Genomic DNA, 120,317 nt, shown 5'->3' with positions numbered 1-120,317 from the left:
TGGGGACAGAGGAGATAGAGATGGGGACAGAGGTGACAGAGATGGGGGACAGGTGATAGAGATGGGGACAGAGGAGATAGAGATGGGGGACAGAGGTGACAGAGATGGGGACAGAGGTGACAGAGATGGGGGACAGAATATGGAATGCATGGTGAGGGAGGCGCTAGGGACAGTGGATTGGACCAGGCTGGTGGGGGGATGGGGACACAGCAATGAACCACAGATGGTGCGGGAAGGGTGGCGGTAGTGGGGGTGATACCAACAGAGTGATGGGGTGGAGATGTCGGGGTGGTGGCGACAGCAAGAGCGCTGGAGGGGATGAAGGTGAGGGAAATGCGGTGCCAGAGCTGCATCTGAGGGGGACGGAGCGATGGACCCGATGATGACGGGGGCAAGGGGTGAATCTGGGGGGAAGAGGGTGATGCAGACGGTGATGGAACTGAAGATGGTGGAGGTGAAGGGAACGGGGGACCCAGAGATGACGGAGGCAAAGGGAACAGGAGGTGGAGCTGGCGGGAGGGGGGGCGGGGGGGGGGGGACAGGGATGGAGCAGCAGCTGGGGGAGAGGATAGGCCCATGACGGAGCCAGAGAGCGCCGAGGGCAGTTCGGGGGAGAGGTGACGGAGCAGGCAAGGCTGCGGGGGCTTGAAGGACGCCTAACCTGGTCTGTCCCGCAGGCCAGCTCTGTCACTTCTCCAGGGGGCTCCTGCTGGCTCTGAAGAATGTTCTTCTTTTCAGGGGGAACACAAGCTCTGGCAACTGGATGGATGGAGCCAGAGACAGACTGTTGCCTCCTGGGCCTCAAGGGAGCCCCCGCAACAGAGGTGATCGCACATGAGGATCATGGCGTGATCTCAGGCAGGGCCCACCTCTCTCCCGGCCTCAGTTTCCTCCTTTTCTAATGGGAAGATAAACTGAATGTCTATGGGTCCTTCTGTGTTTACCAGCCCATGAGTTTAAGCTGAATGAGCCCACCATTTCTCAGTTTACAAGTGGGCAAGGTGAGGTCCTTACTGCCCAGAGAGCCGTCCTCCACCACTACCTCCAGGGGCAGGATGGTACCTGGGCCACGGGCGCCGTCGGCCACAATCCGGTAGACCTTGTAGGGGTTGGGGCTGTCCAGCTGGCTGCGCTCTCGCACCTCACAGAAGTCAGCACTCTTGTTGAGGGCACAGCGGAGCCGGGTCTTCCAGGTGGGGGGGTCCTCCTTGTCGATGCCCTCTAGGTGCTTGCCCTTGTGTATGGCCCAGGCCTGGGGATGAGCAGGGCTACTTGGGGAGGGACAGCCTGAGAGAGGGAGGGGGGCCTACCTTGCCTCCCACCCTTCTCTCTCTCCCTCCAGGCCTCTGCCCCTCCATCCCTTTCTCTGTTCCTCCCTCCCTCTATCCAGCACATATCCCTCGAGCTCCTACCGGGTGCCAGGCCCGAGCCAGGGGCTGGGGATCAAATGAGGAACAAGACAGACATGGTCCCTGCTCAAGTCTAACGAGAGAAAACAGTTGCGAACAGCCAACTGGAAATAACTATATTCCAAGTTGTGAATTGTGATCAATTTAAAAAAATAGGATGATGGGATATCAAACAATGGCAGTGATTTGCTATCCGGAGAACTATAAAATTAAATCCTGACCTATTGCCACATACAGAGTGGACTCCAGATGATTCAAAAACCAAAGGTGAGAGGTGAAACTGGAAGCTAATGGAAGATAATGTGGGGAAACTCTTCCAGGGGGAGAGAATGCCTTCCTGAACCCCCTCAAAGGCATGGACCAGAAGGCAAAACAAAGACAATGTCTGAAATCGGCATGGGGCTAATTTTAGAACATACAAGGAATTTGCAAACCAACAGGAAACAGAGAGCATCCCCTAAAGAAAAATTCTTATCAAAGGGCAAGAATGGGCGGTTTAGGGAGGAGGAAGCCAGAAGCCCATGAGCATATGAGGATGTACTTAAACTCATTAGCGTCAGAGAAATGCACATAAAAATGTGAGCGATTGGGGTGCCTGGGTGGCTCAGTCAGTTAGGCGTCTGACTCTTGATCTTAGCTCAGGCCTTGATCCCAGGGTCGTGAGTTCAAGCCCCATGTTGGGCTCCATGCTGGGCATGGAGCCTACTTACATTTAAAAAAAAAAAAAAAGTGAGCGATCACCTATAAGCCAACAAAATATTTAGTGAGTTGGATAATGCCAGGAGGTGGTGGGGATGTGGACACTGTTGGTGGGTGTGGGATGGTGCAGAGCTTTTGGATGGTAAACAGGCATACCTTGTCAAAATAAGTCTAAATATACCCTGTGAGCAGAAATTCTAATTCCGAAGGAATTCTCACAAAGGCTCGTGAGGGGAGCAGGACAAAGATGTTCACTATAGTTGCTCGTGGTGCTGGAGAGCAAACCTGTGTCCATCCCTGGGAAAGTGGAGAGGGGTGTGTGTGGGTCATGGATGCCCACTATAGAGTCCATGCAGCATCTAGCAGCATCCAGGGGCAACAAATTAGATGTACAGAGAACACCCCCAGCGGGACGCCTGGGTGGCTCAGTCGGTTGAGCGTCTGCCTTTGGCTCGAGTCATGATCCCAGGGTCCTGGGATTGAGCCCCGCATCGGGCTCCTTACTCAGCGGGGAGCCTGCTTCTCCCTCTGCCTGCCGCTCCTCCTGCTTGTGCTCTCTCTCTCTCTGACAAATAAATTTTAAAAAAAATCTTTAGATGTACAGAGAACAAGAATAAATCTTCAGAGCATGATCCGGAGGGGGAAAAAAAAAAAGGAAGACACAGAATGAGATCTACAGCCAACATGAAGTGTGTAAGGTAAGAGTACACACAAAACAGCAATGCCCACTCTGCAAGAAAACACACAGACCAAAGAGATTCGTTAAACACACTGGAGTGACTGCAGACGTAGAGGCATTCAATAAATAAATAAGAATATGAGGGGTTATTTTAGAGCGTTCTTCAGAAATGCCTCTAGGAGGATGTGGCATTTGAGCTGAAGCCTGAATGAAAAGGATGGAGTCCCAACAAAGAGCTGGGGGAAGGGTGGTCTACGTAGAAGGAATAGCAAGTGCAAAGGTCCTGAGGTGGGAAGAGATTGATAGATTCAAGCAAGGCCAGTGTAGCTGGAGCAGAGGAGTCATAGGGGAGGCAGGAGGAGATGTGCTGCTTGCAAGGATCCCATTCAGGACTGGGGGCATTTAACGGATGAATCCCATTCAGTCCTTGCCCTCAGAGATTCCAGGCCCGGTGGGGAAACATGGTCACCAGACAGAAAAGCCAGCTCCTGGGTTGGTGCCCCTTGGCAGCGGTGAGACCTTTAAGGCTTGATTGGGCTGCCTGCAAACTGTGCACATGATACCTAACCTGATGGGGTGGTGAGGGCAGTAAGATGAGTGGTCCACGTAGGGTGCTTAGCACAGTGCCTGGCACACGGTCAGTGCTTACTTACTGCACTTTTGTTCACTAGAGTAAGGCTATAACTGAAAGTTAACCTGGGCACAGGGCACAGGGTGCTCTCACCATGGTGAAAGAGGGACCTTTGCTGCATCTGCTGCTGTGCGGCCCAGGGCCTAGAGTGGGGCCTGGCGCAGCGGAGACGCTCTGTGAGTATTTGTGGGGCGAACTGAGCTGGGCCTCGAGGGTGAGTAAGAAGTTGCCAGGTGGAATGGCATTCCTGGCAGGCAGACGAGCTTGGGCAAAGGCCTGCGGGTGTGCAAGAGCATGGTGTATTTGGGGGGACAGCCAGCAGCCTGCTGTCGCTGGGGCTGGGGATGCACGTCTGAGGGTACGCGTCCAGTCGGTTCCCCACATTCGTGGGAGTCCTGTTCTCTAAAATCTACACCAACGCTGAACCAACAGGTGCAGCTCGAGGTTCCTGTGAGCCTCTGGTCACACCACTTTCATCAACTAATCAGCAGCTAGCCTTGTTTTATGTGTGTTTCTAAGTTGAAGAAATGCTTTAATATAAACTGTTGCTTCGTTGAACTCAGGGCCGACGGCACCGCGACTCTCGCCTGCGCGAAGCTTGTCTGACATGTATTTTTTCCGTAAGGCACATCACAGCCTCTCCGTGTGTGGGCACATCAGACAGCGCTTCAGCCTTCCACAGGCTGGGGGGGCCGTTTTAAATAGTCAAGTCACCCACAAAAAGCACAAACATACGAAAAATGTGGCACTAAATAGCCCTTGAAAGGGACACGTGTTTCCAGTAGAAAAGATGGAAGGAGAAGGCAGAGCGCCACCTTGTTCAGCCTCGGAGGGGGATGCACGTCTGGGGCCCTGACTGTTTCGCCATTCTGCACATGGCCCTGGGTGGAAAAAGTGCCTTGGGTATTGATTTTGGAATTGCAACTACGTTTTAGCGAATAAGCCACATTTGCAAATACGGAATCTGTGAATAATGAGGATCGACTGCATGTGGTGGGGAAAGGGGAAGAGGAATTAAGAAAGAGCCAGGTGGGAGCTGAATCATGAAGGTCCTCGCTGGCCAAGCTTCATCCCATGCCCTTTGGGGCACCAGGACGTGTGAAGCCGGGGAGTCACTCACGTGGGTCAGTGGTGGACTGAGGGGAGGGGAGGGCCAGCCCTCAGAATCTCCCTCCTCCGAACAGCACATGGTCCTAAGGGACAGGCCATGTAACTCCCCCTGTTCAACACTCACGGAGCGCCTTCTGTGGGCCAGGCCCTGCGCTCAGTGTCATGACCCTCGGGTAGCTGGAGGCAGTCTGCTGCAGGGGAAGTCATTCCAGTGGAGGAAGTGGAAGGAATCAGGGATGGCCTAGGAAAAGCACGGAGTTGGAGCTTAATCAACGCATTCAACCAGTGAATGCATTAGGGAAGGCTCCTGAGGAGATGTTTCAGCTGCGCATGATGGCAGCTGAAGGTGAAGAGGAGAGGGTATTCTGGGCAGGGGGAGCAGCAAGTGCAAAGGTCTAACAGTGAGAGAGATGTGAAGCATTTAGAAACTGAAAGAACTGTCAGGGCAGATCTAAAGCCAGCAAGAGAAGGGTGGGGAGAGATGAGGCCAGGGAGGAGCAGTTCATGCGCTGCTCTGACGTCTTGGTAAGGAGTTAGAACTTTATCACAAGAGCAATGGGGACCCAAAGAAGGATTCTGAGTAGAGAAGTGTCAAGGCAAGATTTACATTTAGGAAGATCTCCCTGGAGGACCCAGGGGAGAAATGAGGGGCAGGGGGAAGCTGGGAGCTCTGTGAGGTCACTGGGATTGTCCTGGTGAGAGACAGTGGGAATGGGTCCAAGCAGACGGACTGCAGAGAAGCTTCTGTAGGAAGACCCAGCAAGCCTTGGTGACAGAGTGCAATGAGACTGGAAGGCAGGAGAGGGGCCAGGGTTCAGGTGCCTGGCCCTGGGGTCTGGGTGACAATCGGTGCCATCTTCCATTTGGGGACACACACAAGTTTGTCGGGGCGAGCTGTTAAGTGGGGTACTGATGATGTGCCGAGTTTGAGAGTTCTGGGGGCCATGAGACCAGCAGGCTTGGAGCCTGGAGGGGAGGCTGGGAACTGTAGGGCTCATGCCCAGGCTGTGGAGGAGAGAGTAAGCTATGAGGAGGGGGGTCCTGGAGCAGTGCTGAGAGCACCCAAAGAGGAGGGGAGGAGGGGAGAGGCTGAGAAGGGAGGGGCAGCAAGGTAGGAGGAAAATGGAGCCGGAGTGCTGGTGGGGGCAGATTCTGGAAACCAAGTGAGAGTGTTTCAAGGAGGAAGGGCCCACCAGGCCCAGACACATCGAAGGGTCAAAGATGACAGGGATGGGATCTTTGGATTTGGCAACTAGTGATGTTAGCAGGAGGGACAGAAGCCAGACGAGGGGTCGGGGTGGGGGGTGAGGAACTGGGGGCTATGAGTGAGAGAGTTGATGACCAGGCCCTTCAGCCTGTGAAAGGAGAGAGGAGGCCAGAGACGTGGGAGCTGGAAGTGGCTGTGGTGTTTGGGGTGGTGGCGGTGGCCCGACAGGCAGTTGGTTGATTAATTGCCCAGGGGAGAGATTCTAGAATTTCAGTGTTGATGGGAAGGAGTTTGAAGTTAATGAGGACTGAGGCAAGGGAGGGCATCCCTGGAGGCAGTCCCTGAGAAGGGCTGGTATGGGGAAGCACAGGACTCATCCCCAAGCTGCTGGGATGGGCGCTTTGGAGGGGGGAAGGTTGTGGGAATCCCCATGGGTGGCATCCAATTTCCCTGTGGGGGGAGAGAGGGAGGAGAGGCCCCAGGAGAGGTGGAGATGGTGCACGGATTGCGCCTTTGGCTGATTGTTTCAGGAGGGCGTCGGAGGGTCTCCCGTAGATGCACAACATTCTCCGCAACCTAGAGACAGCTGAGGCTAAGGACAAGCGAGCGGCCCCTGGTCACACAGGCCGCGGGTCAGCCTGGGCGTCCCACCGCTCCAGCCCCCTTACCCTGAAGAGTGCCGCGTCCTGCTGCGCCTGATAGCCCTGCCGGGCCGCGTGCTTCCAGGGCATGCGGAAGAGGGTCTTGCCTGCGTCCTCCCAGCGCAACCCCGCATAGCGCCCGCTCTCGATCTGTGCCACCAGCCAGTCGCGGAGGCGCAGGGGACCCCCGGCCCCCGCCATCGGTCGCCTGCCGTCGGGGACCTTCCCTTCCTCCCTCCACCAGGGGTCGCCGGCCATCCGGGACGCCGGGAGGCAGCGGCCAGGTCTGGGGCGTGTGGCGGCTGGGAGCCCAGCGCGACAGGGAGTCGGGAAGCCACCTGGATGGCGTGCGGAGGCGGCGAAAGCGAAAGTTCTGGATGGGCGGGTTTCGCTTTCTTTTCTGTCCCCCTGATCCGGGAGGCCCTATCCTTTCGCCCTTCTCTGTGGTCGCCTGGCTTGGAGGGCGTCGTGCCGCCGCACGGAGGGGGCAGTTAGAGGCACGGTGGGACGCCAAGACCCACTGGAGGGTACGGGGAGGATAGCCAGCGATCTGTCTGTCCCCGTAGAGGGGCCCCGGCGGGCACCCAGAGGCGTCCCTTGCGCCACCCGTGCACCTGTTCTCTGTTCTTCCCAGCCTGTGGGGAACTCCCAGATCTTTTCTAGCACCTGGACTGCACAGGTTGTAAAGCCATAGTGCTTCTTGGACTAACTCCCATCAGAATTGGGAGGCAGAGACTAGTTTAAAATGTACACTCCTTGCCTCCATACCAGACCTGCAGAAAAAGACTTTCTGGGCAAGAAGCCAGTAATCTGCATTTAACGAGTTCTCCCGTGGGATTCTGATCCAGGTGGTCCGTGGGCCACACCTGGAGAAATACTTCCTTAAATACTGGGAGTCCTCATCTACTGATGGCTCACTATGGTGTTGGCCTGGCTAAAGCCTTTCCTGCAGGGTCTCTGTTCTCACCACAGCGTGTGAGATGAGTCTACCCATTTTATTATTAAGAAGAATAAGGCTCAGAGAGGTTAAAGCCCTGCAACAAGGTCATAGAGCTAGTACGTGGAGGCAGTCAGGACCTGAACCTCTGTCTCTCTGCCCCCAAAGCCCAGGAGCCTAAAAAGTGCCCCACACTATCTCCCAACAGCTTACACCTGGGGTTTAGGGACACCCCTCCCCCAGAAAGTATATACAATTTTTTTCATGTTTATGCATTTTTCTAGGGTTTGTATCTTTCATTTAATTGTCAAAGGGAGTTTGCAATTTGAAAGAGGTCAAGTAGCTCAGGCCACTCCAGCCTTTGTTGTGTACACAGGGAAACTAAAACTCCGAATGAGCACAGAGCTGGATGCCCGGTCAGCGTTGACCGGAGGCTGGGAGTACTGCCCTTCATGTGCACCTGTCAGGGGGGGCCTTCTTCATGCTCCCCACCCTCTGTTCTCCCATGCCAGCAGCCACTCAGTTCTGAGCCCTCTACAGTTAAAGTCACGATTCAGACTCACCTGTAGGCCTCCGGGGGGAGGGGGAGAGGGGGCGCAAAGCATCTCATAGGAATAAATCCAAGTGTAATAATTACATCTAAGTGGGAATCTTAAGTGTGTCAGACAATCTTTTCATTTTTCTGGGTGGCAAAGTCATAGTGATTAGGAGGATAGGGTTCCCTCAACTTTCCAGCCAGACTGCCTGGATTCAAATCCCAGCCCCACCACTTGCCAGCTGGTGACCTTGGACATCAAACTCAGTTTCCTGAGGAGGCTGGGCAACAGGTGAGGATTATTTCATCCATCCTCCCACCCCCAATACTGGAATCTGGGCTTCCCCCACAGCCCTGAACACAGTGCTTGGTACATAACAGGGACCCCATACAGATGGCTATTAGATTGGAGTTTTTTCAGACCCCTCTCAATTCCAAGTTACTTTTAGTTCAGAAAACTCAGCTCGGATGACCTCTGTTCACCCTTGGGACAGTTTGCTGCTTGCTTGGGCTGCCCCCTGGCCTTTAAGCTCTAGGTGGGAAGGGTCTTGAGTGGAAGAAGATATTTGCAAATGATATATCCAATAAGGAGTTAATATGCAAAATATATAAAGAACTTATACAAGTCACCACCAAAAGGCACCAAGGAACTACTTCTTAACAGCCACCATGGGACACAGACTGCCTAGGTTTAAATCCAGCCTCCCCGACTCTAGCTGTCCTCAGGCAAGCTGCCTACCCTTTCTGAGCCTCAGTTTCCTTGTGGGGATTAAGTGAACCCATGCATATAAAAAGTCAGGCATGAAGGAGGCACTATTTGGACAGCTTACTAGCTAGTATTTGTGAATAGGGAAGAGGAGGGAGCTGGTGAGAAGGACTCAGAGGGGGAAGGGGGTTCAGAGAGAAGGAGGGATTCAGGGGCCTTTTCAGGAGACCAGGGCTTCAGGGAGAGATATGCTGGCATATTGGGGGGGGGGTGGCCCGGGGGAATGAATGGGGTCCTGGAATTCAGCTCTGCCCAGAGCAGTTTTTGGGAGGTGGCAGGCTCCTCCAGACCCTAGGGGATGCAGACCCCCTCCCAGCCCTGTTTCCTGCAGGCTCCAGCCCCAGGCAGAGTCCTGCATCCCTGCCCCTTGCTGAATGACTAGGAGGAGCTCAGACAGACAGCTTCTGTGTCTCTTTAATATCCTCCAGGCCCATCCACCCGCTTCCCCCACCCACCCACTCCCACTCCCGCTGCCTTTAAGGGTGGAGGCCCGGGTGCCCCCTCCCCCCAGCCCAAGGACTAAGGCACCAAGTGGCTGCAGCAGGCCCAGCCCAGACACAGAGACGCACGGATGGAGGACGGACAGACTGCAGACGCAGACAAGCAGGGCGGGCAGCAGGGGCAGGGGCAGGGGCAGGGCTCAGGCCGCCGCGGGGCTCCCGCAGGCTCCGGGCGCGTCCTGGAGGCCGTGGGAGGCCCAGGCAGCCCCGAGGGTGGGGGTGGGGGTGGGGGACCGGTCGGAAGGAAGAGGGGCGCCAGGGCGGGCCGGGATCCTCACTTGCCGCCTTTGCGGGACAGACACCGCGGGAGGCAAGAGAAAGTCTGCTTGACGCGCGCCAGCAGGGGCAGCGGCCGGTGGGCCTCGCGGGGCGGCCGCGGCACCAGGCGCTGCAGGGCTCCCTCGGAGGCCGCCGAGCGCGGCGCGGGGGGCGCGGGGGGCGCGGGGCCCGGCCGGCAGCGCTTGCAGAGCGGCAGCAGCGCGCGCACCTCCTCCTCGTCGCGGAAAGGGCTCTCTCCGAAGCGCTCCTCCAGCTGCCGGCGGAGCTGGGGGGGCGGGGGGGAGAGCCGGGGGTCGGTCGGTGCCAGGCTGCTGGCCCGTCCCCTCCGCAGCGCTCGTCGCTCCGGCCCGCCCGCGAGCTCCCCACCCCTCGCTAGGCCCCTCCCCTTCCCGAGCCTCCCCTCAGCCTCCCTGCTGAGTTTCCATCGCCCTCATGGAGCCCCTTCCTCCTCCTCCGAGTCCCTTCCCTCTCCTGAACTCCCTTCCCCTTTGCCACGCCATCTTCCAGACTTGCGAAAGCGACGCCCGCCCGCCCGCCCGCGCCCGGGCCCGGGGTGGGATGGGGAGCCCACCCGAATCCTCCTCCCTGAGCAACAACCCCCTCCGCACTGGCGGCCTCTTTGCCTGCCTCTCTCGTCCAGCAGCCTCGCAGATAAGCCTCTGAGTACCAGCCTGGCACCTGAGGAGAGCCTTCCTGCACCTGCTGCCTCTCTCTCATCCCTTATTCCCAGGTTCCTGACCTCTCCATGTGCCATCCGCCCAGTGGGCATAAGAGAAGGAGATGCTTTGGCCTCTCAGGGACCCAGGGGTGGAGTAGGGAATGGACATCTCTCCCCAGAGGGGTCAAACATTCAGATGCCTTCAGGTGCCAGGCGGGTAGAGCAGGCGGTGCTGGGACCTGGTCACACTGAAGGGTCCATAGTCTGGCCCAAAGGCATCCAAATACTAAACTAAAAAGGAAAAGATAACATCTGGCTGACCGAACAAAATACACCTAGAGGCTAGATTAGCTCAAGGGTCACGAGTTCGAAACCCCCAGAAAAATCTCCTGTCAGGTCTGACTTCTTTCCCGCCAGTGCTCAACTCAAGCGGGAAGATGAGTCCCCCAGCCCGGGCCAGCTCCTGCCTCCGCCACGGCCCCTACCTTCCGGGCACTGCCCCAGCCAAACTCTTCAAGCTGCTGCCTAAAGCCTGGGTTGGGGTTGGCGATAGGCCGGGTGGCCTTGATGGCTTCAAGCACGTCCCGCCAGCCTAGCCCCGTCACAGTCATCACATAAGCCGTCACGATGGTGGTGCTGCGGGAGATGCCTGCAAAGCTGGGGGCCCGCCACGCCCGCCAGGCTTCAGGTAAGGCCCAATCGCCGCCATGCCCTGCCCCCAGACACCCCCGCCCCACCTCAGCCCTCCCGCCCTCGCCTCTCAGCTCCAGTCACAAAGAGCCTGCCCGGACCTGTTTTCCCACTTCCTTTGCCCATGCTGTTCCTTCTGCCTGGAGTATGCCCCGGGGAACTCAGGCCTCTGACGTGGGAACATCACTTCATTCATTCATTCAACAAACATTTCCTGACCATCGGTTATTTTTCAGGTACTGGCGATATATGGTGGGGAAGAAAACAGACATGGTCTATCCTGGGGCTTCCAAGATGGCTGGGTGAGACGGCCACTAACCAGGGAAACAATTTCAGGTGGTGCTAACTGCTCTGAAGAGGAGTCCAGGGGTAAGAGATCATATAGGAAAAGGTATTAATCTAGTGGAGGGGTTGGGGAGGGAATAGGGTAGGCGTTTCCAAGGAAATGACATCAAGCTGCGTCCTGAGAGATGGGAAAGGGTCAGTCAAGAATGTTCTGGGCAGTGTTCGAAGTCCATGACGTGGGAGCTGGTGGATTTGAAGGGTGGGGAGTTGGCCAGTGCAGCTGGAGTGGGGGAAGGAGGGGCAGAGGGCGACAGACAGGCTGGAGGAGCTGTTCTTAGGACTAGGGCTCTGGCAGAGCCGTCCTGAGCCCAGCATAGGGTCGGTGCTCAGTGGGAAGTTATGGGATGAATGACATCAACTGGTGTGTGGGGGGGGGGGGGGGGGGGGTGGCTGTGAGTCCTGTCTCCCAGCCTGGGGTTCCCCACTGCTCTGCCCTATTTCCTCAAAAGCCTGGAGGGGAGGAGAGGGAGCCAGAACAGTTGGAGGGTGCTGGGCTACGTGCGTGACCTCCCCTATCCCCTCCTGATAGCCCAGCAGGCAACAGTCTTTTCTCCATTTTACAGATGAGGAAATGGGAGTCTCAGGGAGAAACAGCACTTTGGCCTTGGCCACACAGCTGGTAAGGGACAGAGCCCTGACTGGAGCCCCCGATCAGCCGCCCTCAGGTGAATGGCCGACTGTCATGCATGGCAACGGGCTGGAGAAGGTCCATCCCAGGTTCCTCATGCCCCATAGGGTGAGTGCGTGCGTGTAATGGAGGACAGCCCCTTACCTGCTCCCCTCATTCCTCTCTCAACTCACCAGTGCACAAGGCAGTTCCCCCCATTGAGGCGGCAACAGTGGATGAAGTTGATACATTCTTTGAAGTGCTTTTTGCTAGAGAAGAAAGCAATAGGGTCGGGAACATTGGGGGGCAGGTGTCCTAGGAGTTGTCCCCCTCTGCACTGATGGGCTGTCAAGAGCCCTGGGTCCTCAGGGCAGCCAGCCCAAGCGGCGAACAGGGTCTGGACTACAGTACAAGGGGAGCGCGGTGTGAAGCAACAAGAGTGGCATTTCAGGCAGTGAAAGGGGCTGACGACGAGAAATCCCACCACAGAGGCAGGAGCACCTCCCCAGTGGGGTCTGTGGATCCTATTTTCATGGAGGGTTTATCTTGGTCTTTCAAGGACATGGGTGGGAGGAGACAGAGGAGTCCCACTCCTCTGGGGTGTGCAATCGGAGCGCCTGATTGCAGGGACAATGCTGGTCAGCCATGGGTTGGGAGGAGCGTCTTTGTGGGTCACTCCCAGGCTGGGAGGCACTGCTGCTCATAACACAAAATGAATCGTGTTTTCTGAGTCCCCGTTACATGCCAGGCCCTGTCCCGGATCCTCAACCTGTGCCATCTGATCTCAGAGAGGGAAAGTGATTTCTGCAAGGTCACACAGCAAGTAAATGGCAAAGCCTGGATGGAGCCCGGATGTCTTAACTCCAGGGCCAGGAACTGGCTGAGCCTAACCGCTTCGAGTCTGGGTACTCTCTCCATTTCACAGCTGAAGATACTGAGCTCTGGGAGGTTAAAGGTCGCGGCCAGGGGCATTGGCAAGGGCGTAGCTGACACAGAGTCAAACAGAGGTCTGAGGGAGCACTTGTGCTAGGCTCCCCAGGACAGCTTTCTGGCGTGAGTCCTCTCTTTCCTCCCCCAGACCACCTCTCCCCCTCCCTACCACCACCACCACAGAAGACACCCCTGTTGGTGCCTCCAGAGAACTTACATGAGTACCTCGGGGGTGTCCGCCACAGGGATGCGAAGGTAGGTTATGTCCTGCAAGTACAAAATACACATGGGCAGTGGGGGGCCCTTGGCTGCACCCCTGACCTTGGCCAGGGCTGCCGAGCACCTCATGACCCCAGGCCAGTTCCTGCCCCTTTCTGAGCCACTGTTAACCCTCTCTATCCAAAGAGGGTAGCTATCACCTCTGAGCGCCTCCCAGCTCTATCTGTCTGTCGTTCCAGAACCTTCTGAGAAGATGGCATCCTAACTTCATAGGTGACTTGGGCATGAGGACTTGATAAAAAGTATTCAGGAACCTTTTATTTAATAGGTGGGAAAGGGCCAGTAACAGTGACTCTCCTCCAAATGAGGATTACAAAATTACACCAAAAAAAGGGCAAAACAGGGGCACCTGGCTGGCTCAGTTGGTAGAGCATGAGCCTCTTGATCTCCGGGTTGTGAGTTCGAGCCCCACGTTGGATGTAGAGAGATTACTTAATTTAAAAAAGCATTTTTTTGTTTTGTTTTAAGATTTTATTTATGTATTTTTTCATAGAGAGAGAGAGCACAAGCAGGGGGAGCGGCAGGCAGAGGGAGAGGAAGAAGCAGGCTCCCCACTGAGCAAGGAGCCCAATGCGGGGCTCAGTCCCAGGACCCTGGGATCATAACCTGAGCCGAAGGCAGACGCTTAACCGATTGAGCCACCCAGGCATCCCCCAAAAAAGGTTTTTTAAAGGTCTTATTAAAAACAGATTTTATTATCTTGAAAAGAAACAAAAACCATGAAAATAAGTTTATAGCTCATTAACTGTGGTTATAAAACTACGTGCTATTATTAAAATAATCAAGGGATGAATTGTCTCCCACAAACTGGCTATGACATCCTTTACTTTATGCTTAACCTTCACCCAAGATCATAAAGATGATTTGTGCTCCTGTTCCAAGAATCACTTTTCTCAAGGACCTCTTTTAATCCTTTGATACTCAAATGATTGTTTTCCAGTGCCAGGCCCACCACCATTCCTGACTAAGGGGCCCCGGGCCAGGTCCTCACTTGTTAATGGCTATGTGTGAGATTCCAGCCCTTTTCTGACTCACTTTTCCCAAGGTCACACCATCCTGCATCTTTTGCAAGGTTTGCAATTTCACTTTGCGACACATTTGGCCTTGGGATTGCTTGGCATTATCAAACCCTGACTGGTAAATTCACTGATAGATGGGGAGGCAGGGCTGCCTGTAGGAAGAAGGGAAGGCTGTTGGGAGTGGGGACTCGTTTGGCAAGCAGTCATTTCATTAGTGAATCTATTCATGACTTGACAACCTTCCCTGTGCAATCTAGTGACTGCATACTCTAAACACTCCAAAATAAGCCTGTCCTATAAAGAAAATCAGACTCCACTGACCTGGAAATCTCTTGTTTGAATGACACTGAGAATCACAGATTATTGGAGGTTGCTTTTAGAGACCATCAACGCTGACACATGGGGACACTAAGGCCCAGAGAGGGGAAGGAACCTATCTGAGGTCACACAGCAAATCTGGGATAGAATCTGGTTTGGATTTCAGATCTCCAGAGCCCTTTTCCACCCACAGTTAATTCCCCTTTAGTGGGGGACACACACTCTAATAGATAAGGAGGAAGGGGCTCTATTTATGGGATAAGAATATGATTAACTTTGCTATATCAGCTGTAATTTGTTGGCTGTTATGTGGCTCTCAACAACTCAGTGAGGTAGGTGCTGTTATAAAATCACCAATCCAGGGTGGTGCGGTCGGTTGAGTGTCTGACTCGTGGTTTCTGCTCATGTCGAGGGTCTCAGGGTTGTGAGACTGAGCCCCACATCGGGCTCCGCACTCAACGCAGAATCTACTTGAGATTCTCTCTCCCTCTACCCTCCTGCTCGTGCTCTCTCTCTCTCTCAAATAAATAAATAAATCTTTATAAAATTCCTATTTTACAGATCAGGCAACTGAGGCTTAGAATGGTGAAGTCCTGTGCCCGAGATTACAAAAGTGGTCTGGATTTACTACTTTCCTTTTCTGGGTTAGAACACCCTTACCCTCTCTGTTCCAGGACTCCATAAAACCAGCACCAATCCTTTCGGTGGGCGCCATGCTTTACTGTGTGCAAAGCATCTTCACCATCCTGCAGCCCCGTTGCATCCTCACAACAGCCCCTCTGGGGGCAGACAGGACTGAGGGATCAGAGGCCCAGACAGGTGAAGTCACAGCCCAAGATTACACAGTAAGACACAGAACCCAGAATCATCCATTTGTAGTCATCTATTTAGTTAGGCAAAGGGAAGCCCATGTGGGGCCTTTTTAAGGTTCAGGGCGAGGCCTCTGGGGTCAGAGCGTCAACTCCTAGCTCCTTAGCCTCCTGGATGTGTGACCTTAGGCAAGTTACTTTACCTCTCTGGACCTCAGTTAACAAATAGGGATCAAATGGGGATGCTGATGTAAAACAAGTCAGTTTTTAACAGAATGACCTAGTATGGGTCAGAGAGGCAATACAGGGCCTGGCATATGGTAAGTACTTGATAAATGGGTGCTGTGGGGGCACTGAAGCTCCCCCTCTGCACCTGTATACAGCCAAAGGACAGGGGTAAAGAGTACCTGCAGCAGAGGCTGGGGTGACTCGTGGATAGAGATGATGTGTGTGATCTTGTTCCGGCCCAGCTGGTCCGGATCTTTGGCATCTGAAAGAAACAAAATGCCTGAGCCCATCTGGTCGGTGCGACTTACGTGTCCCTGACGGCCAAGAGAGGTGGGAGCTCGCTGCCCAGCTCCCCTCCCCACCCCTCCCTCTCCACTTTGGCCCACCCTCTGCCAGCTTCCTGCTCCTTGGCCACCTCCTGCTCCTGGCCTGACAGGTCCCACCACACCTCTAGGCTTCAGTCTTGGCGCTGGGGCACCCACAAGTAACAGCCCAGCCTCTTCCCGGCCTTGCCCCTGCAGTTCCTTCCACGGCAAACACCCTTTCCTGGCATATCCTTGATCTAGCAACTCTACTTCCGGGAATCCTGTCTACAGAAGGGTTTGCTCACTCAGAAAGCTGTGTGTAGAAGATGATGTTCTTTGCAGTACTGCTCGTAACAGTAAACACACCAGAAATTGTTAAAAAGTGGGAGCAATCTACACGTCCACCCTGAGAGAACTGGATAAATAATGGTATATCCATACTTGAATACTGTGCAGCCATTGGATAGAAAAGACCTCTCTGTGCTGATGTGCAAGCATGTCCACAGTATATTATCAAATAGGAAACAGGTGACTGGACAGCATGCAGAATAGACTTCCATTTTTGTTTTAAATGTTACATCTGCATCTACAAAGATATATGAAAACTGACACAGGGATAAACCTCACACTTCTATCGGTGGCTGTCTCCAGGGACTGGAATCCAGTGTATGTGGATCTTTTAGAATCAGAATAAATAACACATATTCCCTCTCTCTCCATAGGTCTACTTCATTCAACACGTTTCCTGTGTGCTTACTATGTGCAGCCTTGGCTGGGCATGGAGGTGTAGGGGCAACTTCATACCCCTTGCCCTCATGGGGTTGCAGACTTCAAGAGGATCCAGAGCTTCCTTGGCTCAATACTCAAAAATCAAGTAGCATGAACAGCTGGGGTGGCTCCCAGGGAGGAGGAGATCAGATTTATGGGAGTGGAGCACCTATGCCAGGGCGGGGGGGGGGGGGGGGGGGGGGGGGGGGAAGGAGGCAGGCGTGGATGGAGAAAGCCCTGTCCTGGTGCAGATGCCCCTTCCTCTCTGAAGATTTCTCTGACTCCACATGGAAAAGTGTGGAGTCTCAGGATCAGCCGGTCTCAGCACAGGCCAGGCACAGGTAGAGGGCCGTGGCCTTGGGACAGAGTGGGTGGTGCTCACTAACAAGTTTCTGGGGTAGAGTCCAGTCTCCAGAGATCTCCCCTCTGTGTAGAAGGTTGTAGGGGGAAGGTTCCCAGCTTCCCAGCTAGAAGCAGCACCCTCGAACAGACCTCAACCCAGAACCTCAGGGCTGTAAGAGCCCTTAGAGGTGAGTGGGCCTCGTGCTGAGGGAGAGCCTGGGGCTCAGAGCAGGTGCAGACTTGCCTGGCATCTGGCAGGTGTTGCAAGCCCTTTGCACTGGGGACACTCCCCACCCACATATCCCTTAGTCCTCATGAGCTCCTTCTCCCTCCCAGCCTGGCCTTGCTTCCCTGCCCCCAGCCCCATTCCTGAGCGCTTCCAAGGTGCGTGGGCCAGAGCATGAATGGTGGACACAGGCCTGGGACAGGCAGAGTGCCATGGCCTTGGACAGAGTGGGCAGTGCTCACCAATGAAGTTTCCGAGGTAGAGTCCAGGAAGTACCTACAGGAGAGACAGGCTAGGGTCAGTGGGGTAGGGGTGCACGCCTTCCCACTGGCTAGCTGGGGGCCCACAACCCATCTCCATCCCATGACAGGTGTCTGGACCCCAGGACTCAGGGAGCAATCTCCTCCCCCTCCTGGGCCTGGACTCTGTGAGAGGGGCTGGGGAGGGCAGGAGGGAGGGCACCAGGGGAGGCCAGCTTGGGTAGGGGTGAGAGCTTGAAAGGGGGAGGAGAGGAGGAACATAGGGGAGGGGGGCAAGTGGAGACGTGAATTTGCCAGGTGGGTGGTGGGGAATTCTGAGGAGGGAGGTGGGAAGGCAGGGACAGGGGGAGGGTCATGCAGAGGCAGAGGGGTAAGGATGGAGAAACAGCACCAGAGAGAGAGTCCAAGGAGTCAGAGAAGGAAGACAGAGACACCTGGAGACAGGGAAAGGGACTCAGAGAGATAAGAGTGTGGGAGTGACAGAGAGCCACAGAAAGACCGAACAAGAAATACAGAGTCACAGAAACAGGCAGAGACAGCGACACACGGAGACGGAAGCCAGAGACACACAGAGAGACAGAGACGAGAGCAGAGAGACACAGGGATGCAGGGTCAGAGAGTCACCGGGAGACAGAGATCTAGACACACGGAGCCTCAGGGTGAGGGCCAGAAGGTCAGAGGCGGGCACAGCGACGCAGGCGGAGCCGGCACCGCGGCGGGGCTGGGGGCGGCCAGGTGCGGGCTGCGCGATCCCCGCCCCCCTACCTTGGTCATGCCATTCCCCATGATCCCGGGGGCGGGGGTCCGGGCGCACCCCCAGCTCGCCGCCCGGAGAGCGCTCGGGTCGCAGCTGCCCTGCTGGCCCAGGCCCGGCGCCTGCAGCCTGGCGGGGAACAGGGGCCCCTGCCCGGCCGCCGCCGCCGCCGCCGCCACCACCGCCCGCCGACCCCCGGCCAGGGAGGGAAATGGTGGTGGAGCCGCCGCCGCCGCCGCCGCCGCCGCCGCCGCCGCCGCCGCCACCACCGCCGCAGGCTCCTCCTACCCCCTCGGTCATGTGGGGCCCCCCCCACGTTGGGTCGCGGCGGGGGGCTGGACAAAGCCCCAGTGTGCCGGGCCCGGGGCCCGCGGGACAACGGCAGCTTGTTGGGCCGCGTGGGGCCGCCACCTCCGGAGGTGGGGGCGGGGCGCTCCCCCACCTGGCACCGTCAGGCGCGGGCGGGGTGGGCGCGGGGGCGGGAAGAGTCCCCGGCCGGCCCCGCAGCCACTCAGATCCCAGCTCCGGCGCTGCCCCGGACCTCCCTGTGGGCCCTGGCGCTCCCTCGGTCTGGCCGCGGTTTCCTAGCAGAAACGTGACGGGGGCTGGACTTGGATCGCTGTGGGTCCCCCTATATTCAGATACTGTGTGGGTAATTCCTTCCTTCTGTACATCCTCACTGCTACCCCGCCCGCATGCAGGCATCCTACCAGCCAGCCGTCCTCCTCCCCCCACTCATACGGCCATCCGCCCTCCCATCCTCCAGTCCACCCATTCATCCCTCCCTCGATCCATCCATTCATCCATCCATCCATCCATCCATCCTCCCTCCCTCCCTCCCTCCCATCCCTTCATCCCATCCACATTGGCCTCTATGCGAATGATGTCATCTGGGTCAGCTCTGCTGAGACCAGGCATAACTGCCCTCAGGGACCTCAAGAGATCAGAGGTAAAATGTGAGGAGAGGGAGGCAAGGGGGGAGGTTCCAGACGCCTGGGTCCCTTGGAATAAAGGAGACTACAGTAGGATGTAGTTAGAGGCCAGAGTACTGGACCTGAAAAGGTTCCAAGCCCTATTCAGCTCTGACCTGCTGGGTGACCCTGGACAGCTCCCCTCGGCTCCCAGCTGCCCTGTCTGTGTGTCTCAGTGTGTGGAGGTGAGCCCTTTCTGGCTGCTAGGACCAAACCTGAAGAATGTAAAATACTTGAGACCGGGCACCTCCTATGGGTCTGAAATAGAAGCAGCCGAGCCAGCTTGGGTCCTCCAGGCACCCTCCGCCCCGCATCCATAGTAGTAGGTGATTATGGGGGAAATGTTAGTACAGAGCAGGACCGAGAGTTGACAGAACCTGTTTGAAATGCAGTGACTGGAGAGAGATAAAACTGTCTTTGGCATTTCTTTCTTCCTCAAATTCACAGTGTACATGGGGCTGCCTGTCTCATCTCTCCCTGTGCACAGGATTCTCATAAAAACTACAACAAATGCTTACAGAGCACCTACTATATGGTAGGTACTAGGGACCCAGAGGTGGCTAAGGCAGAGATGGTTCCTACCTTCAACAGCTAACAGTGTAGACCAGCACTGCCCCATAGAAATATAATGTGGGCCACACGTGTAATCTTAAATTTTCTAGTGGCCACATTAAAAATGTAGAAAGAAACACGTTGTTAATAATGTTTTTATTTAATCCAGTATATCCAAAATATTATCATTTCAACATGCAATCAATATTTAACAATTATTGAGACATTTTACATCCTTTTTATTGTATTAAGTCTTTACAATCCAGTGTGTACTTTACACTTTGAGCACATCTCAGTTCAGGCTAGCCACACATCACATGCTTAATGGCCGTATGTGGTTGGTAGCTACCTATCGGACATCTCAGGTCTAGGAGGGAAGGCAAACAAAATAAGCAAACAGAGTATTACAAATGCTCACAATTTTCAGTGAGGGAAAGAAAAGGAGGCAGGATGAACTTTCCTTAAATAGGCAACATCTGAGCTGAGACTTGATGTATAAGAAATCCAGCTATTTAAAGAGTAGAGAGATTTCCAGCAGAAGGAACAAGACAAGCAAAAGCCCTGTGGTGGAAAGAGTTTGGCCTTCATGAGGAGCCAGTGGGACTGGAGAGGAGGGGGGCCAAGGAGTTTGAGGCTAAAGAGGGAGTGGGGAGCCAAGCGTATAGGACCGTGTACGGCCATAACTGTGAGTTTAGGTTTTTCTCCTCTGTATGATGGAAATCTGGTGGGAAAATTTAACAAGGGAGGCCGGCCCTGTCATCCGGTTTACATTTTAAGTTGATCACTTTGGCCCCTATCCAGAGTGAATATATTAGAGAGGCAAAGCAGGGAGGCCAGGGAGGTGGTGGTGTCCTGGGACATGGCAGGAGCAGAGAAACTGGAAAGAAGGGGACAGACTTAATATTTTGGCAGCACAGCTGATGGGACTAGGAAATAGATTGAACGTGGGCGAAAGGGAGGAATTCTAGGGCCATTCCCCATTTTCCTGCCTTGAAAACCACTGTTTGTGCTACAGAAGTGAAAGCAGGATTTCATCTATTCAACAAATGTTTATTGGGCATCAAGTTATGCATGAAAAATGACGCCAAAGATGTGCTGTGTGACTTGAGTTTCCCGGAATGCCCACCCCACAGATGGCATAAAGAAATGCTGGTGGTAGGGTCTGAAGACTAGTTCCTAGTCCTGGCCCTGGCCTTAGCAGCTCTGTGGCCCTGGGCAGGCGACCAAATGCCCCCGGATCGGTTTCCTCATCCATAAAGGGGCAGTAATTAACAGTGCTTTGGACTCGTACTGGGTTGTTGGGGGAATAATCAAAGTGCATGTACGAAGGAACTCCATCACGTTAAAAGCTCTGTACAAACACCAGCTGTAGTTATTAGGCTTAACACATTTAATGTCTATGAGCTGTTCTGCCTTCGAAAGTGTTAGCTGTCACAAAGCTCAATTTGCCTTAAATAAGTCAGGGAGAGATTGTTTTACAAAACCAGGAATATGAAGATGCTAAAATGCAGGTCTCACTTTGTCACTTCCTTGCTTAAAACCCTTCAGTGTGGTTCACTGTGGTAGGCAACATAACGGTCTCCCCGAAGATGTATGTGCTCTAATTCATAGAAAATGTTAATATGTTATATGGGAAGGGGGATTTAAGGCTGTGGATGGAACTAAAGTTGCTAATCAGCTGACCACGAGATGGAAAGATTGTCCTGGATTATTCGGGTGGGCCCAAGGTCATTTCCCGGGTCCTTATAAGTGAGAGAGGGAGGCAGGAGTATAGAGTTGGGGGGGCGGATCTGATGGTAGAAACAGAGGTCGGGAGTGTTATGATTGCTGGCTTTGAAGATGGAAGGGGGTCATGAGTCAAGGAATGCAGGTGGAAAAGCAAGGAAACAGATTCTCTCCTAAAGCCTCCTAGGAGCCCAGCCCTGCTAACACCTTAATCTTAGCCTAGTGAAACCCACTTCAGACTTCTGGCCTCAAAAACTATAAGCTCGTACATTTGTGTTCTTTTAGGTCACTCAGTTTGTGGTAATTACAGCTGCAATAGGAACCTAATACACTCACCAATGCCCTTAGGAAAAAGTTCAATCTGTTTAGCATCACACGCAAGGCCTCGTGGGATCTGGCTTCTGCCTCTGTGACTTTGAGCAAATTTCTTAACTTTCGTTATTTCGTGAGTCTCAGTTTCATCATCTGTAAAATGGGGAGGAAAATCTGCTATAGGTCTGTAATGAGATTAAATGAGAGGATATATTTCAAGTACCTAGTAGAGAGACCAGCAGCATAATCCATCATCATTATTATCATTGTCATTATTATTATCATGGAGCAATTGACAGGGAGTTAGGAGGCCCTGGTTCTGCTCTCCTCACTAGGGCTCTGTTTCCACATTTGTAATAAAGGAAACAACAACATAGGGGTTTGGCAGCCTCATCTCTCCCCTCTTCCCCACTTTTTCCTGGCCACTGATCCGCATTCATTTCCACAAATATGCTTCACTCTCTCTGATTTCCAATTTTGCACATGCCATTCCCTCCACCTGGAATGCTCTTCCCATCCCCTTTACCAGACTAACTGACCCCAGTTAAAAATGGTTAGACCCCACTGTTATGCATTCCCAAGGCATCCTAAACTTCTTCCTCTAGGGTAGTACTGATATTCTCTCTTTTTTTTTTAAGATTTTATTTATTTATTTATATATATATAGAGAGAGAGAGTGCAAGTGAGAAAGAGAGAGCACGAGCAGAGGGGAGGGGATGGGCAGAGGTGGAGGGAGAAGCAGACTCCCCACTGAGCAGGGAGCCTGATGGGGGACTTGATCCCAGGACCCTAATAGGATCATGACCTGAGCAGAAGGCAGACGCTTAACTGACTGAGCCACCCAGGCGCCCTGTAGTACTGATAGTTTTTTCTTATTAGGGCAAAAAAAAAAGAAAGAAAGAATAAATAAATCCAGATAAGAATACTTTGGCTTATTGGCTTCAGCTGTGTTGTTTCAGTAAAACAAAACATTCCAAATAAACTTTGAAGTTTCCTCTCCTCTCTCCTCTTCCTTCACTCTCCATAGAGGAAACCATTGTGAATTTGGTGTTCATCTTTATAGTCTGGATTTTTAAAAAATATCAATTAATTAATTAATTAATTAATTTGAGAGAGAGTGAGAGAGAGAACACAAGTGGGAAGGAGGGGCAGAGGGAGAAGCAGGCCCCCTGCTGAGAGGGGTTGGGGTGGGGTGGGCTCCATCCCAGGACCCTGGGATCATGACCTGAGCCAAAGGCAGACACTTAGCCGACTGAGCCACCCAGGTGCCCCTCTAGTCTGTATTTTTAAACTTTTAATACCAATATACCCATAAGTATCCAGAATATACTTTCATATGTTTATAATTAATACAAATTTTAACCTTTAAAAATATTTATCATTCTACAACTCTTATTTTTTAAAGATTTTATTTATTTTATTTGAGAGAGAGAACAGGAGTAAGAGAGAGAGCAGGAGCAGGGGGGAGAGGGAGAAGCAGACTCCCCACTGAATAGGGAGCCTGATATGGTGCTCGGTCCCAGGACCCTGAGATCATGACCTGAGCTGAAGGCAGACGCTTAACGAACTGAGCCACCCAGGTGCCCTCCAACTCTCTTTTATTCATTCAACAGTAGGTTTGGGGGATATTTTTATGTTGCTATAGATCTGGACCATTAATTTTTATCAATGAATCGTATTTTTTTAGAATATATTCCATTTTCTTAATCCATCTTGCTATGAGTGGACATTTAGATTGTTTCTAGTGTTTCCCATAATTATAAAGAATGTTGCAATGAACATCCTTGTACATATGACCTATGAACAAGGATGAGAATTTCTTTAGGGAGGAATGTCACCTTGCACATTAGCTCCAAAGTGATAGTCCCTGGGCTGTGCAGCTGTATTCAGAGAGCCTATAGGATGTATGTCCAGTAGTGGAATCAAGGTTGTAAATTGTGTGCATTTTCAACTTTATGAGATATTGCAAATTGCCTCCTAAAGTGTGAGTCTACCGACAGCATATAAAGATTCAGTTTCCCCACATCCTCAAAAACACTTGACTTTGAACGTGTTTTTATTTTTGTCTAGGTGATATGTATAAAATATTTTATAATCGTTATGATTTACATATCTTGATGTGCTTATTGGCTATTTGAGATTCTTTTGCTGAAAGTTCTTTATTCATATCCTTTGTCCATTTTTCTTTTCGTTGTGAGGTGGGGTAGTCTTTTTCTTAATAGTTGTAGTTCTTTGGGTACTAGTCCTTTGTTATATATGTTGCACATATTGCCTCCTAGTCTGTAGCTTGTCTTTTTTTTTTTTAAGATTTTATTTATTTTTATTTATTTATTTGAGAGAGAGAGAGAATGAGAGACAGAGAGCATGAGAGGGAGAAGCAGACTCCCTGCCGAGCAGGGAGCCCGATGCGGGACTTGATCCCAGGACTCCAGGATCATGACCTGAGCCGAAGGCAGTCGCTTAACCAACTGAGCCACCCAGGCGCCCCTGTAGCTTGTCTTTTAATGATCTTATATATTTATTTATTTTAGAGAGAGAGAGAGCATGAGTGGGGGAAAGAGGTAGAGGGACAAGCAGACTCCCTGCCAAGCGGGGAGCCCGACCTGGGGCTCTATCCCAGGACCCTGAAATCACAACCTGAGCTGAAGTCTGAAGCTTAACTGACTGAACCTCCCAGGTGCCTTATTTATTTATTTGAGAGAGATAGAGAGAGCAAGGCACAGGTGAGATCACGGGGGGGAGGGGCAGAGGGGGAATGAGAGGGAGAGAATCTCAAGCAGACTCCACCAAGAGCAGAGCTGACTCTGGGCTCGATCCCATGACCCCAAGAGTCAGTCACTTAACTGACTGAGCCACCCAGGCATCCCACCCCCTTTTTAAACATTTTAATTATTTATTTATGTAGCTTGTCTTTTAATTGAACCTACAATGTCTTTCGTTGTATGGCAGTTCAGATTTTGAGAGAGCCACAGATTAATTTTTTCCGCTATGAGTTGTGCTTTATTAAGAAATCCTTGGGGTGCCTGGGTGGCTCAGTCGGTTAAGCGTCTGTCTTCAGCTCAGGTCATGATCCCAGGGTCCTGGGATCAAACCCCGCATCGGTCTCTCTGCTCAGCGGAGAGCTTGCTTCTCCATCTCCCTCTGCCTGCCGCTCCGCCTGCTTGTGCTCTCTCTGTCAAATAAATAAGTAAAATCTTAAAAAAAGAAAGAAAGAAACCCTTCCCCACCCTCACATCATAAAATATTATATATATACTTAAATATTTTTTCTAACAGCCTGAAGTATTTGTTTGTCATATTTATTCTTTAACCTGCTTGAATTAGGCATCTATTTTTCACTCCTATGGAAAGTCAGTTTCTCAATGCCATTTACTGATTTATGATGCCACTTCTATTGTACATAAAGTTAAAACACACACCTGTATCTATTTCTAGGATCCCTATATTATTCCATTGATATTTGCCTCTCTTGGGTTGAGAAGGTCTCTCAAAAGTCCTTGTTGGATTTAAAAAAATACACATCTTTTTAATATTGAGCCTTCCTGTCCATGAACATGTATATCCCTCCATTTATTCAGGGCTTCTTTAATATCCTTCAATGTTTTCTAATTTTTCCTATGAGAATATAAACTCCACAAGGGCAGATACTTGTTGGTTTTGTTCAGTGCTATATCCTCGTAGAGTCAAGAATGAGGCATGCCATAAACTAGAGGCTTATTAAGAATTTGTTGCTTAATAAAATGTCTTGCATATATTTTATTAAATATATTCCTACATAACTTATATTTTGTTGCTATGAAACAAACAATAAAATTTTTAAGTTTCTAATCAGTTATGGTTGGCATAGATCCCAGGGCAGTGGAGAAGGGAGGCAGGGAAAGGCAGGGAGCCAATACAGGGTGCAATGACGAATAAATTGCTAACGTAGTGGAGAGGCCGGATCAGATTTGTGTTCTTCACAAATTTGTGCTCTTCAACTGCAGTGCCAAGAATGAACTGGAATGGCTAGCGCAAGAGTGGGCACTGGCAGACTGGTCAGGAGGCTACTACAGGAGTTGAGGTGAATCCTGGCATCAAGTTGGTGCCTAAGAATTAGAGTGCCCGAGAAAAAGCAGAATAACTGGCCGCGTTACCAACTAACCAAATGATAAGGCGACTCAGTGAGGGACCGAGTAAGGAAACTTAGTACCATCACATTTACCAAAAGCTGAGCTTTTCATTCTGAGCGCTCGTAGGTCTAGCGAAACGCAGCTGGAAGAGGCGCTGGGCAGTCAGTGCCCGCCGAGGGCAGCCAGTCTCTGGCCGGGTGCGCCCCAGGGTCGCGGAAGCGAGGGGTTGGGAGAGAAAGGTCGAGCGAGTAAGGGGGTCTGGGCCGCCGCGGCGCGCAAAAGCTTTCAGCGGCTGGGATTGGACACTAGCCCGCGCGGAGAGGCGGGCGCTTGGCTCATCCAATCAGAGCGGCGGATCCGGGCGCCCTCCGTCGCCTTGGCAACGGGACGCGGAGGCTCGCGCGTGGCGCTGCGGCGGTTTGGGTCCGGCCCTGGGGAATCGTACCATGTCGCGCCCGAAGGTAGGAGTGCCGCGGACTCCAGATGCTTTCATCGTCCTTAGAGAAGGGAGGGAAGCCACGGAGGCATTCCGACTTGGGGGTCCCCGCGGAGTGATTCCGGATAGAGTGGGAGGAAAACGATGAATACAGAGAAAAGACTTCAAGCCCCGGTTGGCCGCGCGCCGCGGGAGGTGCTGCGCGAGTCCACTACCCGGCTCGCTGGCGGGAAAGTTACGAAAATCTGGGATTCTAAACTGTACTTAGCGATTTCTGTGGCCCTGGGGGAACCTCAGCATTTTCGATTTCCTGACCTGGAAAAGCTCTTAGAGGTTACGCTCATCCCGCCTCCCGTTTGCCTACCCATCCATCCATTCCTAATACATTCATCCTAAAACGCTAATCAGTGCCTTCTTTAAACTGAGCCCAGTGCTGACCAATAAGGACACAGAGGTGAATCAGACAAATTCCTGTCCTTAAGAGTGCACGGGCCAACTCCCCCACTTTAAAATGGGAAAAATGTGACCCAAAGAAGGGAAATGAATTACTCTAGATTCCAGCCTGCGACTAGCCTGCTTCTTATCCCGTGCTCTACTTCTCATGAATTGGCACCCCCATTTCTTTAGTTCCCTCTCACAACAAAAAAAACGAGTGATTCCATTGCGCCCACTCAGATAATCCAGGATAATCTATTTTAAAGTCTGTTGATTATATCTGCAACCTTAATTTTCCCTTGTTATGTAAGGTATTTACAGGTTCTGGGATATTAGGACATGAGCATCTTTTGGGGGAGCATTATTCTGTCTACCACAATATTCTATCATCAAATAATTGGAAAATGAAATTTTAAAAGTATTATTTAAAATACCATCACAAAATCAAATACCTATGAGTAAATTTAATTTAAAACGTCCTAGACTTCTGGAAAATATTGTGGAAAGAAATTAAAGAAGACTTAAATTAATGGAGAGATAGACCATATTCATGGATTGGAAGACTCAATACTTGATGATGTCACTTCTCAAAATCTATAGATTTAGTACAATCCCAATAAAATTCCAACACACATCTTTGGTAGAAACCAGCAAGCTGATTCTAAACTTTATACTGAAGTGCAAATGACCCCAAATTGCAAAGACAATTTTGAAAAAAACAAGGTTAGAGGACTTATAGTACCTGATTTCAAGATTTACTAGAAAGCTATTGTAATTAAAATAGTGTGGTAGCTGGGGCGCCCAGGTGCCTCAGTCGTTGACCATCTGCCTTCGGCTCAGGTCCCCTGATCCCAGGGTCCTGGGATCAAGCCCCGCATTGGGTTCCCTACTCCGTGGGAAACCTGCTTCTCCCTCTCCCACTCCCCCTGCTTGTGTTCCCTCTCTCACTGTGTCTCTCTCTGTCAAATAAATAAATAAAATCTTTTAAAAAAAAGTGTGGTAGCAACATAAGGGTAGACAAATAAGAGTCTAGAGATAGACCTACATATACAGTCCACTGAATTTTAACAGAGGAATCAATGCAATTCAGTGACGACAGGAAAAGTTTTCCTATTCTTTTTTATTTTTTAAAGATTTTATTTATTTATTTGTCAGAGAGAGAGAGAGAGAGCACAAGCAAGGGGAGCAGTAGGTAGAGGGAGAAACAGGCTCCCTGCTGAGCAAGCAGCCCGATGTGGGACTTGATCCCAAGACCCTGGGATCATGACCTGAGCTGAAGGTAGACACTTAACTGACTAAGCCACCCAGGTGCCCCAGGAAAAGTTTTTCAACCAAAGACTGGATAAACATAAGGGAAATAGAACTGAAAACATGAAAGAGTATAAAAAATATAATCAAGGGCGCCTGGGTGGCTCAGTTGGTTAGGCGACTGCCTTCGGCTCAGGTCATGATCCTGGAGTTCCAGGATCGAGTCCCGCGTCGGGCTCCCCGCTCAGCGGGGGGTCTGCTTCTCTCTCTGACCCTCTTCCCTCTCGTGCTGTCTCTCATTCTCTCTCTCAAATAAATAAATAAATAAAATCTTAAAAAAAAGAAAAGATATAATCAAAAAAGAGAAGGACACCTTACTAGTGCTGGGGTAGTTGGAGGGGCTTGAATGTACTACTGGGATAAGAGTTCGCGTGCTGGCAAACGCCCCGGCGGAGAAGCTGAGGTCATCATTGAATTTGAAATATTTAAAGTGGATACAAAACTGTTTCAGCAATGCAGACAATTAAGTGTGTTGTTGTGGGCGATGGTGCCGTTGGTAAAACATGTCTTCTGATATCCTACACAACAAACAAATTTCCATCTGAGTATGTACCGACTGTTTTTGACAACTATGCAGTCACAGTTGTGATTGGTGGAGAGCCATATACTCTTGGACTTTTTGATACTGCAGGGCAAGAGGATTATGACAGATTACGACCGCTGAGTTATCCACAAACAGATGTATTTCTAGTCTGTTTTTCAGTGGTCTCTCCATCCTCATTTGAAAATGTGAAGGAAAAGTGGGTGCCTGAAATAACTCACCATTGTCCAAAGACTCCTTTCTTGCTTGTTGGGACCCAAATTGATCTCCGAGATGACCCCTCTACGATTGAGAAACTTGCCAAGAACAAACAGAAGCCTATCACTCCAGAGACTGCTGAAAAGCTGGCCCGTGACCTGAAGGCCGTCAAGTGTGTGGAGTGTTCTGCACTCACACAGAAAGGCCTAAAGAATGTATTTGACGAAGCAATACTGGCTGCCCTGGAGCCTCCCGAACCGAAGAAGAGCCGCAGGTGTGTCCTGCTATGAACATCTCTCCAGAGCCCTTTCCGCACAGCTGGTGTCAACATCGTACTAAAAGCAATGTTAAATCAAACTAAAGATTAAAGATTAAAATTCGTTTTTGAAAAAAAAAGAGTTCACGGGCTTACTGAGGGTTCTAGAGGGGAGGGGGGTGGGGGGATGGGTTAGCCTGGTGATGGGTGTTAAAGAGGGCACGTATTGAATGGAGCACTAGGTATTACACGAAAACAATGAATCATGGAACGCTACATCAAAAACTAACGATGTAGGGGGCGCCTGGGTGGCTCAGTTGGTTGGGCGACTGCCTTCGGCTCAGGTCATGATCCTGGAGTCCCGGGATCGAGTCCCACATCGGGCTCCCTGCTCGGCAGGGAGTCTGCTTCTCCCTCTGACCCTCCTCCCTCTCATGCTCTCTGTCTCTCATTCTCTCTCTCGCAAAAAAAAAAAAAAAAAAAAAACTAACGATGTAATGTCTGGTGATTAACATAACATAATAAAATAAAATTTAAAAAAGAGTTCACGTGCTTTTGTCGGGGGCTAATTTCTGTCAGTTTCATAAAGTAGAATCCTCTATCCCTTCTACTGGCTCTTTGAGGGATAAGATGGCGTGGTAGGCAGAATTCTAGAAGGCCCCCAAGATTCCCACCCCTGTGTACACACCTTGTATAATTCCCTCCCCTTGAGTGTGGGTAGAGCCTGTGACTTTGATGGGATAGTTACTACCATGATTATGTACCATGCATCATATAGGACTCTATTGTGGCTGACCTGGAGTGGGGAGGATTGGAAGTCAGAGGGATGAACTCCTGATGGCCTGGAGGAAAGCAAACATCCATGTTGTGAACTGCCTAGGGGGCCAAGTTGAAAGGAACTGCAGGGGGCCTCTAGTTGCTGAGAGCAGTCACCAGTCAAGAGCTAGCAAGTAAACAGGGACCTCAGTCCTGCAATCCTGAGAACGGAACTCTGCCAACAATCTGGATGATCTTGGAAAAGGACCCCAGGCCCATGCATGAGAATCATAACCCAGGTCATCACCTTGCTTGTAGCCTTGTGAGACCTGGCCAGAAGATCCAGCTAAGCCATGCCCAGACTCCTGGCCCACAGAAACTGCAAGACATAAATTTGTACTATTTTAAGCCGCCAAGTTTGTGGTAATTTGTTATGCAGTAATAGAAAACTAATGCAGATGACAAGTCTGTCCAAGTTGCAATGGTCATCCTGCACAAGACCAATTTTGATTTCTTTTTTCATACCTGCCATTAGGGATCAGTCTTACCAGGACTAAAGACCAAACTGTTTTAGACGTGGTAGAAGCAAAATAATACCCACCCCCCAACCCCCACTGAGGATTTGAAAGGTCCATTTTGGGTGCAGAAATTAACTTCACTCTGAGTCTTTGATCCATTCCCCTTCTGGACCATGGATCTAATCAAATATTCAAGTTTCAGTTCCTTCTCACAGAGCTGGCTGAGCTCAGCCCTCAAAACTGGGGTTCAGGGTTGGACCTTTGGAGCACTGAAAACTAGGTATTCACTCTACTGGTCATGCCTGTGGAACAATCCTATGAAGTGGGGCGATTTGATACCTTGAATACTTGGTGATTTATTCCAAGGACCAAGCTGCTGGGCACATGTTGACCAATGTGAACTTGGCCAGGCTGGTCCTTCACGCCTAAGGATCTGGGCAGTGTTGTGTCTGACGGTATGAGCATTTTAATATCTGCAGTAAATTGAGCTGGGACGGCAGGGTGGATATGCAGAACCAGTTACATCACTTTTCTTTTCTCCTTGCAGAATCAAAATTACAAGGGCCATGGATTGTCAAAGGGAAAAGAGCGGTGAGTGTCCCCACGCAATCTAATAAACACAAAAGTAATTTCCTTCCTTCCTCCCTCCCTTCCTACCGTCCTTCCTCCCCTTTATCCAGCTCTGCATCACTGAGCACTTACCATGTGTGCCCGGCTGTATTAACTCCTTGAGTCCGTATCACAATCCTTTGAAATAGATACTACTATTGGGTCCGTTTTATAGGTGGGGAAACTGAAGCTCAGAGAAGCTAGGGAACTCGCTCACGACTATAGGATCAGTTAGTGACAGAGCTTGCCGGGCTCCAGGGCCCATGTTGTCTGTACCTATGCCCTCCTGTCTCCTTCAACAACCATGTGATGACTTGGTAACCCCAGTGTCAACTCTGCCCTGATCCTCTGCTTCCCTCTGCGGCAGTAACCGGGTGCAGAACTCAGCACCTCATCGGATCCCCTAAAGGGAATCCATTCGCACGGAGCAGGAGGGAGCAATGTAGACTTGACTGACGTTTTCTGTGGGGAGTCAGAGGAGGTTACATCGCACACGCTGTAGCACATAGTCTATTTCATTAGATATTTCTCCGCTTTCTAAAGCTGCTTCTGGTTGCACCGCCACCGAGGAGGGCTTGTGTGGCCTCTGACCCTTCCGCCATGCAGCACCCATCAGAGCAATGCAAGCACAATCCCAGACGCTGACCCTCAACTTCAACACCCACTCCCGCCCCAACCCAAAATAGGGCACTTCAGTTAACAGGATCTGTTTTATTAGGACAGACACCCAATTAGAAATGTGTTTAGCTACAAGCAATAGGAAATCCAACCAATAGCAGCTTTAAAAAAATTGTATTAACTTTCCTCATGTAACAAAGAGCCTGGAGGGCTGGTGCAGTGGTTCAGCTCGGTCAGTTGTGTCTCCGTGCTGGTCTTGACCTTTTCCCTATGGACACCAAGTAGCTGCTATAGCCCCAGCCTTCACGGCAAGATCAAGATGGGAAGAAGTGGGGGAGGAAGTCTCAAGCCGCATCTCTTTCTCTCTTTATCTTAATCAAAAGAACCCATGCTTTCCAAGAACGCACCCTCTTTAGCAATCGTACGTTTTTATCTTACTGACCGGAACTGTGTGACCTGGACCCCCCAGGCTGCATGAGGCTAGGACTCTAAGTTACATAGGTGATGTTATACTATTATTGTTCTGCGGGCTGCTTATGTCACACAAAGCTGTATTTTCAGTATTTATCCATGTTGGTGCATGTAGATCTGGATACATTTTAACTACTATATGTGTTCCATTGTATACCACTGGTTATTTATCTACTTCCTGTTGAAAGGCCTTTAGGCTGTGTCTTAGTATTGATTCCCTCCAGAAGCAGACCCTGAGCGGTTTATTTGGAAGGTTGGAAGGCGATTCCAGTAAGCACTGGCAGGGAGTGGGGATGTGAGACAGCTAAGGGAAAGAAACCAATAAAAGGTGCATTACCGACAGGTTATTGCGGTGGGCAGGTGGGCTCAGTCCCACTGGGGATTCCTAGGAGATAGTGCAAAACACACTGCAGACTCATCCCAACTGAGCAATGAGGGGCTGGAAGATTTATCCATCAACTCCAGTTGTCATTAGTTGTGTGCTGTTGGGGGAGGGGCACTTTGGATTTGCTTTAAGCACTGGCTGAGCAGACTCTGGAGGCCAGAAAAAGCCCTCAGGCAAAGAGCTGCAGGTGCTGGCAATGGAAGACCCTCCGATTGACTTGCACAGGAATGGAGAATGCCCAAGGGACAAGGGCGGACCACCAACTGTGTGCTGCAGGTTATTTCTATAAAAAATATTAATAGTTCCAAAACGAGCATCCCTGTACATATAATGCCCAGTTGCATATGTAGGGTATCTATCTAGAGTATAGAGCTAGGATGGAACTGCTGGGTCTAGAGTCTGTGCAAATTCAATTTTACTAAGTACTGCCTTGTGGTTCTCCGGAGTGCCTTCTACCAGCACAGGAAGAGTTTCCCATTTTATTTTATTTTATTTTTTTAAAGATTTTATTTATTTATTCATGAGAGACAGAGAGAGAGAGGCAGAGGGAGAAGCAGGCTCCCAAGGAGCAGGGAGCGCGATGCGGGACTCAATCCCAGGACCCTGGGACCATGACCTGAGCCGAAGGCAGACGCTTAACCATCTGAGCCACCCAGGCGCCCGAGTTTCCAATTTTAGCACATTGTTGCCAAACTTGGACTTTTAGATTTTCGCCAGTCTAATGTGTATGAATAGTACCTGACAGTTTTAATATGCCAAATTGCTCTCTAAAGATTTATCCAGTTTACAATGCCATCAGCATTATAGGGTAATTATCATTTCCACATTCTTGCGAACACTTGGTATTTGTCTGATTTTAAACATTTCCCCCAATCTGATGGATTTTGAAATTGTATCTCTTCATTGTTTTGGACTAAATTTTAAATACTCCTGACCTCACTACTTTAGAGCAGTGGTTCTTAAAATTTGAGCTCAGGATCTCTTTACTACTAAAAAATTATTGTGGACTCTTACTAATTTTTGTGTGGCTTGTATTTCTCAATACCGTATTAGAAATTTAAAATGATAAATTAAAAATATTTATTAATTCATTTAAAAAGCAACAAGGTACTCTACCTGGTAGCATAAATAATGTATTTTTATGAACTTATAACTGTGTTCTCCCTCCTGCAATATTACTAAGATGAGTAGTCATTGTTTTTACATTTTTGTGAATTTCCTTAACGTCTGGCACAATATAAAACATTTGGCTTCCTAAATGTTCTGGATTCAATCTGTTCTGATACGTTGTTTTGGTTTAAGAATAGGAAGAAAATCCAGCCTCACAAAGATATGTAGTTGGGAAAGGGAGGGCTTTGTGAACCCCTGAAGACCCCGAGGAATACTGGGACCACCCATCAAGAACCGCTATTCTAGGGCATTACAATATGCACCCTTAATTCATCACTGTCTACCCTGAATCAATATTATTCCACTTCCCGCACAACCTAAGAGCCCTAGAACAGCATGCTCTGTTTACTCCCCTCTGGTCCTTTGTGCTGTTATTTTTGTCATGTATTTAAACACTAAAGAAAGTTCTTCAGGCTGAAGGAAAATTATACCAGATGGAGATTCAGACCTACAAAAGGAATAATGTGTGGAGAGAGGGAAAGAGAGAGAGACTGATTTTCCAGAGACTGTAAGCCCCTTCCTCTGACTAGTAGTTAGGTTGGGGGCTGATCATTGGATTCCTCCTAAAGCTGAGTAGAACATGGGCTGGACTGAAGCTTTAACGCTGAGTTCACTCCAAGCCCAGCCTCCTGTACTGCTGTTTTGATCTTTTGCCCTGGGAGGGAGGGGGCTGGACGGCCGTTCTGTTTTTGTTTGTTTGTTTATGGTTTTTTGGTTTACTTTTGGATTCAACTCTGGCAGGGCTGCCCAAATACACACACCACATCAATGTGCAGGAATATGGGTTTTCTTTCTGCTTTACTGTGTTCTCTACTGCTTCTTTCTTAAGCAAATTTGCCACAATGTTGTTTTGGTTTGGTTTGGTTTGGCTTGGTTTGGTTTTGGAAGGGGGTTCTTCCAGATTTTGATTTGGTTGGCCACCCTAGTATTGTCTAAGCTCAGCTGCTTTCCCCTGGTGCCTGCAAAGTCTCCCCTCCACGGCTGGCTCATTCCTCCACTTGCCCGCACTCAGACACCCCCCCAGACCTAGAAACTGCGGCATCTCTCTGCTCCCCTACGAAGGGCTCCTTTCTCTCTGGAATCAGTTGGTCACGTTTCCTTTTGTCCATTGCTCTCCACTAGCCCCATAGTCAAGTGTGATATTTATTTTGTACCTTTTTTCCCCTTGTTGTTTCACATCCTTTTATGTTGTAACCTGTAGCAGAAATCCTCTCCTTGGTATTTTAGTTTACTGTGTTGTTGGGAAAGTTGAGTATCTTTTCACATGCATACTGGTAAGTTTCCTCTGCTGTGACTTGCCTGTTCATATCCCTTAGGCAATTTTTTTTTTTTCCTTAGGCATTTTTCTATTGAGTTCTTTGTCTTTTTCTTAATTATTTGTAGGAGCTCTTTTTGTACTTGGTCCTAATGTCTTATGGATTATAAGCATTGCAAATATTTTATCTTAATCTATAGCCAGTCCTTTAACTTTATTTGTGGTATATTTTGTTAGAGAGTTCTGTTGTGTATACAGAAAGGTGCATACATCATAAGTTTACAGCTCATGAATTTTCATCAACTTAATATGCAGGAAACAGAACATCACCAACACTCCAGAATGCCATTCATACTCTCTTCCAATCGTTCCCCCACAAAAGTAGCCATTATCCAGACTTCTAAAGATATGTTACATTTTTTAAAATTAGATATTGACTTTGAGATAATTGTGGATTCGTATGCAGTTCTAAGAAAGAATACAGTGAGATCCCATGTGCCCTGTACTTGGTTCCCCTCAATGGTAACAGAGAATAAAGTTATATAGTACAGTATCACAACCAGGATACTGACATCCATAAGGAAATTCCCACCACTACAAGGATCCCTCATATGACCCCCTTTTTTTTTAAAGATATTATTTATTTGTTTGACAGAGAGAGAGAGACAGCTAGAGAGGGAACACAAGCAGAGAGAGTGGGAGAGGGAGAAGCAGGCTTCCCGCCGAACAGGGAGCCCAGTGTGGGGCTTGATCCCAGGACCCTGGGATCATGACCTGAGCCAAAGGCGGAGCTTAACGACTGAGCCACCCAGGCGCCCTCATATGACCCTTTTATAGCCATAGCCACTCCCTCCTCCTCCCTCTGCCTTCTCCCACACTCCCACCCCCACCCTGTCCTTAACGCCCGACAACTGCTAATCTGTTCTCCATTTCAATAATTTTGTCATTTCAAAAAGCTATATAAATGGAATTGTCCAGTATATAATAACATTTTGGAATTGGCCTTTTTCACTCAGCATAATCCCCTAGAGACGCATCCAGGCTGAATGTATAAATATTCCACTCCATTGTATTGCTGACTAGTATTCCATCGTATGGATGGACCACTGTTTGTTTAACCATTCACCTATTGAAGGACATCTGGGTTTGTTACCAGTTTGGGGCTATTTTTTTAAGATTATTTATTTATTTGTTTATTTGTCAGAGAAAGAGCACAAGCGGGGGAGCGGCGGGCAGAGGGAGAAGCAGGCTCCCCACCGAACAAGGAGCCCGATGTGGGATTTGATCCCAGAACCCTGGGATCATAACCTGAGCCCAAGGCAGACGCTTAACTGACTGAGCCACCCAGGTGTCCCCCAGTTTGGGGCCATTATTAATAAAGCTGCTACGAACATCCCTATACAGGTTTTTGTGTGATCCTGAGCAAGCGTTCCGTTGCTTTGTCTTGCAGAGAGCAGAGAGCATCAATCCGATTCAAGACCACTCTCATAAATACTCTCATGGATGTCCTTCGCCACAGGCCAGGATGGGTGGAAGTAAAGGAGTAAGACACCTCCCCACCCCCTGCCAACCTCATCCCTTCTTCCCTTTGCCTCACAGATCCTTGTCTCCCTTTGTTTTCTCCCAGTTGCCTTGGGTGGCTACTGGGACTTGTCCCAATTTGGCTGTGATAGGGACCAACATTTATTTAGCACTCAAAATGTATCAGGCGCCTTACGGACACCCTCTGTCTTATTTAAGCCTTACAACCATCCAGTAAGATATGATTATGTTCAGAGGTATTAAGCCAATCGTTGAAGGTCATATAGCATGTAAGGGTCAAAGTGGGGTTCACACCCAGTTCAGCTGGACTGTTCCATAGCCAGTGTCCTTGAGCTCTCTGGAGAATCAATGAATGCAGCCATCACCCACTAGCTGGCTTGAATCCTCCAGTGATGGCAGGTCCAGGTCAAGGGCTGCTTTTCCCTGGCCACTTACTGGTTCTGTGACCTTGAACAACTTACTTGACCCCAAGCCTACATTTCTTCTATGCTGAGCCCTGGGGATACTGAGATGGAACAAGCATCCAATGCCCGGCACATAGTAGGTGCTAATATAAGTTAGGGTTAAGGTTTGGAGGCATGTAACAGAGACCCAAAGTAAAAGAGGCTTTGACAGACTAGAAGTTTATTTATCTCTCCCATTGAGTCCAGATGTAGGAAGTTCAGAGATGGTATAGAAATCTGGATCCATCTGCTTCCATCTCTCCATTCTGCTATCACTTGAGTGAGGCCCTTGTCCTCACGGTCTAAGGCGAAGCTCCAGCCCTTACATCCCGAGTCCAAGCCACAGTCGGTAGGAAGGAGGCAAGAAAATGCATGCCCTGCCCTTGAAGAGCTCAGCCTAGAAGTGTCTCACGTTGGCCAGAACTTAGCTTAGCTGCAAGAGAATCTGGAAAATGTAGTCTTTATTTTGGAGAACGCAGATGACATGTTCCCAGGTAAATGTCGGGAATTCTGTTATCGTAGAAAAAGGAGAAAATAGCTATGAGGGGTGAGGGCAACCAGCTGCCCTGACACGGTGCTCAGGGAATATTGTTGCCTAAAAGTAGCGAAGCCTCTTGAGCACTTTACACGCATGACCTCTGAATCATGGAGCAGATCTTCCGGGAGGTGCTGTTATCATACCCATTTACTGAAAGTGGGAAAGCTGGACGCAGAAGAGTAAAAACTGCCATGTTTGAGGCCACTCGGCTTGTCAGGGTTTGGGCTAGGCCAGCACCTGGTCGGTCTGTGTGCGGAGACCCAGGCTCGTCTCCACCCTGTTCTCGCAGCCTCTCCGTGAATGAGGAAACAGGTGAGTGAATGGGGGAATCCGTGGTTCCCACTGCCTGGTACTGGAGTCTAGTCTTGTCCACACGGGGCTTCAGTTAGAGCTGTAGTTTCGTATTTAAGAAGGAGTTGGAAGCAGTCATGGCGGCCTTGTTTTATTTCCCGCCACATAGTTTGCAAGCGCTTCCTCTCAGCCCCACAGCTGTGCCATCAGATTGGGGCGATTAGCCTGCTTTCCTGTCCCTCTCCTTAGTGTGGTGGTGAAGAAGCAGGTCGGAATTTGGAGCCGGGCATGACTGGGTAGGAATCCTGGTGCTGCCAGGGCCTCGGTGAGCAGGGTCATCCTCGTCCAGGGACTCCAGGGATGATTGTTGTCACCTTTTGAGGCTGCTCTGAGGAGCCAGCGGGAGGAGGGCTTTTGGGGAGGGGGGCTGGGCAACAGAGATGCTTCCAGCGCCCAGGCAGGTAGCATGACCAGGTGAGGCTGGCTGGTTGTCGTGGGCCGTGGGGAGCGTTGGGGACTGTGACCTGGAGGGGGCGTCCCTGTCTAACTCGGCAGCGGCTCCTCCCTCCAGCTGACAGGTGCCAAGGGGCGTCAGGGCTCCGTGCGACTGCTCTGCTGGTTGTTCAGAGGAGGCCAGCAGCCTGGATTTGTGCAGGAACATCTCTCTGGTTTTCACTCTGGCCTCACAGAGCCCATTGTGGGCAGCCACCGCCCGAAGACTCCTCTTGAACATGCTGCCGCCTGCCCCCCCTTGGCTGCACCTCCCTGGGCCTCAGGCCCCCCAGCAGTGCTGAGGGCCTCGGGTCGTGACCTTTGTCCCCCCCACCCGCAGTGAAGGGGAGTGGGATTTCTACTGGTGTGACGTCAGCTGGCTCCGGGAGAACTTTGACCACACCTACATGGACGAGCACGTGCGCATCAGTCACTTCCGAAACCACTACGAGGTGAGCTGGGGCAGCCGGGGCACTGAGTCGGCCAATTCGTGTCACTGGATGTGGCAATGAGCAGGTGTGGGAGTGAAAGGACCAGCATGGAAAAGTGGAAGAGAATGTGGGGTATGTGCCAGGTGGGGAACACGTGCACAAGATACACGAGGAGCTAAAGAGTGTGAGAGAGTGAGGATCTGTTACCTGAACGACAGGCTGCCTTGGGGTGGGGACTGAGGTCACAGTCTGGTTGGCATTTCAGCACTGGAGATGGGTGGGGCAAGGGCCGAAGGAGCAGGATGTTTGAGCCGTATGGTGACTTCAGGGGAGAGGCCAGTTGAGCAATTGGGAGTCTAGAGATGGGAGGGAGGTCCGGGAGGAACCAGACCACAAAGATGGGACCGGAGGAGCCAACGATGCTGAGATTTGAAAAGGTTAGTGCAGCTTAGAGGTTAGAAACATGAACTTGGGAGTCAGACAGGCCTGGGTCAAATCCCGGCTGTGCCTCTGTTAGCTGGGTGACTCTGGGCAGCTGACTTAACCTTTCTGAGCCTTGGTTTTCTGGCCTGTGAAGTGGGGATCACTATAGAACAACAGGCTCTCAGAGTTATTCTCACTGCGACTGTTCCTTGGCGCGCCCCAGGCTGCGGGGACAAGCTGGGGGGTTGGGGCTGGGAGCTGGAGCAGGGCAGTGGGCACAGGAACTAACGGCCTGCTCGCCCACCTGCTGCCCAGCTGACCCGCAAAAACTATATGGTGAAGAACCTGAAGCGATTCCGGAAACAGTTGGAGCGCGAGGCCGGAAAGCTGGAGGCAGCCAAGTGTGACTTCTTCCCCAAAACCTTTGAGATGCCATGCGAGTACCACCTGTTTGTGGAGGAGTTCCGCAAAAACCCGGGAATCACCTGGATCATGAAGCCTGTGCGTGCCCAGTGCCGGGAGCAGGGGGAGGGGGCGGTGGGAGGGAGGGCTTCCCGGGCACCAGACAGAGCAGGGATCCCTCATGGCACATCCCAGGACAAAATTCTGCCTGGCAATTCAGTCTCAGATGCACCATCCGCCTCCCCCAAGCCCCCAAGGGCTGACTTCGTTTCCCCCTTGCAGTGTGTGGACCCGGCAGCTGCGACAGCTAGCACACAGTAGGTGCTCAATGCGTGTTTCCTAGCTGAACAAGTGATCCTCAGGACACCAGGGCAGGGAATCCCGAGGCTTGCTAGAGCTCAGATCCCCACTCTCTTCCTGACAGGAGAGGAACCGGTGACGGCCAAGCCATGCCAAGCATTTTACCTGTGCTGCCCGGTTCTCAGGATGGCCCTTGGGAGGAGCTATGACCTCATTTTAAAGATGAGGAGACTGAGACCCATGTATTCAGACATTCCATAAATACTCGCTGAGCACTTGCCACGTGCCAGGCATAGACCTAGGCGCTGGGGACGCAGCCCTCAGCGAGTCGGAAGTGGGTCTCCGCCTTCCTTGGGCGCAGACAATACGGAGGACACCTGCGTGCGTGGAGCTGTGCTAAATGTCAGTAGAGAGGAAAGGGTAGGAGGCTCCCCACTGCCCGGAAGGCTTTTCTGAAGGCAGACTGGGCTCCGAGGCCAAACCCCTTGCTTCAAATACTGCCTGTACCACTTATTAGCTGTGTGACCTCGGGCAGACTACTTAACTTCTCTGTGCCCCGGTTTTCCCATCTGCTAAGTGAGCCGGCAGTACCTGTCGCATAACGCTGTTGTGTGACTGAGTTACGGCGGGCAGAGCGCAACATGAAGCACTCCGTAAGGGACTGCTGCTGCTGTTGTTACTGTTATCAAAAGAATTAGTACTGGCTGTGGCCTGAAGGATGCAGAGGGTCAGCCTGGAGAAGGGCAGAGGTAGGGAAGAGCATTCCAGGAAGAGGGAACTGCATGCACGAAGGCCTTGCATCCAGAGGTAGCCCTTCAGGGATCCAGAAACTGAGTGGAGGGCACAGGTGGCAGAGTACCCACCAGCCCCTCGGTCCTTCCTCGTGCCAGGCTGCTTTCTCACCGCAAAGCCACCAGAGCCTTGAATGGGCATCAGCAAAGCCCCCTACTATTTTCCGGGCTTGGGAATGTGCCAGGCCCCAGGAAGGGAGCTGTGGGGAGCAGAGTACGGGGCAGCCCTTCCTTGTGCAGCTGGGGACTAGGGCCGGTGCTGGCCAATGCGCAGGTGCTCGGAAGGGCAGACCAAAACCACGGATGCTCCCAACTGGGTCCCGGGCAGCGTTTACCGGGGGCCTCCTGCTCCTGTCCCTGGTGAGGCCTGCTGGGAGGCTTGCATCCCCTTCTCTGCAGCCAGAGCGGAAGGGGTTAGGCAGCCGAGAACTGCAACCCACGGGGCGGTTCCAGCTCCCAGCATTATCCTCCCAGACAAATGGTAATTTGTGCTAATTGGAAAGAGCAATCGCATATTAAGTTGATTCCTTTCCCCGCCCACGGCCTTTGTCAGAGGCAGACACAAGGCAGCTGTAATTAAGAGGCGGCATCTTGGCTGTGTGCGGTCGTTCTTGCCCCTGCAGAGCTGCCACGCCCTGTCTGGGGTACCGGGTGCAGAGAGTGGGTGCTCTGGGCTTTAACTCTGTCCCCGCTGCTTATGAGCCGGCTGACCCCAAGCAGGTTTCAGCCCCTCTAAGTCTGCATCCTCATCGTAGGTAAAGTGGAATTAACAAGTGTACCTGCCTGCCAGGGTTGGGAGAGAATCCAGTGAAGGATAACATGTCATATACATGAGTTATACAAGTCATATAAAGGGCTTGGCACTTAGGTGTCCAGTCAGTGACCATCCTTGCTGTGATTTCCAAGAGTCCAGGCAACACCTCTCCCCCTGCCCCTGGAAAGCACTAGGTCAGTGCTTCCCAAACCCACCATGTGCCCACAATCATTCGGCATCTTGTTCAAGGCAGAGGCTGATTCAGCAGGTCTGCGTAGGGCCCGAGAGTCTGCATTTCTAACCAGCTCCCGGGTGAGGCCTTTGCCGCAGGTCCGTGGACCACACTTTGAGGACTGAGACTGGAGAGGAGTAATTCTCAAGCCTGAGAGTGCATCAGAATTTTCTGGAGAGCTTATTAAAGCCCCCGCTCCATCCCTCAGTGTCTGATTCAGTAGGCCTGGGCTGGGGGCTAAGAATTGCGTTTCTAGCAACGTCCCAGATATAGCAGCCAGGGTTCTCCGGAGCAACAGGACTGTGAGCCACTGGGCTAGAGTACTGGGTGGTGCAAGATCAATCACAAGTCCTGTTGTTTGGATTCCTTTGGGGTAGGGAAAATGTAAAAAACAAACAAAACAAAAAAATAGGACGTTACTCCAAATTTAGAAAATAAAGGGAAAAAATCCCAAATCCCTCCACTCTTCCCACAAGGCCTGTCTCTGTGAGACGGGCTGTCCTCGCACACCCACGCACATGAGTTTTCACATAGCTGCTGTGGTGGGGCCCGTGAAGGCAGTCACTGGCCTGCTTTTCTCTCCGGCACCTCCTCTGCACGGTCCCCTAAGGCCTGCTGAGTCTGCATCTTCCTCTTTAGTGGAAGCAGAGCAGGGGCAATGAGGGGGTGAGTTGGACTCAGAAAGGAATAAGCAGCATCATCCCCTCCACGCCACCCTCGGGGACCCCTCTTCCCACGGAGCCTGAGCCCCAGCCCATCTCGGAGCTTTGCTGTCACTCTCAGAGTGTAAGAACAAGCCCCTGGGTTTGCCATTTAAAAGCCCAGGTGATGTAAAAATTGCATCGGTCCAAACTTCTTTTCCATCTGAACATTCTCCCCTCCCACCAGCTCAGGCCCTTTGGGTGGGTGGGAGGTTGGCAGGACCCAGACCACGGGACCACGCTTGCTTGTCTAGCCTCCCTCACGTGGCTGGGGGGCAGGTGCTGGCTGTCAGGGCCCAGGGCTGTCCATTAGTCCTGGGGCCTGTCCATCAGTGGTCTGCAGATCTGGTTTAACATTTCACTCAAAGCCGTGAGCATCCCGGGCAACCACTAGGTTGCTCCCAGCTCTGGGGGCCTCTGTCCAAATTGCAGGACAGGAAGAATAGAATTTTACCTCCCGTTTCTCAAGTTTACCCCACCAGAGCTTCTTAGACCTTTTCACTGCAATCTTCAAAGAGTCGGGGGTGCTTTGGGCAGCACATAACAGAAGCACCGACTAATGGGAGCTCAAACAAGAGGGCAGGGGCTTGTCTTGGGTCTCCTGGGCATCTGGCGAAAATCGTGTTTCACACTGTCACAAAAGAGTGTTTTTAAAAGGATAAAGTAATTTGATTATAAAAGGAAGCAACTATATTGAAAAACAGTTATCAAACAAACGGTTAGTGGGTCCTCTGAGAAACAGATGCAAAGGCAAGATTGAACGTGTGGGGAGTTTTGCCTGTAAGGAATGGGGGGAGGGAATGGGACAGGGCCTGGGACAGTTGTCAGACCCAGTGAGGGAGAGAGGGAAGGAAGAGAAGCACCTAGAGGCCTGGGGGAGCCCTCCGGCCAGAGGAGGTCCCTGTCTCCCAGGAGTGGGTCAGGCTTCCTGTCCCCGCGGTCCTCAGTCGGTCGGTCTGTGGCAGGAGCAGCCCCTGCAGGCGAGGCCGTCAGTCCGGCAGTCAGCATGGTCCTGCCGTTAGAGACCTGCTAGAGCCTCTCACGATGCCGTAGAAGTTTCATTCACAGCTGAAGAGAGTCTAACAGCAGGCCCATAGTTACCATAATTTCAAAGTCATAATGAGCATAAACAATATTTTGAGATATCTGCAACAACCGTAATGTGATATAAAAATAACTGAGATTTCTTCTGCAAGTAAAGTCACAGGCGTGGCTAATACTACTACGGTTTGTTGTCCGCATTCATAATTGGAAGGCAATGGGAAAATCTGGTTAGGATGGAAAATGTTCTTCTCATTCAAGTTTATGGACGCCAGGACATTTCCTTTAATCATGAAAGGCCAGTTCCAGGAACGACTCAACAACCTTGGTGGGCAGCTCGACAGCATCATCAATCCCCACCCCAGTGGGCTGGCTTCTCCTCTCAGTCACAGCGCGGCTGCCACACCTTTAGCTTCGCCTCCTGACCCCTCCACCTGCCACAGGAATAAACGAACACCCTGGTCTTGTGTCCCTTTTGAAGAGGACACGAACTTCCCTGAGGTCACTGCCACATACCTCCCCTGGTACCTGCTGGCCTGCACCTGAATCAGTCATGCGGCGGGACGCCTAGGAGGGCTCAGAATCCCAGGGGGGCAGGACCACCGGGAAGAGGTGATCCAGATGGGGTTCTGCTGGGGGTGCCTGGCTGGCTCAGTTGGTGGAGCATGTGATTCTTGATCTCAGGGTCATGAGTTTGAGCCCCACGTTGGGGGTAGAGCTTACATTAAACAAACAACAAGAAAAAAACAAATGGGGTTTTGTTGGCAGAGAAAAAGGGAATTTTTTTCCCTGCTCAGGGTAGCTGAGTAGACCACCAACCCCATGGGTAACACCCAGTGAATGCCCCTGAATGCCCCAGGGGCAGGGCAGGCAGTGGCAGCGGGGGGTCGAGGGCCCTGGGTGGCCGCAGGTGGTGCAAAATCAAAGTATGGCTCATTATCATAATCCATTCATATTATTTTCCAATTGATTTGTCTTTTTAGCAAAATAATATGTTTTACTCCCAAATTATCAAGTAAGATCGATACTCCCAGGAGGAGGACCATGTCTGTCGTGTGATTCTGTGTACTCCCTGGCACTTTGCGGGAGGTGCGTGAGCCTCAGGCTTGTGAAGCACAGATTTAACTACCTGGGTTTGTCACCTGCTGGTTGGGTAACCTTGAACAGAGTGCTTGGCCTTGTTCCTTGGTTTCCTTGGCTGCAAAACGGGGATAGTATTAATGCCTACATAGAGGATTTTTTGGTAAAGCTTTCACAAGGTAAGGTGCGTCAATCTTGGTGCCTGGCGCGTAGGAAACATCTGCTGTCGTTATAAACCATTCCCCTAACGTTAATGTCCGCGTTCTATTGCTGCACCCCAAAACTCAGTGGCTGGAAACAAAAGTCATGTCTTATTTAGCCCCCGAGCCTCCAATTTGGGCAACACTTGCCAGGGAAGGCTCCTGGCTGCTCCAGGGGTACTGGGACGGCTCCCGTGAGGGCTGGAGGATTCGCTTCCAAGCTGGCTCACTCACTCGGCTGGCAAGTCGGTGCTGGCTGCTGGCTGGGAGCTCAGCCAGGGTGGAGGGCTGGAAGACTCAGCTGCCCTCCGTGTGGGACTCTCCATATGACCTGAGCTTCCTCCCAGCATGGTGGCTGGGTTCCAAGGGCAACATCCCCCAAAGAGAAAGCTGTGTGGATGCTGTATTGCCTTGGATGACCCAGCATTGGAATCCACACAACATCACTCCTGCCATATGCGATCAGTAGAGACAGTCCTAAATGCTCGCCCAGATTCAAGGGGAGGGCACATCGACTTCACCTCTTCATGGAGGTTGGGGGGATGGGGGTAGCAAGGTTCCGGAAAAACATATGGGACTAGAAATATTTTTGTGACTCTTTTTGCAAACTACAATCTGCTGGAGCTAGATAGTAGGTGATTTCCCAGTCTTAAAAACCCTGATATATCACCAAGCAGGAAGTTTATTTTCCACTCTTGAGGATTATTCCCTTAGAAAGGCATCTCTTGGAACAGGCATGTTTGCTAACATACTAAGAACGCTTTATTTTTTTTATTTTTTATTTTTTTAAAGATTTTATTTATTTATTTGACAGAGCGAGACACAGCGAGAGAGGGAACACAAGCAGGGGGAGTGGGAGAGGGAGAAGCAGGCTTCCCGCTGAGCAGGGAGCCCGATGCGGGACTCGATCCCAGGACCCTGGGACCATGACCTGAGCCAAAGGCAGCTGCTCAACGACTGAGCCGCCCAGGCGCCCCACTAACAATGCTTTAAACAATAAAGGCATTTTATTACCTCCTCTAACAAGAAAGCCAGAGGTAGGAAGTTCCAGGTTTGGGGATGGGCTCACTGAGACTGTTAAAAGCCCTCTGTGTGCTGGTTTTCTGCCATCAGATGTGTCACCGTGTCCCACCATGTGTGACAGCTGTAGGCCTCAGCTCCTCAGACTGTAGTGTTCAGAAAAAGAAGGAAAGGAGCCGGGCATCTCTTCGTCTCTCTCCCTCCCTCCATCGCTGGCTCCCTCCCTCCCTCTCTCTCCTCCTCCTTTCCTCCTTGATCCTGATATTTTTAACAAGGCAGAAAGTCATTCTTAGAAGCCCCAAAGCCCTAAGCAGACGTCTCTGTAGGTCTCATTGGCCAGAACTAGTCGTGTGGTTCCCAAGAGCTGCAAGAGAGGCTGACAGAACAGGTGTGTGGTCTTCCCAGCCTCCGTGTGAGAGGTGGGCTCTGCGGCCAGAGAGAAGGAAGGGAATGACTGTAGGGAAGGCAGCCCACGAAGGTGGAGGTGGAGGCTCCCAGATCAAAAGGCAGGAGCCTTAATAAAACTTCTCAATTGAAGTTTAGTAAACAGAATATGCCCGAGTTATGGGGGCGCAGCTTGGTAAATTTTCTGGAGGTGAGCACACTTGAGTAACAAGCACCCAGGCCGTAGACAGAGCTGGCCGGCCCCTCGGCAGCTCCCCCCAGACCCTCTCCCACTCACTACCCCTCTAGGCCCTAACAGCATAGATGCATCTGTCTGCCTTTGTACTTGATATCATGGGAATCATGAGATATTGCTGCGCCGCGTCTGGTTTCTCTCCATCGACATTATGTCCACGAGATTCATCCCAACTGACGCGGGTGACTGCCCACTGCTAGTCATCACGGCTGTATACTGTTCCACCAAGTGACTCTTTATCCTCTGGGCAGTTTCAAGGTTGAAGCCATTGTGAATCGTGCCGCTGTGGATGTTCCCGGATGCATCCGTGGGTGCCCGGGTGCACCCGTTTCTGCCGTGTGGGGGCCTAGGAGAGGCCCTTCTGGGTCAGAGCAGGTGCCTGTGTTCAGCTTTAGCAGGTGCTGCTCGTTTCCAACGATGTGCACTCCCACCAGCAGCTGTGAGTGCCAGTTTCTCCACAGCCTCACCAACACTTGCTGTTGTTTGTTTTTCATTGTTTTAATCCTTTAGAAAAGATTTTATTTATTGATTTGAGAGAGAGAGCGAGCGAGAGAGTGGGGAGGGGCAGAGAGAGGGAGAAAGAATCTGAAGCAGACTCCATATTGAGCGCAGAGCCCGAGGTGGGGCTGGATCTCACCACCGCGAGATGGTCACCTGAGCCAAAACCAAGAGTCGGATGTTCAACCTACTGAGCCACCCAGGCGACCCTATTGTTCATTTTTTAATTTTAACCACTCTCAAGGAGCATGGAGTGGTATCCTCTTGGGGTTTTCATTTGCATTTCCTTGAGACTAATGAAGCGGAGTGACTTTTCATTGTTCACATTGGGTGACCTTCTTCTGTGAAGTGGATTTAAGTCTTTTGCATGGCCGTGAGCCAATGGAAGCCCTTGATGCACACTGATGAGCTGCTTTCCAAAATAGCAGTGCACAGGTAGCTGTCCCTGAGCCCTACCTGTGCTCCACACCCGTCTTCTGGGTGTACACAACCCTGAATCAGGCACACGGCGCTGCGGGCAGAGCGGAGCTGGGTTTGGGCTCCCACTGCCTCCATGACCAGGAGCCCTTCACGCAGTAGGCAACCTGGCCATCCATGCCCAACCGCTCTGCCTGCCCCTACATTGTACAGAGAGCCTCACACTGGCCAGCTGGGCCGTGCTCAGAGGAGACCAGAGGGAAACAAGAGTTTGCATTCCCTGGGTGCCTTAATGCTAGAGGAAAGACGACTCAGGGGGACCTGCTCAGTGGCTACAGATGATCAAAGGGCTGTTCTGGGGCCCAGGGATCAGATTTGTTTTAGGAGGCCCTACAGGCCCAGAGCCAGGCTGGCAAATTTGAGCTCAACACGGGTTAGGCTGTGAAGGCTCTGTGAGGTCTAGGTCACTTCGATAGCAGCATGCCCAGCACACAGTAGTCACCTAATTATGCCTTTGGGATGACTGCTGACTAGTGCTATCCTGCAACAGATGAGCTGCGTCGGGAGGTGGGGGAGGGTAATGAGTTCCCCGGCACTGTGGACAGGCAAGGCCAGGCAGGTGACCATCATCGAGGGATTTCACAGGAGGGAGTAATGCCTTTGGTGCTGACTGCTCTGCATGATATTAAAGATGTCCCCAGCCCCTGGACTCTGTGAAGCTATGAATTACCCATGCTGGGATTCAGTAAATGCAGGCTGATCAGTATTAGCTGAAGCAAAACCTAATTAGGAAGGCAAATTGATTTCCAAAAAAAGAATTGCATGATGTGTTCCCAAGACTGTTAGAAATGGTTTTTTAATTGTCTGCTCTTTTGTATTATTCATGCCATTGTATGCCTTTGTGAGCGAAGTCTGGGGAGGTGGCCCAGGCACAGGGGCCAACAAGGAGCAACACGGAGCTGAGAGCTGCTCTTTCTGCACTCACCCCCGCCCCAGGTAGCCCGGTCCCAAGGGAAGGGCATCTTCCTCTTCCGGAGGCTGAAGGACATCATGGACTGGAGGAAGGTAAGCTTACCTCTGCCCTTGCTGCAATGAGGGGCCCCGCCGTCCCTCCTTCAAAGCTTGGAGGGCTGGCAAGGAAGCTCTGGGGCAGGCCCATAGGAATGGGGTCCCTGAAGCCAGATTGCACGGGTTTAAATCTTGATTTTTTCCCCTTAATAGCTGTGTGACCTTGGGTAAGATACTTCACCTGTCTGTGCCCAAGGAAATGGGGGATAGTAGTAATAGTACCCGCTGAGGACGCAATGAGTTAATACGCCTAAAACCTGAGAACATGGCCTCTATACCTGGGCCTCCTGCTCACCTGGTTGGGGAGAGTTCGGCCGACTCTTCCTGTAGATCCTAGGCTGAGCCTGAGGTAGCTCCCTCCCTCCCCACCACCCCATCCCTGTCCCAGACATAGCGTAGAGGAAATCCTGGTTCCAGTCCTGCCTCTGCCATTCTGCAGCTGTGCGGTCTTGGGAAAATTGCTGAACCCCTCTGAACCTTAGAGATCTTAATAGTTCAGGGTGAGGGAGAAGAGTAGGATGACCAACTCCTACACAACCAGCACCCGCTGCATGAGCTGGTACTCAATAGATGAATTTCCCCCCTGCCCTGTGTGTCCTGATTCTGCCCATGAAACCGGCAGGGCACCGCGGGCAAGAAGCTGACCGGCTTAGAGGCCCCGCCGGCCCGGAGCACTGTCAATCCCTCTGGCAGCCATGTGAGTACAGGTAGGGGGTGGTCCGGCGCCCAGGAAGGGGAGGCCCGGTTACCTTGGGGTGGGGTGACAATAAGTGAAGGGAATTCTGCCCTGGTGGCCAGGAACCCTGAATTCCAGGGGCTCCCTGCCACTGGGCTTTTGTATGACCTCACCAAATGAGTGACACTTGCCTTTGGGCCTCGGTTTCCTCACAAGGTTACTCTGAAGGGGGACAGTGGGTGAGAAAGGGCTTTGCGGACGGTGAGGTGCCGCACAGGTGTGAGAGAGGGCACTGCTGTCTTCCTGAGCTGGGCTGGCAGAGGGGAGAACTCGCAGGCAGAGAAGGGACAGGAATGTCCTTGGGCGTCTGACCAGTGGAACCTTCTACAGAGGTAGACCAATGTGTGCCTGCACTCTCCCCGGTATGGCGACCGCTAGCCACGTGTTGACATTGAGCACCTGAAAAGCTGCCGGTACCGCTCAAGGGCTGGATTTTACATTTCTTTTCCTTTCTTTTATATACATAAAATTTACCATTTTGACTACTTTCAAGTGTATAATTTAGTGGCATGAAGTATATTCACGCTGTTGTGCAACTTTCCCCACCGTCCACCTCTAGAACTCTTTTATCTACTCCCAGAACTCTGTCCCCAAGAAACACTGGCTCCCTATTTCCCCTCCTCCCACCCCAGCCCCTGGCGGCCATCCTTCTACTTGCCATCTCCCTGGATTTGACGACTCTAGAGACCTCATCTAAGTGGACTCAAACAGTATGTGTCCTTTGTGTCTGGCTTATTTCACTTAGCATAATGTCCTCAAGGTACATCCACGTGGGGGTATTTAATGTCACTTACTTTTCATCAGTTTAGATGTAAATGGACAGCACAGGTCTGGAGGTTAAATGCCGAGGCTCTGGGCCCAGCCTGCGGGTCCACTTCCCAGCTGTACCACTGCATAGCTGTGTGGCCTTGGGCAAGTCACTCCCCTTCTCTGTGCTTCAGGTTCTCATCTGTAAACTGGGGATAACATGAGTACTTACTTCCCTGATCGGGGTTGATATACCCCGAGGAGAGTGCTTAACACAATGCCTCCTACACAAGGAATGCTCCATAAATGTCAATAATAGTTATTTTTACAACTAGGATGTGAGAAGTTCTGACGACCAGAAGGATGAGATCCCTGTGGAGAACTACGTAGCTCAGCGCTATATCGAAAATCCCTACCTGATAGGAGGTGAGACGGCCCCTCTGCCCAGAACAGCGTCTGTGCTGCTTGGCTGCTCTCACCTCCCCGGGCAACGTCCTCCCCTCTCTCCCCCAGTGACCCCATCCTTTCTTGTGACTTTAAACACCCTCCAGATGCCAGTGACCCCCCAGCTTTCTGTCTACAGCTGAAACCTCGCCCTAACACCCCGGATCCTGATGTCCCACAGGCTGCGGCATGCCCTCTTGGGCACCTGCCAGCAATTCAAACCCAACAGCGAGCCTAACATCCAACCTTGCCCTCCTCCTGCCATGGGGCTCATTCCCCAGCCTCCCCATGTCCCCAGCCCCTCCAGCCCTGGGTGTTAAGCCAGAGGTCGAAGACCATTCCGGGTGTGCCCCTCTCTTCTCCTCCCCCCTTTGACCTCCATCAGGCTCCCACGCAGCTCTTGAATCCATCTGACCACCTCCATCCCGGTTCTGGCCACTGTCCCCTCCTGTCCTCACTGGTACCCACAGCTGCTCTGGCCCCCTGTGTTCCACTCCAACACAGTAGCCAGGGGGACAAGGCACCCTTCAGTGGCCTCCCATGGTTGGTGAAACAAAATGCAAAAACTGCACATGAGCTGGCCCCTGCTGACCTCGCTGACCTCGCTGACCTCACCGACTCCATCTCCTTCCGCTCCGCTGGCTCTGGGCCCCTGCAAGGCCCGCCCTTCTGGGTTATTGGGCACCTCTCTTCCTGGAGCCTTCTGCATGAAGCCTTCCTTGATTCCATGTCTTCAGCCTTTCCCCAGCGTGTCTTGAGATTTTATTTATTTATTTGAGAGAGACAGATAGTGAGAGATAGCACGAGCTGCGGGGCGGGGAGGGGCAGAGGGAAAGGGGGGAAGCAGGCTTCCCGCTGAGCAGGGAGCCCATCGTGGGGCTCGATCCCAGGACCCTGAGATCATGACCTGAGCCGAAGGCAGATGTTTAACCAAGCTACCCAGGCACCCCAGGCCTTTCTGGGTATTAACCCTCCCCGCCAGTCACCCTCTCCTTGTACCTCATGTGCTTTTATTGGCATTCACTCCTGTGTGTCCATTACTATAACCTGCAAACCCAGCACGGTGCCTGCCCACGGTCGGTATTTGTTGCATGAATTCTCTCCTTGCCCGACAGGCCGCAAGTTTGACCTGCGCGTCTATGTGCTGGTGATGTCGGTGAGTAGCGAAGAGGGGCCCCTCCTCCAGCCGCAGGTAAGGAACAGCTGGAGGGAGACAAGGGGCAGAAGCCATTCTGGGGGGGGGACACCTGTGTGAGCTTGTCTGATGTTGTCTGCCTGGGAGAGCCCACGGGGCATCTGAGGATAAGAGGGGGGTGAGTAAACAGATCCCACTTTTGCCATCCCAGGGTCTGGGTTTGCCCTCTACCTGTCCTTTATTCACCCAGCCATCCATGGTAACTGCAGCTAACTTTTAGTGAGCACCTACTAAGTACCAAGCCCTGGTATTTGGCAGATTTTATATCATTCAGTCCTCCTAATAACCAGGGAGGTCGGTTTGATTATTATCCTCATTTTACAGATGAAGAAACAGATACAGCAGGGTTGAGTGACTTGTCCAAGGTCACACACTGGTGACCGACAGAGTTGGGGTTCAAATCCAGGCAGCCTAGCCCCAGAGCCTGCTCTCAAACTAGGAGTTGCTGTGCTCCCCCCCGCCCCACTCATTCAACAGTGTTCAGACCTTTATGGTATGGCACTCTGTGCGGGGCACCGGACATAGGGGTGTGGGACGCAGGCTCAGCCCTGTGCTCCTGGAGCTTACTGTCTGGTGGGGATTATGGACACACGCTGAGCTGGGGTGTTGCTTGTGGTGGAGCAGAGAAGAGGCCTGTTCATTCTATTCCCTTCTGCATCTTCTTCCCACCCCCAGCACCAGGGAAGGAGGGGCTAGAATCAGAGGAGGCTGACCCTGGAGCAGATTCTTGAGGGGTGATGTGGGAAGGAAGGAAGGGCACTCTGGGTGGAGGAAACAGCAGGTGCAAAAGCTCAGAGGGGCAAAAGTGCTCGTATTCACCCCCACCCCTGCCTCCCCCTCCTTTCCCTCCTGGGACGCAGTACCTCCCGCTTCGGGCCTGGCTGTACCGGGATGGCTTTGCCCGATTCTCCAACACCCGCTTCACCCTGAGCAGCATTGATGACCAGTGTATCCTGGGATCGCTGCCTGCCCATCTCCCATGCACCCTGCCCCTTCCCATCCCCCAGCTGGTCAGGGAGAACGTATTCATTCCACAGAGCGCCAAGCTGGGGTCTGGGCACAGGAGAAAACAGCAGCGAACAAGACGGGCCTGGTCCCTTCCTCTGGGCCCTGACAGTCCTGTAGGGAGCCCCCAGTGATGCCAGGGGAGCGGCTCTGCTCTGCTCAGAGCAGCTCACCCCAAACTGCTCTGCCTGACGATCATTTTGGTGGTGTGCCGGCCATCCGCACTGGTTCACGGTCACAGGACGGGAGAGTTTGAGCCCCTCCGGAGAACGTTTGCATCCTTTCATGTGCTTTAGTCATTGGCTCATGTATTCACTCAAACACGATGTCCTCTTCATCCACCACGCTGGCAGGGACCGAAATTTTGGTAACACACTATGTCGGCGAGGCTGGGGGAGTACTGGTGTTGCTGGTGGAGTATAAGTTGGTACAACCGCTTCGGAGGCGACCTGGCAAATGTCTATCAAAAGACAAAAAACACATGCCCTCTGACCCAGCAATCCCTTCAGGGAATTTACCCTACACATACACTCACGGTATAGGAAAAGGAGGTTGAAAGGTTATGCACTGCACAGCCTTGTTTGTGAGAGCAAAAAAAGATAGGAAATAAAACCCAATGGCTCATTTACACAATGGAATACTATGTGGCTGTTAAAAAGGAATGAGGGCCATGCTTTATGTACAGATGTGAAATAATCTCGGTGATGTATTGTCAGTTGGAAAAGAGCAAAGTATAGAACTCTGAAAAGTATGCTTCCGTTCACATTACAGATCTCTCTCTGTGTATCGGTGCACAGACATCTCTGGAAGTACAAGAAATTGGAAACAGAAGTTGCCCTTGGGAGGGGACTTGGGCAGGTGGGCACAGGCGTGGGGAAGGACATATGTCCTCAGACACATTTTGATGCCTTTTGGTTTTTGAACCACGAGAGTGTATTATTCGGTTAGAATATCCACATCAAAAATAATGTTTCTAAGATTTTTAGACGTGAGCATCAGAAGAAAAGAGGTTGACAGTCCAGAAATGGGGAGATGAGAAATCAGCAGGACGAGATGGCCTGCATGTGGGAGAGAAGGAAAGGAAGGTGCTGCGTCTGCTAAGCTGCTGACGAGGGCAACCCAGCCAATGCTTCTAGCCAGTTCGCACCTCTCGCCTTAATTTTGTCTCTCGATTATGGGTCTGTCTGAGCTACTTGCCTGCATGCTGGAATGGGAGGGGGCCCTCCTGGCTATTTCCTACGACTTTCCCCCCATCTTTCCAACTTCAGCATCTTTAGTATGTTTGTTTCATTTTGTAATTCTAACAAGCATTTGTCATATGCAAGTTAACATCTATTTTAGGTTCATTTTTTTGGCCACCGTGTGTTTTGTTAAGATTAAATCACCCACGTAAAGCATTTAGGACAGTGCTGAGCCCAGAGTGAGTGCTCAGCACGCCTTAGTCATCCCCTCCCCAATATTTACAAGTGTTTGTGTATCTCTGGGGTCGTGCGGCCTTAATAAGTAAATCCCAGCCTCCTCCAGGACTACTTTCTAGTTAATGAGGCTTTCCTGCTTGCACAGTGAGTGAATACACATTATTTTCCATAACTTCTTTTCATTGTTTTTAATTTTTAAACGTTAAAACGTATAGAAAAATGTAGAAAAGACTATCAGAGAGATCCAGGCATCCATCCAGATTTGACAAATGTTAATATTTTGCCACATTTGCTTCTATTACACACCCAACTTTTAAAATAATAAAGCAGGGCGCCTGGGTGGCTCAGTCGTGGGTGCCAGGGTCCTGGGATCGAGTCCCGCATCGGGCTCCCTGCTCGCCGGGAAGCCTGCTTCTCCCTCTCCCACTCCCCCTGCTTGTGTTCCTGCTCTCGCTGTCTCTGTCTCTGTCAAATAAATAAAATCTTTAAAAATAAATAAATAAATAAATAAAATAAAATAATAAAGCAACTTTGGAGGCACCTGGGTGGCTCAGTCAGTTAAGTGACCAATGCTTAGCTTTAACTCAGGTCATTATCTCAGGGTTGTGGGATCGAGCCCCATGTCAGGTTATGTGCCTAGCACAGAGTCTGCTTGGGACTCTCTCTCCCCCTCTGCCTCTCCCCCCTGCTCTCTCTCTCTCAAATAAATAAATACCTCTTAAAAATATATATAATAAAGCAACTTTGGATCACAGAATAATAAGACATATTTTAACCTCACGTTAAATATATATATTTACATTTTTATATATAGTTCATGCACAGTTACTCAAATAATATATGCATATATATACATACACACACAAAATACAAAAGCAACTACCTCAACACTGTAATAATAAATAGAAATAAGTTAAAACGCCTTTGTGGGGTGGTAAAAGGAATGATAAAGCATCTGCATGAAATTGCACAGCTGTTACAATGAGGTCAATTGAACTGTCATGGAAAGTCATCTAAGATAGACTATTAAGTGAGTAACAGCACACAGATATAGAACTGGTAGGTTTATGATCCTGATTTGGCTTTTAAGGAAGGATGTTTCTGTTTAGAAGAAAGTAAGAAAGGATGTTCACTAATTTATTAATTCTGAAAACCACAGAGGATTAGAATCAGGTCAGGAACTTTTATTTCCAACTTTACGTGTTTTCCTGTATTATCAATTGTTTTTACAACCATTATGTATTACTTTAATAATAAATATAATAAAATATTTAAAGAGTATAGCTTTCACAATACAAATAGTATAGCTTTTTAAAGACAAATCAGAAAATTCAGAAAATGTACAAAAAGGGGGTGGGAGGAGAAAGGCCTTCTCTAGTCATGTTTTCCAGAGACAACTACTTACCCTTCTGATGTATTTCCTCCTAGGTTCATTTGTATGGTTTTTTGTTGTTGTTGTTTGTATTTTATAAAGGAGTGATCCCACCATATAAACATAACTGTTTTTTCACTAAACATGTCAGTATTTCCCTTGCAGACGTTTTTTATTAGTTATAAAATATTCCACTGAGTTGGATTTACTGGTTTACTAATCCTCCACGCTGCGGGCATTTGGGAAGTATTCAGTTTCCTCCAATTATGACATATAGTGCCACAAGGAAATGTATTTTTCATAAATCTTTTACTATATCTAAATTTTTTCCTTCAGATGACATTGCAGAAGTATAACTTCTGGGTCAAGGGCTTATGGCTAGATTGTTTTCCAGAAGGTTCTTTTGTATTTTTACCCTTCCATTGACAGGGCCCATTTTATCCCTGCTCTCTGGTTCTGAAGACAACCATTTTAAAGAGACATTTTTAAAACAACTGGCACGTATAGGTGAAGCATATACGGGCATTCATTATACTTGCAACGATTCTGTGAGTTTTGAGTTTTTCCAAATAAAAAGGTTGAAACATATGTAACTGACTTAATGGGGAAGCAGGATTTTGCCTTAGAATTTGCATTTCTTCCAATTGTATTTTTGCCCCATTTGCATCCCTTTAAAATTGGGTATCTTCTATTACTGGAAACGTTAGGCATTTTCCCAGACGGTCTTTTGCCAGTTAATGTCTCCTCTGATGTGTTCATATCCCTCTATTTACTTATCTATTAGGGTCATACATTTTTATTGTTAACAATTTATGTGGGATTTTCATGTGACAAAAACATTAGTCTATCATAGTTGCTACAAATCTTGTCTCTAGTCATGCTTGCTTTTCATTCTTGTCTTGATATCTGATTATTTTTATGTTTACATAGTTGGCCCATCCACTGACTTCCTCTGATTTCTATTGTCATTTCTAAGCAAAAAAAAAAATTTCCTGCTGAAAGAGTTCATAACGAATCAGTTCCACTTCTCTACAGATTGGTTTTGATGGTTTGCTACTCTTTGCCTGTTTCCCCACCTATGTACCCGGCTTAATAGGTGAGGAAACAGGCTCCGAGGTTAAGTGACTTGCTCGAGGCGGGGTGGAGGCGGGGGAACCAGTAAAGATGCAGGTGGGATTTGCACCCAGGCCCAGCTGGTTACAAGGCCCACATCCGTGCTGTCTGGGCTGTTTGGTAGCCTTCCTCATCAATGGCCAAGCGCAAGTCTTAGTTTGGTCTCTGGGGCCCACATGGCACAGGGCTCATCCTTCTTGTTCGCACTAGTCCTTGACCACCAACCTCACCCAGATGTTCACCTCACCAATGTTGCTGTGCAAAAGACATCTCCTGACTACCACCCAAAGAAGGTGAGGAAGCTGGGCTTCTGCCCTCCAGGGCCAGCCTTTTGGGACCGGGTTGGGGTGGGGAGGTGGGGTACCAAGGAGCCCGGGACAGGCCTATCCTGGGCTCACGGTTCACCAGTGAGGTCAGGACCATCCTTCCCACTTGCAGGGCCCAAGGCAAGAGTACAGATGGAGACCCACACATCATGTGTCTAAATAGTTAAGTTACAACTCAAAGAAACACACCCTGTAACAAAATGTGTTCTATCCTCCTACCTTGACAAGTATATTCCCATCCATCCATCCATCCATCCATCCATCCATCCATCCATCCATCATCCATCTTTCTTTCTCTCCCTATCATCCATCCATCCATCCATCCATCCATCTAATAATCTAATAACCTATCTAATAACCTGGCAAGGCCAGGTTCAAATTTAGAATTCTCAGACTTCTCAGAGTTAAGAGCCAGAACAGTGGGGCACAGGGAGACCTGGCCCCCAGCTCACACCCACTCGCTTCTTTTCCCTCCCCCAGCTCCATCCCACACACTCCCATTTTCCTGAAAACAGTAACCAGTTGGTCGTCTTTGGGCCTTGGGGTACACACATGGTCAGTGCAGTCTGTCCCCAGGAAGGCAGGCCCAGGGAAGAAGCCTGTGCAGGCTGTTTGGGCAGTGACTTACGGGGTCCTGAGTACCCTGGCTGTGCTCTAGAAAGAGAGGCACAGGCTCTGTGTGGGCACCCCCCGCCCCCAAGCATGCAGTAGCCTTGCCCCACAAGAGGGACAAACTCAGAGTTCTCCTACTCACCGGACTCAGGCCTGGGCCCTTCTTGTCCCAGCCCAAGGGCCATGCAATGCTGATTGTTTGAGGGTCCCAGCAGGCCGGGTCCCGGTTAATTGAGGCTCCCTCCCTCACCCCACCCTGGGTGCTCGGGGCCCCAGGGCTGCAAGTGGATGCTTCAGCGCTTCCGTCAGTACCTTGCGTCCAAGCACGGGCCCGAGGCGGTGGAGACGCTCTTCAGCGATATGGACAACATCTTTGTCAGGAGCCTGCAGAGTGTGCAGAAGGTGATCATCAGCGACAAGCACTGCTTTGAGCTGTACGGCTATGACATCCTCATAGACCAGAACCTCAAGCCGTAAGTGGGTAGGCTGGCAGCCTGGAGAGTGGGGGGATGTTGTACGTGCTGTACCCGGACTGCCCGGGTTTGATCTCTGCCGCTTCCTTGTGTTGCGCCTCAGTTGGCCCATCTGTAAAATGGGCATTGTGCTTATAGCATTAGTATGAGGAATGAATGAGGTACCGTCCATAGAGCACTGAACCCCAGGCCTGGCACTGAGAAAGCTTTCTGGAACATCTGCTGAGCCAGGGATCCTTCCCTAGTCCCCGGCAAACTTCTTTGTAAGCCCTGCCGCTTTCAGGGTGCAAAGTGCCACATAAGGGAATATTGTTACCATGTCACTTTCTGCCAAGAATTTGGCAACAGTGGCCGGCTCTTCCCGGCTCGCCAGTCTCCACTCCTCCCTGCTCCCGCCACCCCACAGTGCCCACGGAGGAGGTTGAACGGGTGAGGAAAACAAGCCTGAGGTGGTAGGGACCACAGTGATGGCCCGCATGTGATACAAAAGGACCCAGAAGCCCAGCGGGGTTGTTCCGGGTGCTTGAGGCCACGCAGTAAGTCAAGGGCAGAGCCAGACCCAGGGTCATCATTTCTGGGCCAGTCCTGCGGCTCCTGGAGCCAACCCCCTCCCCGGGGTCACTGGACCGGTGTGGAAGGGTTTTCAGAGCCAGGAGTTGGAGCCCCAGAATGAGGCCTAGGTCAGATAGCTTCAAGAGAAACAGGGTCCTGGGGCCAATGGGTCTCTCCTCTGCCCCCTGCAGCAGGACGTGGCTGGGGAAACAAGTTTGGGAGGGGGAGGGCCCGCGTCTGCCACGGACCTGCCCAGTGAGCCCTTCCCTCTCTGGGCCCCAGGTTCTTGTCCGTCAACGACCTGGTTGCGCAAAACCAAAGTTTGTAAGCTGGGGGCCCTTGGGACCCATCGCTGTGGTCCTTACCACCTCAGGCTTGTTTTCCTCATCAGTTCAACCTCCTCTGTGTCTGTGGCCACAGACACTTGAGTTTGGACTTCATGCGGTTTTTTATTTAAATTCATTGACGATCTCTAAAAAACGGGGAGATATTTACACAGCAGTCTGGAGTTTTGCCTTTTCTGGAAAACTCAGAGGGTCTGCCGACCCTGGGCCACACTCCCACAGGGCAGCAGTGTCCTGAAGGTGCCGTGGCAACAGTGGCTGGCTCTTCCCTGCTCGCCAGTCTCCGCTCCTCCCTGCTCCCACCACCCCCAGCGGCCAGGCACTTGCCCTCCGCAGGCAAGCGTTCACTAGGGCTCTACTGGAAGAAGGAAGAGCAACAGGAGGGCAGCAAGATCACTCCACTCCTCCAGCTTGCCTCATTTAGGTACCACTTGGCCCCTGTGGGGATTTCGAGTTTGTGACTACTGTCTTCAAAAAGTTTTAGTCACTGAGTCCTTTCTTCTAGTGGAAAAATGGAAAGAACGACCTTGGTTGAATTGAGGGTTGGGCCCAGGCACCACATGTAGCCTCTCGGCGAAATTCCAGGGGCCCCACGGACCAGGTAACCCTAAGGCCTTCCATGCCCCTCCTTCCCCAGGTGGCTCCTGGAGGTCAATGCGTCCCCGTCGTTGACAGCCAGCAGCCAGGAGGACTATGAGCTCAAGACCTGCCTCTTGGAAGACACCCTGCATGTGGTGGACATGGAGGCCAGGTAACGGGGGGCAGCCTCACTCAGGCACCCCTGGACATGACAGCTGGAGCCCCCAGCAAGGAAGACAGAGAACTCATAGCACTGGGACTTGAGCAGTATGTAGGGGTGGCTCAGGCCTGCTTGCCATTTCATAGATGGACAAACTGAGATGTCCACACAGGGTTATATCCTGGTTCAAGGACTCAGCCCTTTTGGGGCAGAGCAGGACCAACTACAGCCTTCTGAGATTCAGCCCAGCAGGATTTCCTCCACACTTCCTGACCGTGAGACCCTGGACTTCACCTGTCTGAGCCTCAGTTTCCTCATCTGTAAAATGGGAAACATCATGTTTACCTCTCAGGGTTGTTAAATTAATTTACCACGATTATTTATTGTAAAGTGTCTAGCTCACTGTAAGTGTTCAGTAAGAGACTATATATTGTTATAACAATGTGTATATAATGGGACAATCCAGGGTCTGACTTCAGGAATGGCTGAATCCAGGTGCTCAGTCGGTATTGGTTGGTCTGTCTGCTCACTGGCTCACTCTCTCTCTCTCTCTCTCATTCCCTTTCTCTCCCTTTCTCCCTCTCCCTCCCCAACCCCCACTTCTTTCCTATGCATTAGCTTTTTCCCAATTATTCCAGGAAAGGTTGAGGGCTCTCATTCTTATTGGTGGGGATTATGTCACATGCCCATCTCTGAACCAATCATTGTGACTGATTGACTGGGCCTACATCTTGTGCCCATCTCCCAGAAGGGTGGGATCATCCCCACCTGAGGCATGTGAGTGAGAGAGGGAGGAGTACCTGGAAAAGTCAAGTACCCTTAGGCTGAAAGAAGCTGAAATGGGTGCTGAGCAGGCAGAACCTCAAGTGTCCTCTATATCTACCATCACTTATTCATTGAACAAACATTTGGGCCCCTAATATGTGCCAGGACCTGTGCCACACCCTGGGGACACAGTAAAGGACACAATAGACCTAGTCCCTGCTTTCCTGGATTTTATGGTCCGGGAAGGACGGCAGACTTTAAGTATAAGTAGGTTCATGTTACTGAGGGCAAGGGTGGGAGCCTGGGGACAATAGTGGAGATGACCCCTCTGAGTCCTGTCTGGGCCCCCAGGAAATGGGTGGACAAAAGAAGGAATTCTGACAGCATGGGCACCAGTAGGGTGCAGGGAGGGAGCAGGGAACTGGCCTGGGTCTTTGGGCCCCGCCAGGTGCACCTTCATCATCCCCTTGTATCTCCTGCCCATCCAGGCTCACAGGAAGGGAGAAGCGAGTGGGAGGCTTTGACCTCATGTGGAATGATGGCCCTGTCAGCAGAGAAGAGGGGGCTCCTGACCTGTCGGGGATGGGGAACTTTGTGACCAACACACACCTTGGTATGTGGGGCCAGGTGGGGAATGGGCACTGGGGATGGGTCATGAGAGGAGCCAGGTCGTCTAGGAGACAGCTTGACACAGTGGTTAGATTGTTTTCATTTGCCCTACCATTTACCAGCTGTGTGACCTTGGGCAAGGGACTGAACCTCTCTGTTGCTCATCTGTAAAATGGAGATTAAAGAGTTTTTACTCTCAATATATGCCTGGAACACCACCTGGTACATAGCAAGAGATCTTATTAATCTGTCAGGAGGTGGATTTCAAGAGACTTAGGTGGGAAAAAAAAAAAAAAGCACACTGTGTTAAAAGAAATTAAGGACTCCAGTGCTTGACTTTAAACTTGGTTTTTAAAAAAGTGAAAAATTTTCCTGATTATAAAAAGTATTTACTCCTTGTAGAATATTTGAAAACCAAAAGGAAATCAACCATCTAGACATAACCAACTTTAACGATCTGTTGTATTTCCTTCCAGTGTTTCAAAAATGTGTATATTCACACTTTTTCTTTCACAAAATGGGCACTGGGCTGGAGTTTTGGGTCCCGCTTTTCCACGTAGCATATTCCATGTCATTCAACGATATTAATAAGAGCCTCTCTTCTGGAAACACTTTCCGGCTAGGTCCGAGCTAAATATTTTACATACATTATTTCATTTTTAGGCAGCTTCTATCGTTTTACAGATGGGGAAATGGTCTCCAGATCTTACATAACTTGCTGAGGGTCCCAGTTATAAATGGTGAGCCAGGACTTGAACCCTAGTCTCTCTTACTCTAAAACCTGAATGCTTGGCCGCTAGAAAATCCTGTCCCTTACCACAGTTAAAAGCAAAATTACTATACAGCTGTAAAATATTCCAGCTTGTGTATGTGCTGACCTTACTAAATCCATTTCTTATAATTGAGCATTTGGCAGGATTCCAAATTTTTACTTTTATAAATAATGCCATGCCATGATGAACATCCTCTCACATAAAGCTCAGCTGAAATTTCTGGCTATTTCTTTAGGACAGATTCCTAGAAGTAGAATTACTGGGTCAGAGGGATGGACTTATTACAACTAAATTGCTTTCTAGAAAGATAACACAAATTTGCCTGCTCTGAATTAAAAGAAAAAAGAAAAAAAAAAAACTTTGTCAACTTGATAGGCAAAAAAGTTCTGACTTGTTTTATGTGTTCCATTGATTATTGGCGAGGTTTCAGATTTTTCAATTTGCGTTTCTTCTTTTGTAAGCTGTCCATACTCTTTATGTATTTTTCAGTAGACTGTTTTCTAAATTTATAAAGGCCTTGGATATTAATACATTGATGATATTACACCTCTGTCAAACTTATGGTAAATATTTTCTTGAATTTGTTATTTGCTTTTAAATTTTATTTGTGGCTTATTTTTTTTTTATGAAGTTTTAAATCTTTTTTGGAGTTTGGTATGTTTTAGGATTGAGTTTGGCTGCAAGCAACTGAAAAGCCAACTAACAGTTACACAGGGCGAGTGATGTGTCTTGAGCCACAGGAAGTCTTGGGGTAGGCCAGGCAGGGCTGACACAATGGAGGCAAAATGCCCCCAGAGACCCAGAGCTTTCCTCTTTCCGCTTTGCCACACTTAGCTTGTTGCCTCATGGTAGCAAGAGGGCTGCTCCAGCTCCAGACACTGTCCTTGTCCCAGGCAGGAAGAAGCAGGAAGGCCTGAGGGCCAAGGCTTTCCTTCAAGTTTGGACTCTATTCCAAAAGGGAAACCCTCCTGGGGCTGACATCTTACTGGCAAGAACTGGGTCACGTGGCCACGACAGCTGCAAGGAAGCCTGGGATGTCAAGTAATTTGCTTGAGGAAGGCGGAGGAGAGGGCATTTATGAAAGGCTTTTCTCCAGCCGATTCCCTAGGGTCTACCGAGTTATGTTGTTGGAAGATGACTATCCAGTGCTCTCAAGCTTTGATGTGCATGTAATCATCTGCAAATCTTGTTAAAATGCAGATTATGATTCAGTAGGTCTGGAGTGGGGGCTTAAGATTCTGCATTTCTAACAAGCTCCCAGGTGGTGCTCTATTAGTTAGCAGTTGTTATATAACAAACCAATCCTCCCCAAACCCAGAGGCTTAGAACAACTACTGTCTTATTTGCGGATTCTTCAGGTCTTGCCTGGGGTTGCTCAGAGGGCTGCATGCACCCGGCAGATTCACTGAGACCCAGTGGCCTAGAAGAGCCTCGTTCACATGTGTGGTGGTTGATACTGGCTGTCAGCTGGGTCTCTCTTTCCAGGCGGCCACCCGTCCTCCAGCAGTCCGGCCCCACATGGTAGCCTCAGGGTTCCGAGAAGGTGAGAGAAGTCCTAGGGAAGCCTCTTGAGGCCTAGGCTCAGAAGCCCCACAGTATAGTGTCATTCTGCCACAATCCATCCGTCAAAGCTGCTCCACCCCAGATTCACGGGGCAAGGAAGTGGCCCCCACCTCCAGATGGAGGAGCACCAAAGCACCTTGCAGAGACTCATGCATAGAGGAACGGAAGGAGTTGTTGCAGCTATCTTTGCCAATCATCCGCCTCAGATATGAATGCTGCTGGTGCCCGGGCCCGGTTCAAGTGGCAAAGATGCAGAACAGTGGTTCTCTCCATCTTGGCTGCTATAGGAATTCTGCAGGAGCTTTCAAAAATACTAATGCCTGCTGAAGGTCAAGATACAGTTGGTCTGGCCATTAGTCTTCTTAAAAGTGCCCAGCTGACTCTAAAGTGCAGCCTAGGTTGACAGCCACTGCTTTAGAAGTCTCTAAAATAATTCCCAAGTCTCCAGGCGAGTGTCTGGGTGGATGGTAGTGAGTACAAGACAAGCTGGTTGGGGTGGGAAGAGCATGGACGGAATGAGTAAGGGAAATGTTGAGGGGTTTCCGGGTGTAAAGATCAGCAGGTAACTCCAAGAAGAGGTTTGCATTGGACACGAAGATCTGGGAGTTGTGAAAGAACCAATTAAAGCTTTGGCAAACCCTGGGGACACATGTAGTGGGCCTCAGCTGGGTGAAGCCTTGATAGCCAGTGAGTGCCTAGGAGGCAGGGATGGGGCTCGGGACTGCCAAGAAAGATGGCAGATGCCTGCAGGACAGAACAGTTGTGGCCACAGCAAGCCAGTCACTCAGCCAGCATCTGTGAGTGCCATCCATGTGCCTGGCACAACTTAATGACCATGGAGCTGCCTCACAGACCCGCTGTGAGGACAAGCAGGAAGTGAGTGACACCGTGAATGTGCTGGAAGAGGAGGCATCTCGGAAGCTCGCGTTGGCCTTTCAAGCAGGGACCGCCTAGGACACACTTCCAGGAGCGCAGGGGCCACTTGTGGGGAAAATTGATCTCTCAACCACTTGTGCCTGCCCTATGGGGTTGGGGAAGGGAAGGAAGCTAATGCTTAACCTGTTAGGGACCAGGCACTATGCTAGCTTGCGATGTGTTTCCAGCAAGCACAGCCAAGAGGAAAGGTCGTGTGAACAGTGGTTAAGAGCTTGGCCTCTGGCGCTACAGAGCCTGGGTTCAAGTCTCAGTTCTGCTACTTTTGGTGTGATTTGGAGCACATTTCTTAACTTCTCTGAGCCTCAGTTTCTCTTCTCACATCATTCCTGTGAGGGCTCAACACATTAATCCACATTCAGCACCTGGGGCGGGGTAAGCTGAAACGAATGTGAACTTTTTCTTTTGGTGATCCTTACATTCCCTCCTGAAAGCAGGTATCCTGGTTTACAGATGAGCAAACTAAGCTGGAGGCGGGTCAATGACCTGCTCAAGGGCCACGGAGTGCAGGCAGGACACAAACCATAGGCCATCCGGGGGTGCACGCCCCTCCCAGCTCCCCCCACCCCCCACCCCCCGTGCCTCCACTACCAAGGCCATCCCAGCCAACGCTTGGCTTCCCTTCCAGGCTGCGTCAATGACCGGAACAACCAGCTGAGGCAGCTATTCCGCTCCCTTCAGAGCCAGAAGAAAGCCTCCAGTTAGTCCCGGCAGCAGGGACAGCGACCCGACCAGGAGGTGCCCCCCCCCAGTCCCCTCCTGACCCGTTCCCAGCACAGCGGCGCCTCAGAGCACTTGCCTCCCTCCCTCTGGCCTGGCAGCAGCTTTGCAGGCTGGGTGGGCCACTGCCTGCTCGCTGTCTGCTGCCGCCTGTCTGGGTCCCCTGGACGCCCCCACCCCACCCCAGGCACCTCTGTACCCGGAGACAGCCAATCCCTGGGACTGTGTTTTAACCTTGAGGGACTGGCTTGGCGATCAGGCCCAGCGAGGACAGCTGCGGCAAGCCCTGCTACCCCAGAGAGACGGCATCTAATAAAGGAACACAGGCCCTACTTGGAGTCACTGCGCCCTGGGCCCCGGCTCGGGGGATGCTGATGATGGCTGAAGCCAAGTCCTCCCCTATTTGACCCTTTGATGTCTCAAAGGTTAAAAGTGTACTTTTCTTAAGGTGTACTTGCAAAGCAAAGTTATTAGATTGTGTTTTTTGGGCTCTGGGAAGGGGCTGAGCCTTAAATACATCTTTGTCTCCTTTCAACATCCTGACCTGGTGTGTCACGGAACTCATGGAGCTCCCCTGACCATCTGAAAACCAGTGGGCCAGAGCATCCCCATTTCTCAGATGGACAAGGTAAGGATCAGGAAGGCAGAGCTGCTTAGCGAGGGTCTCTGCAAAGGTACACTCAGCTGGGTGATGGAAGTGCCTCTCTGCGTCTTCCTGGGAGCTGAGCTTTCAGAAAGCCTTGGCCTGGCAGGCAAGGAGATGGCGTAGGGAGTTAGGTGAAAGTTCTGCGTTTTCTCCATATTCCCCATTCCTAAGCCTCCTCTTCGTTTGAGAGAGATTGCCACAGGGCAGGCTGGGGGTGAACCGCTCCACAGGGGATCTACTATGGGACCCAGGCAGCTCCCATTGCAACTCTCTCTGCTGCGGGACAGCTCTGGCTGCAAATAGCAGAGTTTTGGAAGGAAAAATACTGGCAAACCCCAGAAGTGAACCAGCCAGCCTCGGGAAGGCCAGAAGCCAGGCCACTACGGGCCTCCTGCCTCCAGAGCGTGGGGACTTCCTTGCATCCCTGTGACGGAGGTTAAGACCACACAGCCCCAGACACAGGCTCCTCATTTCCAGGACAGCCAATCTGATTGGCTCTTTGGCCTAGCCACCACCCCGCTAGACAGGCAGGGGCAACGTTCTGATACGAGTCGTGAGCCAGGCCCACATCCCAGGCACTACAGCAGCCATGTGTCCTTATCTTTGAACCTTGTGCTCCAACCCTGCAGCTTCTGTCTTGGGAGGGAGCCATGCAGTGTTTGCACACAGATGATTGGATTAGACGCTATCTGTCCACTTGCTTTTCTCACCTGCTATATCTTGGAACTTGTTCCCAGTCAGTGCTTCGAGAAGCTTCCTTCTTCTTGATGACAGGTGTACCGTATTCCACTGTCTGGAGCTATCGATTCCTTTAACTAGTCTACTACGGACAGACACTTAGCTTCCGATTCCACCTCCCCATTTCAGGGCCATCATGGGGAAAACGCATGCTATTTTCTACTTAAAATACTCAAGAGGATGCAAAATCATAGGTATGGGTCAAATTTGCCTTATGTAAGGTATTCTGTTTGGCCAACACCCAAGTCTTTAAAAACTTCTGCATTAGCAATATTTAAAAGACAGAAGATTCAACTTAAAAATCCAAATTTCTAGCTCCTCTTGGGAAAAAAAACAACATAAGATGTTAAGATCTGGCCATACCAGCCTATGTTCCCGTATCATTATGGTCTGGAGCCAAGTGGAGCGAGGGGGCCAGGTGAGGCCACCATCATTGTTACTGCCTGTTGAGTCCTGCTATCATTTCCCAGCAGGAGCCACTGTCCCTTTGCAGGTGGTGTCCTCAAGGCAGTGTGCCCTCAATTAAGGCCGAGATGAGGTAAAGAACAGAAGCTACTGTTCATTCATTTAGGAAACGTTTATTAAGCCCTCAAAGAACATGAAAGACACAGTGCTGTCCTCACAGCACATTCACCCCCGGATCTGAGACCGCTGAGGGCGGGCGGGCGGTAACTCTGAGCAGTCTGGCCCGGGCCCTGCCTTCAGAGGTGGCGGAGGGCCACGTGAAGAGGCAGCTCCCTCCCCCATCCGTGGTACAGGACTCTGTAAGGCCTTCCTGACTAAATAGCAGGTGCATGAGTCTGAGACGCAGCATCCACGCTGGGCTCCATCCCAGGGACAAGCAGGAAAAAAGGGCCAAAGTGGAGGCCACGGTGGGGAATGGCGTGTGCCCCACAGAAGGCTGCGGTGAACTACGAAGCACCAAGATTCTGCCCTTCATTCAGAAACCACCTGTGAGCCGCCCGCTTTATTCCAATTCCACTACATGCTGCTTGAGAATGCCTCTCTTCCTGAAAGGAATGCAGGAATGATGCTCCCCGCGGCTGCCAGGGGCCCATCTGAACAGCAGGCCCTTGTTAAAAGTGCCTGCTGTGGTCATTCTCACACCCTCACAGGCACGGCCCCCACCCCCCACTGGTGGCTGCCGGGGCCTATCAATGGGTCTTGTGTCCATCCAGCTCCAGTGGTTGGACCCAGCAGACAATGGCAGGCTGAGGGCTCCCTCCTGCCGTCACAGAGCAGCAATCCCCACAGACAGAGGCTTCTGATGCTTGGATTCCTGACGCCTATCTCCTAATAGGGTAGATCATGTCCTTGCAGGTTATAAAGCTGGAGAGTCCTGGGTCCTCCATGACTGCTGGGTGGGGGGGAGGAGGAGAAGCTGTCTTTGGTACCCCATCTTGGTTCTTGAGTTTCATCCTTTTAAGATGATCTTGAGAGCTTTAAGTTCATCCTGGTTGAGGGGGTTCAGGTTAAAACCCTTCAACTCTGGTTTGCCTAGGGGGAGAAAACAATCTATCAGCAAGTTGGGCCTCCTGTTGTCCAACCTCCTGCTGGCCCTGGAGTCAGGCCCAGGAAAGAGGCTTATGCTGCATTCATGCTGCCAAACACTTGGCCTTAAGGTCTAACAGGGAAGGGCCTCAAATTCTGCAATGCACTGGACGAGGCACCTGAGTCACCAAGGACCTGCAGAGTCACGACTCTGCTGCCCAGAAACCTACTGATTTCTGCCAGAGCTGTGACCAATCTGGAGTGGTTAGGTTTACCCAGAAGTTCAGCTCTGAGCTTGACCATCTGACTAGGGCCTTCTGCGTCCCCTCAGTCAGAGCTGTCCTGGTTCCTATACCATGCTCTAGGATATCATGTGAGATACCCCAGGCTGTTCCTCTTATGGCAGGAAAAAGACTCGTGACAGGAATAAGACCCCGCAACCCTCCTTGCCCATTCCATCTCTGGGTGGCTATGACCGCTGCCCCTGCCCACAGCCTCTACACGGCCCACGTGCTGCCCAGGCCCTCGCCTGCCCACCTGGCAGGGGCTTCCCAACCGTGCTCTGCAAAGTCCATGCTGACATTGACAGTTCTCTCCCCTCCTGGTTTCCAGTTCCCTCCAGGCCCATACCTTGGGCCTCAAAGAGGCGGTTGACCTTCACTTTAAGTCGTTTCCGGAGTTTCTCTATTTCTTTATCCAGGTGATCCTGATCTGAAAAATGAGGTGGGCGGAGGATGGGGTTATACTACAGACACAGTGACCCGAAGGCAGCTGGGGACGTCAGCTCCTCCCTAGCCTCCTTGAAAGCAAGGGCTCCTGGCATTCAGGAAGAAGGGGACCTCAGAGACCAACTGAGGAAGGAACTAAAGAGCTAGAGAAGGGAGGTGATCTGCCCAAGATGGCTGAGTGAACCCAGGACAGGACTGAGCACCCTGTCCACTGACCTATTTTCATTATGCAAAGTACCTTGGGCTGCTCAGTGGTGGTGGTGGTGGGTAATATCTGGACTTTAGGTCCCCCTCCCACAATGAAATTACAGAAAATTGAAACATCAGACCAGAATGAAGAACTTAGACCCAGCCCATCCAAGATGGCTGGAAAATGTGTGGCTAAGGACTCTTACAAACCCAAGTCCATCAAGGTGAGCGGTTTTTAAACAACATGACGGTGGTAATATGTGACCTAAACAATCAGTGGGCAAGCCTGATGCTCAAGCTTAACCTAATTCACCGTGAACAGAAAAGATTATCTTGCCAAGATGGATTGCACGTGAACACAAACTGCACTATGAGGAAGTAGAGGCTACAAAGCTTGGTGACACAACTGCCTAATGTGACCCGACTCCACCTGCTCACGATGACATGCTGGCTAGTCTGTTTTCCCCACAGATTTTCATTCTTTCTGACAGGAAGAAGCCCCAAGCAGCCGAGCCCTCTCACCTGGGCAACGGTTTTAGTGTTCATGGTAAATGAGCAACCCTGGTCTCTTATGAGCTTATTTAGCTCACATCGACCCCTGAGAACCAGTGATGATAATGTCCCAGAACCCTTCTGCGTATGGTGACAAGACCACATTTGTGGGCCGAGACAGCTGAGGACCAGATCCTGAACCCAGGCAAGTGACCCCCTCTGAAAGCTCAGCCTGAGTGGCCTGCAGCCCATCACTCACATGCAATAACAACTCTTAATTTTATAACCATAACATTAGTGTGCATTTTTCAACATGAAGCTGGAAACTTCTCTAAGCTGATATAGTCTCCTTTGCTAAAATTTTATTTCAACAGGGATAGGGAAATTCTGCCTTCAGGGACAAAGGTGACCTTGCTGGTCCTCTTGGCACACACATTTTCAAGGGTGGGGAAAGAGGAAACATGCATAATTTTTCCTTTTTCCAGCCAAGGACCCATCTGCACCTTGACTTTTTGCCTTTATGATGCTTCTCCAAAGAGCCTCCAGGATCATGGTTATGAAGATTTGAGTAACATGCCGAGTGCCTAGGCCGTGGCAGACCCTAGAGGCTCACTCTCCCCAAACCTCCACTGGCTCTATGGCAGGTGATGTGAAAGATAAAAGCGCACTCTGCCAGGCTCCCTTGCAGCTATGGGGGGGGCAGCAGCACATGACTTAGTTCTGGCCTATGAGATGTCAGCAGTCTCTGAGGAGGACAGCATTATTTGGAAATAGAAGGCAAGGCCATGTATGGAGAAAGCTGGCTCTCTGCCGTTCTGCAGCCTGGCCTGTGGACATGAGGCCTGCAATGATGACACAGCTGCTCCAAGAATACGTGAAGGTGACCTTGCTGAGCGTACGTGCCAGTCCTGGACTCCCCACCTCTGGACAACTGACGAGAAAAACAGAACCAGATTTCCTAAGCCTCCATTTGTTGGGTTTTCTGTATTTGTGGCCCAGCTTGTTCCTCACTGATAAACAAGCACTGGTAAGTACACACACACTTTTATCCCCACTTCACAAATGTGCTCTGGAGATGCATCCCCTCCTTCAGAGATGAGGAAATAACTCAGAGTGGCAGAGCAAGGATTAAAACCCACATCTGTCTGAGCCCTATAACAGAGCTGCCACTCATCAAATGGCCCACAGTCTGACTCTCAGCTCTGGGTTAAGACCAAGGCTGGCAGGGGGAGACGTGTCCCTGACCCATCCCCAGAAGGCCTTACCTTTCTCAATCATTTCCTTCGTTTGAGAGTGAGGCATCTTGATAAACATGCTCCCGAAGCAAACCATCACATCTTCTGAAATGGCAAATGGTCACTCTTTCAACAAATATTTTTGAGCACTTACTCTCTGCCAGGCATTGTTTTAGATGCTGAAAACACAGCAGAACAAGACAAAGTTTCTGCCCTCACCAGGCTTATGATATAGTGGAGGAGAAGGAATAAATAAGCAAAGATACGATCCGTGAGGCCCTGATAAGGCTAAGTACTCTGGAGAAAAATAAAGCAGAGTAAGAGGGATGGGGGATGCCAGAGAAGGGGAGGACCTTGTTACTTTACCAGATGGTCTGACAAGGCCTCACTGATTATGTGACATTTGGGCAGAGATCTGAAGAAAGCGAGGCATGAGCCCTGCAGCCATCTGAGGAAAGAGTGAGCCAGGCAAAGGAAACAGGAACAGCAAAGACCAGTAATTTGCTTGGGGTGTTAGAACAGCAAGCAGACCAATGTCAGACCTGTAACATTTTCTCCCTCATCTCCACAGGCTGTGTCAGACATGTGTAGCTTTTCGTCTCTATTAGGAACAAGCTGAAAGCCTTAGAAGGAAAACAACACACCTCCAGGGCTGCAGTGACAAAACCCTGACTTACCAGAGAGGCTGAGATCCTTCTGCAGGGCCCGTAGGCCCTCCCGGTTCTGATTTCTTTTGGTGTCCAGGTCCACAATCTGCAAAGCACAGGGGCAGGAGGGAACTCAGCTCCCTCTTGCCTCACACCATCACCTCCCAAGAGACCAGGGGCTGTTAAAACCCAACAGAGACAAGGCATCATTCCTGGGTTTCTTCCAATGTCACGCCTAAAACACACTCATGTGTAAATGTATTTCTTCCCCTATTCAATTTCCAGGTCTTTAAAGACAATGCTCTGTGCAGGTGTTCTCCCCACAGAGAAGGTGCTGGGGAAATGTTTGCTGATTAAACGGGTAATTCGTTATTATTCACTGGAGTGCTAATGCTCAAGCTTCAGGGCATTTCAGAATCACCAGGGGAGTAGAAACTTCTCCCTGGACAAGCTTCTCCAGCTCATTCTGACCTAGCATCACAAGAAGCCCAATGATACTAGACAGCAACAGCAGGGCTGGGGGGCACTGAGATGGTACTAACACCACAGAAGCTGCTAAGGAAGTAAGGAGGCAGAACAGTTTCTTGAGAGTGCTGACTCTGGAGCCTCCGCAACACCAAGGTTTGAATCCTGCTGGCCGCTGTGAGCTGTGGAATTTCACCTTCTGAGAAATGGAGGTATGAATAGCACCTACCTCACACGTTACTGAGCCAGGAACTAAACGAGCTAGCATAGTACTTGACACACACAGTAAGTGCCTGAGACATTTTAATCACTACTTTATTATCATCCCGCATACTCTGATGCAGTGTTTAATGGGCACTTATCCAAGTCTTCCATTTTTCAGTAAATGCCCTGCCAATCATCCACTTATTCTAACTGGAGATGAGGAGTCATGAATCATTCTTCACTCCTACTCCCTCACCTCCCATATGTAAGCATCATCAAGGCCTACTAAATCCAACTCCAAAATATACCTCTGACCCATTCACTCGTCTCCATCACCACCACCCTGGCCCAAACCCATCCCTTGCAGGAACCTTGGCAGTGGCCGCTCACGGGCCCCTTGCCCCCCTACATTCTGTGCTCCACACAGCAGCCAGAGGAATCCTTTTAAAGCCTAAATCCAATTACATCATCCTCCCTCTCCCCATTAACTCCCTCCAAACACTTAGCACTTAAATTAGCACAAGACCCAGACTTTCTATGCAGGTGTACAAAGCGTCCCCACCTGCCCAAGCTCAAGATTACTCAGGCCTCTTTTTCTCTTCTCCCGAGAGCCTTGGCGAAGACAGTGCACCCACGGTCAGTGGGACGGGGCCTGAGGAGGAAGTGCCTTTTGAAAAAGATGTTCAGGTAAACCACCCAAAGAGGTAATGGCTCGGGTCCGGAGGGCACGGCGAGGGGCGGAGGAAGGATGGAGACAGGGAATCCTTGGCACAGAGCAGGCGCGCGTTTAACACGTGCTAATAAATGCGTGAAGCGCGGCGCCGTGCCAGGTGTCTGGCCCACCTTGCCTCACCGCTGCCCCACGTCTATGGTCACGGTTGGGAACCCGCGCTGGAGCCGGATTCCGGGCCCTGTGCGCGGCTCTACGGCGCTCGCCGCCAGGCCCCAACCGCCGAACCCCGGCCCCAGCGCCCCGGACGGGCCTCCTACCTGCCGCTTGTCCGCCAGCACCTCCTCGGCGAGTTCTTCCACCTCCACCAGGTACCGCAGCACCCGCTCCGCCTCAGGTGATAGCATGGTACCCAGCAGCTCCGACTCAACCCAGATCGGCTGCGACTCGGCTCAAACTCCGTTTGAGATCTGCTTCGGCTGCGCACGCGCACGGGCAGAGCTTCCGACGCGCACGCGCAATTAAAAGAACAGTGGCGCGCAGTCTCCAACCCTCAAGCGTCCGCAGGACGCGAGAGGCGGGGCCTAGCTTTGGGGGGCGGGACTGGAGCGCCCCCTGCAGGCTCAGAGAACATAGTCCACAGAGCTGCCTCTTAACCCCTCCTGCCTCCCTTCCGGTTTCTTGAGCACCTGCTAGGTGCCAGGCAGTTTTAGGTGCTGAGGGTGCAGCAGTGAACAAAACACAGTCCCTGTCCTCATGCAACTTCATCCTAGTGGGAAACACCGACAGTTCATGACAAAACAAGTGGTTACATACTATGGCGAGCAGTGATAAGTGTTTTGGAGTAATACAAATCATTCTTCCCCTGTTTAAGGAACACCAAGAAGGCCCATGTGTCAGTGTGACTTATATTTAACCTCTGACACCTTCAGTTTCCAATTTATAAAATGGGAGTGAATAAAAATCCCCCTCATTGTCTCTCTGCAGGATCAGAAGGAGGCAGGAATCATTTTTAAAATTCAGCTTTCACCAGTATTCGTTGAGCCCCTTTCTTGGGCCCAATGTCCAGAGTAGTTGACCTAGACCCAAGGAAGGGGCTGGAAAATCATGTGCAGTGAGCGATGAAGTGCCAGCTCAGAAAAGAAGTTCTGTAAGTGCTAGAAAGCAAATTGGCGTGGGTCGTGGGATTTGGAAGGACCTCCAAGAAGAGGCATGCAGGAGAAATGTGGTTGCCCTTCAGAACAAGAAGGCTCCCTATAGGTCTTCATGCCCAAACCCTTCATTGTACAGCTGAAAAAGCTGAGGCCCGGAGAGTGGTGAGGATCTTACAAAATCAACAGCAGACCTGAGACTAGAATTCTGACTTCCTGCCTCCTTGATTCCAGCTTTTTATTCTCCATTAGATCCCTTGTAACCAAGCCCTTTTACATCCCTTGCCTTATTTGAATATCACAATTTTTGTACAGATGGGCTATTACTGCCCATTTCATAGCTGCAGACTGAGGCCAGGAGAAGAGCAATGCTTTGTCACACAGAAAGGAGTAAACGTGTGTCTAGAAGCATTCTGGTCTCCATACCACAGCTGTCTCTGGACCCTGGGAAAAAAAACTCTCCCCCAGATTGTGGCCCCAGAAGCCCCGGTAGCACTTCCTCTTTGCCTGGCCTTTGGCTTCCTTCAAGTGCTAGAGGCAGAGCTAATTTTCCCTTCAGCTGCCCTGCATGGGGAAAGAAGGAGATTCATTAAGGATTCCTCACTGAGGGTGAATTTGTCGCCAAACCCAAGATGTTTTGTGTAAACACCTTCTGGTTCAGAAACGCAGGCACAGGTCCTATGAAGGAAGGAGGAACTTTTGCCAAAAGAGAAACAGGGCTTACCAGGCATCCCTGGGGCCTAGACCCCAGGACTGGGTCTCTTCCACATGCGGGCCCGAAGAGGGCTAGACCAGGCTGACCCTTGACCCCTGCCAGATGGGCCTGGATGGGGAAGGGTTGAAGTAGGCTTCCAAATTGACTGTGACTGGCCCCTAGAGAGCACCCTTGGCCACTGGAAGTATTGGGGAGGGAAGTCATATGTTTCATCTATGTTTAGAACCATCTATTTCACAAATATTTATTGACTTCCCTGACTCTGTTATAGGGCTTCTGCCATGAGCAAAAACCAGACATGGTTCTTGCCCTCAAAAAGCTTCCAGTCCGGCAGGAGAGACAGACGATGAATACACGAACAAGTAAATATATCATATGTCAGGCGGATAAATGTTATGGAAAACAACAGCATGGGACAAGGTAGAGAAAAACTGATGGAGGGGCTATTTGCAACAAGGTGGTCAGGGAGGGCTTCTCTGAAGAGGTTGAACTGGAGCAGAGATATGGAATAGGTGAGGGGTAAGCCTCACCAAATAGGTGAGGGAAAAGTGTTCCAGGCAGAGGGAATAGCAAGTTCGAAGGCCCTGAGATGAGGCTTTGTTTGGCAAATTGAAAGACCAGCAAGGCCTGTGTAGATAGAACAGAATGAGCAAGGGGAAGAAGGTAGGAAATGAGGTCAGAAAGGGGAAGGAGGCATTAAACAGACGGTTCTACAGAGGGGGCTGTAGGTGCCCCACCCAAACCCGTTAAGCCCTCCCTGGAGGTCAGCTGCAGACAATGATGCACAAGCCTGTGGCTTCCTGCTTTCTCCACTCACAGATGCGAGTTGAGTTGGGGAATGCTGGTGAGTTAAGGCCCACAGGAGTGGCCCTTAACCAAGAAGAGAAAAGAGTGACTGCATATCCCAGCTTCGTTGCCCCTCTGTGGGAGACCCAAGAGGAGGCTGCCACAACCATCCAAGTAAGAGGGGGATGGTCACTGCCCCAGGGAGTAGCAGTGGGGGTAGCAGGCAATGGCGGGGGGGGGGGGGGGTCTCAGGGCCTTTGCACTCACTCCTCCATTAGCTTGGATTAATTTTCTCCTGCACCTTTGTACCTGTGTCCAGGTACACCTCCACTTATCAGCTTGGTGTCACGTCTTCCCGAGGGTCATGAGTCTCCTCTAGGCCCACACAGCTTCCCCAGCTTCCCCGATCTCTGCGCCTAAATGCTATCCTTTTCTCTAATCATCTCCCTCTCCAGCCGTAAGCTCGAGGGCAGAAACCGTATCTGTCTTGTTCGCTGCTGTGTCTCTAGAACTTAGAATGGTGCCTGGCACACAGTGGGTGCTCAGCCAATGTTTACGGAATGAAGGAGTAGACTCAACACGAAGCAGAACTTTCTAAAATCCAAAGTATTCAAAGATGAACGGAGCTAACTCAAGGGTAACTAGTTCAAATCCCAGAAGGAAGCCTAGACTGCCACATGGTCAGGATATTGCAGAGATGTATCCCTCTGCAGCCTCGGATAGGGGTTTGGGGATGGGGGGCCTGGGAGGGTGATCCCTAACCAGAAAAACCCTGCCTGGTCACACTGGGCACGCCCCCAATCTTTAGCCACCCTAAGCCCAGGCCAAAAGGGAATGGCTGCTGGGACTTGGGTGTTTGGGGACTGGAGCCAACAAGGGCAATGCTGTACCCATCCCCCTAGGATCCCCTTTTACTGTGTGCCATCTTTGGGTATGCGTTCAGTGACCAGCATTTGCTTCTCTCCTTAGGGAGGACCGCCCACAGGCTGCTGGAGCCTCCTGAGGTGACTTAGCTTCCCCCTAAGCTATAACACATTATCTCAGAGATATGAAAGCCCACCTTCCTTGCCTGGGACGCTGGTGCGGGTGCGGGTGTGGGTGGATAACTCAGGTATAACTTACACGTCACAGTCGCCACCATGGGATCAGGCTGAAGCTGCCATCCACATGACATCTGCAAGGCCTGCTTGGCTTCCTCTCCTTCCCTGTCCTGCCTCCCCCACTCCCTATGGTCAAAACCCCCAAAACTCCCATCTTACTTAGTAAAAGGCAAACTCTTTGCCGGGGCCCACAAGAACCTGCCTGCCCTGCCTCTCTGAGGCACTTCCCACCTCTCTCCTTACTGCTTCCCTCAGCCCTCAGTCTGCTTGTCTCCCTCCTTCACTTGCTACAAGTCTTGGCTTAAATTTCACCTTCTCAGTGAGACCTACCCTGACCACTCTACTGCATTTTAAAATGTAAACCCTGCCCCTCCCTGTACTCTGATCAACTTCCTCTGCTCTACTTTTTCTCCTTGTTTTCATAGCATTTGTCACTTTCCAGTGTGTTATGAATTAACTTACTTGTATTTACTGTTAATCTCCCTCTGCTAGAAAGGAAGGTCCACAAGAGCAGGAATCTTCGTCTCATTTGTCACTGATGTATCCCAAATGCCTAGAACAGTGCCTGGTGCATAGTAGGTGGTCAATAGACATTTTTGAATGAATGAATGAAGAAAAGAGCCAGAACTCTAAACCGGGCAGATTCTCTTTGACGCCAGGCTCTTAACCCCTATGCTGGAGGTGGGCGGTGGGAGTGGCAGATCATGCCAGGACTTGTTGGCTAAGGTAAGGGGATTGGATTTTGTTCATAGATCCGTGAGAAGCTACTGGAAGGTTTTGAGGAAGTATGGGACATGATGGAGTTTACTTTGTGAAAGCACTCTCTGGCTGTGGGGCTAGGATGGGCTAAAAGCGGGGGTACAGCCCTGGGAGTGGGGTGTTAAGGGTGGGAGAGTGATGATGGGGGCTTGGAGAGGCAGCAAGACTGTGGCTGCACTGGGGCTGGGAGGAACAAGAAGCCCGCTCAACATCCCAATTCTCCAGGCAGCCTGGGTGGTTGCCTCACGGGCTCTGGCCTGTGAGTAGTCCAGGCCGGGCCTCCCAGCTGCTGACAACGTGCCCCTGTCCCACAGATGGACTATTTGCTCTCCTGGGTGGTCCCCAGCCCCTCCCTCTGCCTCCTTTGCGCCCTTGTGGGCTTAGCAGGTGGAGGGGAGGGCTCCCCTCCTTCTCCTCCCCTGACCCAGAGAATAATCCTTATATTCATTTGCTCTTCCTCTGTGCCCTCACTTCATCCTCCCACACCCCCTAGTAACACAGAAACCTGATTCCCGTAGGGCAGATGAAGACACTGAGGCCCGGAAAGGGGATGGGACCCTCCTGAGGTCATGCAGCCAGATGGGGACGCCAGGTGGGGACCTGTCTTCCAACTCCCCTTGCCTCGATTTCATCAGGCAACAGATGGTCCCATGGCTTGACTTGAAAAATCTTAAGTGAGCTCAAAGAGAATGCAAGGCCAGAACATTCCAGGCCTCCCTGCACTGGCCTTTACTACTACCTTGAATACTAAATCTATTCATTTTAAATTCCAGGAATAGATTCTTCTTACCAAGAATGAAAACATTACAGAAAAAAAAAAAAAAAAGAAAACATTACAGAAAAGACTAAGTTCCTTTTTGACACCCCTCCCCCCATTCCAGTTCCCCTTAGAGTCCCAGTTTGAGTGTGTCTTTTCAGAACAGTGATACTCATTTAAAGGTATAGTTCGGAACCCTGAGAAAATATGGGAGACCATCATGTGGGTGGCAGGGCAGGAAGACGTATGGAGGGCATTGCTCACAAATGCATTCCTCTGTAGTCCATTTACTCTTGGACATTTTTGATTGGTATATTTAGATCACGCTCCTGTTTTCCGACAGCTGCCATGTTTTCTATGGTGTAGAAGCACCATATTTCATTTGTTTTTCTAGCTTTCTAAATTAAATTTTACATTTATTTCTTATTTATTTTTTTTAGGGTTTTATTTTGTTTTATTATTTTTTAAGATTTTATTTATTTATTTGTCAGAGAGAGAGAGAATACAAGCAGGGGGAGCAGCAGACAGAGAGAGAAGCAGGCTCCCCACTGAGCCAGGAGCCTGATGCGGGACTCTATCCCAGGACCCTGGGATCATGACCAGAGCCGAAGGCAGACGCTCAACCGACTGAGCCACCCAAGTGTCCCTTACATTTATTTCTTATGCACTGAAGTACAGAGGGTTGAATAGGTCCCACTGCTCAGTTCTTAGCACAGGGTCAGGAGGAAGTCTGCAAGGATCCTCTCTTGTTTGTACCATTTCCTCCTTTTCCTCCCCACCCCCCCTCAATTCTGACCTCACCAAAACTCTCTCCATGTTTGATAGATGTCCTTATTTATTTGAGATTGCTTACAAAATGCATAGTAGTTGTTTTGTGTGCTTATGGATTTAAAAAAAAATTTTTTAGGGGCGCCTGGGTGGCTCAGTCCTTAAGCGTCTGCCTTCGGTTCAGGTGATGATCCCGGGGTCCTGGGATCGAGCCCCGCATCGGGCTCCCTGCTCGGCAGGAAGCCTGCTTCTCCCACTCCCCCTCCCCCTGCTTGTGTTCCCTCTCTCGCTGTGTCTCTCTTTAAAATCTTTAAAAAATTTTTTTTTATTTAATTTTTTTTAAGATTTTATTTATTTATTTGATAGAGAGAGACACAGCGAGAGAGGGATCACAAGCAGGGGGAGGGGGAGTGGGAGAAGCAGGCTTCCTGCCGAGCAGGGAGCCCGATGCGGGGCTCGATCCCAGGACCCCGGGATCATCACCTGAACCGAAGGCAGACGCTTAACGACTGAGCCACCCAGGAGCCCCGATTTTTAAAAATTTTAATGAAGGTATCACACACGCAGAGAATAAGACAAATCATAAGTGTACAATAGTTTGTAAACTTTCAAAAACGGAACATTCCTATATAACCAGATCAGACAACAGAACTAGGAGATCCCCTCCAAGGCCTCCCAACCACTACCCTAAGAGTAACCACCAGCCTGACTTCTAACACCAGACATTGATTTTGTCTGTTTTTGAAATTTATACAAATGGAGTCACACAGTGTGTGCTCTTTTGTGTCTGACTTCTTTTGCTCAACATTTTGTTCATGAGATTTATCTCTATTATCCTGTGTAGTTGTGGATGGATCACTTACTTTCAATGCTATAAAGTATTCCACTGGTCGAATTACACCACAGTTAAACCATTCTGCTGCCGTGGGTGACATACGGTGGTTTCCAGCGTAGGGCTGTTACAAAGTGCAGATAGGAACAGTCGTGTGTCTTTGGGTATACACACATATGCGTGCATTTCTGTTGTGTGTATATCCAGGAGCAGAGTTGCGAGGTATGGCCAGTTTTAATAGATACTGATCAACTGGATATGTGTTTTAAATCCCGATAAATATTGTGATACAACTCATGTTCATGTCCTGCTCCTTTATTTTTTCTCATCTGATATTTATAGCTCTATCCATCTACTCTGTGTATCTCTAGTTCCTTCCTCCTGGAAGCTCCAGAGAACCCGAGCTGCTCCCCTGCCACATTTCACTTGTCCTTTCCTGTGGTTGTGGATGCTTGAGTTCCCTTTTTTTCTCCCCATCAATCCCCACAGAGCCACCCTGATCACCCTTACACACTTGTCACAGGCATGAATATGCTTCTTTTCCCTAAATACTACCACACTCTTCTCCAGAACGGCTGTACTCATTTACACCCCACTGGTGATGCACGTCCTCACCGACATTAGGCATTATCCACCTGTCTCTGGCTTGTCAGTGTGGCGGTAAGCATCATATTTACTAAACAATTCTCTCGTGGGGATACATTTAAGTTGTTTTCCATCTTATTAAAAGTGCTGCAATGACCCTTCAGGGCCGTGTCTCCTGGTACTTGTCTGTGAGCTCAACTTCTTCTTTGTCTCATCTTCCTCCACAATTCTTGAGCCCTAGTCCCCCAACACGTCCCAACGTTCTCACCTTAGCAAATGGAGAGGCTATGGGTGAAAGTGAGGTAGAGAAATTTTTTCAGGCAGGGGGAACAGCACGTGCAAAGGCACTGTGGCAGGACGGAACCTGAAGGCCAGTGTAGCTGGAGCCCAAGGAGAAGGGGGAAAAGGGATAGGAGATGAAGTTGAATGGGTGGGCAGGAGCTAGGTCACAATGGAGGGCCTGGTGGGCAAAGTGACATTGAGAAGTGGACTCATTCACTCAATAAGTAATTGGATACTTTCCATTAGCCTGGAGCTGTGCTACGGCAGTGAACAGGGCAGACAAGGTCCTTGTTCCCAGAGAGCCCACAGATACCATCTGTGGTATCTGGGGGCAGATAATGACATTAAGCAGAGGAGGAGTGGCTAATCTTTATAGAGGCCCTAATGTGTGCCCGGAAATGTGCTGAGCACTTTCTCATTTGATCCTCACCACCACACATCATGAAGTAGGATAATTTTTTTGAAGAGGAAACAGGCTTAGCAAGGTGGAGTGATCTCCCCATCTGTAAGGAGTCTTGAGGCCATATTGCAGTCCATTTTAAAAGCCCCTTTACAAGCATTTTTACTCAGTGCCAGTATGTGTGGGAGACATTGGCATGGTCCCTACAGAGACATCTATCTAAATTATAAACACACATACCATTCCATCAGCAAATGGATTTAGTCTTCAGATACCCAAAATGGTGTGTTCACTAACGGATTGTTGTAACAGGCTGGAGACAACCTAACTGCCCGTTTAATTTAGGGGGTTGGTGAAGTAGAGTATGGACCATCCATGCAAGGGAAGGCTGTGAAGCCATGAAAAAGAGCAAGGGCAATCTCTCTGCACTGACACGGAGTGATCTCCCAAAGTGCTATTCCGTGAACAAAAGACAAAGGACAGAACTATGTATAATTAAGCTATGTGTTTCAAAGTGGTGGAATAGGGTTTAGAGATAAGTAGATGAGAGAGAGAGAGACTGAGAAAGGAAACTTGCCATTGATTGCCTCTGGAAAGGGGAACTGATGGCTGCAGGAAAGGTAGGACAGACAAATGGGTCTCCTTTGCACCTCTGGACTTGGAGCCATGTGGCTGTATTTACTACTCAATAAGTAAATAAATAAACACAATTATGTTTGTTTCAAGGACTTTCAGATTCTATAGGGAAGAAAGTGACATCGGAACAGGGAAGACCTTCCAGGATGGTTGAATTGAAGGTGTCTTAGTGACTGCCTTGTTTTACAAATGAGGAAACTGAGGCCCAGAGAAGAGAAGTGAGGTGACTTGCTCAAGGTCACCTAAGCAGGTAACAGCAGATTCAGGACTGGCTGTCACTTCAATTATAGACCTGTGTCCTTTCATGTCACGGCTGGCTCGGGATCCCTACACATCTACGTGCCAAGTTGCCGTAAGTGCGGAGGACACAGTGGTGAACAACATAGACATGACTGCTGCCTTCACAGATCTTATATTCTAGAAAAGGAACAAATAAATGCATATTATAACATCATACAGTGATAAATGTTGTGGATAAAAATAAGGCAGGTGAGGGGATAGAGTGGCAGGGGGAAGTTACCAGGAAAACCCCTCTGAAGAGGCAACATTTTAGAGAAGAGAAAGATGGAGCCTTGTGAATACCTGGGGGCAATTGTGGGAACAAAGCCGGGCAGGGGGGATTAGGTTGGAATGGTAAGAGAGCAGCAAAGAGCCAGTGGCTGGAACAGAATGAAGGAGGGAAAGACAGGAGGAGGCAAGGTTAGAGAGGAGAGCAGGAGAGAGATTGTAGGCAGCGCTGGGGATTTTGGCTCGAGGTGGGGTAGGAAGTAGTCCGGAGGTTTTGAGCAGACAGGGAACCTGATCAGATTTCTTTTTTAAAAAGACCCCTCTGGCTAAGGGTGGAGACTGAACATTAGGAGCAAAAGAGGGGCTTCAGGGAGCCTAATGAGGAGGCTGCTGCAGTCCAGTTGTCCAGGAGAGAGGTGACAAGGCTACGGCCTGGGGCAGTGGGTGGGGAGCTGAGATTGGTCTCCCCATCTGTGCAAGGAAGGAGTTGGATGACATGGTCCCCTAGGGCCTTCCCAATTCTGGCATTCAGTAATTTGGTGAATTAACTCAGCATACACCAAGTAGGTGCAGACAAGCCCGTTTTCTTTTCTCATAGTCTCTAGATTTTTCCTTTTGGATTCTGAGTCTGGACAGAGCCCAGCGATCTGAGGCTCAGAGCGGGGACTCCTGCCCACCCCCATCACTGCCAGCCTCACTCCGATCCCCACCTCCCAGGGACAGATGGGTGGGCAGCGGGAGGCAGCTGGGCCTCGAAGCCTGCAGGGCCCCGGGGGAGGGAATTATCTGAGAGTTCATAACCCTCTCTGCCTTCCAGATCTTGAGTTAAAAGCCCCAAATGTCACAGCCCCAAGGGGCAAGGGTTTGAGGGTGGCAGGAGAGGGGGGCACGACAAGGTGCTTTTCTGTCCTCTGCTGCCCACATGGGGGTGGGGCCCTGGGGTGCTTGAGAACTCCAGCCCTGGGAGCAGGAAGCCATTAGAGACTGAAACTGGTGGCCCTCAGGCCGTGTCTGACCCACTGACCTATTTACTTGGCCTGAAAAATGTCTGAGCAAAAATGGAGCCAACATTTAAAAACCAAGAGATTGTACAATAAAATCCAGATTTTTGGCTTCTCTTGAGTAATTAGAAAATCTGACCATACTGACCACTTATTCCCATATGACAGCATTCGGCCTTAGCTGAGTAGCAGCTGTCTTCATTATTACCTTATTTTATTAATAGGTAAATACATTTACATGATTCTAAAAAAAAATTATAAATGGGCATATATGAAGTCTCCCTCTCCCACCCTGTTCCCCTTCTGTCCAGTGCCTTCTTTGGTAATCTCATTTTCTTATATAGACTTCCAAAGTTTCTTTGTGCATACACAACAAATACAAAGATAGATTATTATCCTCCCTTTCACCCAGCTTCACTCCCCACCCCACCCCCATTCTATCCCTTGCTTGTCCCCATGGAAGCCTCTCTGTATTAGGAGATGGAGAGCTCCATCACCTCCCTTACTGCCGCCTGTCATTCTGTTGTCAGAAAGTCCATGGTTTATTTAGCTGGTCCCCTACCGATGGGCATTTGGGTCATTCCCAATATTTGCAGTTATAAACAATGCTGTGCCAATTATCTTGTGCATAGTTTACACAAGAACTAAAGGAAAATTATTAGAAACTGGTCCAAGCAGAAGGTGTAGTAGGCATGGATTGAACTTGCAGCTATGATAAAGAATGTTCCCAAGAGTGATTCCCAAGATTCCCAACAAAGCTCAGAGACCATGCCCTTGGGGACGAAGGAAAGGCTCCCAGATTGGTTTCTGCTACTTGCTAGATGTGGGACTTCTCTCTGGGCCTCAGTGTTCCTATTTGCAAAATGAGGGAGGGGGTTGAGGAACTGGGTAAGATCTTAGGGCCTGTCCAGTTCTAAACAGCTGTGGTCCACCTTCTCCTTCCACACTAGTCATACCCAGCCTCTTTTCAGCCCTTAAATGAGCCTGACTCAGTCCCATTGCAGAGCCTTTGCTCAAGCTGTTCTGCATCCCGCTCCCCACACAGCTTCCACTAAAACACCATTCTTGTACTCCCTTATCGGTCCTAGTCTGAATGCCCGATCTTTGATCTCAGGCCACTTAGAACACACTAGTCTAAACCATTCAGGTCAGGGTCCCCCCCTCTACAGTCCCACTGATAGGTGGGTCACGCCCACCTGGTCCACACTTCAGACAGCCCATCAAATCCTTCTTCTGTCACCGCTCCAGTTGCCCCAAGTAGAGTTCTTGAATGCCAACTCTGCTACTTCCTAACTAATGGCTTTGGGCAAGTGAAAGCACCTGCCTGGGTCTCAGTTTCCTCGTGCAAAAAAAAAGGGGGGGGGCTGGTTTGAGGATAACATGTGGTAATATCCATAAAGTTCTTAGCACAATTCCTGACACACAGAAGGACTGATAGTGCCGTGAGTCACTGCCCTTGTCTGTGTCAGTTACCTGGTTTACGAAGTGGGGAGAACAATGGAAGCTATTTCATAGAGTTGATCACTCACTCATGCATTCAGCGTTGTTTATAAAATGCCTATTGGGTGTCAGGCACGGCACTGGCACTTAGCAATTCCTTGAAGAAAATAGATAAATTGTCCCAACTCTTATGGAGCTCCCAGGCAGTTCCAAACAGGCACACATAAAAAGATAAATTGTCAGTGTACTGATGTTAAGAAGGAAAAGACTAAAATGTCATGGAAGCTCGTAACAGGGTAGTGTCAAAGAGACTTCTCTGAGGGATAAGGAGCAGGGCATTGTTGGGAGGGAGATCCAGGAGGGCTTTCTGCGGAAGGCATCACCTTAGCTAATAATTAGCATTAATTATCCTCACCCCAGCCCCAGGAGGAAAGCACTGGTTACAGTTCCCCATTTTGCTTTTTTCCCTGAAGCTAAGAGAAATTGAGTGACTGGCCAAGGTCATGTAGTCAGGAAGAGGTGAGTAGGTTTTGAACCCAGGCTTCCTGGTTCTAGAGTCTCAGACGTAAAAACGTGTCATCTACTGCCTGTTTGAACAGGTTGATCCTAGGATGTGGATAGGCATGGGAGGTAGAGGAGCTGCCTCCACTGGGGTGGGGCCCAGAGGTGAGAACCTAACTGTCAGTCCCCATCCAGGCACCTGTGAGAAGGCAGAGATCCAGACATGTACAGAACTGGCCCAGGGCCATTAGGGGGTCCAAGGGCAGAGTTTTCCTCTGCCCAGGCCTCTGTACACTCCATGAGTCTCCCTACTTAGGGCTGTAGAACAGAAAAAAAGGGAAAAGATACTGTTCCTGACTGAATCACATTGGGATTCAGACTCCCCGCCAGCCCAACCCACAAAAACTCCACACATGCCTGCGGATAGAGACTATTAGCTTTGAATCCAGCCTAGAAAACTCCCTTAATCCCTAACTCTTCCTTCTCTGTTTTCAGCCTTGGGCCACAGCTGGCTCTCCAACCTCCTGAGCATTGCTGGGACCAAAACAGTCCCTGGACACGAAAGGGATGCTGGGCTACAGGACTGCAGATAGCTGCTCCTTCCTGACCCAGGGCAGCTGTCGCCCTTTATATTCCCTTCCCAGCTACTCTGAAGCAGGGTGGTCCTCAAGCCTCCCCTCCCCCCCTCCTTCTTCCCTTTCTCACCAAACTCTCCTCCCCTTGTGAGATAGCAAAGCCTACTCTAGGGCCACATGATGGCTTGAATTTGGCTCTAGCACTGAGTAACTGTGTAGCTCCAAACAAATGAATTAACTTCTCTGTGATTCAATTTCTTCATCTGTAAAATGGGAGGAAAAAAACATAAACTACCTCACAAATTGTGAGGATAAAGTGAATTAGTAATTGTATGGTGATTCCAGTGTCCCTGGCAAAGAGAAACTGCTGCATGAGTGTTTGTACAATAAATGCCTGATACATCCAATCTGAGCAAAAGGGTTGGGGGTGAGCTGGGGTATCCAGGATGTACTAGTAACCCTACCTCCTCTCCTAAATTATTGGTATATTCTCTCTCTGGCTTCTCCACCCTCAAGCTGTTTCCTAGTGAGCATTTCTCTCCTCTGGCAGCAGGGGCTTCTTTCCAAATCCAGATTTGATCACATTTGTCTCCTGCTCAAATTCTGCAGTGGTTTCCCATTGCTTCTGGGAAGTACATCTTCTGGACTTTTAGGGTCTCATCCCTCAGAACCCTCCAGCCGCATCTTTCCCAGTTTTCTACCTCCCTGGATCTGTGGTCCAGAATTCCTTGAAAATGTGCCCTCACATCTCAGGCTTGCAGGCCTCTGCACTTGCTCTTCCCTCTACCTGGTGCTTGCTCCCATCCCCTTCCCTCTGATGTTGCCCCTTCCCTGCCCAACTCTACTAGGGCTGTGGCCCGATGAAAGCAGTCCCTGAGGGAGGGAAAGGGGAGAGTGGGGAAGAGACAGCAACTCTCAGAGCTGCAATTTTCTCATTCAAACCAGTAAGAAAAAGACAATAGGAAAAGGGACTCTTCAAGATCAAAGACGGGGATGGAACAATATGCGAACACTCTGGAAACTAGGAAATGGCTTGTTAGCATCCAGTGATTGCTAAAGAGTTCCTGAGGTGCCCGCCTAGGCAGCTCCTTGCTTCCAAGTCCCTTATCCCCTACCCTCCTCAGACCTAGGCCACTGGAGGTAAACAGAGGAGATAAATGGAAGAGGAGAGGATGGAGAGGGGGGCGGTGAAGAAAAGAGGAAATAAGGAAGTGCAGTGGGGTGGGGATGAGAGGCAGAAAGCGTGTGGCTGGGGCCCCACGCCTCTGAGGAAGGAAGGAGAGGGTGACCTGGGATGCTCTCCCCTCCCCTCCCCTCCCCCTCTCCCTTCCCTGGGGACCTGCGCCCATCCGGCCGCAGCCCTGGCGGGGTCGGGGAGGGACGGGGGAGGCGCCGAGGGGAATGAATAATTGAAGTAGAGGGGAAGAGGAAGAAGAGGAGAGGAGGACGAGGAGGAGGCGGGAGCCTCCCGCACAGGGTCCTTCCCACTCCGCACCCCACCCCCTCCGCCGCCCGGAAGTCGCTCCCCGCCTCCTGCTCCGCCAACATGGCCGCGAAGTCGGATGGAGCGGCGGCCGCGGCCGGCCCGGGGCCGGAGGGGGCGGCCGGAGGAGCCCGGAGTGGTGCGGGCGGGCGCGGGGAGACGGCGGCGGCGGCGGCCGAGGGCCCCGGAGTGACCGGGGCTGGGGGCTCGGGGCCGCGCTACGAGCTGCGGGACTGCTTCTGGGTGCTGTGCGCGCTGCTCGTGTTCTTCTCCGACGGCGCCACGGACCTGTGGCTGGCGGCCTCCTACTACCTGCAGGGTCAGCGCACCTACTTCGGCCTCACGTTGCTATTCGTGCTCCTGCCCTCGCTGGTTGTGCAGCTGCTCAGCTTCCGCTGGTTCGTCTACGACAACTCAGAGCCCGCGGGCGCCCCGGGACCCGCCGTCAGCACCAAGGACAGCGGCACCTGCGGGCCTTCCATCAGCACCAAGGACAGCGCCGCCACCTTCCGGACCAAAGAAGGCAGCCCCCAGCTGGGTCCCGGGCCCGCGCCCTCCTCGGCCAGCGCCTACCGCCGCCGCTGCTGCCGCCTCTGCGTCTGGCTGCTGCAAACCCTCGTCCACGTCCTGCAGCTCGGCCAGGTCTGGAGGTAGGAGAAGCGCAGGTGGAGGGAGCTGAGCTCGAGGAGTGGGGGTGGCGAGGGCCTACCTGCCGCCCCAGCCCTACTCTGACCTCTCCAGACCCCCTTGCGTCCTGACCTCCGCCCCGCCCCACCCTATTGCAGTTCTGATTTCTTCTCTGCCAGCTTCTCTCTGACCTCTGCCCTCAAACTCTGACCAACCCCAGTGCCATCCTCTCTGATCTGGCCATTGAGGGAAGAAGGGATGGAGCAAGAAGAGAAAGTGATCCTTGGGGGTGTGAATGAGGAGGGCCCAGAGCTGAAGGGGATGTGTGAAGCTTGGAACAGGGCCCCAGGGCTCCCTCCGGCCTTGACCCACTCCTGCTCCCTCCAGCCTTGACCCACTCCTTTGCCTGAGTGCCAAGCCTCAGCTTAGGAAAAATCTCAGAAGTCCTTCCTTGCTCTCAAAAGATTCTCAGTTTGGAATTGCAGTCCATTCCCAGCCTCCTGGGAGAAACAGAATTTGAGGTAGCTAAATGAATATCCCGCCCAAACTTTTTGGACTTCTGGTTAAGGGTGAGCCAGACCCTGCTGAGAAGCTGTCTGGCTTCTTCTGTTGCTTAGGACTCCCCCAGTGTCTCCCCTACCCCCCACAGGGCCGAGGGGATTTTGGATCTTGAATCAGAGATTAGATGGCCACTAGCTGTCCTTTAATCCCAGGGCAGTGAAACAAAACTGAGGCTTTGTACAAGCAGCCCACTTCCAGGCTGTCTGCTGAGCTGAGCTAACTGGAGACAGGGGGAATTCTGAACCTGGGCTTCCCCTTGAATCAGAGTTCCTCTGGTAGCTTAGGCTCTACTGGGCACTGACAGAATGAACTTGCCCACTATGTGATCTTAGATAAACCTCCCACCAAGCCTTAGTTTCCTCACCTGTGAAATGAGGGAGAATCCTTCCTTATCTCATCTCATTGGTCTACCATCACATTTTCTTACCTGTTGGGATGGTCAGGTGAGAGGAGATCTGCGTGAAGGCCCTGCAGACTGTAATGTATTTTAGGAATGTAATAGATTATCATGATCACAGATGTGGGGAAAGCATGGAAAAAGTCAAAATCACTATAGAGAAGTAAAGGGTAATTACTGCTGTTGTTATATTTATTCTGCTATTTGTTAACACATTCTGCCTAACTCAGAAGATTCAGTACTGGGCTGAGGGTTGGAAAGAGGACTCCCAGGGTTTGTCCCAGCTGCTCATTTGCTGTGTCACCCTTGTTGTGTTGCTGAGTTTCTCTCTGCCTTGGTTTCCCCATCCATGCCTTGCTGAGATGATGTGTATATTCCATTTAGCTTGCCCTGAGGGAATATGGAGGTGGAGCTCTATCCACACAAGGTGGTGTTATTATTATTAGCTTGACACATAAAAATATTCATGTCTACATCCAGGAACTAATCTGCATTTATCATTCTGTGCCTGAGTGGACAGATGGTGATAGATATTTTTAGATTCTGAAATGGTAACTTCCTATTCTTGGTAGCCAAAGCTTCATCCTCCTTTCCCTTTAGCCTAAAGTGGGCCAGCTGCCCCTCAACTCATTGGCTACCTCAAACCCCCTCCTCCCCTGGTTGAGAATCTACTTACAAAAAACAAATACTTCTTTCTTGAACATAAACTGAGTTTCCCTCAAACAGGGCAAAAAATGACCATGGGGGTGGGGGGGGGGTAGGTCTTAAGGGAGTGGATGGAGATGGCTGAGGGTCCCTGGAGCACCATAGATTCTCAGATAAAAGGGCTATTTCCACTCTCCCCCATTTGTAAACTGAGGGGGTTGGGATGAGATGATTTTGCAGGGATGACAAACTAATGGCCCCGGAATTGAATATGGCATACAGAAGTGTCTTGTTTGGCTTGTATAGTATTTCAAAAATCCAGAGTTCTAGCTTCTCTTGGGGGAAAAAAAAAAAAAGGAATCTAGCAGTATCAGGCCTGTAGCAATTTAGACAGGGTATATTTGTTTCAGTTTGTCCAGTTTCATTCCCTTTGATCACATCTGGACCATTTCACTTAGGCATTAGGGGTATGAGAGCCCTAATTTATAGTTCTATAACAATTATTTTATTAAGCAATCACTTTGTGCCAAGCCTATTGGTTGCTTTTTTACCTGTTTCTTCTCCTGTGTCCCTCCTAATACTCCTGGGATGTGGTTGTATTGTTATTCCTACTTAACAGCTGAGGGAATAGAGGCTCAGAAAGGGGGCATCCTTGCCCAAGGTCACACAGCTAAGGAATAGAAGACCTGGGACTCAGGACTCTCTGCCTTCAAAGCCCAAGTTCAATTTATCCACCCTGCAGTTCTGCCACTAAAGTGTCCCCCAAGCTCAAAGAATTATGAGTCTGAGATCCCAAGATTCCAGGAGATAGGAAGTCAGAGCTTCTGCTGCACTGAGATAAGAATGTGAAAGGCGGGGGAGGGATTTGAACATTGTGGGCAAGGATGGGGAGAGAGTGTGTATTGTGGGGAAAGTGCTGGACCGGGGGCGTGGATCAGGAAACCCATGGCTACATCAGGGTTTGTAACTAGCTCGCTAGGTGACCTTGGGTGAGACTCTTCCCATCTTTGGGCCTCAATTTCCCTGTATGTGAAATGAGAATATCAGATCTGATGACCTTAGGAGCCTTCCCTTTCTGGAATTCTGACTCTGGGACTGGTTATCAGAGCTGAAGTCTCTGGACCCCTGTCCCCAAAGCTCTGGATTCTAAAATGGCCAAGGGTCTGGCTAAATGGAGGAAAACCCAGACAAGATAGAGAGAAGCCACTGGGGCTGGCATTCCTAGAAATTAAGCAATGTTGGCATATGTTCGCTTACCACGTGAAATGTTCCCACAATGAACATGTTCACTGTTCAGCAGGCCTTGGTGCAGATGTTCTGAGTGGTAAAACCTGGAGTAATGAGGAAGGTGAGGTGTGTCTGAGCCCTACAGGACCCAAGCTGGGAGACTGGCCAGTCCACCTTCTGATCTCACACCCTCAATTCTGAATAAAATAATTTGAATTATAAAAATTGCTTGCCACTCCTCAAGCTTATACAATGCTGAATCAAAAGTCTCAGTACTTTGAGGAGCCAGGTAACACAGACCTGTGACAGCACATGGGCTCAACTGATTAGGCCGGATTCTGTTCCCAAACAACCCTGTGAAATGGGTGCTATTATTATTTTAAACACAAAATGGGGCTCTGAGGAGGCAGAGGAGGGGAAGGAATTCATGGGCACTGTGCACCCACCTCGTCCCAACAGGCCCCAGATGAGGTGCTCTAGACACTGGATCTCGTTTTACCCTGAAACCTCCCCTCTGGTGGCAATTGATATACCCAATCAGACCAGAAAATGAGGCTCAGAGAAGTCAAGTAACTCGTCCAAACTCATCCACTGAGGAAGTGGGGGAAGGGGAGGTGCCAGCCCAGCTTTCTTCATCTCCCAAGCCCAAGTCCTATCTCTGGCACCCCCACACTGGCTGCATGGGAGGATCCCGGAGCAACGGCCCCACACAAAGACAGATGGATCCCTGAGAAAATCAACCACAGATCCTTTGGTGGGACATGGAAGCTGGCTGTGAGCTGGACAGCAACCTGTGTTTTGATCCCTCCCCGCCCAACCCTAACCCTCGGAGCTGTTAAGCCACTCAGGGTTGTTAAGCCAATTAAAGTCCTAACCCTGTCTTCTCTGACCCTGTGGGCAGCAGAGCAGTAAACCATGAATCCTGCTTTCCCTAATCTTGAACTCACTGGGCCCAAGCTTTTCCCAGATAAGCATAGTTTGCTAAGCCAATTAGTGGGAGATGATCTGGCACAGGATTCCTCTGAGGCTGTCAGGATCTGGGGACCCAACATGGGGAGGGAGGGATGGAGGGAGGCAGGCAGACCTTTAGAGGGAAGGCCTTACCTCTAAATACTCCCTCTATGCCCCAGCACTGCTCCCTCTGCCTCCTCACAAACCTGCACTCAAGAGAAGTTCTGAAATGAATTAGTGACCAACTGGGTGTGAAAGTCAGCTTCTGGGTCTTCTCTCTGGGAAGCTATATTCTTGGCTTAATGGTTAATAGTACAGACTCTGGATTCAAATGTCCTCAGTTCACTTCCTATATGTGATGGTGACAAGCTATATAATCTCTCGGTGCCTGAGTTGCACCTTTGTCATCTAGGGGCCATCATAGTACCACCTCTTGGGTTGTTTCTAGGTTTCATCTGATAAGGTGTACCAAGGATTTAGCAAAGGGCTGGTCCCATTGTTAAGTATCCAGGACCCTTGGATGTGAGTAGTGCCATCAGCCTGGTCTTTGTTCCCTGTGGAAGATTTGTTCAATTCGCACACGGCCAAGGAGGGGGCAGGAGGGCACGAGGGCCTCGAAGGTACCTGTTTATTTAAGCTGTAGTCATTCATTCCGCTAATATATGTAGCACCTGCTGTACACCAGACACTGTGCTACATGCCGGGAATAGAGTGGTGAGTAAGACAAAGTCCCTGCTCTCATGGCGATCAATAGTCTAATGGGGGAAACCAATAAACAAGTAAAATCACATATAATATATATTGTAAACATAATCTGAAATCTAAAGGGTCAACTGAGCGCTATGGAAAAAGTGAAACAGCGCAGGGGGCTGGAGTCCCAGGGAGGAGGGTGTGGCTCTTTGAGGGAAGGTGGTCAGGGCAGGCCCCTGCAAGGACATGGCATGTGGGCAGAGGACTGAATGAGGTGAGGGTGAGCTGCATGGAGGCCTTGGGAAGGATGTCCGAGGCAGAGGGAAAGAGAAGAGCAAGGAGAAGGCCTGTGTGGCCGAAGCAGAGAGTCGGGGGACAGTGGAGGGGTTGATGGTAGACAGGCTGGCTGGGGCTACATCACGCAGGGCTTCATAGGCCAGGGGAGGACTAGGGCTTTCACTGTGCTTGAAGTGGGAGCCCCAGAGAATTTGAGCAGGGGAGGAATAGGGTGGACTTGACTTGTGTTTTACAATGTGCATTCTGGCTGCTGGAAAATAGAGCGGTGGGAGGCCAGAGTAAGTCTGGAAACCCCCGGGAGGATACCACTGCTCCGTGATCCAGGTGAGGGAAGACGGGGGCTGGACCAGGGTAGTAGCCGCAGGGGTGGGGGTCTGTTTCAGGCACAGTGGACAGGGTATCTGTCCCTCTTTTGTCATTTTCCCCACTGGGGCCAGACTGTTAATGATTAAGAACTCGCACTCTGGAATCAGCCTTATGCATCCTGTGTCTGCCACTTTCTGTGATTTGGGGCAAATGGCATAACTTGTCCGTGCCTTGGTTTTCTCATCTGCAAAATGGACATTCTAATAATAATACCTTTCCCATGTGGCTAGAGGGGGCAGTTAAATTAAATAACGTGCACATAGTGTTTAGCACAGCACCTGGAACACAGGAAGTGTGCAATTCTCTTCAGCTTCTACTATTTGTATTATTCTTTATAAAACAGGTCAGGGATTGGATTCCATAGTGGTTTTCAAACTCTTTCACTGCCTTCACACCATCATTTTCAACCTGAAATCTCTGAGTTTCTCTTTTCTGATATTTTGGTTACCAATCTAGGATTTTATCTGTACCACAGCTGAAACATGTTTACAACCCGCCCCCCAAACTCGATGATTATCCACAAGGTTCCTCCCTGTTCTGACTTTGCAGGGTTGTTCCAGGCCAGCCTCGCCACCCACCTCCTGGGAGACCCCTTTCCAGGAGGTGCTCTGCCCTCCCCCCATCCTCTTTTCCCCGCCCATCCGGCTGCAACAGGCCATTAGAGCTGCTCCTAACAGACACAGCAGCTGGCGGCAGTTGGGCCCAGCGTCCCCTGTTTGATCTATAAAGACCACACAGGAGAAGCCCTGTGGGGAGGATGGAGGGCTGCCAGGAAATGGCTTTGAACCCAGGCAGCTGGGGCGAAGATCCCTAGGGAGGAGAAGGAGGATGGGTTGGGATCTACTCTGGCCTCTCCATTCACCACCCTGCCTTTGTTAGGGTCTTGAAATTCCTCCCCTGGGAAATCCTATCAGCCTCCAGTTCCCCCTACCCCAACCCACACCACCCCATCCCGCCTCCACCTGCAGCAGAAAGGATATTTCGAATGCTCGGATCCGACCTTTCCACCACTCTGGAGCCAGAGGGCCAGCCCAGGCTCCCCTCTGCCCCTCGAGCAGGTCCACATGCTTTAGCTTGGCATCAGAGCCCTTGGCTTCTTGCCCTTTTGTCTCCTCACTGCTCCGGGCCCCTAAGAAGCAAGCCACACACTTTTTCCCTTCATGCCTCTGAGCAGCTGCCTGTGGTCCTTCTAACGACACCCTGTCCCATTCTCCTCCTGGTGAAATTCTGCACATCCTTCAAAGCCAAGTTCAAATGCTGCCTGTTCTGAGAAGTTTCCCTGAACAAACCCATTCTGCCCTCAACCCTTCAGACCCCACCTCCCACTCCCTCAGTCAGGCAAGTTGTTGTTTTTAATCTAAAGTGGAAATTGTTTAGTTGTCCTGTCTGTTTATAAAGGAACCATAGGCTCTTGTTGAAACCTCAGGTGGCACAGAAAAGGTATAAAGAAGACTCCCCTCCCCTCATTATCTTGGGGGGGGGCACAGAGGTGGGGTTATGGGAGATTTCCACTTACTAATTAGATATTTCTTGTACTGCTTAAAGATTTCCTTTGGTTTTTAATTAACCAAGAAATACATGTATGCACTCACCTGCTTTTAAAAAGTCAGATCCTACTGAAAATTTTAGTTACCTTTATAGAAACTTCAATGAGATCATTCCTCCTCACCACAATTCTGTCAAGTAGGGGGTGTAGCGATAAAGAACAAGGATTTTGGAGCTCAAACTCTGGCTCTGCCACGTGTAGCTGTATGACCTTGGGCAAGTCACTTAACCTCTCTCGGTTTCCTCATCTGTGAGATGGGATGTTAATGTCCCATGGCTAGACAGGTAGCCGTTGTGAAGGCTTATTGGTAAATGTAAGGAACGTGCCTTGCACAGGACTCAGCATATCATAAGTGCTCAATTAGTGTGAGCTAGCGTTATTGGCCTGTATGACAGATGTGGAAATATGGCACAAAGAGGTAACAGCCTCCCAGTTACTGAGTAGCAAAGCCAGGGCTTAAAGGGATGCAGTCAGATTCCCGAGCCCACATGTGTGACCACCAAGCCATCCTGCCCTCCGCTAGTTAAGTGTATCATGTATTGCTTTGGGAAGAGGAAAAAAAAATCAGAAGGATATATTTAAATTTTGATTTGAATATAAAGTACCCACTGTTAACATGCTGGGTTCTTCCTCTCAGACTTTCCCTCTAGGCACAATTACTCATTCCTCTTCAGCCCCACAGTCCTGATCATATTCTGTTGTGATTGCCTGCCCACATAGCTGGTTTTCCTACCAGATTACAAGCCTCTGGGGAGGTGAGGCCTTGCCCTTTCTTTTCTCTGGCCCCCATGGTGACTGGCTCAGAGCAAAGCCTCTGTTGCTGTTGGGGACCCTCCACCTGGCCAGCTTTGGCGGGGTCCCTAGCAGTTATTAGAACATGAGTCTGTTGAAGCAGGCTTTGTATCCGTGACTGATGTGGGGGGTGCTAAGGCAGAGTGGGACTCCGGGGCAGGGGTGGGCACAGCTGGGGTCTACTAGGCCTACATCTGCAGCCTTTCACACTGGCAGTGGACAAATGCAGGCTAAGGGCAGTGCATTTATATTTGTATAAGATGTGGTAGGAACATCCCTGGGGCTAGGTTCCCCAGAGGATGCTGGTGTGGTGACCTGGCTGGCTTAGGAGACGGATCCAGCAGGTACTCAATAAATGTTCATGTGAACGGAATGGAATCTTTGAAATCAGAATCTTGAGCAAGACACTTCACTGCCTGGCGTTCCGTTACCCCATCTGTCAAGTCCAGTTAGGGACTCGAGAACACTGGCTGAGTTCCCTAGGACTCAGACACGAGGGCAGGGTAGCTGAGAGCTTGGGGTGCTGGTGGGCTCATGGCTCCATGATTTCCTCATTGTGTGACCCCGGGCAAGTTGCTTCAGCAGCTAGAGCTCTAGTCTCATCTGTGAAATGGGGATGGTGATAGTATGCACCTCTTAAGTTTCTTGTAAACATGTCCTGAGATAATATAAATGCACAGGACTTTCACATACTCTATGCTCAGAAAATATGCACTGCTGTCACTATTATTATTGGCCCAAGTAGCAGCCCACCCCACTTACTCAGTTACAAGATAGGGGATGGAGGAGGGGCATCAGGGGTCCTAACGCTTGCTAATCCTCATCCACAGACAGTCTTTCAAGGAAGGAGACTTTTTTTTCTGTGGCTCCAGAGAGAGTGTGAGGAGAGATGACAACCCGAGGTCCAAGGGAAGCAGAATCTGTTTGAATAGGAACAAGACAGCTAGACAGTGAGGCTGTCGAGGAACAGAGCGGGCTGTTCCTGAGGCTGTGAACTCCTCGGGGCCACATGCGTGCAGACAGGAGCGGCTGACTTTGTCAGGGAAGCTGTAGCACGGCCTCCTGCCCTCTGTTTGGAGGGTAAACTAGACGATCCGTAAAGCCCCTTACAGTTTTAAGACTCTGTGATCGAACCTGGGGGGCTTGACAAGGCTTAGCCGCCACACCACTGGTTGCAAATCGGTGGCCCGCGGGCAAATCCATCCTGAGGATGTGTTCGTTTGGCCCACGCGGTATTTTGTCCCTACTGCCTGATGAAACTTTTTATTATGGAAAACTTTTAAATATACAAAAGTAGAGAGAACAGGATAACGATCCCCCTTGTGCTACCACCGCCCTGTTTCAACAATTCACTCCTGGCCAACCTGGCTTTATCTAGGCCGGTGGCATCCAATAGAACTTTCTGTGAAGGAAATGCTCTGTGCCTACACTGTTCGGTACAGTAGCCACTAGCCATGCATGACTACTGAGCATTTGAAGTGTGCCTAGTGTGACTGAGAAGCTGAATTTTAAATTGTATTTAATTTTGATTAATTTAAATTTAAATAGCCATATGTGGTTAGTGTAGGACACATAGATGTTGCGGACCGTAGGTCTAGACCCCACCCTGTTCCTTTCCCTCCCATGTTATTTTGAAGCCAATCTCAGAGGACATATCGCTGCATCCATAAGTATTTCAGTACATCTCTAAAAAGATAGGCTTCTGGGCGCCTGGGTGGCTCAGTCGGTTGGACGTCTGCCTTCAGCTCAGGTCATGATCCCGGAGTCCCGGGATCGAGCCCCGCATCAGGGTCCCCGCTTGGCAGGGAGTCTGCTTCTCCTTCTGCCCTTCCCCCTGTTCATGCCCTCTCCCTCTCTCTCTCTCTCTCAAATATATAAATAAAATCTTTTTAAAAAATAAATAAAAATATAGACTTTTAAAAAGTACAACTAAAATACAGAATACCATTATCACACCCTAAACAAGGAATCATAATTTCTTAAAAATTTATATGGTAGGGGCACCTGGGTGGCCCAGTCAGTTAAGCAACCAGCTCTTGATTTCAGCTCAGGTCATGATCTCAGGGTAGTGAGATCGAGCCCCAAGTCAGGCTCTGTGTTGGGCATGGAACCAGCTTGGGATTCTCTTTCCCTCTCCCTCTGCACCTGCCCCATCCTCTCTCCCTCTCTTAAAAAAAAAATAATAATAAAAATAAAAATTCATATGGTGTTTTTAAAAATTAGTTGCCAACATTTCCAAATTGGAAATTTTTTTTTTTTGCACAAATATTCTAAGTTCCATCTATTCTTAAAAAGTTGAAATTCCATCCACACTGGGCTCACATTCTCCTAGGGCAGCAATCAGCTAGAGCTGCTCTACTTTCTAGACAAGGCACCCATCTCTCCTTCCCAAGAGTACCCAATAATAACAGCTTGGCCTCTTTACCTTCTAGGGGCTCACAGGCCAGGGACAGATGGAAGTGGTACTTTTTGCCTTCCTTGGTCTCCAAGTACTTTCAGATGCCACCAGGAGACTGGACCCAACCCTCTTCCCACACTGGCTCATACCCTGACGCACAGGGACAACTCTGCCCAGGGATATCAGGAAAAGAGAGAAGCGGGGAGTGAGGGGCAACGAGCCCTGGGCTAGAGTATGGGGTACTGGGCTTTAGTCTCCACTCTGCACCCATTTCACAGATAGGGAAAATGAGACCCAGAGAGAGGAAGAGATCTGGCTGCATTCATACAGTGAAGGACAAAAGAGGTGGGGACCCGGTCCCAGATGCTTTGCTGGAGAGGGGCTGCCTGCTTCCCTGCTGAGTGAAAAGAAGAGCTGGTGGCAGTGGGTGGAAGGGGAGAGGGTCTCAGCTTTTCAGCCAGAGCCTAAAATTAGTGGCAGGGAAATGTTTGGCCTTAGCCCAGCAAAAAAAGAGGTGCCGTGACTTCATAGAGGGCTGCTAAGGAGGAGGGAAACAGCCCAGCTCTCAGCACTGCACGAAATGGGAGCCAAACGTGTAAAATCACATTCTTTTCTGACATTTATGACTCATTTGGCTGCCAACCCCAGGAAGGTCCCATTTTGCATTCTTACAGGAGTGCTCAGCATTGAGAGATAGACAGATGGGAAGGGAGCCTCAAGGCCATTCCCTACAAGAGCTTCCGGGGTCCCTTTGCAGGTAAGGGGAGAGGGCCCAGTTTTTCCCAGAGGACCCACAGACTGCATCTGGGTCCTCAGGGCCTGACTCAGCTTGATTTGCACCCAGTGATGAAATGGGGGAGTCACCGTTCCTTATTTGAGATGCAACTCTGATGCTTCTGGCTGTTGACCTCGGGCAAGTCACTTCTCCAAGCTCCTGCTACTTGCTTCTGGAGTCCATGCCCTAATGTGGGGGCCATATTCAACTCTCACCTGTAACTGGTCTCCCACCTTGCCCCCTTGCTTCTCCCCACTCTGTTCCCCACAGAGCTCTCCCTCTAAAAGACAGAGGTGCTAGCTAGCTCTACCGTGGCTCCCTTGTTTAAAACCTCTCCGTGGCTCCCCATTACTCTTCCGATAAAGGCCAAATGCTTCACCATGGCCCCCTTCACCCCTCACTTTCTCACCTCCTTCTCTGAGCTACAGCCTTTCTGACCATATACTGCTTCCTTGCCACTCAGGACCTCTGCCCATGTTGTTCCTCTCCCAGAAATTCCCTTTCCTCCCTCCTTCAGCCCATTAATTCCTGTGCCTGCTTCAGATCACGGCTCTGTAGCCCCGTCCAGATTTCCCTGACTGCCACACCTCGGCAAGCAGGACCAGGCCAGGTCTTCCTCGGTGCTGGAGCAGAGGGTCCTGTTTGGAGCATGTCTGGAACCCAAGGAATGTTTGTCCTTACCAGTTTACATGCTGATTTAAACAATGTCCAGGTCTCCTACTTCGGCAACACCAGGTGGGCTGGGTCTGTCTTGCTCACTATCGTGTCCACCAGCGTTTTAGCACAGTTCTTGGCACATAGTAAGTTTTTTGTTTTAAGGTATTATTTATTTATTTGACAGAGAGAGACAGCAAGAGGGAACACAAGCAGGGGGAGTGGGAGAGGGAGAAGCAGGCTCTCCACGGAGCAGGGAGCCCTGTGCGGGGCTCGATCCCAGGACCCTGGGATCACGACCTGAGCCGAAGGCAGACGCCCAATGACTGAGCCACCCAGGCGCCCCAGCACATAGTAGGTTTTTAAAAATGCTGGGTGAATCGGGGCACCTGGGTGGCTCAGTCGTTAAGCATCTGCCTTCGGCTCAGGTCATGATCCCAGGGTCCTGGGATCGAGCCCCGCATCAGGCCCCCTGCTTGTGTTCCCTCTCTCGCTGTGTCTCTCTCTGTCAAATAAATAAAATCTTAAAAAAAAAATGCTGGGTGAATCAATGTCAAATAAACCTCCTCTTTTCTGAGACTGTTTCCTTATCTGGAAAATGGGGATCATGCCCACAAAACCTCCCAGGGCTGCAGGGAGGCTTTTAGCCAAGTACATTCAGAGGGCTTTTCAATGAGTGGCAGTTTTCAGGGGAAGGACAAAGACCCCCAAAGAAGACCTTGCCCTAGGATTCCCCCCAAAGGGACTTCTCTGACCCTCTGCCTCCTGGGGACAGATTCAATGAGCACCTTGGAAAGCCAGCCGAGGAGCAGGTCTCAGGTCTACCAGGAACTAAACTGGAATCTACAAGGCCTCCTCTTCCTGCTGGGTTCTCTGAGGCAGACAGCTCCTCAAACCTCGTGGCAGTCGAGTGCCCACCACTGGGCTGGGAATTTTATTCCTATCACTACTTTCTGATTTCATAGCTACCCCATAAAGTGGGCATTGAGCTGAGGGGTTCAGAGTGGGAAGCAGCTTGCCCAAGACTACACAGACAGTGAATGATGGATCTGGAATCTGAACCCAGGTCTCCCTGACTCCCAAGCTTGGTTCCTTTCCCTCTGCACTTGGCCACCTTTACTTGGGGAGCTTATAAAGCAGAGTTTATAAACTACATTCACACATTCACTCATTCAAGAAACAAATATATATTGAACATTAACTCTATGCCAGGCCCGAGGGGCATAGCAGAAAACAGGACAACCAGGGGCCCCACACCATCAGAGAGACAGACAACAAATACAGAAGCAAGAAATTAGACCATTTCAGGTTGTGATATGTGTTAATTAAGAAAAGAAAACAGGACGACAGGACAGAAAGTGGCCAGAGGGGCGGGTGGAAGTGCTTTGGAAGGGGGGTGAGGGGGATCTGGGAAGGCCTCCCAGAGGAGGTGACACTGAGCTGAGATGAAAAGAATGAGAATTTGCCAGGCATCGGTGGTGAAGCCCCTTCTAGGCAGAGGCCCTGAGGCTGGAATGGGCTTGGGGTATTCAGGAAACAGCCGGAGACTCATGAGAGGAGGAAGGTGGAGGGAGATGAGGTCCGAACCCAGATTGCACTAGGCCTCAAACGTCGCAGTGAAGATTTAACTCTAAGGCGCAGCATGACCTGCTCTAGGATTTTACAGGATCCCCCAGGCGACTGTGTTAGGAATAAGCTCTAGGAGGGCAAGGAAGGAAGGAGCCCAGGGGGACAGGAGGCCCCCAGGGCTCCGAGTTCAGTGGCCAGCGCCAGAGAGGTGCCACCTGGTGGAAGGAAGTACTTGGGTTCAGGACATTGGCTGTTAGCAGAACTGGATGGGTGGGGCGAGGGGCTGCATGGAAACCCCTTTTCTGTAGGCAAGAATCCCGTTACTAGGGCTCATTTTGCAGAGGAGGACCAAGGCCCCCAGAGGGCTTGGACTTTCCCAGAAAGTTTAGTGAAGGGTTGAGCCTGGGTCCCCTAACTCCAGTGAGTACGGTCACCCCTCCTCTTGTTTCCTCTGAACCCGTGCCTCCACCCCGTCCAACATGGGTCTTCCCTGGCAGCCATGCCGCCCACCTTCCAGGGAACCGAACCATCTTCTCCGAGGCAGGGGCCCATGGAGAGCCAAGTCTGAGTCCTAGGTCCGGCAGCTAACTTGCTGTGGGACTTTATACAAGCCCCACTCCCTTTCCGGCCCTCAGTTTCTTCATCTGTAAAATGAGGATAGTAATAGTGCCCACCTCAAAGACTGGCTGTGAGGACTGGACAATCCGTATAACAAGGCTTAGCGTACAGTTGGCGCTCAATAAATGTGAGCTATTATTATTATTCACACTCGCACACTGTCCCCCTACAAGCCCACAGAACAGTAAGGGGCTCATCCCCTGTGGGGTTCCTTCCCCGTGCCACCTGCTCAGCTTTCAGAGTCTGCAGGCCTGGCCCGTGTGGGAGACAGGAGAGCTCGCCGTGCAGGGGGGTGGTTCCTGGATGGAGCCGGAGTGGGGGAGCTGCTGGAAGCTGCTGTGTTTTTGGCCCAGAGCCATGAGGGGGAGTGGAAAGGGGCGAGAACACACACTCAGAAACGCCGAGACCGACAGATGGAGGAGCTGAGGATGTGAGAGACGCAGACAAACAGAAAGAGACCCAGAGTCGGGAGAGGAACAGGCAGGGGAGGATGGCAGGGAAGCCAGCAGCCATGCCGAGCCTCGAGCTGAGCAGCAGACCACCAGATGAACCAAGCAGCCGAGAAACTGAAAGACAGACAGACGGACCAATAGGCATACCTAGAATTCCAGAGACAGACAGACAGACAGAAAAGCAAGCCCAGTATCCAAAGGCACAGATAAAGCTATCCTGACATCCAATGGACAGACAGATTGATGTTCCCAGCCTCGAAGAGCAGACAGACAGACAGACAGGCTGACCCAGGACCCTAGGGTCGGTCTGACTAACAGATGGACATAGTATTTGAGAGACAACATGACCCATCGTCCAAGGGACAGACAGGTGAACTGACCCAGGGTCCAGGGCAAGACGGACAGATAGATTGACAGATAGACAGATAAATAAATAGGCTAACCCCACATTCAAGGGACAGACACAACAACAGGCTGATCTGAGTGACAGACAGAGATAGTGACCCAGACCCAGGATGTGAGGGCACACAAAAGGACCAGTCCAAGCTGGCCATCTGCATGGATCAGAAATCCTGACTAGTCCTGGAGACTCCAGCCGACACAAGAACCAAAACCAGGAGAAAGACAGGGCAACCCCGACACTGGCCCAGAAGCTTCCTGGCTTTCTCAGGGACGTGAGATCCTTTCCTCCTTCCTCCTTCCTCCTTCCTTCTACCCACTAGAGAGGAGCCCCCGAGGTCAGGGGGACAATGGGAGGTTCCTGGGTCACAAAGACAGCCAGACCCAAGAAGCAGGGAATGAGCCCCGTCCATTTCTTGACCCTGCTGCCTGCTCTCAGAGGCAATGGGATCCAGAAGAGAGAGCTTTTTGGATGCCTGAGTAAGAGATTTCACATGCTACCTGCTGCCTTCTCTCTTCCCTAGGGTTGTGTGTTTTTTGCCCCCAGCCTCACCTTCAACAATACACACTTATCTGCTCTTCCAATTTCCTCCTGGACATGCTTCTCTGAGCACAAGACAGGCAATCAGCAAATTAGATCCAAAATAGGCCCCTGAGCATCTGTTCCCACACTGTAAAGTGGGTGGTGATAAACCTGTTAGGTCTGGTTCACACTGGCCTCGGGCAGTTGAAGTCAGTGTTGTGGGGGGCCCAACCAGGCGAAGAAGTATCAGGGAAACCTTCCGGGAGGTGGAAGGCCAGAAATGAGTCAGTGAGGACAGGAGTTGCCCACGAAGTGTCCTGGCAGTAAGCAAACTCAGGCAGAGGAGCCCCGGGGCCTCCAAGGTCAGGAGACAGACACAGGCAAACACTCTCTCACCTTTAATTCATTCAACAAATATTTATTGAGTGCCTACTACACATACAGATGCTGAGGAGACAGGGGTGACCAAGGCAGACCGAGTCCCTCCCCTCATAGAGCTGCAGTGGTAAAACAGAAAATCAATGTGTACATTAATAAGAGTGTTTGATAGAGTATGTTCCGAAGAAGATCCGACAGGGCAGTGTGACAGATGAGAGTGGTTTGGTGAGGGCGGAGGGCAACATGGGATGGGTGACCCGGGGGGCCGCTCTGAGAAGGTGACGTGGGAGCCGTTGAGGAACTAGCCTCAGGAAGGTGTTGGGGGAGGGGTGTTCCAGGCGGAGCAAGTAGCAAGTGCAACGGTCCTGAGTCAGGAACGTTAGGGTGGGTTCGAGGAACCTCCAGGGCAGCTGGAGTGCCGACAACACATAAAGCAGTGGTTCGAGACGAGGAAACAAGCAGGGCCGGATGGTTTAGGGCCTGCAAGTCAAGGGAAAACCCTTGGACTTTATTCCAAGTGTGATGGGAGGTCCTTGGAAGGTTTTGAGAAGGGGAATGACACAATCTGACTGGTTTTTAAAGTATCCCGCCTGTTGCCACGTGGAGAATGGACTAGATGGGGGCAGGAGTGGATACAGGGAGCCCATCGAGAAGGTAAAAGATGATGGTGGTCTGGACCAGGGTGGAGAGAATGGATGGACTGGGGATGCCTTTTGTTAGAGACCAGATGCACCATCCACCCACCCCCAAGTGGGATTCCTTTCTCTGAGATGAGACATCCCTCTCTGTGGGTGGTATTGGTCCCATTTGTGGTGAAATCAACTTCTTCCAAATTCCCTTCAACTAGAGTGGAATAGGGTGGGCTTCCTGGAGGAGGTTTCAAGAGAGGCTGCTTGGTGATCAGGAGGAGCCAGAGGCCTCCGCCTAGCATGTGTTCCCTCTCTCTATGTGCACACCCCTCTTAGTGTACAAATTATTTTCAAACCCATCACCTCATTCAGTGCTCACAATAAAGAGGAAAATGAGGCACAGAAAGGCAAAGAGACCACCCAAGGCCACACAGCATCCAGGTCAGGGCTGGGAAGCAAATCCACAAGCCCAGCATTTTGCCATCTTGCCTTTCTGATCCTCACCGCAGGGGCTGCGACACAGGCAGCATGGTGAGTGCTGGCCCCTTCTTAAAGAAGGTAAAACTGAGGCACAGGGAAATTAGGTTACATGTCCTGGGCAGGGCTGTTTTAAAACCTTTGTGGGCCCCACATCTACCAAGCATATTAAAATGCAGCCACATCAAACACCGTATGTAAATTATATAGAACCAGATAAAAGCCAAATTGCAGTCGACTGGCTGATATCATGTTCTGTTTTGCAGATATTTAATTAAACATTTATTAATTTTGATTCTGCAGTTTTTCCCTGTGCTTTAGAGCCAATTTTTTTTTCCAGGCCTCCAACATTTTCCTAGGCCCGCGAAAACCTCGCAGGCCCTTGGCAACGAGCATTTAGTGCCGGCTGGAAGGAACAGTCACGGTTTTGGGTCCTGTTGCCAAAAGAGGCAGAGTGAGGTTGAACCCAGGTCCTCTCATCCCCAGACTGTGCCGTAGTCTTTCCACACTGCCCAATGCCACGTTTTTGGGATTCAGAGGCCTCCTTTCTTCCCCTCCCCTTCCCTACTCGGCCCACAGCAGCCCTGGGCTGGGTGAGCCCTTTGTCTGTGGTTATCTGCGGCGAGGGGCCTTGGGAGGTGGCAGAGGAGGGGGCAGGAGTGGGCGGGGAGGTGGGCAGGCAGCCTGTCAGGTGGTGATGGATGCTGGCTGGGCCAGGGCCTCCCTCATGCTGACCCGGGCCAGGAAACAGATGGTCCTCCAGCCTGAGAGAAACTTCCAGGGTGTCGCCCTCCCCCCAACTCCCCAGGCCCCTTCACGTTGGACCAGCTGGTCTCTCCTTTCTGTTCAAAGCTAGAGCCACAGGAATGGAGAAGGGAATAGGTCTGGGGAGGAAGGTGGAGGCTGGGAAATGTGGTCTGTGTTCTGGGCTCTCCAGAAGCCCTACAGGCCGTCCTGCTCTCTCTCCCATAGCACCCCACCCCTGGCCATCTCCACCTCTGCTCTCTGCGTCTCCTCGGTGCCCTGCCTTAGCTCAGCCTGTCAGCTCAGGCCTGGACCAAACCCCAGCCTCTCCTGGCTTTCCTCCAAGCCAGTCTCCAGAGCGAGCTTTCTCAGCCAGCAAGCTGATCACATCCCCCTGACTGTGGGATAGAATTCAGATTTAAAATAAAATATGAACTCTTCAGTCTGGAATTTGATGCCCTTCACAATTCTAGTCTTCCTATGCCCCTTCCTGTGAAAAGCCACCCCTCCAGGCCCAGCAAACAACTGGCCGTTCCCCTAAAGGGCCGGGCCCTCTCGTGCCTTTCTGCCTCGGCCTCACCTGGTTCTTCTGCCTGGAAGGCCCTTCTGCCTCCTGCGGGCCTTCTAATTCTACCCAAGCTTTAAATGTCTCTTCCTCTGGGCAGTCTTCCCTGATCTCCTCCCCACTCCAGCTAAAGTTACCCGTCTCTTCTCTGGGTTCCACAGCATCTTAGAGCATTTATTTCAGATCTTATCTTGTCTCTGTCCCACGGAACTCTGAGATACTTAAGGGCACAGGGCCTGGCACATAACAAGTGATCAAAATATGTTTGGTACATGAATATATACTGCAGGGATCCTTATGTGGGGGGAAGTCAGGGGCCCAGAGAATGGAAAGTACAGGGAAACAAATTTCTATGCATCGGAAGAAACACAGTCCAATTTTGGAGGTGCTCAGAAGGCAAAGGCCCTGCCTCAGGGGGTAGGGACTCCCCATCCTGGGGAGCATGCAAGCAGAAGGTGGAAACACACGGGGTTAGGATTTGCCGAAGGAATTCTAGCACTGGATGGGAGAGTTAGACTGAGGAGCCTTTGCTTTTGTTGATTCTGCTTCTGAGGGAGCAGCCCTCTTCCCCTTCCCAGTTGCTGGTCCCACACGGTGTCATGTTGAAGGTGTGTCTACACCATTGATTGGTGCTGGGAAGACCCAGGGATGGGGAGGAGGGCCCTGAATGGGATGTTTCTAGCCATGTTTTGGGGAGGAGAGTCCCAGAACGTCAGCTCTAAAAGGATCTCCAGAGTCATTAAGCCCATCCTTCTTGTTGGCAGATAGAGAAACTGAGTCCCAGGGAGGACCACACCATTCCTAAGACTGGGATACTCATCCCGGGAAACTCTGGGTATCAGCTGATCCCAAATTCCAGGGAGTACTGTGATTCCTCTCTTGGGCTGGCAACGCACAGTTGAATACAGTTGGTCCCCAGGTTCCCAAACAACATCTTAAAAATGCCAGCACCTCACATCTGGGAGTAGAACCCCCCCAAATACCTGGTTCTCCAATCTCGGCTTCAAGTAATAGGATCACTGAACCTGTGTTGGGATTTTCTTCTCCGATTTCTGAGGAGATAACTTCTAGAGGAGTACTCTCTGGTTTCAGCAAAAGGTGTGCCTGCCCCCATGAATCAGAGAATTCGGGGGTTGAGGGGCTCTATGGCTGCAACAGGCCGGGGCAGAGCTGCTGGGCAAAGACCCAGGGCAGAGAGGAGTTCTGGGTGGCAGGCCCCTTCTCATCGTACACGGGCACTGCACTTTATAGGTGCAGAGCATTTTCAAATCCATTTCATCCTCACAGCCACTTCGAGAGGGATTCACTAGGGCTCAAAGAGGGTCTGGCTCAAGAGCACACAGTAAATTAGAAGTGAAGTCAGCACTTGAACTCAGGACTTCAGAATCCCTTCCATACCCCCTACTGGGTGACCAGGGCTCCATTCAATTCAAACAAACTTGCAGTCCTGCCTGCATTCACTCTGAGCAACAGGGATTGAGCAGCTACCGCGTGCTAAGAACCGAGGGAACAGCAGTTCGCGAGCTGACCTAGTCATCCTCACGGAGTTCACAGTCTGGGGGAGATGGATGCATAAGTAGGCAGTCCCAGCCCACTGTGGGTTAGACAGAAGCCTGTCTGGAGAGGTCCCTACCCCAGGTGGAAAGTGGTCAGCAGGGGCTTCCTGGAAAAGGTCACTGTTTAAAAGCTGAGCCTTGGAAGAAAAGCAGGAGTTACCAGGGGTGGGGCTGGAGTGGGGTTGGGGAACAGGCCAGGAAGCTGGGGGTTGGGTAAGTGGGCCGCTGGAGGGGACATGGGGGTCTCCAGAGGCCTGGAGGGTGGTGAGAGTAGGGGGGGGTGCTCCAAATCCCGGATAGCGAGTGGGCCGGTTCCTGAAGGAACCAGGCTGCCTGGGTTGGAATCCTGGTTCCACTGCTTCTCGTTGGGTGACCTTGGACAGGTGGCATACCTCTCTGGGTCTCAAGTTTCCTCATCTATAAAGTGAGGACAACAGCGGGGCTAGCGGAACCTCAGTGCACTGTAAGGTGTCAGGAATCCTGCAGAGAAAGCGGGCCCCAGAGCGAGAATGACGGTATGCTGGATTCAGGGCTTACTTAGTGCCAGTGCTTTAGGCTAATGAGCCCATTCAGAGTTCCCCGACGACAGCCCCGGAGGCGATCGTTCCGATATGCCCATTTTACAGCCGAGGACACGGGCTCTGCCGGGCGCGGTGAGCAAAGACACACTGCGCCCGCGCCCCCGCCCGCGGCGCTCGCCTGCGGGCTGGGGGCGCCCCCACAGCCGCTAGGGGGACTGGCGCGCGGGGGCCTGAGCACGGCGTCCCTCCCGCAGGTACCTGCGCGCCCTGTACCTGGGGCTGCAGAGCCGCTGGCGCGGGGAGCGGCTGCGGCGCCACTTCTACTGGCGGATGCTGTTCGAGAGCGCGGACGTGAGCATGCTGCGCCTGCTGGAGACCTTCCTGCGCAGCGCGCCGCAGCTCGTGCTGCAGCTCAGCCTCCTGGTGCAGCGCGGCGCCGAGCCCGACCTGCTGCCCGGTGAGCTCCGCCCTCCCCCGCCCTCGCCCCGGGGGCTCGCTCCTCACCGCAGTCCGCTGCAGGGGGGCCCCGCCTTCCTACCACCCCCACTCCGGTCCCCTCGCTGTCCGGGATTTGGAGCGCCCCCTACTCTCACCACCCTCCAGGCCTCTGGAGACCCCCATGTCCCCTCCAGCGGCCCACTTACCCTCCTGTCCGGGGGTGGGGGGGGGGCGCTGGTCCCTCCACCTCCTTGCCTCCCTTTGGGACCCCTGGGTGCTCCCCGCTCTCACCCTCCTCCCTTCCCCCTTGCCAGGGCAGAGCAGACCCCATTTCTGCTAAGTCCAAAGAGGCCCTTGACACCATGACCACACCTCAGGCCCGGCCCTTCATTCCCCAAAGTGTCCTGATCCCAGATTGCATCCCCCCGGGGGCACCCCTGACTCACAGACCTGCTCAGTCACCCTCAGTCTCCAGAGAGCCTGTTTATCTACCCTCTCACTGGTCTTTACTCCATGGGGAGGGACTCCTCCCAGGCTTAGTCCTGGTCCCCCAACCTTGGCCCTCCCCTAACTCTGACAGACCGGGCCAACCCCTTCCGTGTCAGAGAAACACCACATCCTGGGAGTCCCCCAAGCTCCTCCCACCCAGACACTGTCCATCCCACCTTCAATGACCCAGAAGATTCTATCACCACCTCTCAGGCCCCTCAGGACCCCTTGCCCATGATACTGGGCCCCAATCAGAACTTCCCACGGCAGATGTCTTCCCATGCCCTCAGCTGTGCTCAGCTTGGATGCCCCTCTCCACACCCCAGCTTCACCCTGGTGACCTATAGCTACTAACAGTCCCCTCCTGGCTCCTCCATGCCCTAATCATGACCCCACCCCCAACTCTTCACCTTCTTTTTCACTCCCAGAATCCTGGACCCTAATTTCCCACCCTCCCACCAAGACCCCTGAACCCTGACATCCCTAGTCTAGAGACCTGGCCCTGACGCTTATGAAGACCAAAGTCACCCACCTTCCCTCTTGCTTTATGCTCCCGCTCCTACAGAAGTACCCAGCCCCCTCCGCTCTCCCTGCTCCCATCATCGCTCTGGAAGACCGCCCCCCCAGACCCTCCCCACAGCCCTCCTGATTTATAGACCCTTCCCTCACACCTCCTCAGGACCCAGCTCCTGACCCGCAACCATCCCCCTCTCCCCAGACCCTGACCCGGACCCACCCCTAACCCCGCCCACCCCACCCTCACCCTGTCTCTGCAGCCCTGTCCACCTCTGCCTCACTCGTGTCCCTGGCCTGGACGCTGGCCTCCTACCAGAAGGTGCTGCGGGACTCACGGGATGACAAGCGGCCGCTGTCCTACAAGGGCGCCGTGGCCCAGGTGCTCTGGCATTTGTTCACCATCGCGGCTCGCAGCCTGGCCTTCGCGCTCTTTGCCAGCGTCTACAAGCTCTACTTTGGCATCTTCATCGTGGCCCACTGGTGCGTCATGACCTTCTGGGTCATCCAGGGCGAGACGGACTTCTGCATGTCCAAGTGGGAGGAGATCATCTACAACATGGTGGTGGGCATCATCTACATCTTCTGCTGGTTCAACGTCAAGGAGGGCCGCAGCCGCCGCCGCATGGCCCTCTACTACTGCATCGTCCTGCTTGAGAATGCCGTGCTCACTGGCTTCTGGTACTCCAGCCGCAACTTCTCCCCTGACTTCCGCTCGCTCATCCTGGTCTGTGTGGTGGCCTCCAGCTTCGCGCTGGGCATCTTCTTCATGTGTGTCTACTACTGCCTCCTGCACCCCAACGGGCCCATGCTGGGTCCCCAGGCGCCTGGCTGCATCTGCCCGGAGTCCCCAGGACCCTGTGGCCCACCAGCCGACGCCGTCACAAGTCCCCCAAGATCCCTGCCAAGGACTACAGGCGCTGAGAGGGATGGGGCCTCAGTGGGGGGCGAGCGTGCCGGGACCCCCACGCCACCTGTCTTCCAGGTGCGCCCTGGCTTGCCTCCCACACCAGTGGCTCGCCCTTTGCGGACAGAAGGGCCTGTCATTCGGATTGACCTGCCCCGGAAGAAGTACCCTGCCTGGGATGCTCATTTCATCGACCGCCGGCTCCGGAAGACCATTCTGGCGCTGGAGTACGCCTCTCCTGCCACGCCTCGGCTGCAGTACCGGAGCGTGGGGGTCTCCCAGGAGCTGCTGGAGTATGAGACCACGGTGTAGGCCACAGTCTCCCCCACAAAGAGGGACAGGCTTGGCTGGCCCCACATCAATCACAGTGTTGAGCCCGGAATTTCAGGGCCACCCAGCTAAAGGGGTGTGGATCTGTTGGTCCAAGGGCAGAGTGGCCCACCATTGGGTTCTTTCAGGGGAGGGGACAGCCTTGTGGAGGCCCCAGCCCTAGGCCCTGTTTTCAGCCCTGTGGCCCATTTCCTAAACTCCCCTGAACCAGGGCCCAGGGAATCAACTGGTGCTACACTCCTCATTAGCTGCCCCACTTTCATGAAGGCCTCCATACGCGTCTGGTGCCAGGGGCACCCCACCCTCTCCCCTGCCTGGAGTCACCCACATGTTGCTCCTGGCGGACCTGCCAGAGACAGGGCACTGGCTGGGGTCCATGACCTAGGCCCTGTGTTCCTCAAGGGGTTTGGGGGGTGGGCTGCTTCTCTGGGGAGAGGAGATCTCCGAGAAGGCTGGAGGAGGCCGTGGAAGATGTGAGGGGAGGTGGGAGCGTCTGGTCGACAAGGTTGGTACAGTTCCTGTGGGGTCCGAGGTCCGGAGCCTGGGCAAGAGGGGAATTAAAGGAGGGAGTTGGGGTGGGGTGGGGAGTTGGGGTGGGGGCTGACAGTGCTCGCAGCTGGAGAGGGGGAAGAACCCTGAGGCAACTGAGGGGTGTAGGCCAGCAGGAGCACGAAGGGATAGCAGGTTTGGGGGAGGGGAACCCTCAATCCGCCACATAGAGAATGTTCCCAAAGTGAACTCGTCAGGAGACACCCTTTGTTGTGGGCTCTGTTATGGATGAGGTTCCAGACACCTCAGGTGAAATGTTTCCAGGAGCCATTCTTTGTTCTAGATGAGTATCTACAACATTTCTTCTAGATAAAGGTCTTGAATACAACAGATAAAATGTCTAGGAAGATACTCTGTGGCTCAGTTATACATGAGGTTCTAGCACATTTAGCAGAGAAACTGTTCCAGAGAGACATTCTTAATTCTGGATTAAGTTTTAGAACACCTAGCTGCTAAAAATGTGCTAGAGAGTCACTCTGATCTGGATTCTGTGATGAGGGCGAAGGCACTGGAGCCCTGCTATTCTGCTCTGGGAGATTCTAGCACCTGACATGGGGGTGGGGGAGGCAGCTCTAGAGCCCCATGTGAGTGGAATATTCGAGGAACGGGTCCTCCCGTTCTAGATTTCTGGGGTTTATAGGAGTTCTATGCCCCATCCACCTTGGTCCACAGCCATCTTCCCCAGAGGAAATTGTCCTTACAACCCTTGAGACATTTCAACTGCCAACTGGTTTCCAGCTGAAAAAAAATTAGCTCTGGGGACATGACATAAATCTTGGCTCTCAGCCACCCTGCAGATGCAGCTCTCTGGGATAGCAGCTGGAAAACTGACTTGTTTTGCCTCCGATCTGACAAATCTCTAGAACCTGTAGTCTATCCCCAAACATCCTGGGGTGCCCATGGGACCACTTGCCCACGGCCCCTCCTCTTTATCTGGGACAGCCAGTTCTGGATAGGGTGGGGGAGGATGGGAGCGGAGAAGCAGGCAGTTCTGTGGAGTGAGGGGACAGAGCCTCTAAACAGAGCTTGGAACCCCCCCCCCATGTCCCTACTCCCCCATGCCAACCAAGTAGTGTTCACTACAAGGGCACAGCAGGCAATATTAAGGACAGCTGCAGACCTGGGCTGGGGGTGAGGAGGCCCATGAGAATCCTAGACTATGCAAATTAGAGAGGCACTTTGCCCTCTCTGGTTCAGCCTCCCTTGGGTGACAGATGGGGAAACTGAGGCCCAGCGTGGCAGCTAGTCTCACGGGTCCCAGAATCCTGCTGTCCCATCAGATAGTACTGGGTGAAAATGAATTTACTGAGGATACAAGGAGAGGGCCACATTCAAGGTGCAGGGTGACCCCAAAGGCAGAGAGGGCAGGACTGCCCACATACACACATACACATGTACACAAGTACACATCACACCCGTGAGAGAAGTCACCTCACCCCTCTGGCACACAGGCGACTGCGTAGACATCCACACGGGCCCAGATGGTGTGTGCGTCCCTCCCACCAACACACAAAGAATGCTTTTACTACTTTCTTTCTTCTACTTCCCCAACCCCTAAGAAGCCTCAGGAACCAGGTCTGAGGCGAAGGGTGGTGGAGGAGGTCTGGGGCTGACCCAGACCCCCTCCGGTGGGTTCATCCAGCCACCTTGTCTTCTACTCAAGTCTGTCTCCAGAGACCAAATTCCATGGCCAGTTACACGTTAAAGCCCTTTGTGAGGCGACAACACTGGGGAAGCAGACCCAGGTCCGGCTGACGGCTTCTCCGCTTAACTCCCTCCTGCTTGCGACAGCTCTACAAGAGAGCTCTCAGCACCCCAGCTTACAGAGGAGGAAACTGAGGCTCAGAGAAGTGACATGAGGGTCAGCCTTGGCAAGTTATTTTACTCCCCAGTGTCTTCAAATGGCGCATCTGGCTGCCCCATTGGCCAGCATTCTAGAAGGAAAAGTTAAAAATACCCTCCCTGGGAGCTGGGAGTCCTTACAGCTTCAGAAGCCACCAGAGAACCAGGGAATAGGAATGAGCCGGCAGTGCTAAGATGTGGCATGAGGGTCTCAGGGACCACATTTTTGGACCTTCCTCCATCCCCAACCCCCACATCTCTCTCCCACAAAACCCATCTTCAGGGCCTCTGCCTGCAAGGACAACCGAGCCCTGGAAATGGCCACAGTCAAGGGCCCTCAGAGAGGCCACAGGCACCTTCTCCTGCTGCTCACCCTCAGGAAAGAGCTTCCAAGGACCTTCCAAGGCCTCCAAGGACCACCCCCCTCCCCCCGCACCCATACGCCCAGGAGCTCAGGACCCCATCCCTTCCTGTCCTGAGGTCATGCTCTCCACTGGCCTATCCCCCACTTCATCTGGTCCCTGTCAGTCCTCTTGCTTCACTGGGATAGAGGAGTCAGAGTGGGGAAGGGGCACCATCCCATTCGTGGTTTTTTTTCTGTGACACAGTCTACCTCAGCCAGTCCCTCTCTTCCCTGCCAGAATTGGACCCGCTGGGTCCCTGCCTCCTGCTCCCCATTCTCTGTCCTGCACCCCAGCCTGGCTGCTTGGTCCTTCCCAGAATCCCTACAGCGTCCTTGCAGTGAGAAAATATTCCAGAACCACAGCCCAGAGGGACCCTTGGGGTCCCCTAAGCTACCTGCCCTCCACATCTATTACAGAGGAAAAATGGAGGCCCAGAGAGAGCCAGGGACTTGCCCAAGATCACACAGAAGTTCAGTGGCAGAGTTAGGCTTTTCCTGGAGCTGAGAGGTAGTTGGGTCCATCTTAATTTTGCCGGGAAGAGAACAGGACACTGAGTACCAAATTCGCCCCCAGTATCTCGACCCGCAGGAGACATTGTCCCCATTTTCAGGGTAGAGACTTCTGTCTCCCAATTTTCTTGAACTGATCCCCCTGCTTGTTGACTGTGCTCCCCAAACCTCCCAGGCACCGCATACCCTCATCACACCTCCATGCACTGATAAACCATGTGCCTTGTAACTGTCATCCCGACTGGACAGCACAGAACCCCACCCCTCCCCAGCAGGGGCTCCCCAACAGGAAGGCTTTCTGGATCCCCTCCTCTCATCTGTCCCACCCTTGTGTCTCCCCCACATCTGCCTTACCCAGCCAGCTCCCTGCTACGCTGAGTCCCACAGAGGCGTGTCACCCTAAGAGTTGGGGAAAGCAGAGGCCAGGGAGGGGGAGACCTGGCGAGGGCCAAGGGGGCTGGAGGTATCTAGGGAAGCTCTTACCTGGCAACCCAGTGCCCTCCTCAGGGCTAAAGTCCCACGTCCTTCCCTTGGAGCTCACCTGGGCCTGGAGTTCATGGAAACTGTATGCAGTGAGGAGGTTTTCCCAGACAGGGGTGTATGGGTTGCAAGTTCAGATGACTTCAGGTAATGAAGAAAATGAGGGAAGAGCAAGTGCTATACTATGGGGAGTGGTGGGGACTCTGGAAAACAGGGGAGTGCCTGTCCCTGCCAATAGGACCTAAAGCTCGCATTTTTTGAAAACCCTGTGCTGGCCAAACTAATCTCAGATTTGGCCCATGGGCCACCAGTGTGAAATCTCTGGTTCCAAATGTTGAGAAGGTTCTAGGAAGCCGTGCAGAGTCTGATAAGCCCTCTGGGGAAGTCAAAGACAGAGGCCCTGACTCCCTCTGAGACTTTTTTAAACCCCCACCAACTGACCACCTGAGAGCTGTCCTCCCTTCCCCCTTCATCTGAGAAATGGAAACGGGAGGGAGACCTAGGCCTTCACAGGGTCCCTGCCTGGGAAACCACCATCTGATAAGGGCTAGAGGCCCCTCCATGCCTGAAGGGGGCAATTTAGAGGCTGGGGTCTTCTCCAGTGTTGGGGCCCCTGGTTAGGAGGAACCTGCGATGTGTGAAGGGAGAGTCCAGGGAGAGGATAAGGGCTGAAAACCAAGACCCAACTGCCCCCATCTCGTTCTGGCCCCTGTCAGCCTTTGGCACCTGTCTCCCTCCCAAATAAAGCTGGAGGTAGGGCCTGCAGGAGGAGGAGCTAAAAATTTCTATACTGATATGCTTTGTGAGGTCTCACTGAAAGGGACTGAATGAGTGCCAAGCCACCTGGGCAGCAGCGGGCATGGTGGCTGAGCCCCTCTCCCCAGCAAGAGCCTGGGCCTGGGGTGGGGCAAAGGGACTGTAACGTGCCACTCCGGTTGGGGTGGGGCTAGGACATTCCTGGGTCCTCCGCTGCTGCAAGTGGAGGCAAGGGGAGGAAGAACAGCAAACTGTGGAAGTGGGAAAGGAACGCCCCTTTCAGGAATGGCCTGGTTCCTGGAAGCAGAAAACTCCCCAGTGGGGAGAGGGCTGGTCCTCTAATGCCTGGCCCCATCCACGCTTCCCTGATCACAGCAAGGTGGGCGCTGCCCTCTCCCCAGCAGTCCTGGCCTTTTTTCTATGCACAATCATTGTAAGGGCACCCCCAGGCCAGGCTGAAGGGGTGGGGGCCCTGGGGCACCTGCAATAATCCCAGAGTGGAGGGTAGCCTGAGACGAAAGTGGGAGAGGAGGGCGGTGGGGGGTGGGGGAGTTGGGGGGATATTCCTCCATCTCTCTCACCCAAATATCCCAGAACCCAAACCAGACCTGTCTCCACTGGGCTAACCCACTGAACTTGGTAGGGGGAGGGAGGGTGCTCTCTGATAAACACAGCCCCCGACTAACCCCCTTGGTTTTCCAAACTAGTAAAATAGCTAGAAAGGACCTGAATGATTCCCAGAGCCCCCTCTTATAATTTTCACCCCTGAGGATCCTATAGTTTGGGAGATTTTTCTTCCAAACAAGCCTCACTTCTTGTAGAATAATTAATCTTCCCACATTAAATTAACACAAGCTGAGCTTATGATCGTACATTAATGCTACCAAGGCCTCAAGTTAGCTTTTAGGGCTTGAGGGTGGGGGAATATCTGTATTATATTGGAGTGTTTAACACACAATTCTCAAGAGCACTCATGCGCCCCCATTCCTGCCTCCACCGATCCTTAGGGATCCCAAGTTGGGAATCTGGTTTACTCATCCAGCATCCTGTATTACTACTGAAGGGGGAAGACCCACAGAGGCAGCCCGCCCAAGGTCGCTGGGCCAGTTGGTGGCAGGGTGGGACCAGAACCCAGGTCCTTCGGGGTCCCACCAGAACATTCCCAGCACTGATGCTTTCCCCTCCATTCTATCTCCAACTCCAGGAATCACTAGCCATGATTGAGGGGCTGACATCCCTCCCTCAGCACAATTCCGGGTGATTCTCCCCTCCAGGTTCTTTCTTCCCTCCCTAGTCCGCCCCCACCCTTGCCCACCTCTGTTTCCCATTCCTGGTCCCACCTCCTGGTATTTACTACATCTGTGCCATCCTTAGTCCCCCGCCCCCACTCACCCCTCTGCGCTTCCCCCAGGAGGGGGAGGAGACCCCAAGCTGGGGCTTCTGTACTGAGACTCTTTTGTACACCACAAACTTTTTGTATATTTTTAATTTTGCTGCGACATGAGATATTAAAAGTCATTTCAGTACGTGCTGCTTGTGTCCTATTGTTTTGGTTGTTCCGCGCCAGAGGAAGGCGAAGAGGAAGGAGGGAGAGGGAAGGAAGGAAGGATATGTTCTGCCAGGACCCCTCGGGTTCCCTAAAGAGACAAAAACATTTGGTTGAGAGAGGAACAGGAGAGTACACAGAAATCCCTGTTGATTGGACAGCGCCGCAATCAATCAACTAGAATGCCCCCTCCCACATTCTTTTTTTTTTAAATTAACATATAATGTATTATTTGTTTCAGCGGTACAGGTTTGTGATTCATCAGTCTTACACAATTCACAGCGCTCACCATGGTACCTACCCCCCCCCCCCACACGTTCTTAGGGATTATCTCCAAACTATTTTACAGATAAGGGGAAAAAAGAGATGCGACTTGGGGACAGACTTACCAGGGGTCCTAGAATGAATCCGAGACAAAAATCAAAACCCAGACTGAAGTTCTTAATGCCACTAAACCAAATATTTGTTGAGCACCTATTATGTGCCAGGCACTCTTTTAGGTACTGTGAACAAGAAAGATATAAAACAAGCATGATCCCTGCCCTCATAGAGCTTACTACTTTCTAGTGAGTATTGCCCCTAAAAGATCTCCCTTGCCTCCAGGGTTTCCACCCTCTATCCAGTGGTTCTCAAACTTCAAAGTGCACAGAATCACCTGGGATGGAGGGGGTTTTGTTTTTTAAATGCAGGTTTCCATCTCCTGAAGGGAGGTGGATAGAGCCTGCCCTGAAGTCTGCATTTTAAAGGTTCTCCAGGGGATTCTGGTGCTAGGGGTTTGAGAACCCTGCTTTGAGGATCACTGCTTTAATGCATCCTCATCCTCTTACAAATCTGATCATGACAGTTCCTTACTTTAGAACCTCCATGGCTCCCCAGGGCCTTCAGGATAAAGATTGAAACCTTTGCGTGATGCTGACTTTTCACTACTGGACGCCAAATACTTCTTGATCCTTATCTCCAACATTACCCCACCTGGCCTCTCCAAACCATTCATCTTCCTGTTTTTGTGAGCCTCTCCTGCCTGCCACCCAACAGCTTTTCTCACTAGTTTCTCATGCAGGTGGAGCCCCATTTCCTAGAGACCCCCATCCCAAATGCTCAGGGAGTGTAACCCCCACTTGGCCCCAGGAGGCAAGTCACAATTGGTCCAAGACAGTGGTTATCAAAACATGGTCCCTAGGGGCACCTGGGTGGCTCAGTCGTTAATCATCTGCCTTCGGCTCGGGTCATGGTCCTTGGGTCCTGGGATCGAGCCCTGCGTAGGGCTCCCGCTCAGCAGGGAGACTGCTTCTCCCTCTCCCACTCCCCCTGCTTGTGTTCCCTCTCTAGCTGTCTCTCTGTCAAATAAATAAATAAAATCTTTAAAAACAAAAACAAAAACAACATGGTCCCTAGACCAGCACTACTGGGAAATCTGTTAGAAATGCTGATTCTCAGGCACCACCCAGACCCACCTGATTAGCCACCTGTGGGGTTGGGTGGAGAGCAGCAACTTTTTACAAGTCTTTCAAGTGATTCTGATGCTCACTCAAGTTTGAGAACCACTGGTCCAAGATCATTCCCCTGACCTAGGATTGGTGGGGGCAGGGGCATATGACTCAATTCTGTGAGGCAGAGACTGCTATGTGTTCCCCAGTATCCATGCTCTCTTTTGTCTATAAAGGAATTTTTAGTTGGGCCCGGTGGCCCCCCAGAATAGAAGACCACATTTCCCAGCCTCCTTTGCAGTTAGCCGTGGCCAAGGAAACCAGTTCTAGTTAGCGGGATGTGAGCAGTAGAATTTTGTACTACTTACGGGTCATCCCTTTAAAGGGAGGGGTTGTGCTCTCCCGGCTGGGTTTACCCTTCCTATTGGCTGGACCGTAGCTGTGTTGAAGGTGAAAACAAAATCCCAGTATGGCCTAGCAGTAAGATAGGAAGCCCCTGAGTCCTGGACCCAGCAGTCCCAGGTATGCTGCCCTGAACTGCTTAGGTGATAGAAGAGAGAAACTTCTATTATGTTTGAGCCACTGTTATTTGTGTCTTTGTTGCAGCCAAAATATATCCTGGCAAATACATCTGGCTCCTAGACTCCTAAGGGAAGTTTTTTGAAGCATCTGTGGGACAGGCGCACAATAAAAAGACACACAGGAAGGGGAAACCCTTCAGCCTCATCAAGGGTGGATGACATCAAAAGCAGGATAATGATGAATGACATCATGTCTGTATCACTCCAAAAACCACTGCAGCCATCTGGCCAACTGTATGAGTTTGTTAGGGCCGCCATAACAAAATACCACAAAATACCAAAATAGCCTGGGGACTTAAACAACAGAAATGTATTTTCTCACAGTTCTGGGGGCGAGAAGCTGAGATCAAGGTGTCGGCAGGGTTGGTTTCTCCTGAGGCCTCTCTCGTTCGCTTGTAGATGGCTGCCTTCTCGCTCTGTCCTTGTGTGGTCTTTCCTGTGTGTGTGTGTGTGTGTGTGTGTGTGTGTGTGTGTGCGCGCGTGCGCGGGCCGCTGGTATCTCTCTGTGTGTCTGAATTTCCTCTTCTTAGAATACCAGTCAGCTTAGATTAGAGCCCACTCTACAGCCTCATTTTAATTCCGTTACCACTTTAAAGGCCTTATTTCCGAAAACAGCCACATTCAGAGGTACTAGGTGTTAGGGTTTCAACATATAAATTCAGGGGGACATAATTCAGCCCATAACGGCAGCACAGTCGAAAATGTATGGAACTTGATGCCATTTTGGGCTGCTCAATTAGCCAGCCCTGAAATCACTTGCCTTTGGACTTCTTGTCTTGAAAGGTAATATATTTTCCTTATTGTCAAAGCCCTTTGATTGGGCAGCCTATTCTCTGCAGCCAAAAGCATCACAACCCAGGCACGGTGTGTTTGCTCAAGCTATTTCCTCTGTCTAGAGTGACCTTCCTTCCCTATGTCCTTCAAGGCTTGGCTTGAATATAACGGGGCTTGGTGGAATGGCTCCTGATTCTGCCTTCCCCAAACAAGTTGCTTGGCTGAGATGTCTCAGAGTTTTTGCTTATGTGTCTTTCTCTCTAGCCAGATCAGGGTCAGCATATGCGCGGTACACCTGCTGCCACATTCCCGCCTCCTGTCCCATGGCAGGCATTGATAATCAATCTCTTTTTCATGCTGAGAGTAGATCTGGTTTTTATAATCTTCTACATAGAGCTCGAGGCAGCCCCTGCCAACCCACTGGAGGTGTCTCAAAAGAGATGAATCCTATTTGCCACAACTGTTAAGTCTTTGAGAGCAAGGACTTTGTTTTACTCCTCTTTTTCGATTCACAAGTTATTTTTTTTAAGATTTTATTTTTAATAATTTCCACATCCAATGTAGGGCTCGAACCCACAACCTCGAGATCAAAAGTCACACACCTACTGACTGAGACAGCCAGGCACCCCTAATATATTTTTATTTTTTATTATTATTTTTTAAGATTTTATTTATTTATTTGACAGAGAGAGACACAGCGAGAGAGGGAACACAAGCAGGGGGAGTGGGAGAGGGAGAAGCAGGCTTCTCGTGGAGCAGGGAGCCCGATGCAGGGCTCGATCCCAGAACCCTGGGATCATGACCTGAGCCAAAGGCAGACACTTAACGACTGAGCCACCCAGGCGCCCCCCTAATTTTTTTTTAATGTTTCAAGTTTTTATTTAAATTCTAGTTAGTTAACATATAATGTAATATTAGTTTCAGGAGTAGAATTTAGTGATTCATCACTTACATATAATACCCAGTGTTCATCACAAGTGCCCTCCTTAATACCCATCACCTATTTAGCCCATCCCCCCCACTTTCTCTCCAGCAACCCTCAGTTTTTTTTCTATAGTTAAGAGTCTCTTGGGGTGCCTGGCTGGCTCAGTCAGTTAAGCATCTGACTCTGATTTCAGGTCAGGTCATGATCTCACGGTTGTGGGTTGTGGGATTGAGCCCCTCGTCTGGCTCTGCACTCAGTGGGGAGTCTGCTTGGGATTCTCTCCCTCCCCCTCTGCCCCTCCCCCAACACGTGCATGAGTGTGAGCGTGCTCTCTCTCTCAAATAAATAAATAAATCTTTTAAAAAAAGAGTCTCTTATGGTTTTCCTCCCTCCTTTTTTTCTTTCCCCTATGTTCATCTCATTTGTTTCTTAAATTCCACATATGAGTGGAATCATATGGTATTTGTCTTTCTCTGATTGACTTATTTCACTTAGCATAATACCTCTAGTTCCACCCACATAGTTGCAAAGGGCAAGTTTTTGTTCGTTTTTATGGCTGAGTAATATTCCAGTGTGTGTGTGTGTGTGTGTATGAATTTGTATATACATACATATATACAACTTCTTCTTTATCCTCACAAGCCAATTTTAATCGTCATGTTACCATCGTATATGCTTCTATTCCCATTTAATCCCTGCAGCAGCCTTATGAGGCAAGCATCATCATTATCTTGCTTTTGACACATAAGACTCTGGGGCTCTGAGAAATCACCTGTTCAAGGTCATACACATTTGAACCTATGTCCACCTGTCTCCACCTACTTCCACGGACATTTACTAAGCACTTGACCTGTTCGTGGCCCTGGGGTGGGCACTGCAGGTTATGCAAAGAGAGTTTGCTATTTCTAGCAGCATTCCGAATGCTTCTTGTCCTATTTGATATTCCCAGCAGTTCAGTGATACTTGGAGTTAGTTCAGGAATAACAGAAGTCCTCCTTTTACAGATAGGGAAACTGAGGAACTTGGCACTTGCTCAAGGAGTTAAGTGGGAGTTTTGGTGTCTGGAGCAGTCAGGGATTAGGTTGCACATCCTGGCCTCTTCCTGTTGGCTTGGCATGCTGGTGGAGATCTCACTTCCTGCTGCTGCGACAGCCACCCCGATACAGGGGAGCAGCAGGGAGGGGCTCTGTGAACTAGCACTAAGCAGCCTGGACCACTTCCCCTCCCCCAGAGGGGGGAAGGGGGGAAGGCGTGTGGTTGGAGGCTCCAGAGGCCCCCACACCCAGAGGCAGTGGGGAGCTCTCTTTCACTCCAATGGGCACTGACCTGGAACACTTGTACCTGCTTTCTCTTTCTTTCTTTCTTTCTTTCTTTCTTTCTTTCTTTCTTTCTTTCTTTCTTTCTTTCT

At 51.1% G+C, this 120,317-nt stretch overlaps 6 protein-coding genes across 8 annotated transcripts in view; 3 read left to right on the top strand and 3 right to left on the bottom strand.

Annotated features, from left to right (window-relative positions):
• LOC110579430 (interferon regulatory factor 4-like) overlaps positions 1 to 6,846 on the bottom strand; it is a 9,443-nt gene extending 2,597 nt beyond the window's left edge. Inside the window, 3 exon segments of the mRNA XM_044919035.1 lie at positions 662 to 759; positions 1,063 to 1,252; positions 6,404 to 6,846. Of these exon segments, the coding sequence (XP_044774970.1) occupies positions 662 to 759; positions 1,063 to 1,252; positions 6,404 to 6,634 (519 nt within the window). The 5' untranslated portion in view covers positions 6,635 to 6,846.
• Positions 6,847 to 9,133: 2,287 nt separating this feature from the next.
• Positions 9,134 to 18,292, bottom strand: DUSP15 (dual specificity phosphatase 15). 2 transcript variants are annotated; one of them, XM_021689068.2, is made up of 7 exons: positions 18,220 to 18,292; positions 17,160 to 17,193; positions 15,456 to 15,538; positions 12,841 to 12,890; positions 11,888 to 11,962; positions 10,537 to 10,708; positions 9,134 to 9,658 (listed from the first exon to the last, which is right to left on the bottom strand). In XM_021689068.2, exons 1-7 carry the CDS (start codon positions 18,229 to 18,231, stop codon positions 9,389 to 9,391), a joined length of 696 nt encoding a protein of 231 aa, XP_021544743.1. In that variant the 5' UTR covers positions 18,232 to 18,292; the 3' UTR covers positions 9,134 to 9,388. The 2 variants fall into 2 exon arrangements, with proteins under 2 accessions (XP_021544743.1, XP_021544744.1); XM_021689069.2 differs by lacking the exon at positions 18,220 to 18,292 and adding an exon at positions 17,943 to 18,152.
• Positions 18,293 to 26,046: 7,754 nt separating this feature from the next.
• TTLL9 (tubulin tyrosine ligase like 9) lies at positions 26,047 to 64,284 on the top strand. Its single transcript, XM_021689191.1, has 15 exons — positions 26,047 to 26,061; positions 30,596 to 30,639; positions 36,007 to 36,099; positions 38,203 to 38,314; positions 39,032 to 39,217; positions 47,789 to 47,857; positions 48,483 to 48,557; positions 49,679 to 49,769; positions 50,903 to 50,943; positions 51,843 to 51,930; positions 56,125 to 56,183; positions 57,105 to 57,301; positions 58,835 to 58,948; positions 60,190 to 60,314; positions 64,208 to 64,284. The coding sequence occupies exons 1-15, from the start codon at positions 26,047 to 26,049 to the stop codon at positions 64,282 to 64,284; spliced, it is 1,386 nt and encodes a 461-aa protein (XP_021544866.1).
• On the top strand, positions 28,157 to 28,886 carry LOC123325993 (cell division control protein 42 homolog). Its single transcript, XM_044918641.1, has one exon. The coding sequence runs from the start codon at positions 28,233 to 28,235 to the stop codon at positions 28,806 to 28,808; it is 576 nt and encodes a 191-aa protein (XP_044774576.1). The 5' UTR covers positions 28,157 to 28,232; the 3' UTR covers positions 28,809 to 28,886.
• A 1,980-nt stretch (positions 64,285 to 66,264) lies between the features above and the next one.
• Positions 66,265 to 72,322, bottom strand: PDRG1 (p53 and DNA damage regulated 1). Of its 2 annotated transcripts, none has more exons than XM_021689103.1 (5): positions 72,125 to 72,322; positions 70,496 to 70,571; positions 69,849 to 69,923; positions 67,805 to 67,885; positions 66,265 to 67,180 (listed from the first exon to the last, which is right to left on the bottom strand). In XM_021689103.1, the coding sequence occupies exons 1-5, from the start codon at positions 72,209 to 72,211 to the stop codon at positions 67,098 to 67,100; spliced, it is 402 nt and encodes a 133-aa protein (XP_021544778.1). In that variant the 5' UTR covers positions 72,212 to 72,322; the 3' UTR covers positions 66,265 to 67,097. The 2 variants fall into 2 exon arrangements, with proteins under 2 accessions (XP_021544778.1, XP_021544779.1); XM_021689104.1 differs by having other exon boundaries at positions 69,849 to 69,920; positions 72,125 to 72,266.
• Positions 72,323 to 86,145: 13,823 nt separating this feature from the next.
• Positions 86,146 to 109,098, top strand: XKR7 (XK related 7). The gene is made up of 3 exons (XM_021689239.1): positions 86,146 to 86,732; positions 106,694 to 106,896; positions 108,143 to 109,098. Exons 1-3 carry the CDS (start codon positions 86,146 to 86,148, stop codon positions 109,096 to 109,098), a joined length of 1,746 nt encoding a protein of 581 aa, XP_021544914.1.
• Positions 109,099 to 120,317: the final 11,219 nt, after the last annotated feature.

The sequence above is a fragment of the Neomonachus schauinslandi genome, chromosome 10 (assembly GCF_002201575.2).
Source record: "Neomonachus schauinslandi chromosome 10, ASM220157v2, whole genome shotgun sequence".
Classification (NCBI taxonomy): Eukaryota; Metazoa; Chordata; class Mammalia; order Carnivora; family Phocidae; genus Neomonachus; species Neomonachus schauinslandi.
Note: the sequence above shows the minus strand (reverse complement) of the source record. Positions and strands in the feature narration are given on the sequence as shown.

Coding starts and splice junctions, on each gene's coding strand:
- DUSP15 (XM_021689069.2), bottom strand. CDS start 17,963: ATGGGGAATGGCATGACCAAG. Junction 17,194..17,942: donor TGGGGAATGGCATGACCAAG/GTAGGGGGGCGG, acceptor TCTCTCCTGTAG/GTACTTCCTGGACTCTACCT. Junction 12,891..15,455: donor CACCCCAGCCTCTGCTGCAG/GTACTCTTTACC, acceptor TTGTACTTGCAG/GACATAACCTACCTTCGCAT.
- TTLL9 (XM_021689191.1), top strand. Junction 39,218..47,788: donor TCACCTGGATCATGAAGCCT/GTGCGTGCCCAG, acceptor CCCCCGCCCCAG/GTAGCCCGGTCCCAAGGGAA. Junction 47,858..48,482: donor ACATCATGGACTGGAGGAAG/GTAAGCTTACCT, acceptor TGAAACCGGCAG/GGCACCGCGGGCAAGAAGCT.
- LOC123325993 (XM_044918641.1), top strand. CDS start 28,233: ATGCAGACAATTAAGTGTGTTGTTGTGGGCGATGGTGCCGTTGGTAAA.
- PDRG1 (XM_021689103.1), bottom strand. CDS start 72,211: ATGCTATCACCTGAGGCGGAGCGGGTGCTGCGGTACCTGGTGGAGGTG. Junction 70,572..72,124: donor TGCTGGCGGACAAGCGGCAG/GTAGGAGGCCCG, acceptor TGTGCTTTGCAG/ATTGTGGACCTGGACACCAA. Junction 67,181..67,804: donor CCGCCTCTTTGAGGCCCAAG/GTATGGGCCTGG, acceptor TTCTCCCCCTAG/GCAAACCAGAGTTGAAGGGT.
- XKR7 (XM_021689239.1), top strand. CDS start 86,146: ATGGCCGCGAAGTCGGATGGAGCGGCGGCCGCGGCCGGCCCGGGGCCG. Junction 86,733..106,693: donor CAGCTCGGCCAGGTCTGGAG/GTAGGAGAAGCG, acceptor TCCCTCCCGCAG/GTACCTGCGCGCCCTGTACC. Junction 106,897..108,142: donor CGAGCCCGACCTGCTGCCCG/GTGAGCTCCGCC, acceptor CTGTCTCTGCAG/CCCTGTCCACCTCTGCCTCA.